This window comes from Leiobunum rupestre, chromosome 1 (assembly GCF_980474605.1).
Source record: "Leiobunum rupestre chromosome 1, qqLeiRupe1.1.hap1, whole genome shotgun sequence".
Lineage (NCBI taxonomy): Eukaryota > Metazoa > Arthropoda > Arachnida > Opiliones > Sclerosomatidae > Leiobunum > Leiobunum rupestre.
In genome coordinates, this window is record NC_143384.1 from 34,955,398 (window position 1) to 35,099,576 (window position 144,179).

Here is a 144,179-nt window from a genome sequence, read left to right on the forward strand (position 1 = left end):
TAGAGCATCGAGGCTATCGCTTAGAAATCGATAAGAGTCTAAAAACCGAAATCTCCCTAAAAATAATAATAAAAATACTGTTAAGGTTAAATTCATAATTAAATATATTTTACCTAGTTTGAGTGAAATATAATTTTCGCTAGTGGAAGGAATACAGTCGAGTGTCTGTTCCTTAAAATGATCAATCTCCTGACATATAAGATGTAAATCGTATCTATGAAGATTTATTATTATTAGGTTTATTTCCTGGATAATAAACTTAATAAATTCACCTGCTAAGGTTATGAAGGAAAATAGGGATACATTCTGGAACTTTCTTTTGAAGATTACAGAGGTTATGCGCTGGCCCCCTATATTTACCGCTGAAATGACAATGATCTCGAACAGCGGGCATATTTCCTTGATTAAGCTGTTTCTGACAAATGTAGCAATGCGTAGCAGCTTGAAACTGTTCCTCCTCCTCCAGGGTAATAATCATAGGTACATTGGTCTCAATGAAATCCATCAACTCCTTCTCTAATTCCAGAATAGACTCCAGAAATCTTCGAGTTGCATCTTGTCCTCGATAGCAATCGGTTCGAACAGGTACACCTATAAGTATTCTCTTATAATATTTCTAAAAGGAAATTTTGCCGAATAACTTACCGTTAGGTCCAACAAGCACCCACGAATACGCACAGCTGATGTGCATGTTTACTTTGCTAATATTTATATCGGGATCTAGATCACATCCTTGAACTCTCGGTAGGATTGCTTCAAAATCGGCGTAAAATACATACTGCACCTAATAATTTCATTTCATTAAGAGTTAAATTAAATAATTTTTATTTTTACTTTTTCCGTCCACTCATATTTATCAAAATAAAGCGTCTTCTTCTTGATAGGGAAAACTGTTTTTTGGACATCGTGGGTGGCGCATTCTTCGATATGCGCATCACGTCGCTGTTCCGCGTTATTACCGCTGAATCGATGAAGACACATTCTAATACATAAAATAATTAGTATATTACAAGCAATGAACTATTGGAAACTATATTACCTGCAGTAATAACTTGTGCTTCGGTTTTTTGTTAGATGCTGTAACAGTTTTCCTATATCTCGTATAAGACAGTAATGTCTATTCCCATCGTCAATATCTTTAGTTTCATCGGTGATGTATAGCAAATCAACCTCCCTTTCCTTACCACACTTGTTAGCGCTTACGTAAAGGGGGAATATGTCTCCCGAGAAGCCAAACACAGATATTGATAAATTATTTTTAATTAAAATTTTTTAAGTTCCGTTTAATTTGAAAGGGAAAGATATATCACTGGTATCAAGTTCATTTTCATAAGGTGTATTTTTGGAAACCCTGTTAGGGTTATGAAGCTTAGGAACTGGGTGAAGTTTAGCTAGAATTGACCAGAGAAAACATTTCTCATCATTTTCGTTTCTAATATTAAGAATCGCGTGACGTTGAGATAGTTTTTCAGGTAGTTCCATATACGATGATCCGCGTAATGGTTGGTAAGATGCTACATTTAATTCTACATACAAAATACGGTCAATTACCCAACCCGCTCCTATCAAAAATATAATGTTTTAGTTCTGTATAAAACTTATCAATTTTAGTATATACCTGTCGCTTCAAAGTTTTCCGCTGCTGACTGTATTGTTTCAATGCAGTCATTTAGCTGGTTTTCAATGACGTCGAGCGTTAATGTTGTTTGCATAGTGCTCCGGAAATAGGGTCGTACTTCCGCTCTTTGCTCTTCAACCCGCAAAGGTCTCAAAACACTCTTAAATTCAAATTAACCGCGTCCCCCGGGGAATCCGCGCACGCGCCGCTTAGGTTATCACTTTTTACATCATTTCAACTTATTCCGTACGATAAAACGTGATAAGATATACGTTCAAGTGTCACTCGCGATAAGCAGAGATAAATTAACAAGTTGGCCTGAACATAAAAATCCCGGATCCCGATCCCGAACCCAAACCCGAACCCGGGTTTGACGCCACACCCTTACTTTCCTTCTACTAAGCACCAAAAGGATTATAAACATAGTAATAGCATTGTAAAAGCTTGAAGGATTTCAATTTTTGTTACCTCTTTGGTCTATGTAATACCATTTTTGACTAGCAACGCTGCTCCCAGCCTAAAGCTCCGTAGACATACTCATGGGTAAGTGGTCAAAATATGACTGTTGAAATAGCTCCTTCGTGGGCCTACCGACGCGCCAACAAATACCGAAAACTCCGGTGTGGTTTTGTTCGCAGGAGTAAAAGAAGTCGATAAAGTCCTAAGAAAATTTTGGGAATTAGAAGGTTTGGGAATTAATAGTCACGAAATTTCGCAAAATAGAGACGAAGGGTAGGTGTTCAAAGACGGAAGGTAAGAGGTTAAGTTTCCTTGAAGGGTAAGTCAAAACAAACTTCCAGATAATCATCCACAAGCCACAAAAGAATTCAGGGATTAGTCAGGAAGTTCGAGAAAAATCTCCTCTATTTTTCGCAATACAAAGAGGTAGTAGAAGTGGTTCCGATACACGAGCTAGAAAACACTAAGCCAGGAACTAACTATTTACCATATCAGGGAGTAGTTAGAAATGAAGTTGCTATTACAAAATTAAGGGTGGTTCAAGATGGGTCGTCACATGGAATTAACCCCCCCCCTAAACTAGTGTTTGGAACAGGGCCCAAATCTGAATCCAGACATCATAAAATAGTAAAAGGTCAAATGAGGGCATTTTAATAATTTTGTTAAATAATTATATCGTTGATAAGTAAAGGGTCCATTTAGATTGCGCTGCCACATGACAACACTGCTAAAGGTAGCCTCATGTTAATTTCTAGTGTGGGTACCCAATAGGCATAGTCGCCGACATCAAACAGGCATATTTGCAAGTTGCGATAAACGAGGCCGACAAAGACGCGGTAAGATTTCTCTGGATAAGGAAGACAATGGGATAGTCCCGTTTGTGGTTACGTGTTCAGGCTTCCTCCTAGCGGCCACAATTAAATTTCATTTACAACAAAACCCTAAGGTAAACCAAACTATCGTAGACAAACTAAATCAGGACTTTTATGTAGATGGTTTGACATCTGGGGTAGACGAGGTGGAAGAGGGGTTTGAAATGTGAAAGGGATACGGAAAATTAATGAAACAGATGGAGTGGAATTCCGAAAATGGGGGACTTATTCTAAAAAACTCAGTGAATTATGGGAAGAAAACGATAGCCAGTTAGGAGAAAAGCCTTTTGAGACAAAAAAAATAATAATAATAATAATAATAATCAGCTAGGCTAATACCCAAGGCACCACCTTAGGCCTAAGTCATCAAGCGACTTTTGAAGCCTTTAATTCAGGTGGCCGGGTTACAATGCGTAGGAGGAGTCTTAAGTGTTAGGAAAAAATTGGGATCCGAATGCAGATACTTTTTCATACGAGCTATCAAACTTAATGACATTAGCTAGAACCAACTAAAGAACCAAAAGACACGTGTTAAGCTTAGCGTCAGAAATCTTCGACCCTATAGGATTGCTAGGACCTTTTACAATAAGGGCCACAATCTTATTTAACAAAATATCGGAGGCCAAAGTAGAATGGGATCGTAAATTACTGGAAAAGATCGAAAAGGAATTTAACACTTGGATTTTAGAATTGCCACACCTACACAAAATCAGAATTGACAGATGTTATTTTTCTCGTAGCAACGGTGCATCAGGGAAAGTAGAATTACATTGATTTTGTGACGCGTCACTGAAAGCATACGCAACTGAAATATACGTACGATACAAATCAAACTAAAACTGGAGAGACAAAGTACAATGATAAAAACAGCGCTAAAAACACCAACACAATCCTAAAAAAGGAACCAAAAGTACTGACATTACCTAAACGAGAGTTAATGGGGTGTTTGCTAGCAGCCAAATTGGCTAATCACATCAAAAATACATTCGAACCTAATCTAAGCAAAATAACCTATTGGACTGACTCAACAATAGCAATAAACTGGATTAAGGGGGATCCTAAAACTTGGAAACCATTCGTTTCAAATCAGGTCCAAGAAATTCAAAAAAATTCAGACGTGTATTCGTGGTATCACTGCCCCCAAGTAGAGGGATGGGCGCCAACAATTTGATAAATAGTCAAAATTGGTGGAATGGGCCTACTTGGTTGTCAGATCCTAAAGAAACATGGGCTACCCTCAACAATCCAGGAACCAATCTAGAAATAGTAGATCATGAACATAAGAAAAGTATACTACCAATAAAAGTCACAAACCCAATTATCACTCCGATTCACGAGATAATAGACCTTAATAGCCACAAATCATTGGACAAGAATCACAGCGTATGTAGTTAGAATCCTAAAAGGTAAAAATAAAACGACAGGACCTATAACAGCAGAGGAGTTAGAAGAACAGAAATTAGATGGGTAAAGTCTATACAATCAAAAGTGTACAGCCGTGAAATAAACGATAAGAAAAGTCGAACTTAGCAAAACATCACAGTTATTCACTCTTAATCCTATGATAAACGTACGTGGGGGGAGGTTAGGAGAATCATCTCTCACGTACAAAGAAAAGCATCCCATTCTACTGCCCAAAAGTGAACCTCTTACCATGGACAGTAAATTAAGAGGACAGGTTTTGATACCCTTCCCCAGTGCATTTTATTTGTCCCCGCGTATCAATCAGCTCGAGAGGGAGTCTCGCAAGGTCGTTTGTACCACGCGATCTTAAAATTTCAAAATGGCAATCTAATGCGGTTGATATTGTTACGTAATTTTTTACGCTTTATATTTTAGTAATTTTTAATTTTGTATTTTTAATTCAATAAAACTATCAACTGATATTTAGTATATCATATTTAATCTATAAAAACGTGAAAAATACCCTTTGGCGTAAAAATGTACTTCGTGTTTATCTTTTTTTCTTTTTTTGAACAGTATCGTCCACTCTTAGCGATACTTGTTTTTTTTCTTCAAATAACCTTGGACGACACCCTTAGTTTGATTGGTTTACGGGAGCTAAAAACCAGGCTTTTTACCGATTCCCTAAAATCTACTATCCATGCTCTAACTAAGCAGCTGATGATCCGGTGCCATGTGAAGACGGGGCATGGAGGAATTCACGACACTATTACTCAAATGAGAGAACGCTACTGGGTTCCCGCAGGCAGGCAACTAGCAAAAACGATTATCAAAAAATGTTTAATCTGTAAATACTTAAGCGTTAAGCCTTTAGATACTCCAACAGCAGCACTGCCAGAAGACAGAGTAAACGACATTCCTGCATTTTCAATAATTTGGGGTGGTTTTTGGAGGTCCCATTACAGAAAAAAATTGCTCAAAATCTGAAAAGGCCTATTTATGTTTAGTAACGTGCGCGGTCACCCGTGCAGTTCACCTGGAGTTGGTTCACTCCCTAATCACCGAGGATTTCCTCCTAGCATTTAGACGGATAATTTCAAGAAGGGGCGTCCCAACTACAATTTACAGCGATAACGCCAAAACGTTTAAAGCCGCAAATAAACAATTAAAACAAATTTGGGATAAATAGATCGATAAAAATTTCATGAGTTTTTTAAAACTCAAGTAGTGAGAGCGCATGGTGATCAATTGTTCGGAATTGGTATACACGTCGAGGGGGAAATAACTCGCTGAAAATGTGTACACCAGATTACGTATTTCAAGAGACTACTTAAAAAAATTACGGATTACCAAACATTACGCGGGATTACTTCGAGTAATCGAAAGAATATTATCAGATATTATTATAAGATTACGCGAGATTACTAATGATTACGCGGGATTACTGAAGATTACTAGCAGTAGCGCCGCCAGCGGTAGGCACAAGTAGGCACGTGCCTACGTTGAAAAATTTTGGGCCTACTTAGGGGGCCTCCATTTTAAGAACTATAGGCCTACTTGGGGCCTCCAATTTAAGAAAAGGTGCCTTCTTGGGGCCTAAAATTCATTGAAAAGATGACTAGTTGACTACCAGTTTTTTTTATTCCTGAACGGCCGGTAATTTTTGCTTTCCACTTAAGAAAACACGAACCCTCAGGGGCCCCCTGCAGCCTAAAAAGGGTAGGTTAAGCGGTGTTTACATTCCGAGTTTATTTGAAAAGGGGGATCATTCTAATTCGGGGAAAAAACAGCTGCTTCCATAAGCCGCACACGTTATCCTAAAACGTAAAAATTACCTCGGACCTTAGCTCCCCTCCACCTCGTGGCAAGTTCAAAGAGCGAAATGTCTCCCTCCCCCACAAGATGCAAATCGAGAAAGGAGCCCCCGCACCTGTTCGTCTGAGAGCTACCGTTTTGTCAAAAATGTCGTTTGTTGATAAGCGCAATATCGTCCTAGAAAGGGTGGGCCTCCACCATGGGGTAAAACTGGAAAGCTCCAGCTTATTTGGGGGTTTGTGATTCGCCCACTGGGTCATGTGTTCGAAAGGCCGGTGGTCACTCTTATCTTAACGAAGTTAAGACATATTTACCAGGGTTTCATTTCATTTTGTGCGCTTCTTCAAAGCAGTTCTCTACATTTCGAGTCTTTCTCAGTCAGTTAATTTAGTGTCCTTTTTGTTTAAATATTTTTGGCAAGTGCCGACTTCTACCTACAAGAGGTTTAAAGAAGCCGTACTGCGCTTGTTTTATATAAAAACAATTCGACTAAGTTTATATAGTTAGTTGGCTTCTTTCGAGCTTTTTATTTAGTACCTAGTTATTTTTTAACTATATTAGTGGTTTCTGTTTCGTTTCAATATTTTTGGCAAGAGCCGACTTCTATCTCCTAGAGGTTTAAAGAAGCCGTACTGCGCTTGTTTTAAATAAAAACATTTCGGGCTAGTTAATATAGTTGGCTTTTTTCAAGCTTTTAGTAGCTAGATATTTTGAACCAACTATTGGTGGTGCCGAGGGTGGTACCATTCTTAAAACTAGTTTTTTTTTAAGACTATAGTGGTACCATTTTTAAAAGGCGTAATATCTGGAGTTATTACTTTAAAAACTAAAACCAGAATGAGTTCCCGAATGTTAATGTCGGGGGCCCAAAAAACGCCAAAAATGTAAGAGAGAAGCGATCATAGTTAGCAATGGAACGATTTCTTCAACCGTCAGCTAAAATAAATAAACTGAAATCAGGGGAGACTCTGGGTTATACAGAATGAAAACAGTAAAACAAATCTTGTTGACGTTTTACTCAATGTCGATGTCAGTCCGGCTAAGGAGGTAGTTCTAAATTCTAAGTTATCGGAAATTTTGGTTGAATCCTCTAACGAATAGAGCCTCGAGTGCAAAGATAGACAATTCCAACGTAAGACGATTAATTGCTTTAGATATTAGTGGCTTAAATATAATATTTGTAAAATAGATGACGGCACCGTATAATGATAAATGACAGCCGCCGTAAGTGTTTCTAGAAAGTGGTCCCAACCGTGACACCATAGCGGATATCAATTGAGTGTTCAAGAATCTAGAGTATATATTCCTAACTGAATGGTATAAACATAATTATAGATGGCGATAGGAGATTAGATGACTACTTTTTATGTCTGGCGAAACCGCCAGAACAATATCGATCTCAGTAAATACATTTTTTAAAAATTTTAGTCATGTAGTATCCCGTCTCTTTTATTATTATTTTATTACAGTTCGTGTAATTTCACATGTGATCTCCTGGTGATTTAAAGGTTTTTAACTCACGATGGATTTTTGGTTTGAATTTACACGTGCCCTGAAGGTATGACACTGATCGACCTAGTCTTCGGCGTATGACCAGAAGTAATAAGTGTGACACTCAACGTAACAAATAAGTGTGATCAGAAGTAAAATATAAGAGTAATACTGATCGAAAGAATCTTCGATGCTTTCAAAGTATGATTAGAAGTAACAAATAAGTGTAAATTAAGAATGGCCTACCGGTCATTCTTATTTAAGGGGTCAGCGCGATTTCCTATGGCTAAAATTAATACAGCCAAGCTGGTCATTAAAAATTTTAAGACTTTATTTTAAGCGAATTTCATGCCCAAGATTCAGTATTGTAGACGCCTAGCGGGATTATCCTAACTGTCAACAATTATTGTCTGGCAGTACTACAATTAATATTAATGTATCAGCGTTGGTGTACAGTACAGAGATAGCCATACGGATTTGTTGCTACTGTCAACTTCAGCGAGAAACGTATTGGAATCCCGTCATTTAACGAAAGTTAGTCGACTGTAGATAAGAAGCTTCGTACTGTAATGAGTTAGTGTACCATTTTTGACATGGAAGGCCAACTGATCAGCTCGTAGCCAGTTTCCCGGAAAAATGCAAAAATCAAATTTTATCCGTCTTCGAGTTAACGTTGTTTTTCGCACTTTACTCAAGAAATAATAAACCATTTCTTATCATAATCGTAATTAATTAACTTGCAGTTGAATAGTAATTAACATTTAACCGTTAAGCCTTTGCTTCGTAGGGAAAATTAGCCCGTAGAACCCGATCATATATTCTAGGTTAAAAATAACGCATTTAGTAGTACCAGAAAGAATTTTGTGGAAAGTGAAATTAAGTTTAAAGTTAATTTTGTTTTATCTCTTCCATAAGTTTTTTTTTACCCAGCTGATTTTTTACAGAGTTAAAAAAAAAAATCATTGAATTTTGATTTAGGTGTATCCATCTAGCATTGTGTAAATAATTTTGGGAATTTTAATTACAGTAATGAAGTATGGTAAATATTTGAATAATTTTTCATAACAATAAACGTTCTGGGCATTCAAACTTAATCCTCTATGACTCTATGTAAAGGCGTCCTAATTATTGAAAAGTTTAACGAGTGAGTAGACTGAAATTATTGTTATTTGAGGATCAGTAATGTACGAGCCATACCGTTGTAAGGTAGTACAGCCAGAACAGGACTGGAGACCCACTATTCAAGTACTGTTGATAAATGTGCTTACTTACACTAAGCGCGTAGAATTTGTTTTTAGTTTTTTAATATAACATATATTCATATTAATTGCCTTTGTGGCTATTTTTATTTACAATGTCTGTGTACTGTACCCCATTCTATTTATATTACCTTGTGGCTATAAGTTACACTTTGCCTCGGTGAATATAAATTACACATGGTTGGTTTTTTATTTGAAAGCTCGCAGAGTTGGAAAACTCTTGATACATGATTGAGATAAAAGTACACTATTAAAAGCTCTTCACAAATCATGCTATGCTATCCATAATCACTATCTTATCAGAGGTCTGTTTTTGATTGAAAATTTTACCAAAATTAGCATATTTTACTTGCTTACTAGAACCAGTTATACACCTATTATCTTGTTATCTAAGTCTTAATGGGAAATTAAAACTCAATTTGACATAACCAATTATCATCATTATTCAAAAAGTAAAATATTTAAAATAATATTCAATATTTTAAATTACATTCAATAATATTAAAATGTCTGTTCAAAATATATTTAAAAATAAAACCTATTTATTTTCTAACTTATGGCTTTTATTTTCAATTAAAAATTTTAGGCAAATATACCCTGTGCGGCAGAGCAAAGGGACAGCTATTAAATAAAAATGCTTTTATCAAAGCAGTTGGAAGGTTGATTTAAGTGGTAGTTCGGATCTATGAAGGCACCGATATTGGAAATGTTTTAGAATTAAAGAGTTGTTGGACTCCAGGAAAATGTATGATTGACTGATTGTAAACCAAAATATCAAATGAATTATGCATTAAAATTTTCCATCATATTTATATTTAAATGTATACAAGAATCCTCAGTTTCTTACCAATGAAGCGTCTATAAATAAGGTTGGCTCTAGTCAGAAAGTTTGCGATGCTTCCACCCAAAGTGATGCCCTCAACTGTGATAAGTCAATTGCTACTTGTGATGTTTTTTCAAAAAGTGAGTCTCTAATAATAGGACACCGTGATAAGTCAAATATAGCTTGTGATGTCTCTACCCAAAGTGATGGTCTCATAGAACTTAAAGATCAGTCAATTCAATGTGGCCAAAGTTTCATTACACAACGTGATATGACAACACAATGGGAAGACCAATTATCGGACCATCAATATACTAAAAAACAAGTTCCTAGTAACAGCTGTGATATGGGCCTACAAGTTAATTTTCCAAGTTTAAGCTACAATAACATGAGTATTTCCAATAACCTTTCTTACACCGGCCTAAAATTCGAAAAAAAAAATTACAATTATTAGCTTACTTATCTGATTACGTATCTCAATTTAAATTCAAAATGTAAATTGGTGATCAGCTTTTAATAATGCTTTTAAGGCTAAGATTGGGGCTTTTACTAGAAGATTTAGGCAGATGATTTTCGGTTTCATCCTCTGTAATATCAAATGTTATTCAGATGTGGCTTCCCATTATGGCTGAAAATCTCAAGAATCTTGTTTACTGGCTGCCACGTGAAACCATAAAAGCCACTTTACCATCTTGTTTTGAAGAAATTTACCCTAACACTACATGAATTATTGATTGTTCGGAGGTGTTTATTAACCGTCCTTCGTTACTAATACCAAGGGCTCAAACTTATAGCACATATAATAGTCATAACACCGCAAAGTTTATCGTTGGAGTAGCCCCAAATGTCCATTTCATGTTTATATCTAAATGCTACGGGGGAAAAGCGAGCGACAAATTTATTTTTAATGATTGCCGAATTATTAACTACACTTTGCCTGGTGATGAAATAATGGCAGATAGGGGCTTTAGGGTGGCTGATGAACTTTTAATTAATCAAGTTAAGCTGAATGTTCCAGCATTTACCAAGGGAAAAAAACAACTGTCCGAGAAATAAGTTGTATCAACCCGTCGCATAGCTAGTGTACGAATTCACGTAGAAGGAGCCATTAGGCGGTTAAAGGAATATCGTATTCTTAAATATGAACTTAACCTAACTAATTTGGCCAAAAACCTAGATAACATTGTAATTGTATGTGCGGCATCAACTTAAAACCCTGCCTAATTATAAACCAACCCATTCTAAATTATACTTTAGACTAATTACACTTGTGTATTTTTTTACATTACAGATCATGATTTGTCATAGTTAAAAAAAATTAAACTGAGGAATAAAATAAAAAAAACTTCCAACAATAAATAAAAACCACTAAAAAATAAAATAGGCTGGCTAACATCTTAAAAAAACCCTGTTAAAAGTTAGATTTGATAAATTTTAAATAGTCTTTATGGATTATTAGATGATTAATTGAAAACTCGCTTGTAATTTTTGGCAGCATTTGGGAAAAGTAAATCAATTTAACCCGGTTTAATAAATTGCTCATAAGATTGCTATCATATGAGCAATCCGTTATTATTGAATTTGATGGGTTATCTGAGAAATACACAAAAAATAAGCAAATGTTCTACCTGTTACATACATTTGAGTTTGGACCTGCGTGAAATAAGCCCTATAGATCCTCTTGGGTTCAATTGAATTTTATCATTTTTTCAATCAAATCCATGTTTATTCATTCAATTTTTTTTCATCTGGAAATGCACATTTAGCTTTTTAAACAGTGTCATCACCAATTAATCCATCCGGACTAGCGAAAATCCATGCGGTTGAATTTGACACAAAGGTTCCGGCACTCTTCACTTCGTAGTCCGTTATGGTCATGAAATGATTAATAGCTTCCTGTTCATAATTTTTCCATGTGCTGTATATTTATTGCCTTGAAAAAGTTTATATATAGATGATTAAACAGAAATTTTTGAGGATCTGTTTGGCTTCGCTTCGGAATGTTGTTTGCAGTTGACCCTGTAATCCTTAAACTTCAACTCTCCATCCAAATGTGAGACTCCGAGCTTGCCTGGCTATTTGTGTTTTTTTCTCATGAATCCATTTGCTTCTTTGTCAACAAAATGTACCTCTCGTAAAATTTAAAGCAATATTCACACGTTTTAAGCAAGTTTTCCATGTCTGAGTTTTCGCGCATTGGTTTTTTAATCATATCAAGCTTTGTCTGCTTTATGGTAGCTAATTCAATTTTCCATAAAATGGAACCCATATCGGCGCAGGTTTTCCCTAGACTCTACATACAGATACAATAACCCATTCGATTTGCCCAACTCGGCGAATACACCCCAGCCCGATGCTCTGCGTTAGATAAAGCTTGTGATGGACAAACTTTGGCTTTAAGGAACAATATATCCTTTTGACCTTCAAAAACATAAACAGTTTGCACCCAACCGCTTTCAAGGTAATTGTAGGACTCTAGACTTTTTCTAGCATTTATGTCTTTTAAGTCACAAGCTTTAGTTTTCATTAAATAGTAAAACATTTTCAGTTGGTCTAATACAGGCCAGATTTTTATATTGTCAGTAAACTTCTCGTCGTCAATTGTTGAGGGGTGTGGAAGGATTGTCCCATCACCTAATATAATATTAACGTTAATGTACTATGAAATATTACAGCTAAGGCTTAGGAAAAATCGCTACTTAGTAAGTGTTATTGAAGGCTTCTTTGTGACTAATATTTAGTTAAAACACTAAACTAAAATAAATATAAACACATGGCAATGAATAAAAAAGTTGTAATGTATTAGATTCCCTATTATAATTTATTCTTACCTGCAAAGTTGCTAAGAGTGGCTGACTTATTTTAGTGTTTCGTAAATCGTGATTGTGGTTAGGCCTTGGCTCTGACAATAATTTGACAAAAACATTTTTCGGAAAGCGATAATAATAATAAAACTAATAATAATAAGCTAGGCTAATACCCAAGGCACCACCTAATGCCCAAGTATTCTAGCGACTTATTATGCCTTTAAACAGGTGGTCGGGTTACAATGCGCAGGAGGGTGGTGGCAAGCCCTTCGTGCCACGCGAGCCAAAAGCACCCTACACTAACTATAACCTTTAACCTCTACAAGTTTTTATGGAAGGGGAAACCGAAGAAATCGGGGAAAGCCCCTTAAACCAGTGGGGATAGAACTTGCAAACTCAACGGAGGAGTTGTTACGAATTTTCAACCAGTGCCACAAGTTGGGATCGAATCCGGCTCCTCTTGCTGCAAGGCGAAAGCGCTAACCACTCCGCCACGCCAAGGGCGGAGCTAGAAACTCAAATTTTAATAATTTAAAATATTCTGACCTATCGTGTTGTATTATTTATTTTATTAAAAAAGGTAAAAAGCGTTTACTTCTCAATTTAATACCCGAGCTCTTTACGTACCATAATCCGCCATTGTTTTGGCGAGCTTTTCGGCGGCTAGCGACTAACGTAGACCTTTCGCAAAATAAACAAAATGCTTTCCTGTTATTTTTGCGATCGAGATGTCTCTGCACACCGATTTGGCGTGAACCTCGCGATTTTCCGAAACCTAGCCCCCTTTCTGTTAATTTAGCGAGGAATCGCTATTTAGCGATTCTTGAAAACGTCTCTGCACTGGGCCCTTTAAGTAGGCACATTTTACATAATAAAAAGTTTTGCCTACCGTATACTTCTTACACAGACCACAAGGGCCAGACACACCTCGAATTTTTTATTTTTTCTCTTTGGGCGGCGAAATACAGAAATCCGGCGTTTTGGTTGGACCTCTAGATTTATATTCCCAACTCAATGGCTACGTTCGTGAAGGACGAGGTGTCTCGTAGTCTAGGGCTATCCGAGGTAGGAAAGAAGTGGGTAACGATACATTGCAAAATACATCGTGTCCCGAGAACAAAATTTAAATTGAGGTGCCCTATTTATGCAATACAGTTACCACTCTAAATTTCGGAAATATTGAGAAATTAATGGGGCGAGAAGATCCACAGATGGCTGATGAGGCTAGCTTTCAAACATTAAGCATTTGGTGCATCGGGCTCCTCGTAAGAGCTGCTTATTATTGGGACAACGTGGAAGGGCAATTAAAAAGATTTGGACAGTCAATGGTCGCAATTAGGACTAAATTACAATGGGCTTTTCAGGGCTCCACAGTTAACCCCAAAAATTCAGAAATTGGGAGTGGTGTAATTGACTAATTGTTATGAATATTGGAATAGAAAAAATAAATAATAGATTGTAGTCTTTTTGGGAATTGGAAAGCTTAGGAATTCATCCAAAAGAAGAAGAGGACTTCGAAGGAGATCAAGATTTTAAAGATTAATTAAAATTTGTGGACGGTAGATATAGTGTGAGCTTACCGTGGAAAAGAAGTGAAGACGTTCAAACAGATATCCTTGGGGTAGCGACGAAAAGAAAAGGAATTTTAGTTAGAAAATAAAATTATTTAACATTTGTGTATAAAAATAACTTAAACACAAAAGCAATACATTTATTTTTGATTATACGTACTGTTGACCTTTGGTATTCATCAACCTTATCAGGGTGTTTTTTCTCCAAATAATATTTAAAGTTACTGGTCAGTATACTGGTAGTTTTCCCTTCCGAATAGGACACACTAACAATTGTAAGTATACAAACTTGTTATTGGAAAACGTTCTTTCAGCTTAAAGTAAAAGCCTCTTGTCCGTATTATGGTGTTCAATTAATTCCATATTGAAGCGTACCACAAGATACGATCAGAGGACGACAACGCTTTAACACTGTGCATCTTTAAAACCACTCACTTGTCACAATATTTGCATTTCGCGACCCGTTTCGCATTACCATCTGACATTTCACTTGGTATATTAAAATGCTGCCAAACCTCACTACGAGTACGCGGAAGGTGCGTTAGATTATGAGCTTCTGCCATGGTCGCGATGTTGATAGCTTATAGGAACTTGACCTAAGAAATAACCAGGGCCGAATGCGCTACACGATGACTCTGTAAAATTTATGAACTTTCCTACAAATAACTTCAAATATTATTCAACACTCTATATTCGTTAAAATAAACTATTTCTATTGGCAATAAACCTAATTATATTTCTTTGTTGTGTTTTTGAATAGGAAAATAAATTAGCCCTTACTTCAATTTATTCACAAAAAAACACCATCTACAAAAGGTCGCGGCAAAGTAGTATTTATAGAAGCACTTGATTTTTTTCTTTGGTGATATAAAATGTATTAATTCGCGACTTATTAACTGATAAGAAATATTATAACATAATTATTTACGGCAGTAAATTGTATATATATATATACTCCCATTTGCATAGTTATAGATAATTGTTTATAAATACATTTTATGAGAAAGTTATCTATTTTATATATACTCATAGATAATCTTATATATTCATGTGACAGATATAATTATTCAATTAGCTTATATTATACAAATCCCGAGCCCTAGACTCTCCCAATTAACTCAAAAGAAAAAAGTAAACCCCATTCGGCAGGGTTTCTTCAGAACAGAACCGTCCCTTGATTAGGGCGAGAGGGGCAGGGGCCCAGGGTGCCAAAATGTTAGGGGCGCAAAATCTATGACTTTCATTTAAATTAGATATTAGAAATTTAAAAATTTCTACTTAAGGTTCTTCTGGGGCGCCATTTTGGTTTTTGGGCCAGGGCGCCATTTGGACTAGGTACGGCTCTGCTTCAGAAGGTATCTTGGGTGAATGTTTATGGAAAAATATTATAAATTCAAGAAATATTTGATAGAGGTTTCGATAATTTGTTTGAATAAGGATAATAACAAAATATAAAACAACCAATTATTAACCATTTGGCTATAGCGCTTGATTTTGAAAATATTTTTGGCAGAATTTTACAGTTTTATAGACTTTGTCATTTAGTTATTGCTTTGAAGTTCCGCATGTTTTGATAGTTCAGAAAACCACGACTTGCTATCTCTTTTAAGATCATGAGGAGCGCCAGATTCAACGATTTTCCCTTCAGAGAGAACCAACACCCTGAAAATATATTGAAACATAATTAAAATTTAAAATATAAATATGTTTTAAAAGCCGAGCTGACCGTCTTAAACCTTCCGTATTTTCTTAACCCTTTTTAAACAGAGAACTTAGTGGTTTCGGGTTTTGGAATAATATGTTTTTTGCCAAACTCTACCTCCAACAGAGGGTAAAAGCTGAATATTTTCAAAAATAAAAGCGGTAGTTAGTTAAAATGTTATATTTAAACTGTCAAAATGCCAGATTCAACTGTAAAATGAATTTCTAACAATTAAATAGTCGGATATTATTACCCTCTGATTTGGTTTTGAAGTCTTAATTGATATTGACCTACGATTCACGGAGGAACTGGGTAAAATGATTTCACTTGGAAATATCATGTAACTTCTATAGCCGCACAACCACACATTTTGTATTTTATAATTATTTATTTTGGCCTTAAAATATTGAAAATAGAAAATGCTGAAACGAGTATGATTTCCAAACTTTGTCGATGTCTTTTGTTCATGTGATTAATATGTTTGAATGGGTTATTTTCCAGATAAAGTAGCCACAGTCTAAAATCTTTAAATTATATTTTAAGTAATTATGTGTCGAATCATGCCTGATAGTTTAATGAACATATAATTTCTAATAAATTCAAACCCTCAACTTGGAAAAATCACAAATTAAAACCACCTCAAAAATGAAATCAGCCCTTTTGGAGTAAGTAGCCAGCATTTGGCAAGATGTCGCAAAATTGAATAGCTGGCGGTTGCTTGGGATAGATGCAGTTCAAACCATTATATCGTCTTTTGCGCTGGGAGGAAAGCTCCTTGATAATAGTTTCATTAAGCTAGGTGCTAATTTTGTTTTTAAAGAATATCTCCAAGTTACTCCAGAAAATTCATTGGAGTTTGGCAAATTGTGTAAATACTGAAAGCGCGTTGCCCTGTGGAAATACTTCTGCCTTCTCGCAAAATGCGGCTGAACTGCAGGTTTTGGAAATGCAGAATGTCATTTCGAAGTGGGTTCCTCAAACCGCCGGAGGATCTTCGCCCTGGTATCAGTATCGCCAGCACCAGAAACATTGGGTAGGGCCATGCTTTAACTGGAGCCGCTTGACCACCGCGTGCATTCCACGAATCAATATCAGCAAATAGATGCTAGGTGACTTACTCGTTAGTCGAAGGGTGGCACCTTGGGCATTAACAAAGCTAATTATTTTATTATTATTAGTTGGTTGTTGGTTTGGCGATATGATAATTTTAATTTCATCTTATTGGCGGACAAAGAACTCGTTGTTATGAAACATTATTTGGCTTATTGTCGAGCCTTGCTCCTTATACCCGTTCATTCTCAGGAGATGATGAGAAATCCCTTATGCTGATTCAAGGTGCCGCACGCCAATATGTCTTAGAAATCTTTTAGATGGTATTTCTTGCAACAAAGTGTCTGTTTTGGTTTTAAGTATATTTAAAGAATATATCAATTGCGTGTATTTTTACCTGTCGTAGTCCATGATAGTGTTTATTCTATGCGCAATGGTGATAATTGTGCAAGATTGAAATTGTTCCCGAATTGTGGCTTGAATGAGATCGTCCGTTTCCATGTCCACCGAAGCCGTCGCTTCATCCATCACCAAAATCTTCGTCTTCCTGATAAGCGCTCTTGCCAAACAGACCAGTTGGCGCTGACCCAGGCTAAACCAAAAAAATCTATCCTTATTATTAATTTCTATTTCGTTGTTTCCAATAAAGCTAAAACTATCAATCACGCAAGTAATAACTATTTCATGGCGTTATCCACCAAGTGACAAATTATTTCATTAAATGAGAGACAGAAGCGTGATTTCTTTATTTTATTAATATAAATTTAAAAACAACTGTGTATCACCATGGACCATAGACGACTTAAGGCAAAGCCACACCAACTTAGCCTCTAAAGCCAAATTATATTTTTATAATTCTATTTAAAGTAGGATAAAATAAATATATGAGTGTTGGGTAAAAACTCTGTATTTAATATAAAATAGTTCGAATAAAGTAAAGTATTTTAAATAACATAATATTTCCTTTTTTAAATTAATAATAATTGGGATATTAAAATTAAGTTCGTAAACACCAACATTGCATATTCTGAACATTGTGGTTTCGAGGAAGAAACAAAGAATTAAAAGAATTAAATAGATAAATATAATTAAGCAAATTAAATCTAAAAACAAAAATTAATTTGGTAACTTAGGTGAAACTAAAAAGTTATTTTAGTCTTGCTCAACCTGTTAAAATGGGAAAGGAAAACAACGTGTGATCGCTATTCTACGCACATTTTTGGCACGAGCCGTTCTCTGAAGGAAAAATGTACTCGTGACGAAACTAACAAAATCACCGTATTTTACAGAAATACCTATTCACGAGCTAACGACGTCAATAAGTCACGTGAGTCCCTTTTTTCATTCCACACCGACTTAATAGTTTCGCCTATTGATCCAGGTTCAGGCACTTTTAAAGAAAAATGAATTTTAAAAGGCGAAAAATCCAGTAAACTTTAGTTAGCATGTAGCGCAGGTCTGCCGGGTACTTAATTCATATAATCGCCTAGATTGAACGTTTCTGCTTTGAAGAATTTTATAAGCGATAAAAGATTACTATCAAATAGTATGGGGCTAAAGATGAAGATATTAAAAATGTTTGCCACGCGGAATATAAGCAAATAAATCTGCTCAAAAATATTTCTGGTAAGAACTGGTGAAATTTCGCTGTATGAGTAACTTCTAACACCGTAATATCCTTTTTTTAATAGGACTCCAAAAATCGTTTCGAAATAGGTATTCACGCAATTTATAATTCTAATAAAATCTGACCTTAAATTCTGTCCACCTTCCGCCATTTCGTGATTTAAGCCATTTTTGTACGTCTTCACGAGAGGTTTCAAATGAGCTAATTCTAGAGCTGCCCAGAGCTCGTCGTCACTGTTTAAGTTGAAAGGGTCCAAGTTGAATCGGAGGGTTCCGGAGTAGAGAACAGGATCCTGTGGAATGATGGTGATTCTGGATCTCAGATCGTGTAGACCCAGTTTGCTGATGTCTTGTCCGTCGATAATGATTTCTCCGTTTGCTGGCTCAATCATCCGAAACAGAGCCAATGCCAAAGAAGATTTTCCAGCGCCTGTTCTTCCTACCACACCAACCTATTTAATTAAAATAGAAGTTACTTGAATATCTTGAAAATGCTTACAATCTTTGTAATTTTCATAACAAAGGCCACAAAAAAGTAAAAAACAAATGTGAAATTATATAACAAAATCAACCATTTAAATTTCAATATTATTTTGGGTTAACTATTATTTTATATTTTTAATTGTTTATAGTTATTATTTATCAACAACTTAAAAAAAGGAACAAAGACAATTATTTTTCAATGTTTTTAGAAGGTTGACGGAAATTGCAAAGTTTTTCTTTCAACAAAAATTAATTGCAACAGCTTTTAGTGGTTTTGTAGACCATGAATCTTTATTGTTAATAATTTTTTTTAAACTACCTAATTACTTACTTTTTCCATTGTATTTACAACGAAAGATATGTTATTTAAAACCAGGTCCAATCCTTCCCGGTAGCGAGTTGAATAATCCCGAAAACTTATTTGACCTTTCTCAGGCCATTGCTTCGATAGATGAGCTTCTGATTTAATCCAATCTGCCTGTTTGGGAGAAAAACGTTCATGAAATGATACAGGCATTAATATACTTTGTGACGCTTGTGCACATGGCTTATTGTTTGTTGAGTACTAAACTTATGGTTTTCTAACATAAACACTTTTCCTTAAAAATCACGCGCATTTCAAACTTTACTGATGAATCATTTGAATGTGCCATTTATTTTATTTAATAGTACGACATTTTTTCTAGACGTTTCAATTGTTCTAAATAGAACTAAACATTCAAGTAAACCAATTCGAAATAGAATACCCTTAATAGTTTTCGTATGAAATATCAAAAGAAATGGAGTGCTCATTCCTTAAGTATTTTGTCCACTCTTCAAGAGTTCGGTTACCTTATCCAAAGATGAAACACTTTGTACCTTTTTAAAATTTAGAGACAAAGTATGCGGATTAATTATTCAGCATTGCCCTTTATTCGGATAAAAGTCAATTATTTTATTGCAGACGATGACTACATTTTTACAATTCCAAATAATATCTGGATTAAAATGTATCTAGTCTGTATTAATTTAATGCAATTAAAATAAATGTACGCAATTGCTATATTAAATCAGTTGGCAAATTAAGTTAAATAACAATTACATACGCTAGTCTTAATTTAGAATCATTACAGACCATAGTCTTCATTCGGTATTGTTACCCGTTCTATTAATCATCTAGCACCATTTCAAGCAAGATACATCTCATCGAACTTGGTCTCGGGCTCTAGACATGCCGTATAATTTTTATAGGGACCCTGAATAATAATGAGCCTAGCAAAGGGCCATTCAAATCGTTCCGGACCCTTGCCATCATCTAATTCTGTTATCATCAAATCATCTTATTGCTCTGGACAACATTTAAATGGGAACGTCGCGGGTGTCTAAGCCATCGTGAAGCCTACTTTCTCATACTTGTTGGTCACAACATGGACACTGTATCTCTAACAGTGTCCATGGTCACAAGGTAATCAAAATTTTTTAAGCCCATCAAAAGAACGAATCGTTCGATTTTTTCACGGTACGGGCAGTAATAAAGGTTTGCCTTGAAGTAAAGTCTCTTTTCGGGAAAGTGAATTATTTTAAAATTAATAAGATTGAATGTTGTAATGAAACACAACCTCATAAATTTATATAGTTCACACGTTTTTTCAAAAACATTAGACGACATGGGCTTATTCATTAAACGATTAACTTAGGATCTCTTAACTAAAACATTTTTCATATTTGAAAAATATTTTAGCCGCATAGTTTAATTTACAGCTGTGTTCAGAAACTACTTAATAGACCCATAACAAAAGAGGGGCCGCAGACGAGGCTTAAGTGAGACCTTTGGACGGAACATCCTGTTTGTGACGTTTTGAACCACGTGACCGCCATTGAAATATACAGGCGGAAGTAAGGAAACGGATGTTCCGTCCAAATGCTGAGTTGCCAGGTAAAAATGTTAATTTTCGGCCCCCCAACTTTCAACATGGGTCTATTTGGAGATATTTGTTCAGAGTGGTGGATTTTTATTCGAACATTTTTAAAATATAAATAATCGAGCTAGATTTGTGAATTGAAATATATACAAAATGTTAACCGTTCAATAATAACATAGCATCAAATTAACTTTAAATAATACACTCGCATAGAGATTCAAATACCATTCGTTTAAGTAAAGAAACACAAAATAACTTAAAAGCCTTGGATAATAATTGGACAAGAATGAAAATTGTGTCGATATAAACTTAGCTCACTTCAGGATTTAGATTGAAGTATTCAAATATCCTCTCCAGACTCACAAAAGAAGCCTCTATAGCTGATCCGTTGTATAATATCATCCACACAAAAGGTGCCATCTGCAAATGTTGGAAAATTGAACCATGAACGATTACAAAAAAAAACCACTGGTCGCTTTACATTAATAGTGATTATAAACTCAATATATAAATATATTTTATTTTGGAATTAAAAACTGACGTATTTTGAATAAATGGCTGAAAAATAAATTGTATTATGCAGAAAATGAGTGTTATCCCGGCAAGACGAAGGTAGAACTAGACTAGGCAACCTGCAAACCAAATATCTACAAATGTGAATCTGCAAGATGAAAAACCCAAACTCAAGCTGGCAAATCAATGGCTGCTCTGTTTTTCTCTTCTATATAGTCTGAGGCTGGCGAATTAGTTAGCACTTTCGCCTCGCAGCAAGAGGAGCCGGTTTCGATCCCAGCTTGTGACACTGGGAGAAAAGCTTGAAACCACTCCTTGCAAGCTCTCTCCCCGCAGACTGGGTACAAGGGTTTTTCCCCGGGTACATCGGTTTTACCTTTCCATAAAAACTTGTAGAGGTTAGTTAGGCTAGAGAGGGAGCTGTTGGCTCGCATGGCATGAAGGGCTTGACACCATCCTCCTACACATTGTAACCCGGCCCTTTTTTAAGGCATTTAAAGTCGCTAGATGCCCGCGGCCTAAGGTGGTCCTTTAGGTATTAGCCTAGCTGTTTATTATGTTATTATAGTTTTATAAGGAAAACTTAATTTACGGTGGTGCTTATTTTATTTGGGAATTCTTAATATTTAAATTTGTTACAATGTATATAAACAAAGCTGTTGGAAATCAGATAAATTTATAAATAAGATTACCGGGGCCTAAGGTGGTGCTTTCGGCTAGCTGATTTTTACTTTTGTTTTTAACTAACCCGCAAAATATAAAATACTTTAAATGACCTGGGTTCTAATGCTAAAATATGAGGAGTTTTCAAGATCATTGCGTTACCTCTAAATTTTGTTAAATTCCCCCCAAAATTTCTGATGAATTTTGTTTTCATACATTGAAACCAAATGAGAGGGTATGACATGCACATGTTTAAGTAATAATCAAATAATGACCACATTAATAATTATAGTCGAAATGTTTTTGGATTTAATAATTTAAATAATTAAAATCTAGTTTTCTAATTGTTTTAACATATTGATTGACTTCAAATATCGGACTTTGTCGGGTACCCGCAGTATCCACTGAGCCCGTAGTACAAATTGCCTTAGAAACCCCAAAAACCTACCCTAGATTTTTACTACCCCCCATTACTCCTTGCTGTTTCTAAATAAAAACCACTGTTGTACTTTTGCCGAACAATGCGTGTAGCAACTTAAAAGCGATTATTTGGGGAACACTGCTCCAAAAAAATATGGGAATTTTCGAAATGTTTAAGTATCTAGAAAATGTCAGAAAATTTTGGCCTTGTCAGAAATATTTATATAAAGCTTTCCTCTTTTGCGAAAACATAACTTTAGAAAATATTGCTTGGATAAATATTCATTTTTTCATTATTCTTAATTTACTATTTTTAGAAAATATTGCTTGGATAAATATTCATTTTTTCATTTTTCTTAATTTACTATTTTTATGATTCAAGTTTTGATCATATCTGTAATTGGTATGTCTGAACTTAAAATTTCTCCGCGTAGATGTAAAAGGTTCTACCGAAGTATCATTCGACTATATTACGCTCAAGTGTAATCCCAAAATGTATTTCATGTACTAAGGCATTTTCTATGTGGTCATGTGCATAAATGTGTTTAATACTTTTCAATTTAATAAGTGAAAAAAAAAATAATAAAGGTGCCAGGTGAAAAATGAACTGGAATCATATTACTGATGTGACAATTAAATAACACAAACCGTATTCAAGTTGTTAAGAATATATCCAACAATTCCAGGTGAGAGAAAATCTTTGGAAAGAATTGCCCAGAGATAAGCGATGAGTAACAGCACACTTATTAAGAAATTTACCCGGATGGACATCCATCTGAAAATGAAGTTATTGTAGTTTCGGAGCCGATATTAAACCGATTGATCATTATCTCTAAAACGTATATGGGATACTTGTGGTAGTGTAGACGAAGATTTATGGAGAATGATTTTCTGTCCTACAAAAGTGGTGGCTTATCATATAGACTATTTTGGCCCTATTAATACGTTTGGTTTGAAAGATGAATTATTTATAAAACCAATATTGCAAAGTATTTGCCAACGGTAAGGATAAACTGAGCTTTATTAGGGCAAGTAACTTTATATCCAATTAATTTAATCTGAAATATGGATAGTTCGGATTTTTGCAATCATTAAACATTAACGGATTTTAATGCGAAATATATTTGAGGAATTAAAAAAACTAGTGATACATTATTATAGCGTATTATAGCGAGGAAAAAGTTATTAAAAGTTCACTAGTACGTCCACGCAATATCGCCTGGAAAAATATTATATCAGTGTTTTGAAATGTACCGGATTTCAAAAACCATGACATTAAACTAATATCTAGAGGTTGGCATTTGGATAATAATTAATCACTTTATCTTTTTTTATCCACAACCCACGATTATCCGAAAAATAAAATTATTTTTTGCATGTTAAATCCCTTTCTATCCATAGATAATATCAATAAATAAACAGTTAACCGCAATTTTTATGGTTAATCGATATTTTGGCAATAAATTTATCTGTTTTGCCCACCTCTACTTATATCAACCTGGATATATTGTCTAGAAAACCATTTCATAATTGGTAGAAAAATATATATATACAGGGTGTTACGGATAAGAGTACCGAAACTTTCTATATGCATTCTATAATTCTCTATGAGTAAAAATGTCCTGTAGTTATGGGTCCTAAAGTGCTTCGTTTCAGAGATATGGACTCGAAAAAACTACCCCAAAAACCGGACACAGCCTTAAATCTGGCCAACAATATTCTTCCTTGAACCAAATTGTTTTCATTAAACTTTCAATTGTTTTTTATACGTGAGGCGAGAAACTTTAATAACAAGTGGCAAAAGTTCATTAATATCCTTTTAGAAGTAAAATGAGTTTGAAGACAAATACAAGCCATTTTAATTTATTGATACGATTTTAATTATTTAATCTAAAGATACAAATGTCATAAAAATTCTAAAGGAATGGCTTTAAAATTGTCTAATATTGTAGCTAATATGGCACATTGATCCAGGAACGCTTATTGCACGGACGGGCTCAAGAAAAATGGGTTAGCAGCTCAAAGATTCAACCAGCAGTAGATTCCTAAAAGACTGGTGTCAGATAGACTGGGGTTTGAGTGTAGATAGACGGCTAAGAGAAATACCTGCAATTTGTATCTTTAGATTAAATAATTAAAATCGTAACAATAAATTAAAATGGCTTGTATTTGTCTTCTATCTATTATCTATTTTACTTCTAAAAGGACATTAATTAACTTTTGCCACTTGTTATTAAAGTTTCTCGCCTCACGAATAAAAAACAATTGATAGTTTAATGAAAACAATTTGGTTCAAGGAAGAACATTGTTTGCCAGATTTAAGGCTGTGTCCGGGTTTTGGGGTAATTTTTTGGGAGGCTATATCTCTGAAACGAAGAACTTTAGGTCCCATGTTTATAAGACATTTTTTACTCATAGAGACCCATAGAATGCATATAGACAGTTTCGGTACTCTTATCCGTAACACCCTGTATACTATCGGTACTGTTACAACATAAATCTTAACACGAGATCTTTAAATGAGCATGAGTGACTCCGCTGTGCATTACGCAAAACACGAAATTAATTTAAATAACACACTTAACTCTACTGTTGTCCGAATTTCAGTGCCAAAAAAGAACATTCAAAATATTCAACGCGCCAAGAACATTTATAATAAAAAACCGTAAAGAGGCTTAAAGTTAAATATAATTGATAAAAGTAAAAAAAAAACATTGTAAACTACACGTGATAACACTTTGTTCAATAAAATATATGAAAGTTTCTAACCTCACACTCATTGTCCAAAAATAATATTTCGCTTCGCTATCCTCAATGAGTGAAAATGCTTTCTCGGTGAATATGTCTGAAGCTTTCAGAGATCTAACGACGCTGGCACCGGCCAAAGAATCAGAAAAATGAGTGAACAGAGGAGACCTTGAGTTGACCAAAAGGTTCTTCAACTGTCGATGAGCTTTCGAATAATACACCTAAAAATATTTAGTTTCTTCGAAGTTTAGTTTTACCATAAACTATATTTTAAAATAAGAATGCTTTGATAAGTTTCAGATGAAACACGGGTAATTTGTCTAAGCAAAATTCTTATTGATATTCTTTATAATTCTACGATGTATCAAGAATAAAATAATTATTAGCTAGGCTTAAACTCAAGGCAACACCTTAGTCGCAAGTCATCTAGCGACTTTAAATGCCGGGAGGGGGGTGGAACCACTAAAATTCTTACGCACAGCCTTTTGTTTCGTTTTTGATAATTTTGCTTTTTGAAATGTATAGACGATAGCAATTTTATCCCAAATATAATTTTATTGAAGTTTTTTTCTTTATACGTTATGATTTCCAACATAGAAATAACACTAAACCATTTTTGATTCAGGCTTTCAATACTTAGACACGAAAAACAATTTATTCTCGAAGACCTTTGGGTCCTAGTATTCCGTAAGTTTTATGATTACTTTAAATTTGTTATTGTTTAGCTTCTTTTGCCCCTTTTAACTATGACTTTTTCTACCTTTTCGCGTAATTTAACATATAAGGGGTTGATTTCATTTACCGCCTGAATTAAGTAACTTTTTATGGCTTTAACATGTAATTAAATTTTCCAAAGAATTCTGATATCAGTGGTGGAAACACTAGTCAGTTATCATAAATATTTAGAAAAATATCAATTTTCTATAATGGAAGTGTTTAAACTATCCCATACTCTTTTAAAAATTTAAGAAAATATTTCTCAACATAACCGCAAAACCTGTTAAACGGTCTTAGTTCAAGTATAAAATGTTCTTATTCGCGTCACGCCAGTTATTTAAATGCTATACTTATATGTAATTTTAGCACGTACGTTTCAGATTCCAAAGAATCTCGCGACTGCAGCGCGTGCTCTCTACCTTCAAAAGCTACAGCTAAGTGACGTAGACAAAATATTGTCACATGATCTCCCGAATTGTATAAAAACACCTTTTTTTTAAAAAAATTTAAGTTTTGTTCAACAGCAGGGGCTGTGACAGAACTAGATCTAAACTAAAATATTATTTTGTCCTCGATCCCTTCTGAAATTTTACGTAGGCTGCAGTTCCTTGAAGAATTTTTAACTATACGCTATACTGATCAAATTGATTCTTTGGTTTTCAAACTGAAGGATAATTGACCTTTGTAGGCGTTTGGAGGTGGTCCAAAAAAGAAATTGACTCGTTTCTCGCTTTAAATATTTCCAGAGGAGGCCCATCACGCTGGTTTAGAAAAACAAGTTTATTTTACACATGCAGGGTGTTTCAAAAGGTGATGCAAAAAAATTTAGGAATTGTATGGGGTGAGTTTCGAAGTATGCCTATTTTTCCCCATTTCCTACAATGAGTTAAAGGAGCGCCAGAGAGCTTCCAAGTGTGGCCTACTAGACCTTGGAAGTAGGCTTTAACCACAGTTAACCAAGCAGCAGGGACTTTAAATATTGTTAAAATTTACTTGTTTACGCTGGTTACCTCGATTTTTTTACAGAGTCCTTTTTTACCTATCACACGAACCCAAACCTTAATGTTCGCATTACCCTGCTGCTTAGTATTTACTTTTCTTGTAATCTTCATAGAAAAAACTATTCTTTTAACGGAATGAAGGTCAAATGTTTGAACTAATGATAATTTAAGTGGTTCTTACTTTAATAAATATGAAAGGCACCAGGCAAAGTACAATCGCCAACGCAAAGAATGGAATTTCAGCAATTACAGCTATTAATAAAGATACTGCCTGAAATAGATATGTGATACTCATCAGCAAATAAAAGTTAATTCCTTGGTCGGCTTCCTGGATGTCAGATGTAAAGCGATTGAGGATACGTCCAACTGGAGTGGTGTCGAAGAAGGCTAATGGTGATCGAAGAACTGACTCTAGTAGTTTCAGATGGATTTTAACCGCGGCTTTTAACATAAAAATCAGTAAAACGATTCCAGATACTAAGGTTATACTAATATGAGCCAGATTAATTGCACCAAATATTGAGTCTCTTAATTTTGGACATAGTGGAATTGCTCTGATCCGCATATGAAGACTGAATATCTGCAGTCCAAAGCACCAACCAGTAATTGGAAAACACAGATAAAGCATAAGCGCCAGAAAAGCCCAAGAAAATGGCCAAACAGCTCTTTAAACCAATTAGGTTGAAATATTGCCATGCCACTGAAACAAATCCCTGAAAAACAAAAGGAAAAATAGTACATACTCTAGTTTCAAAACGTTATTCACAACCCTAAAACAATAAAATATATTCTGGCGCTATATCGAACCTCATTTAATACAAATCATGTGTAGATTACGATACATTTTACTATGGAAATCGATGATCGTATCATTGATACTTTAATTAATATTACTGCTTGATAATTTCATACATTTTGTTTAAGTGAAATAGAACATTTCTAATAATCATAGACTTAGAAGTACCGCCAGAAAGCCGTTCACAGCATTTCAAATCCATTGTTGATCCTGTGTTTGAAATTTATGTATAAGCCAAAAAACGTGTATTGGAATTCCTTAAACCCCATTATCATACTCGCTAATAGCAATAAAACACTTTTGTATCTTTTGCTGCTTCTAACGAGCATAAAAATATTATTTCCAACGAGGGGCTAACCACTCTTAGAAAGTCTGTACACCGATTACGCCGGATTACGCTTAGATTAGCACTGCCAAAGGCAGGGACTTCAAAGATTACGCGTAATCCCATTAGTACAGTCAAAGGTACGGCTCTGTACACCGATTACGCGGAGTGATCAGCCCCTCGATTTCCAACTAGAAGTGTAACAATGAATTTCGAATTTAGCGTGAATGCAAAGAGGAATCTGAAAATATTGGTTCAAAAACAATCGACAAAGAAAAAAAGATCTTTTATCTTCGCAGAAATAAAAGATTGACGAATTAATCTGCACAATAAGAAGACTTTTAAATTTTTTGTTTCCAAAGATGCTTAACGATTGTCTCCATCAAAAATGTCTACCAACTAACCAAATTGATTCATCTACATTAGTCACGCATTTTTTCTCAAATATGTTTCAAGGTTATATAAATGAAGCAGAGAAATAAACGATAGGTGAGTAATGTTTACAAAATACTTACCCTACTTTGAATATTTTTTTCCTCTGAAATTATCTTTTTTCCAGCGATTTCATCACTATTTTGTTCAAAAATCTTTTCCCTGAATTTGGAAACATTTTTTTTAAATCAGATAAGTATAAAATGAATATAAAGCAATTAAAATTATATGTCATAACGGACATAAGCGAGTTGCGGTCAAAGGATCAATGTCCTTGATAAATCCTCTTTATCACCCTACCATTTACAAATGTTTTATAGTTTCTTAGTAACAATGGCGACTAATAAGCCAGTGTTTATGCACAAAAATTATCGGTTTAGTGCTGTTCTACAAATTTATCGGTTATTTAATTTCTAGGATTTGTTTCTTGGTTTATAGGAAAATTACACCCATTCCCTATGTTCGGTTCTTTAAAAAGGCCGTTTAAAGAGCAATCAAATGATATTTTTTTAAATATTATAAAACATTATTTATCGAGATATTAATTATTTACGAATCGAAAACTTGAGCACTAGAGTCGCGCCATTATTTGAAACAGCTCCTAGCTTTACACGCGTTGACGGACGGACATATGACCGAGATTTCTGATTGGCTAAAGGAGAGATTCGGAGGAGTGAAGGAACTTCCTAACTAGAAATGCTTAACAAGGTACCTAGAGCAGAGGAGAGCGAGGGTCGCCGAGCCTTCGGGAATAGTTTCAGGTAATCATTATTTGAAAAATTCCGATCTTAGCCGAGCCTAAACACAGGAATATGCTATTTTTTTTTAAATTAACTCTTCTCGTGTAATACCGTACCAATTCGAACCAGAGTATTCCCAGGATGAAATAAATAAGAGGCAAATTGCTCAAAATAATCATTTACAAATAAATTTGGATATTGATGAATTAAGGAGAAACTGCAACTGCAATAACTGTGTACTAAGCCTTGGTTTAGAAGCAGAATTATTTAAAGGATTTCTGGCACAAAATGATATGGAATCAGGTCTAATTTGTTGTAAAACCATTCGAAGTGCAAAAAGAACAATGCAAGAAATGTATGAAGATTGTGGCAAAAATATTAATTGCATCACGGAGCATGATGACTTTTTACACGTTTCTTGGAGGAGTTTTAAAGATAAATTATAAATGATATTATCATCTAAGGAGACGTGGAACTCCTCCTAGAATTTTAACAAATAGGCGAAACATTGCTTAAATATAATTTAAGTTTTTTATCGTTGCTTAATCATTTCTTTGTTTTAGGACATATAGGTATACAGCGTACAGAAATTTTTTCACATATGATTCATAATCATAGATGGGGGAAAAAACCGACGTAGAATACCTTTGTTGGCGTTACTTCAAATTAGGAAAAAGTTACCAGAAGAAAACTCAATTAACTATTCTGGTTTTGAAGAGGCATGGCATTTTGCCTAAATATTTACTCTTCAGTTTTATTATCTAACTTAGTCCATAAAAAAATTTTAATTTTAAAGTTAATTTACATTTTTACATTGCGATTTATTTAACCTAGTCCACATAAAGAATAAATTTAAAGTTCCTAGAAAATTAACTTTTATTTTCACTATTGCGATTTATCTAACCTAGTTAACCCAAAAGTCTATAAAAATGTAATTACATTTCAATTTATTGTGATAAACCTAGTCCCCCCAAAAAGTAATTTAGAAGCTTCTAGAATATTGTCATGTTTTTACCTTGTGATGCATCTAACCTAGTTCCCATAAAAATAAATTTTAAAAGTTCTTAAAAAGTTGTATTAACATTTTTACATTGCATAAAAAAATTAAAGTTCCTAGGAAGTTAACTTACATTTTTACAATTGTTAATTACCTAGCCTTAATTGAAATGTAACTTCATTTCTATATTGTGATAAACCTAGTCCTCCCAAAAAAAATTAGCTCCTAGAATTTTGTCATGTTACATTGTGACGCATCAAACCTAGCGCCCCCTCATAATAAATTTAAAGTTTGGTTGAAATTTGATTTTAAAATCTTAATTGAAAGCCTAGCAGCAACACAAATCTAAATTTTAAATTCTAGAAGTCATTTTAATTGCTAAATAAAATTGAATAAAAAATTGTGATATACTTAATCTAGTAAGAAAATGGAATTTAATGTTACTAGAAATATCATTTTAATTTTTAATGCAAGTAACAATAGTAAATGGTTTAATACAAAAGCATTGCAATATTAATGTAATCTTTTTTAAAAATAAATTAAATTTTTCAACTTTAATCTATTGTTATTATTTTGTACTATAAAGGTCTATACTAAACTTTAAAAAATTTTATACACACGACGGATACTTCGTGGTTTAAAAACATTTAATTAAAATGTTACAATTTAAAAATATAAACGCTAGCTTTCGGGTTGAAACCCCTCTTCGGGGTCAGGAATAAAAGATGCCTGACGAGGTGTTTCGACCCGAAAGCTAGCGTTTATATTATAAAATTTTAACATTTTTATTAAATGTTTTGAAACCATGAAGTATCTGTCGTGTGCATAAATTTTTTAAAAGTTTAGTATAGAATCTTTACCATGGCTAAGAATTTAAATATTTACGAAAACAAAGATCTAAGTTTAACAAGAATTTGTTAACTATTTAGAGTTCTAAGCGTCAACTTTTTGCAGCACTAATTAGCAAAGATCTATCTGGGCAAGGTGTGGGAGCAATGTTCTGTGGTAGACCTATATTTCTTCTCACTTCGAGTGGCCTTTTCCCACAAAGCTGTCTTCGGACTATCTTTTCCAGGATTTGATAAATATATTTAAAGCTCTTAGGTTCCTTAATGGGACTAGCGTGCCACTCGCCAGTAGGTTTGGAATAGTAAAAGTGGAAGTCTTCCTTCTCTTTTTCAGGACCTATTTCATAAAGATTTTGTCTGCCAGTTTGGTTATTGTGATCTAAAATTGTCAGTATTGTTCTGCATTCCAAAATCTCTGTCTTCTAAACAGTATTTATTCATTAAACTGTGGTAGTTTTCAAGAGCTGAAGTATGGGAAAATTGATTGATTTGTCGAAGGTCTTTCAATATCAACTAATTGTTGACAATCGCTTTTAGAGCCTCATGGGCTTCACTATTAGGTTTAAGCCATTTTTATTTCTGGGCCACTTCCTCGCAGATGGGTTCATGAGCACACTGTGTGAAGTTAGTAAATTCAGGGAATGTATGAACATTGATTGTGTGATATACTATAGACTTCCACCCTTCTACCAAAATATCAGAATCTCTTTCACAATTTTCCGCACAGTACCATAAATGCCTACTGATAGATTTCAGCCATTCCTCTAGCTCGGATTTTTTTTTTTTTTTGCGGCAGCTGTTAGTTTTTTCATATAGATTTTGAAAGGTGCCAAACATCAAACTGATGATCAATATCCGGGTGGCTGTTCTTCATATAGCACGAACTTGAGTGTGCCTATCAGTTGTTAATTGTGAAATTTTTACATTTTCTTCCTTCATTCTATTCATACACCTTTTCAAGGCCTCCAATTCCATATAAGTAGATTTATAATCAACTTCAGTTTTTTGTACAATTTCAAAGTGAATGCATTTGTCAGACTCCTGATTCATGAAGGTGTAAGTGCAAAAACGAGCTGAGTGACCTCTACTATCACATCTTCCATCAGCAAACATTTTTAATACATCTGTGCTTCTTGAATCTGTGAACATACTAGCCTGTTCGTTTTGCCAAATTGACTCTACTTCTGGTACTAATATAGAGCGTTGTATATTATAATATGTGGTGCTGCTAATTCTCTTTATGCCAAAATAATCCAGGAGTGACTGTATTAGGTGAAATGTACTACCCGTAAGTTAGACACACGAAGCTATCAGTAAGTTTCCAGCGAGCATCTTATCTAAGAGTGGTTGACTTTTCCATACATTTTCATGACCATTAAGACAACTGAATTTCTCGTTAACCATACTTCCTTCATTTTCAGATTTGGTTATTGTACTTATATCTACAACACTTTTACACTCCAGATTTTGGCATAAAACACGATACAGCAATTTATTTAGCGCACTTTCAAAAACAATAAATTTCTTATCCTTGACAATATTTTCTTCTTCAGTCGCGTTGTCATTCAAAGTATCTAATGAGCTGCATGAATCGTCAATAAATATAGGGATCATTTTTCAGTAGTCGGTGTAATTTCAGTAATACTACTTAGTGGTGAGAAAATTCCATAGTTTGACTTTTTCACTGAAGCTGGTGTAAAATGTGACTTATTTGAAGGAGTATTTGTTGGTGTCTTAACGCACTCATCACCGTCTGTGCGATTATTAGAAGTATATGAGCTCTGGTTACTAGGAATAGAATCATGTACAAAAATGGCATACATGTACGAATGATCCAGTGAAATTTTTGATAAAATCTGGTCATTCATGGCTTTTATTTCATTTTCATCAGCTTGTGTTTCTACGTCAGAGTTATAACTATTCTCCGTTTGTGTTGAAATTGATCTTGCAAAATTATAGCTATTTTCTGTTTGGGTTGAAAGTGACCTGATTGAAACAGCTATTGTGTTTAAAATATCTTGCGAAGTTGATGAGTTTTCTCTAGGTACTGATAGATTTGAAATATCACCCGAGTGACCTGACAAGAATTGATCTGACTGTGTGTCGAGATGTAGGGTGGGTATCACGTCATTTTTCAATGTATTTCTCGCGTTTGGAAAATTTAACTTAGGTTTAAAACAATCAGGTTGAAAATGAATTTCACAAACTCTAAATAAATCATTACGAACATTCTCCTGACCCTTTGAGGGTTTTGCCAAGGCTTCGTTGTATTTCTTCTTTACTTGATTTTTGGCTAAGTTTATCCATTTTCTCGACACCTCCTGATGTTTTATATGACTTGGAATAGAGTATAACTTAAAATTTGTAATTTATTTTGACATCCAACTATTATACAAGAAGGCATCTTAAAAACCAGAGCGTATAACTGAAAAAGAGCTCTGTGGAAGCACCAAACCGGCAACTACTAAGAATCGGTATTTTTCAAGTAATGATTACCTGAAACTATTCCCGAAGGCTCGGCGACACTCGCAATCCTCTGCTCTAGGTACCTTGTTAAGCATTTCTAGTTAGGAAGTTTCTTCACTCCTCCGAATCTCTCCCTTAGCCAATCAGAAAACTCGGTCATATGTCCGTCCGTCAACGCGTGTAAAGCTAGGAGCTGTTACAAATAATGGCGCGACTCTAGTGCTCAAGTTTTCGATTCGTAAATAATTAATATCTCGATTAATAATGTTTTATAATATTTAAAAAAAATCATTTGATTGCTCTTTAAACGGCCTTTTTAAAGAACCGAACATAGGGAATGGGTGTAATTTTCCTTTAACCGAATTATTTAAGCAAGATAAATTTAGTGTCAACTTATTTAAATATAAAATAGCATTAACATTTAATTCGTTAGTGTTTATCTAATTAATATTAAACATATTTACCCTAGAAAAGGACTGATCAACTACCAATCAAACTATAACAAGTTTATTTGCTGAATCTAGTTTTCTTTTTATTTGTAAGAACTAAAACTCTTCTTACTCACTATCATTAATGCGCTTAAACGAGGGTAAAGCGCTTTAACGAGGTTAAACACTTAATTGGATGTTTTTGCCAAAGCGTTGTATTTGATTTGTGTGTTTCTTTGTCATCTAAGCTTTGTTCAGTGTTTCTAACAGCATAGAAGCAAATAATTCCTTGAAAATGTAGCAGAGCGCCTTCTTTAAAGGAATTTGCTGGAAATCTTTTAACTAAAGAATAGAACATTGGAATTACCTTTTTGAAGTGTATTTCGCTATGCCTGCTTTTGAATTTTCTTTCTGAACCATCCCTTTGTTGTTAATTCCTTCTTTGTTTAAATCGTTTAAGAGATCTTTAAACGGACCCTCCTTCTCCAGCAATTCTTCGTATGTCCCTTTGCCTTCAATTTTACCATTATCCATCACGTAAACAACATCGAAATGTGGAAGAAGAGACAAATTGTGGGTTACCACTATTCTCGTCTGAAACAAGTTTACAAATTAAGTTATTTTATGGAAGTTGAATCACTCTTTTTATCATTGATAAACTAATCAAAGTGAGATTTAACACAAAAATTGTCGTTTTACTTAGGTGCTGATTATCTTAAGATTAGTTCCAAATAATTCTTAGTAATACATAGACTGGAAGGCTATCAGTGAAAATTGTTAACAATTTTCGTACGCGACGTCTTGATTCCGAGGCGTGAAATAAACAAGATAGCCATAGGGTACCTAACAATCTTAAAACGTCATATGTCGGGCTAGCAATTTAAAAACTTACTTACAAGGAGAGTACCCGAGGTGTTTATTGCCGATTTGGTTCAAAGTCGGGCGTAATGTAGACCCATATGAGATATGAAATTTCCCAAAAGGAGATGTTGCACTACCCATTAGTTTTGCTATAGCAACCGAAAATGTTTTTGATCACTTAAAACAATAAAATCTCCATTTAAAAAAGCATGGGATTTTCTCGGATTCACAGGGTCCTAGCTACGAAAATTTTGAAAAATTTTGAAAATCACGAAATGTGTAATTTGGACCACATTTAGGTAAATTTCATCAAGTTTGGGTAAATTGAAGAATTTTTAAGGTAAACTTGTAACAAATTTTGCGTAAAATAAGGGAAAAATCTTATTTTGGTTGCAAGTGGTCAAAAACATCTTCGGTTGCCATGGCAAATCTAATGGGTAGTGCAACGTCTCCTTTTGAGAAATTTCATATCTCATATAGGTCCACATTACGGCCGACTTTGAACTAAATTGGCAATAAACACCTCGGGTACTCTCCTTGTTAGTCTGTCAGTTTGCATCTACTATTTTATTATATTTATTTATACTAATATTTTTTATAATTTTTAGTTTTTCTTTTATATTATTTTAGTAAGTTATATTATTATTAAATTTTTAATATAATGTTGTACCAAAACTATATTTTTGTTCAATATTTTAATTTTTTTTATTCATTTATTCAAATTTGCATAGGCAAATTACAATTACTGAGTAATGATACAACATCTAAAACTGAAACTATTTAAAATTTTATTATGAAACATATGAATAAATATTTTAAAAAATAACTAAAAACATTTGAAATAACTGTGATGACTTTCAGGAAAAACTAAATTAACAACTTCCATTTTGAAGTTTAATTAACTTTAAGTAAGCTGTGTCTTTTATGGTTTTTTTTGCCCATGGATTTTTCTTTTTCTGGTTCTTTTTCTTCGCTTTTTCTTCAACTAATTGTTCATTCATGAACTTGATGGCATAGTATATTCGAATACGTAAATATGTTTTAACAAGTTTTTCCTGAAAGCCTTCACACATTTGATTATTTCGAATGTTTTTAGTTTTTTCTAAGAGCCTATTTAAAATATTGGTTTTATGCGTGTTTGGATAAAATTCTTCTAAAAAGATTTTCTCTATTTTTATCATGAACGATAAAACTGATTTAGTTGGACAAATTAACCCCCCAAAATCCCCCTTCTTATTGGAATGTGCTTTAAAATGCACAAATAATTGGTTATGGTCTTCCAGCATTTCGGCTTCAGTTATAAATATGCCCAATTCTTGGTCACAATTATGATTATCTCTCACTTTTCTCATAACACTGCCCACTACATAGGAAAGCGCATTTAAATCCGCACAAGTGCCAAATTCACTAGCCACTTTCTTCGAGTTTATTTCGATTAATACACTTACTCGTGGTTTTTTGGCAGGTGTTTCTATGTTTTGTATGTTTCTTAAAACTTGAGATGTTTCATTTTCATAACTTCCAGATGACTTCAAATTTTTTAAACTCAAAAGGGTTTCATTTACATCCTCTTCACAGTTTTGACCCTTGCTTGGGCAGAGTAAAGATGTTGATAGCATAAACTTGAATGTACCCCGAAACTGTTCAGCATTTGGATTCACTCTGTTTCCGCCTTTTTGGCGCACCTTGCTAAAGAAATTTTCCAAGGGGTCCTGGCATAATCTTCTTGTATATAGAAAAGATGCTCCTTCACAATTTAAGTCTTGCCACAGTCCTTTAATGGCGCTTATTGAGATAAGCCAACCATTAACGCAATGGATTTTAATTTTCTTATGGGGAAGTTGAAATTTTACACTTCCTAGCATTTCAATCGCTTCGTTAAGAGTTTTTATATGACTGGAAGACTGTGTTAGCTTCGATCTAAGAGGCTTGGTTGAGTTATATTTGTTACAATTTACTGCATCAAAAAGCTGGTCAACTTGATGTATGAATTCTGCACTATAAATAGCTTCTGAATCCAGAGTACCTAAATGGAAATTCTATTGTAATATGGAAAGTAATAAGTCACTAGATATTTCCTACCAAATGAAAAATATGCTGACATTCCAACTGAAACTGAAAAAGACATCAGTTGGGCGGCATCTTTCACTTTCATTTTCGAGAAGCTTGTTGGGTGAATATGACCACATAACTTTATGAATGTTATGAAACAAATACTCACTGGGTCTTCTGTTATCAAAGTACTTGATGTCTTAATTAAATTACTCTCAATTAAATACTGATAAATCAATTTTCGGCTGATAGTAGTCATTAGCAGATCTGATATTGCAGAACTTTTAGCTGCTTAAAAACCAAAAACATTATATTATTGACAACTATGTGCATTTGAAAACAACGATGCTTACCTGTTGTTTCGGAAACATTTGTGCCCAAAAATGGTTCAGATATTCGTGGTCTAAATAAAACTCGACCCAGGGTTTCTAAAATGATCAAAACAGAAGCATTATACAATAAATCAATTTAAAAATTATAGTAGAACATACCACTATTAAGTCTTGGCCTCTTAACGGGAGAGCGTTCAGATTCATTATCAGAAATTCTTTTTGGGCTACATGTGTTAGGTGTGGTAAATTCTATATCAATAGGAATTGCGTTCCAATTAAGTCTCTTTCTCTCACTATTCGTGAAATTTCTATTATCAAAATGTTCAGAGCATATGAAATAGTTTTTAAGTTGTTCAGAGGTTTTTTCAGACAGATCGGTACGGCCACAATTTTTCGTCCACTGCTTACATATAAAAGTATTCCAGATTACAGTTAAATTTGAAAAGTTAAAGAAGCAGCGATAATTTAATTACCTTTCAGTATCTTTTGGAAATTTGAAAAATGAAACACCATTTTGTTTGGCCTTGGCATTTACACAATTTATGTATACGCAGTAATGTGTACTTTTTGTAGACGGCGGCTTTCCCATTTTAAAACTTAATCGATCAGTGATATCATTTTCAATTATTTCAAATTAAATTAGAACATACTTCCAAACAAACAACATTTAAAGTTGAATTAACGTACACGAAATGGACCACGTGTTAGTTGATGGGTCAAAGAAGGCAAGCTGACTTAAAGCTCGCGTTTTCTCGGGGGGCCTCGAGTAAATACGATGTGTGTTCCGCGCAGACCGCGACGTCTTGTTATCAAAATTTCACGTCTCGAAAACCAGTTGGCTCGTTAGGATTAATGTCGCATATACCTCCAAAGAGCCTTCCAGTCTATGTATTGGGTTAGTCTATGGTATCGATTGCAAAAGTTGCTTTTCACTTGAAAATAACCGTTAACGGCGACAATGCTATTAAAAATATATTTTTAAGAGCTTACAAAGTTTAATAATTGCAGAATTTCAGATTTCGTATAACAGTTTTTCCGTCTGGTGTATCCGGGATTAAAATTAATTCAATGCGTCAACGGTATCCACAAAGTAAGCCTAAACGTAGCATAAAAACTGAAAAATGCGTAACTTACTTTATTTTTAAGTAATCCATTTGGTCCAATCACCTTCTCGAATAAATGGTTTGCGGTGTGAGTGTCTACCGCACCCAAAGGGTCGTCCAACAAGTAGATGTCTCGATCCAAGTAAACGGCTCTGGCTAAGCTCACTCGTTGCTTTTGCCCCCCACTAAGGTTATTCCCCTGTAAAAATAATTAAAGATAAACAATCATTTAAAGTGATTTTTATAGAGATAAGCTAAAGGCTTTGAAAATCGTTATTATACAGATATTAACAAAATGCAAAATCTTTAAATAAATGATATTCTGCCGATATTCTTAGTACAGTTAATTTTATAATTTATTTTGATAAACTACAAATTTTGCATTTAAATTGACAGAATATTTCCAAAGTCAATACAAAATTTACATTTAATTTATTCTGTGTTAAAATTTAAATGATTAGGCCGTCGCTGTGAATTAAAAGGTAATACATTGTTCCTTTTAATGTTCAACTTAATAGATTCCTTTCTGTTGAAAAGATATATATTTATATAAATACGATTCCATTTTGAAACTATCACCTCCAAATTCACACCCTATAATGATTTAAATTCGCACCTTTCATCTACGATATTAGGGAATAATTTATTGATATCAGTGGCTTTAACGCTGTATAATAATAAAATGGAGCACACTAATATAATATATACAAATTGTTGATGTTATACGGTTCTATTCAAAGGCCGTGGTCAAAATCACATTACACAGAAACGGTCAAATATGATTGAACGTTAATTCAACTTCAGGGATCTCAAAAACTAACTTAGTGCTTTTTGTATTTTATAAATAAATCCAATAATGTATAAAATTTGCTTAATTTTAACATGATCAAAATTAACATTTGCTAAGACAGAATATTTTGAATAATCTTTGAAATCTAAACCATTATGATAGGGATTCTTATAGACCTCAAATTTTTCCAATATATTTAAAGTCGTTATGCATAATTAAGGAAGTTCTAATTTCTTATAACGATATTATGTACCATATAAATAAAAATTATTTGTTATTTTACTATATTATTATTTTTGTTGTTAAATTACAACGCTCAATGCAATGTTGAAAATAATTGTTAATGAACCCAATTGGAATGAAATTACTTTTTCGCCAATTTCTGTTTCATCGAAAGCTGGAAGAATGTCAATGTCTTCTTCTAAAGCGCACGCCTCAAGAATTGTCTCGTACTTTTCTCTGTCCATTTCGCGGTGAAACAAAATGTTGTTCTTCAAAGATGCATTCTGAATCCAAGCTTGTTGAGGACAATAAGCCACAGTTCCCTTCGGTGATTCAATTCAATCAGTAAATATACAATGGAAAGTGATACCCAGCATAATCATAAATTTTCGCTATGTTTAAGCATTTAAATACTTTTATATAAATAAATACCAAAACCACATAAATGGCCGATTATACAAAAACCCTAACGCTACCCACCAATCTTATTTTTAACAAAGCTTTTCCGTCAACGGTTAGGCTTGTATTTGTCATAATAAATATTGTCTTTCTCGAAGGACACAAGCAATTCAGAATTCTAAAGCCAATTGATGGTGCGGAATTACCGAAAGAGAGTTTATATTATTTCAACAAAATTAGACGTAGTTATGGTGCCAAAAGTTTATGATATTTTTTAAGATATGTCATGTATGCCCCCTTGTAGACTTCGTTAAATTCCATTAAAGGTAAATTGCCGTATGGCCACAGAAATTAAGTAGCTCTTTTGCGAAACCCGTAACACGTATATTCCGTTCAAATAACAGGAGACCAATTCTGGGCAAACTCAAGCAGCTAGTCTATAGCCGAAAATATATTTTATCGCGATCAAATTGTGCCGTTGATAAGGGCAGACAAAATAGGAAGAACAAGGCAAAGAATAAAACAATTCTCAATGAAATCTAAAGCGATTGGGGTGACACACTGTGCAACATTCATTCAGGGAATGACCATGGAGTAAATAAGAATCGAATTTTTTATCTTACGTTCACTCTGATCTCTCCGCGGCATTTCTCCGTCTCACCAAGAACAGACGACAACAGAGATGATTTCCCAGATCCGACTTTTCCCACAACAGCAGCCAAAATTCCTTTTTCAAATTCCACACTTATACCGTGGACAACGGGCTCGTACGAAGAATCCCAAGTGAAATATCCGTCAATAAATTCGATTGCTTCAAAAGAAATCAGTTAATTGCGCATAAATAATTCATATTATATTTAACCCATATACCCAGTTTCACCCTAACAAAAGGAAAATTTGAATAGAAAAAAGTTTTAAATAATAGGCAGTTCACTTTATTTCCTCAAATTCAGGTAACACGAACAGGTTAACTGATAATCACGATTTAGCACTGATCAATTTCGAAAAAGAGCAAACGGGCTGTTGCCAATTTCTTTTCCATAATCCAAAATAAATTGTTCGAAGCTAACAATGAAAAAATTCAGCTCCTTTAAATGCAAGCCTATAAAATTTCGGAATTTCACTTATTTTTGTATAAACGGTTAAAAATTTAATCTCTGTGGGATAAACAGAAAAACAAAGACGAAATTTCATGGGAGTATTATTTTTGGATTGACATATTTTCGTAAAAGGACCATATTATCATTTAGTTTCTCCTACTGAATCGCATCCTGAAGCAGTCTTTAATTTGGATGAAGAAGTCGATACTTTGGACTTAGGCTTTCCAACCCTATTGTTGGAATGTCATTCGCAATGTAAAACCAGGACCTAATGATATACATCCCCGACTAATAAAAGAAAGTGTAATTAAACTTGCTGGCCCCCTTCTAATTATCAACATCCCATACTTTTTACAGTAAATTATTACAAACATTTCGAAAACCGGCAATTTCATTCTCTTAAGATAAAATCTAACGCCTAGCAAGTAGACGATTTAAAACGAAACCAATAAGCCTTAGTTGCACAATATGCAAATTTATCCATTTTGTAAATCCAGAACAATAAAGAAATATTATAATTATAACGTTCATCCCGTATGAAAGCTTTTCCGTATAATTTTTTTTTAAGATTACATCTTTATAATTGCAATTGGTATCGCCGTTTAATTATTGGTTTATTTCTTTTTACCAAAACAACCAAATAACCACGTTAGGTTTGATTAAGAACAAAATGGTGTTATGATTGTTGTCTTTATTAACCACTTTCTGATTTCAAATTTTATTCGAATTTATTTACATGTACGACTTGAATAACTTTAATCAACAAATTGACTTATTTAAACAAATCTCGCATCTCAATCTTTAATTTTCTGCGTTAATATGTTTTTACCACTAAGCAGCTGTACGTAGTAATAACATTTGAAACACTTTACATTATCTCACTATTTTCTGTAACCATGCCCGAATCTTTGGTTAGAAAAGCAATTATTAATGGAAAAATGACAATTCTTTTACCAGTGCTCTTTCTATGTTTTGAATGGCCAGTTTGAACGTATGATTTTATTTCACTACCGTTCAGAATTCCGTTAATCCGTTTCAATGAAACCCTTAACTAAAAATGAAAACAATTTAATATTTTAAACATAATAAAAAAATACTCTGAAATGAGGATTACCATTGATAGATCATTTATAAAATTGGGCAAATAGAAAGAATTTGCAGCGATTGCCGCTAAAATTTGCAAAGTTGTAAACGCAATTGAAGGTGACAAGACATTATCATCATCCAACAAAACCAACATCGTGAAAGATAGAAACGCTACCTGCAAAATATGTAATAATCAATAAGACGAAAATATAACTTTGTAAATACTTAAATCGTTTTCCCTCAATGTTATTTAGGTACCTCTATAAACATTTATTTATGAAGTTTTAGCTTAAACATTCAATTGAAATGAAACTTTAATACAAAATAAAAGCCTATACGAGGTTTTGTCTTAACACAAGCATGCTGTTTGAAATGTTAATCTAAAATAACAATTATTAACTTATTCATCAAGGAACAAAGCTCACAGAATTATACAATGTTGCTAATTGTTGGGGTTACGAACTTATAAACAGATGAAATCATTAGTTTCTGATAATACGGATTCATAGTACAATAAAAACTAGCTTTAAGTTTTATGTTTTTCAAATGGTGTGTTATTATCTTAACTTTAATCGATATCGTTTTTTATACCTTAAACATATTTTTATTTAAGGATAAATTTATTAATCTTATCGATATTGTGTGTTAGTTCAAGGTGGTTTAATTCATACCTATTTCGATGTCTCCATAGCTAAATTGTATCAAACTTTCGCGGTCTATAATTTCTGGACTTGCGGCTAGACTCGAACATTTATGAGTTATATAACATCTGGTAAAAAACCTTAAGCTTAAAATTCGCTAGGTCCTCCGCATAAAAATCAAAATGTGTCGTCGCAATGATTTAGCCCATGAACGCAAGAAATCAAATTATGGGCAAGTTCTATACGAGTCTGTCCATAAATGTTGTTGCTTGTATATCACGCTACTGGACATCAAATATGCTGGACCATGTGCGGTTGGTTTTATAAATAATTCATATTTCAAATTTAATATCTCGCATTTCAAATTTTATATCTCGCATCTCGCATTTCAAATTTAATATCTCGCATTTCAAATTTAATATCTCGCATTTCAAATTTAATATCTCGCATTTTAAATTTAATATCTCGCATTTCAAATTTAATATCTCGCATTTCAAATTTAATATCTCGCATTTCAAATTTAATATCTCGCATTTCAAATTTTATATCTGTTCAATTTAATAGCGCGAACTAGCTTTGGGAGAGCTGATCTATAGGAGTTAATCTAGCGGACTGAAACACTAAAATTAACGTTTCTGCCCTTTTTGGGCTCTAGAGGCGCGAGGAAGCCTCCGATGGGACTCGGCTCAATCCCTCCCGGAATGCTGGGGAATTTCCAAAGAGCGTGCAACGAAAAAGGATAAGCATTCTCGATGGAAAAAACCCAAACGTTTCACGGGTGAGCCCCGAAACGGCTCCTTACTGCCTCTACAAGTAATGCTGATTGACAGCGAAAAGATACAATTATATAAAAAGGATTATAAAAAGGAGTTTCACAATAAGAATACACTTTGGAAATTTACATCAATAATACAAGCAAAGAAAAATATATATATACAAAATTAAAATAAACGTGAAAGTATTAACTTAATTAACTATACAGTTACACAATTAATGAATAAAGATTTCGATTTTTAACAATATCTCGCATTTAACATTTTATATCTCGCATTTAAAATTTAATATCTCGCATTTAAAATTTAATATCTCGCATTTAAAATTTAATATCTCGCATTTAAAATTTAATATCTCGCATTTCAAATTTAATATCTCGCATTTCAAATTTAATATCTCGCATTTCAAATTTAATATCTCGCATTTCAAATTTAATATCTCGCATTTCAAATTTTATATCTGGCATTTCAAATTTTATATCTCGCATTTCAAATTTTATATCTCGCATCTCGCGTTCCAAATTTTATGTCACATTTCATACTTAACATTTCATATGTCATCAGTCATCAGTCGTATGTCATATGTCATCAGTCATCACTCATCAGTCATATGTCATCAGTCATATATCCTATGTCATATTTCATATGTCAACAGTCATATGTATATAACAAATCCGCAAATGTGTTAGATCAAGTAAAAATCCCAGCAAACACAAACACGTCCTATGGACATCCGATAGACGTCACACTCGGATCTGGCCTTCGTCCGTAGGACATCCCAAAATCCGGGGTTGACGTCGGTTGGACGTTAAAGGACGTCCAAATGTCCGGTTTGTCTATAGCCGTAGTACGTCCCGGGGACGAGTTTTCGGACGTCCAATTAATTTTTATTTTTTGCGTAATCAAAATCTGAATTAACAGAGGATTTGGATGCGCCAATATGATTTTGTTCTGGGCTAAAATGTGTTATTTTGACCCTGGCTCCTATCAGAAAGAAATATGCCAGTAACATGAACCAATCTTGTTAACGGTATTAGTTATTTTAAGGATATGTCGAATCACGTGGAATTAATGGCTTGCCACAACCCTCCTACTCATTGTAACCATGCCATCGGATTTAAATCCGATAACAGTCGCTTGGTGAATTGAGCCTAAGATGGTGCTTTAGGTACTGTATTAGCATTGTTATCGTTAGGTAAAAATCTACTTACCAAGTAGGGAGTTATAGGAATAACGCGTAGACTTATAGCTTGTAAAATGGCTGCTTTTCTCATTAGTTTCACTTCTTGATCCCTGAGTTCATCAACTCTCGCCTGAAACGACTTCTCCCAAGCGTACATCTTCAGAACACGAGCTCCGTTCAAAATCTCGCTCATCAGTTTTATTCGTTTGTCTTTGCAATTTATAACATGGCGCTAAATAAATAATAATAAAGAATATTAGTATCTTTATTTGTAATGTTCTTTTCTAAGCCGTTCTAATAATTTCCATATTACACACTCTTAGAAAAAAACGGTTAAAAGTGTGCAAATTTGAAGCGTTCAAACACATGGAAATAGAAAAAAAGGCTGCAATCCTAAGCAGAAAAAGTAGCAGCATTCGAAAATTTACATTTTCTCTCGTTACTACCCGGTCCTCCCCCCCCTCCCCCCGCACTTTCTCCCTCCTCTCTTGGACTTATGACTAGACGATAGCCTTGCCGAGTAAACGGCCCCACAACCGATAAAATTCTTGTTGCAGAGGGTTAAACGACAGAAAAATACAATAGTGATACCTTACGAATAATCGAGAGTTTTGTGTAATTTTTAGAGACGAGTCGGCCCACTTTTTTGCGACCCGACCCGACCGGACCCGTAATAATTAAAATTAAGAATGGCCATTCTTATTTAAGGGGTCAGCGCGATTTCCTATGGCTAAAATTAATACAGCCAAGCGCAGGAGAATCAATAGTCGGGTCGCTAAAAAATTTAAGACTTTATTTTAAGCGATTTTCATGCCCAAGATTCAGTATTAGGGAGGCTACACGGCTTTGTTATAACTGTCAACTTAAAAAAAAACTTAATAATGCCAATGCAATACATGGTTTACTCGACAGTAGGTAAAAGCCTACCAATGGCTTTACTTATATTGAAACATTTTTGACATGACGGCTTTACTTATCGGCTGGGAAGTTCATGGGCTAACCTGTTCCAAAGTTTTAAAATAAAAGTTTTGGTCGGCGCCGCCTTAAAAGTTTTAAATCTTTTCAGTGTTAATAAACGTATTATTTGTAAATAAATTTGGTTGTGGTGCATTTAATTATGCATAAATAATTATTTAATAAAATAAAATAACCATAATCTTGTTTAAATTAATTGTAATCATTAATCAATATTTCAAAACTTAAGCCTTTGCACTCCTGTACGTATACGGTAAAAGCAAAAGGCTAAAGCTAAATTATACAAGTTTCTCTCTTTTCAAAGATCATTTTGGCCAACAACTTTTTATTATTTTGCTTCTAGGGTGTATAATTTTTCACTCTCATTCAAGGGTTCACTTAAAGCCCTAATTCATAAAGCAGTAGTTTATTTAGTCAAATTGTAACTACAAAAGTAAGTTTTTGGGGTGGTCTCTTTGAATGTATCGGAGAGTTCGCTGTTTTCAAAGTTAATTTTGGCCAACAACTTTTTATTATTTTGCTTCTAGGGTGTATAATTTGTCACTCTCATTCAAGGGTTCACTTAAAGCCCTAAGTCATAAAGCAGTAGTTTATTTAGTCAAATTGTAACTACAAAAGTATGTTTTGGGGTGGTCTCTTTGAATGTATTGGAGAGTTCGCTGTTTTCAAAGTTAATTTTGGCCAACAACATTTTATTATTTTGCTTCTAGGGTGTATAATTTTTCACTCAAAGCCCTAAGTCATAAAGCAGTAGTTTATTTAGTCAAATTGTAACTACAAAAGTATGTTTTGGGGTGGTCTCTTTGAATGTATCGGAGAGTTCGCTGTTTTCAAAGTTAATTTTGGCCAACAACTTTTTATTATTTTGCTTCTAGGGTGTATAATTGAAAAAAGTAAACCGTCTTTTTGTGTGCTTAAGGCGTTGGGGAATGCAAAGTTGCAGCAGCTTCTAAAAAAGCCAAAAAGAGGTTTTTCCCTTGATTTTTTGCCCTACTCTTGAACATCACTGTTGCCAAATAACCCGGAATAAAGCGCTTCCTCCTGCCGGCCGAGGGAATTGCTCTTTTAGCATGTGCCCAAAGGCCTTCAATGCGGTTCGTATGGACCCCGGTTTGAGCATCTTTGAAGTGCAGTGAATGATTAACTTTAAAATGCGTGAAATCGGGGTCAGCATCAAGGGCATCATAACTTCTCCAGAAGTCAGTATGTATGGTGGTGCCAGGCTTGACCCATGTCTGAATGATAGGGATTAATGTGACCGCATCCCTCTTGGCGACAGGAACCATAAAAAAGCTTTACTGGTCCTGTCAACCCCCCCAAAAACCCATTGCCCTTCAACTCGTCGGCCGCGATGAAACTTTCGTTTACCGAATTTGGACTCATCGTGTTCAATGACAGTTCCTTCACCGCCAATTCGTTCGCTAGTCATAATAGCTGCATCGAAAGCAACGTCTCTACATTTTCTAAACCAATCTGAAACAGTAGATTAAGCGACATGCAGCTCGTGGGCTGCGAAAGTTTGCGGAATATTGTAAATGAAAAAGTACACAATCAGCAAAATATCCCTTATCAACAGAGGAGAATTGCTAAACCAAGAATCTTTGCGAATTGAAAGTTTAGTGTTGCACCTCATCTTTTTCTTTCTTTTCTTCGCTTCGATGACCCTACCACACCTCCATGTAAAACCATCTAAGGCACTTGTATCTGGGTATAATTTCATGTCCTTTTTGCATTTATTACAATCGAAGCCCTTGCCTATGAGGTTATAGGTTTGAAGCCATTCAATCATTTCTTCTTTGTTTTTGGATAACCTGTCGATTTCAAACATGTCGAATAGTTCACCTTCGTCAATACCACTATTCGAATCTGATGAAACGGTTACCTCGCTTGCTTGAGAAGGAAATTCTTCTTCAGGTTCTGACATTTCACTGCCACTACCAGCCAAGTTAACGGTTCCCTTAAAACCTGAAGGGCCCGCTTGTTCTTCTAATGAAGACATCCTAATAATTCGCTCTTTATGACGAATTAAAATATCTTAAAAATAGCAGAACACGTGAGACAACACCGTTTAAAACCAAATGAATGGAACATAGAATAAATGGCACTGCCTCAGAACACACGACGACGAATATCAAGCGTTCCCCTTATTGGCGCCTGACGGCGCCGCGCACTCACTTCGCTCGAGCGCTGGGGGCGCGCGGCGCCACCCCAACCCCATACTAAAAAAAGCGATGGGCAGTCTATAACGCGACCGAGAGGACTGTACCTAGCCAAACGCACCTAGTATCGTCCAACCGTCAGGTGTTCTACGTTATCAAAAAATTCGAAATCAGGAATTTTTAGTAAACATCCATTGAAAAATCTAAATTTTTAAAGTTAAATATCTCCGCGAATATAAATTTGCGCCGCATAATTCTTGCACCCAAATATTCCTCATCGCCCAAGGTATCAAATAAATATAACACTTGGTCGAAAATCTAGTGTGTCTGTGTACCCTATTTGTTTTGTAGTTCACAATTGTATGTATTTCATATTTTAAATTATTAAATAAAGTTTCACTGAAAATTTTAAATTTACTGTGAAAAATGTATTTTTAAGTAATATTAAATAGTAATTAACGTCCCTGAGACGTCGTTGCTGGCGCAAAATTAACCCAAAATAAAACCCCAGGGACGTCTTTTGCCTCACACGGATATCATATAGAAATGAACTATTAAACATCCAGCTGACATCCCTGGGATCGTCCTAGGGATGTTCATAGGCTCTAGACAAACCGGACATCTGGGCAAGAAGGATAGGCGAGGGGCAGGTCACTTCCATTTTGGGTGCGTCTTAATCATAGTAACATGATTAAATCAGGGTAATCAAGATTAAAAAATCTAATCACGATTTAAACGAGATTTTAATCATTCAAATCATGATCTAATCTTTTTAATCAGGATTTAATAATTTAAACGAGATTTAATAATTCTAATCAGGATCTAATCTTTTAATTAGATTTAAACATTTTAATTAGATTTGATCAATATAATCGGTCAAATCGAGAATTTATCATTAAAATCAAAACTAAAGTACGATTTAATCATGCTAATCACGATATAATTTTTTAATCAGGATTTAATCATTTTAAACAGATTTAATCATGATTAAATCAGATTTAAACATTCTAATCATGAATAAACGTGATTTAATCAACTTAATCGCGATTAAATTGAAGTTAATCAAAATAATCACGATTAAATCGGATTTAATCTTTTGAGGGGTGCGTCGTTAATCAAGGAAGTGCCCTGCCCCTCGAGGATAGGTAGCCCTCCGGTCAGCCCTGTTTTCAAAACGCCGCGGCGGCAGCGCCGTCGATATTAAGAGAGCCTGTAAACGTGGGACGTCTTGTTTCTATTCCCTCAAGGACAAATATAGGATCCTGGATTTGGGGGTCTGTTAACGTCCGACCGACGTCAACCGCGGATTTTGGGGAGTCCTACGAACGAAGGCAAGATCCGAGTGTGACGTCAATCGGATGTCCAAATGACGATTTTGTGTTTGCTGGGTATTTATCTGTTCTATTGAAAATATTTTTCAAATTAAAAACTTTTTATTTTCCAACTTATGGCTTTCTTTTACAAATATAAATTTTAGGCAAAATATGCCCTGTGAGGCAGAGTAAAGGGACAGCTATTAAATAAAAAATGCTTTTATCAAAGCAGTTGAAAGGTTGAATTAAGGGGGAGTAGTTGAGATCTATGAAGGCGCAGATATTGAAAATGTTTTAGGTTTAAAGAGTTTTGTTTTTGGAATTTTCAAAAGCGAAATATATTTCTAAAATAATTTCCATCGGTTTTCCTCACCTTTTATATATTTTAAAACCCTTCCCTTAAATTTGAGCCTTGAAACTGTAACAGTAAACTGAGAAAATTTTAAATTGTAAAGGATTACGTGTAAAATGACAGCATTTAACTTATATATACACATATAGAGTAGTTTCACTCAAAAAGCATGGGTGACGTCGTATCACGTGACACTGAAATCACCATGGAGGAATAACAGGAGGGTCGACTCAGCCGTTTTCTTGAAAGGTGGGCTGGTAGCACTGCTAATAATTTAGTCATGTACGACAGCCAGATGGCGCTAGTTTTTTTTATGTCTGCTCTTTAAATTCACTTGAAAAATTTTAGCTAGTTCGCGGCTGTTCGCCAAGGCTTAAGGGAAGTGTGATAGCGAGATGGCTGGAAAGCCAGAAAAATTAAAATCACGTTCTTATTACGGTGCAAAATGTTCTTTCTTAAAGTGTCAGAATTGTCAAGGCCTGCAAGGGAAATCTTTATTCAATTTCCCAAAAGATCAACAAAGGTTAATTAACTATATTACCGTACTTATTAGTAGCTCTTCTGATTTAGTCTTGGCATGGTCTTGGTTCCAGATGTAAACAATGGATTGAAAAATCAGGAAGAGATGATTTAGTAGGACAAGAAGAATATGTGTTGAAGAAAAATCTAAAAGTTTGTAGCACCCATTTTAACAAGAACCAGTACCTGTCATTAAAACCTAGGTATAAAAAGACGCGTTGACTTGTCAGTAAATTAGATTTAAAATTTGAACAATAATTTTATAAAAGTAAAATTTTTACCTAGGCCTATTCCACTTAAATGTTTATTTCAGACCTAGATTATTGTGGAACGCTCTGCCAAAAAGGTTTGATGAAGGAGATGTTCAAAGTTCAAATTCACTTACCCAAAATAATAGACCGAAAAGTCCTGCCATTGAGTGGGCAGGTAAGAGTTTAGGTGGTATGTGGTATCATGCACTTAGTAAGACATTATTGACAAACAGTTAATATTAATAATAATAATAATAAAAAATATTCAGCAGAGTTTTCAAAGAGTCCTCAAGACACAAGCTATGATGACAAAACCATTGAAAAGGGGTTTGGTGGTAACAAAATTTAGGAAATATATTTCAAGTATTATTAGTATTACTTAGGAAACAAAATTATACTCAACAGATATAAATCTAACCTCAGTGACACCCAGGAATTTTAAAACAGTTCACACATATAGAAAAAGACGAAGACTCCCTTTAAGTAGTGGTAAAATATCTGACAAGCAGTGGCGTAGCCAAAAATCCGTCAAAGGGGGGAGAGGGTCACAACATACAAAATAAATTTTACAGTAGGGGGATAAAATGAGTCGGAAATTTAATACAGTCAAAGCTACGCCAAGACATAGGTTTTGACATAGAAACCCCTAGTCTACGCCACTGCGGACTGTTATTTAGATTTAGGTATAATATAATTAATATTTTAATTATTTAAACCAGGTTCAGTTGTTAGTCTAACACCAGTGGCTAGGAATACGAAAAGGCGCGCTAGTGAAATTGATTCAAGTTTCGAAATTGAGGTTTTACGTACACCGAAAAGACCTAGAATTAAACCAAGGAGTCTATTTTCAATTACCCCCAAATTGATTCAAAATAAGGCTGAAACTATTAAAACACATACAGAAAAGAACTTTAGAACTGTTGAAACACAAATCAAGAAGAACATTTCTCCAACCAAACAAAAGCTTAAAAAATTATTGCAGAGGCAATATTTGAGAAATTTTAGGCTAGTTAAGAAATTATCCAAAGTCAAACAAGTCAAAGTTAACAAAGAATTTTTAGTGACAGAAATAAGAAAATTGCTTCCAAGTACCGGAATCGGCCAACTGTGCAACCAACCCAAACACTGATGACTTTTTAATCGATCTTCTAAACAATGCACCATGTACCCGGAATAAACCCTTAGCTAATCACCCTGTACCATTTTTCAGTAACAATGAAGAATCTCTAAGAGATGTCTACATTCCTGACGATGACGGCTCCAAAAATGGCAATGTCATAACTTATATTGGGGGATTTCTTGTTAAAAAAATTCTAAAACGACATGCATGTGACATTTGTAAAAACGTTTTGATGAAAACTAATAAAAAAATCAGACAGACAAGATAAACTCTTACTGTTCTGAAAGCGTACTGTCCAGAAGAAGGGAGCGACGTAGGGAGATTGACTTTAATTTCTAAGGAGTTTTACAAGGTTGTTGAGGAAATATAATTTGTTTTCTCGGAGAAATTTCCCACTTTGTTAGGTCAAACCGGAGTCTCGGAAAAACTGTCCACGGAACTTTGTCGTATAAAAACATTTCCCGATTTGTGTGAGACCACCAAATTAAAAATAATAAAACTATATATCCGACTTAAGCCTGGTTTTCACTTGGCGGAAAATCACCGACAGAAAGTTCGACGTCGGCGATATGGTTTTCGACGTTTCGCTCACTGTCGGCGTTTTAGCATTTTCACTTGGCGTTTTTTTTAGGGCGGAAATAAAGCGATTTCTTTCTGGCAGCGAGTTCGTCGGTTTTCGTCTGATAGTGGAGATTTAAGCCTAGGCCTAAAAATGGATGATTTATCTGATCATAATAGTGAACTATTGATTAAAGCTCATGTAAGCATTTTAAATTTAATGTTATTTTACATGATCTATCGTGTTCAAAGAAATATGAGTTATGAAAGATCGGTTTGTGTGAAAGAAACATACTGGAAAAGAAGGCAACAAGGGTATCAAAAAAAACGCGTTCCAAAATTCACAGAAAAGCACGTGGCCGAGTTCCGGATGCAAGAAACGGGAAATAAACCATCCTCCCTGACGTCACAGTCACCTTTCGAATATGGTTTTTGATTGGTTGAAAAAGAGCGAAATCGCCCAACTAAGCGAAAAAAATAGAAATGAAAATCGCCACACAAAACCGAAAACCGACGGAATTTCCGCCCGGCGTCGACGGAAATTTTCGCACATTTTCCGTCGACGCCGGGCTTTTTCGCCCAAAAACCGCCAAGTGAAAACCAGGCTTAAGAATACATCATTTTGGAAGAGAAAGAAAGAAAAAGAATTGAAAATGCAAAGAAAAAGAAGTTAAAAGAGACAAGAAAAATATGCTGTGTGCATTTTTTGTCTTAAAATTATAAGTTTAAATTTGCCGCGCTATTTAGTCATGTACGACAGCCAGGTGGCGCTAGCATCTCCTTTATAAAAAAAACTTACATAGCCCAAACGCTGAGTCAACCCTCCTGTTATTCCTCCATGGAAATCACTGTATAAATATATATATATAACAGAAACTGAACTAGAAAAAGTCATAAATAAAAGAGATTTGCAATAATTTTAATCAAGACTGTGTTCAAGTTAACAGATAAAATTTTGATGTAATTATAGCTTCTGTTTTCACGATCAACAGATGACATTCTCTTCCTATAGAGAGAGCCTGCAAGTGCAAAGAGAGCCGTGTGGCTTGCCCTGCGGCTTAGAAAAGATAAGTCATTGTTTTTCTTCCAATAACAATAAATTCTAATATGCCTTTCTAGAGAGAAACATGGCGTTTTAATGTAACTCTTAAGTCTCTTTTTTACTACCAGAGCTTACTCGACTTGTGTGGAGCTTCAGATGTTCATTAGGCATGCCAAAACTGTATAAAGCTCCGTGTTGTTATGTGTAATTCTACCATGGATTAATGAGGTTAATTAATTCATGATTCTACTTTAAACGAAAAGTTTAAAAATGCAGACTATGATAGATAGAATTTAGTATATGACTTATATAACACCAATTAAATTCAGATAATTAGCTTACATAGAACGTTACCAACTCCTTTAACCTTTTAATTTCTTTTATATTCATACATTTTTAATTTAACATATAAAAAAGCAAATTAATTAGGCTATAACTCATTACGAGTACTAATTTTCAAAACAAATCTGTACGTAGCAACGTAGCAGACGTCTATCGGATTGAAAATCAATGCCAAAAGCCCAGAAATAAGCTTTCCGTTTGAAAAATATGGTGCCGTATCAAGCAATGAAGGCTACCTCGTATTTTTCTTTTTCATTCTAGATTTTGATCATACAGCCCTATTAATTTATCCCTGGCTAACTGCCCGTGATTTTAAAAATTGGTTTAAATATTTCGATTAGAATAGAAAAAATTCAGAACTAAACACGCGTACTCATTTACAATTTAAAATTTTCTCAGTTTACTGTTACAGTTTCAAGGCTCAAATTTAAGGGAGGGGTTTTAAAATATATAAAAGGTAAGGAAAACCGATGGAAATTATTTTAGAAATATATTTCGCTTTTGAAAATTCCAAAAACAAAACTCTTTAAACCTAAAACATTTTCAATATCTGCGCCTTCATAGATCTCAACTACTCCCCCTTAATTCAACCTTTCAACTGCTTTGATAAAAGCATTTTTTATTTAATGTATTTATGTCCGACCCGGCCTTGTGTATAAATAGCCCGTCTCGTCTCTACTAATTTTCTTGGTCAATTATAGGGAAAATATTAAATTCATTTTAGGGAAAATGGTTATCGAAGTGTAAAAAAGCGTTCCCAAGAATTAAATTTAAATAGTAGTTGTTGCTATTGAAATTTAATTCCTGACACAAAAATGTCAATTTTTCAAAAATATTGATATTTACATTTAGTTCCTGCCTAGTGATGCAAAATATTTATAACGCAGGGTAAATACCCAAAATACATGAATCCTGCCACAAATTTTATGCTTTGGAGCTAATATTGATTAAATAGTACCTTTTTCAAAATACTTTTTACCCACTGCACCAAGAATTTAAAGGAATTCCCTAAAATAGGCGCTTACGATATTCTACTATTTATGAGACGTTTTGTCGTCCAATAAAAATGATGAACATTACTCCAGCTATCGACATGTCGCCTCGCGCGTTCGTACCGTACGTCGTGGTGATAAATGTGTTTTTAGGCCTTGTCATATAACTACAGGTAATGTATATAAAACAAGGCGGTCAAGCCCGTAATATTACCTTTCCTCGCAGGATATCTAGATCATTCCCCACGCGTCGTCTTAAGCCACTTTAACGACGCTTAATCAAAACTGTTATAACCGCGTTTCTTTTTTTTTGATAAAAAATGAAAACGGGTCGAAAATTTAAAAATTATATTTCAAATTTTATATTTCACCAAGATCCCCACGATAAACTTACGAAAATATATTCCCGTGGCTTCTATATCGAAAATTTATTTGGTGCGAGGTTGGCAAAAATGTTTGTAAGGGTGGTAAAATAGAAAACATAAAAGAAAATATATTAACTTAAATTCTACCAAAATACGTATTTAAACAATTAGTAATTATCACAGTGATAATGTAAGATTCATTAGAAATTAAACAAATCTAAATTTATTACCACTTCACGGCTTAAAAAAAGACTGCGCGAGCACATTTCTCTCTCTAGCAACCTTGACGTCTAACAACCTTCCCCTTTATTTTATATTAACCAAAAAAAAAACATATTGACCTTGACAACGGACGTCACGCTACATTTTTTTTATTAATCCCACGGAATTCTCTTTGTTTCACTAAACAAGAACGGTTAATATTGTTTACGGTGGTACTCGCCATAAAATTTAGTTTTTTCCGAGGAACCATAAAATTATACAAGTGGTGAAAGCACAACCGTTCCCCTTTAAATCTTATCAATAGAAAAATATATAACAATAACCCAATCGATCAGGCTTCAGAGCAAAAATATCCAATAGAAAATATAATTAAGCAATAAATTAATACAAATACTTAGAAATCAAGCAAAAGTCAATTCAAACCAATGGAAAATGTAATAACAAAAAGCGAAACACACCTTACCACCAATTAATCATAAAAAGCCACCTGACTGAATATTGAAGACTGAACGACTGCGCGTATATCAACAAACGTCAGCCCAACGCCACCGCTTTAAGACAGCAATATCACACAATTTAAGTTATTAACACACCCGTAAAATAAATTACGAACTTTCGACGTAGCTACAATCAAACCACACAAGCTCCGGGACACGACGTAAACAATTGAAAGGTTCCATCATAAATGATCCATATCGCGGAAAAGTTAACACGCTTAAGATTTTTTTTTTGAAGACAACAGTGTGGTGTCGGCTAGACGCCTTCGACACCATAACACGCTTAAGAATTAATAGATAAAAATTAATAGATAACAAAATAAACGCCACAAAGGTTCCTCCGAAAATTAATCATTTCGCGGAATTTGCCCGGAATCAGCAACGTATTATATTAATAAATAATAAAAAACAATCTGCGTATCCGAAAAACAAATACACCTACTGAAATGAAAGAGTTACCATAACATCATTGGTTAATATCAAGAATGTATTTATTTATACCTAGGGAGAATGTCTATGTCGAGACGGTTTTTAGCCTTTCTCTCAATCCACCCGTTGGTCCCCCCGGTACGCTCCTCCACTTTAAATAAAACGAATAGTCCCGGTATTTCATTGGCTGCTTAAAATTTACGTCACCTAACGCGATGGTAATCAAACGCCGGTGACGTTTTGTCTTTCCCCCCGCGCGAGACGGGGGAAAGGCGTTCAACGTGCCCGGCGATTGTCGCAACATAATCATTCTTCCTAAATATAAATAAATACATTCTTGTTAATATATTACATATTTTATATACAGCGTAACAGGAATCAATAGCTCTGCGGCAGCATATCAAAGTCCTTTAACCACACTCCCGGTTTAATTCCAGATCAATTAAATATTTTAACTAAAATAAAAGCTTGATCTAAATATAAAAAGATCCTACAAAAAAGGGAACGAAAAAGTAAGACTTTAGAAACTCAACTGAAGCGGAAAAGTAGTTAAAAATCTTCAGTGAAGCGTAACATGTATCGGTGGTTCTATGGTAGAACGTCCGCCTGTCATAAAGGAGGACTCGGGTTCGAGTCTCGGCCGATATTAACGCAAACTGGTAATACGACGTATACCGTGAACATAAGATGGAAACCCTACCATTTGGACGATGAGACGTTTTCGTAACCCTCAGCACTAGGTCCGCCCCAAACGTTTGATTATACTACACCCAATGACAAAAAGAAGGCTCTTTTTCAAAACACCTTTTCCTAATTCCAAGAGACTGCGAACGCGGCGATTTCAAGAAACTACGTACGCAGTGATTACATTTTGCCCCGAAAATGCGTACGCGTTCACAGACCCACAGACAGACAGACTGACAGACACGGTGATTGTAAAACCCCTCCTAGGCGACATAGTCCCCTCGGAGAGGTAATTAATTTATTCAAAGATTGATATTACTAAATCATTGTATTTTTAATACTGGTTCGTTGGGCACGCATCCCAAAATATTCAATGGGGTCTAAAGGTTAAATCAGAATGTTCGGAAACTTCCACGAAGAGACGGTGAACGGAAATTTTGGCAAAGCCACGCAAGGGATTTAAAGAAAAAGTTACGGTCCAAAAAACAACTTGATTCAACTTTAGAAGACCCAGTTTAAATCGAAGGTAATTTATTGCATTTGTTATTTGGTTAAAAGTTAAAAGTATTTAATAGTAAGTTAGATTATAAACAAAGTTAAATATATTAAAGGGATCGGCAACCTGTATTACAGAAATTTGTGAAAAGTTGGGTATAGTGGGAATACGAAGTAGGCGCGAAGCTACGCGTAGGGAATCATTAGCTAATAATTTAGGGACCTCGAAATTCAAATATGCAACGTAGGTTGCCAGCCCTTTTTAATTGAAAGCTTTTGCCAACAGCCAATCAGAGCTTATGATTATTTGTTTGTCATTTTTTTTTAAACTTTAGATTAGTTCTAGATGTTACTTGAAAAAATAAGTATTTAAATAACTCGAGCCAGTGGCGTACCTAGGGTGGGGCGGAGGGGTCGGTCCGCCCCTTTCGGCATTTTCTAGGGGGCGGCATTTTTCATTCAAGAAAAAAACTTTGGTGTTATCAGTAATGGCGTTTAGATGGTTTAGTCTTTTCTCGTAGTGAGACCATTGTTACTAGCTTTTTGCTCAATTGGACAAAATCAATGCGAATTCTTAGTATTTTTCTACTTTTTCTGTAATGCAGGACACATGAACATTTTGGAAATTGGAAGGGGCGACCAATTCGTAATCCGCCCCGGGCGTCAAAGGGTACGCCACTGACTCGAGCTTAGGGTTTATGATTTAGAACTAGAAACCCAAAATTCGTCAGTTTTTGACGTTTTGGGGGCCTTCTGTTTTACGCACGACTAAATTACTTATTACTATCTTTTTAATAACTGTCAGGTGACTTTCAGAAATATATTACAAAAAAGGGAGAGAGTGGTCACATTTAACATGGTTGCAAAATGGCCGCTAGTTTACCAAGTACCTGAATTTCCACCGTCTATAATGCGGCTCACCTGTCATGCAGGAGGGCTCGGGTTTGAATCCCGCCCGTTGCAATCGCAAATTGATTCTTAGACGAATACCGTAAACAATTGGTGGAAACCCTGCCATTTGGACGTTGAGACCTTTACCGTAACCCTCAGCACTCGGTCAGTCCCAAAAGTTAATAAGAAGAAGTTGGAGAGAAAACACCCGTTAATTAAAAAGGCCAACACTACAAACTCAACATTCCCACACTACACGTAAGCATTACAATAACCAAATTGCTTATAAAACTGATTCTAAACCGCCACGACGGTGAGCGTTAACGAAACAAAAACAAATCCATACCAACACCAAATTTATCCGTTAACGCTCACCGTCACACGGTGGTTTTGCCAACCTTTAAACTGCGAGCAAGGCTTTTGGACTTGGACCCTGCGAACGCGTTCACAGCGAACAACAGACAGACACACCCACCCACACACCCACACACACACACACATCCACCCAAATAGACAGACAGACAGACACGGTGATTGTAAAACCCCTCCTAGGTTACATAGTCCCCTCCGAGAGGTAAAAATATCAATTAACCATGTATGAATAATATTTCAGGTTCAAAATAAATGCTCACCCTAATGTTCAATCTAAGGACCCTATCGTTAAAATTACTTAAAGGGACTGTCAAGAATGGCCTATTCGATTTGAAAATCGTCATTCAGTCGTAACTTTGGCTTCACAACGAACGGCGAAAGAATGACATATTTGAAATTGACAAGAGTGGTCTCTTGAAAGTCCCTTTAACCTTAGACTTTAAATATAACAATCTAAGGGCATGTTCCCGAGACATTTTAACAAATTTTGTAACCCTTCAGGTTCATTTTTCCCCGCATACTTATTTTTTTTTATTTTTTTTGTGTTTATTTACTTTTGCTATTACTTTATTCCCTCCACTCTCGGCCATCTATAGTAATTGTTAAGTATTCGTAAAGCCCCATATGTCAAATTTCTTAGAATTCTGAGCTCTATTTAATGAAACTAATCACAGTGTTAAATATAAATTAAATTTAATGATAAAATAAAAACTTAAATAACTTTTGAACCATACAAACAAATTAAATATAGTTTATAAATCTGATAGAACTCAATGAACCCCCACTATAAATTATAAATTTGAGAGAATTAATTAAACAGGGTACTTAATATATATTATAAACTAAATCCCTGCCTTCAGCAATGTTAAAATTAAGAGCCCTTAGCATCTGGAGATAATTCGTGTCTTTTTCCTCGTTTATTACCGTGTTACAATACTCTCGGAACCGACCCCACCCGCATTTTTCTCAGAAACTTTGCCGAACTAAACCAGTAATATTCCCTCAACTCACAGCGATCCCATGGAACCTTTGTCATGTTAGCGGGGCTTTAGCCCACTATCAGGTAACCCGAATCTAACAAAAAGCGCACGATTTCCAAGGCCAGGTCATAGGTCAAAAAAGTGCCTGGATATTTTCGCTTGACAACAAAATAAATATAACCTCGTGATTTCCTGGCATTTTCTCCCCCAAAAACACTGAGACCCCCGCAATCACGCGGAACCAACCCCAAGGGACCTTTCGTGGGTCGGACAACGTCATACATCCCATGACAGGACCCGAGTCTTGGGTGCACCAATGAACCAAATAAAATGGGAGGTCACCAATCGCTTTTTATTTTCAACTCCGCTCTGGAATCCCTGGAACAAAACCAAGAGACAGAGCCCCAAAAAGACAGAACTGGACAGAACTTGAGAGAACCGAGGAGAACTGTAGAGAACTTGGCAGAACTGGACAGAAGTCTGATTTCTCAGGACGGAACTCGGCCTCTCTGGCAAGAGAAGGACCATGTCGAAATAAATAGAGAATAATGCGCGATGAAGTCGCGCTTAGATATTAATTAACCCTCATTGCAGCCCTCATGACCGAAACAACCCTCACTGACTGCCTAGATGATCTACATCCAGGACATTCCGACCGGAAGAGTATAAGCCGAGAAGTAATGAATCCGGGAAGCGTAATGCCCTCAACACCCTCCAATCACCTGTTGATCACCCAAAATCTAGACGTTCCGAGAGAAGAAACCCAGATGACCGAGACCGATTCCCTCGCCTAACCAGATGTTTTAGACTGAAACCCGAAGTACCTACGCCGCTTGTAAGAAGTTCGTCGTCGTCATCCGGACATCCCAACCGTAATCCGGCTCGTTAGTTACCGTAATCCCGGCATCCGTGCCGTAAGCGAGACGAACTGTCACTGCGAAACAAGAAGTCCCCCGTCGAGTACCTCCAAGAAAAAGCGTGCGCGTGTGTCTTGCGTAATTCGGAACCCCGTAATCCGGAAGCTCCCGTAACCCGGAATCCCGTAAATCGAAGAGCAGCCACGAATCAAGTGAAATTTATCATATCCCCCCCCCTTGTAGAGTACCCAGGGTCGAAATACGAAATAGCCGGTGAAAACGCAGATAATTATTTTTGGAAAGAAGGCTTAATCCCTCGCTATTGTTTAAAACAGCCCCCCCCCTCGAGGTTGAGAGTTCATTCTGCTTCTTGAATTTATGCAGTTTGGACTTAATTTTTTCGTTCGCATTGTACCCTCCTTGTAGCCATTTTTACCTCTCCGAGGGGACAAAGTCCCCTAGGAGGGGTTATACAACGACCGTGTCTGTCTGTGGGTGGGTCTGTGGGTGTGTCTGTCTGTCAGGACTGCGAACGCGTTCGCATTTTCGGTGCAAAGTGTAATCACTGCGTACGCAGTTTCTCAAAGGGTTGGCAAAACCACCGTGTGACGGTGAGCGTTAACGGATCCATTTGCGGTTTGGTTTGGATGGTGTTTTTTCGCTCACCGTCGTGACGGTTTGGTGTATTACGTTTTTGTAATGTTTATGCGTAGGTTGTGAGTGTTGAATTTGTTGTGTTTGTGTTCTGATGGATGTGCATGTTGAGTCTGTTGTGTTTATATGGGCGTTTTCTCTCCAACTTCTTCTTAATGACTTTGGGACGGACCGAGTGCTGAGTGTAATGCTACCTCTCAACGTCTAATGGCAGGGTTTCCACCAGTTGTACACGGTATTCGTCTTAGTATCAATTTGCGATCGCATCGGGCGGGATTTGAACCCGAGACCTCCTGATTGACAGGCGGACGTTCTACCACAGAACCACCGACACTTGTTACGCCTTATTGAAAATTAGACCTTCAGCTTTATCGGAAGCGTATTTAATAGAGTACGAAATTTTGGTTTAATTGAAATAGAATTGAAATTGAAATTATTGCATCGAAGAAATTCTAATTTAGCGTTTCTCTATTGATTAAAAACAAATGCGTCACCCAAGTTTCGAACCCAGACCATTCGGCTTGGCAGTCGAGCGCTCTACCACAGAACCACCGATAGCTGCTTAGATTCACTGAAATTAAGACAGGCATCGTAAGCATAATAGGTAATAAAGTCTTTTTTTATTAATGAATTTATGAAGGCCTAATCTGGTATTTTTTAAAGGTTAAATCTTGTTTTAGCGCAGTCAGCCGAGATTAGAGGGTTAAAGGGTAGACCCTGTGGGTGGTCCACTTTCTTAACGACCTATATATAGTTCTGTTAATTCAAAGGAGATAATTTAACGTAATTGCTTTAAGAGGTGGCGGTTAGTCAAGTGGCTCTCTGTGCTTTGTTGATGGTAAGGTTTTTGCTTCTTGTAAATACATTTGGTGTGGATATTTGGATATCTACGATTTCTAACGCAGTCAATGATTTCTTGGGTGTGCGAGTCATTATATGATATTGGAAATTGGACGGCATTGGTCTTTTTCATGTGGTATGCGTCACAACGTCAACAGGAAGTGAACGAGTCGTCCACTACCAGATATCTACGGTATCTTCATCAAGGGCGAGTGTTGAAATAAAATGAGCGTTAAAGATGCGGCAAGTATTTCGTAAGCGAGTAATTCCAAAAAGCCTCTGTAGATATTTCTTTCATTAAAATTTGCTTCGTATTATATTTAACTGATAAACTTGTTCTGTAAAAGGGTTTAATTCAATTGTGCATTGTTATAGTACGTCTAACTTACTGTTGTAACTACTTAACTTATGATATTCTGAATAAATTAAAATTGGTCGTTTCGTCTCAATTATTTTAATTATAATTAAAATTTTATACCGGGCGGGATAGAAATGGGTTAATATTTTTAACAAATAACTCTAAATTGCGGAGATATATCTTTAAGGGTTATCTCGAGAAATTAATACCACTAGGGACAATTCTACCGAGGAGAGGTATATTTTGGCTTACCAACTTGTTGTTTTGTTTGTTTTTCAGTTAACAGTGCCAATGTTTAAATGTCGAATCTCAAAGTGTAGTATCTCAATTGTAGTGTTTATTATTTAGTGTAAGTGTATATGAAAAAGATAAAAGAACCATAATAGAGATGGCCTAACCATCACTAGAAGCAAAGTAAAATTACCCCGCCAGTTCTCCCCGCAATTTGTTCATTTTTGTATTTTTGTGTTTTTCTATAATATAATAAGTGTTAAATAAAGATTTTTTGATTGATTAAAGACAAAGGGTTTCCATTCTGAATTCGAATCTCCCCCATTTTTCTTTTATTTCTTTTCCCCGTATGTAACCCCCCTCTCTCAGATTTAATTCACGCCATGAAAGGCCACGACTCGCATTTTGTCGCCATCTTCCCCCCGCCTTGGTGAATTAATATCTTTGAGTAAGGGCTAGGAATACTTCTGTCAGTCAACCATCACATGACGAAGTCCTTAAATTTCCTTAAAACCGTTATAATTTGTAAAATAACGAAACTGACTTTGGCTGTCAAAGGCAGTTTCGTTTTTTTACGAATTCGTTAAAATGTCTTAAAAATTTTATTTCGCCAACTATTGCGTTCTATTAAGTCAACAAAGAAAATTAATTTTGCTAAGCATAGCGTGCGATTTTGTTAACAGCAACGTTCGGGTTTGCTAACCACAATGGGCGGTTTTGCTAAATAAGGGTCAAATGTACGATTGCGCCAGTTAGAACGTTTTATTTTGCCAATTTTATCGCTTAATTCTACCAGCTAATGCATTGGATTCTGCCAACTAATGCGTGCGATTCTGCGAACTACTGCGTGTGATTCTGCAAACTAATGCGTTTGATTTTGGTGACTAATATGTTTAATAATGCCAACTTATGCGTGTAAAACTTTCAACTATTTCTTGTAATTCTGCCAACTAATGCGTTTGATTTTGGTAACTAATACGTTTAATAATGCCAACTAATGCGTTTGATTTTGGTAACTAATACGTTTGATTTTGGTAACTAATACGTTTAATAATGCCAACTAATGCGTTTGAATTTGGTAACTAGTACGTTTTAAAATGCCAACTAATGCGTTTGATTTTGGTAACTAATACGTTTAATAATTCCAACCCATGCGTGTAATTCTGACAACTAATGCGTGTAATTTTGAAAACTAATGAGTTTGATTTTGGTAACTAATGCGTTTAATAATGGCAACCATTTCGTTAGTTGTTGCAAACCTTGCGACCAAATTTGCCAACCATTTCGTTTGTTGCTGCTCACCTTGCGACCAAATCGTTAATTTAAGTCCAGTTAACCCTTCATTATTGAACATCACCATTGAATACCGTCTTAGTGCACGATGTAGCACGCAATAAATAGCGTTTAAACTTGAACACTAATGTGTGCTATTGGTGTGGTGAGCCTTTATACTCTTAATTGTTCAACTTTGAACAATTTCTTTTTAGAGTGTATATCTGCTTATTTTGGGCCTTAATAACAGCTTATTTGTTCTTACTTCTCTCACAATAGCTCACTTATATTTTTAACTCGTCTAACGAAGGTATCACAGTTCATAATACATAAAAAATTGTAAACATTTGGCCAATAAAACCAATTAATTGGTAAACTTAGGAAGATTAACAGCAATTTCAATCGTTGATCTGAGATTTGAAGTGAAATACAAAGTACATTTGATTACCTGGTATTCTCTGGAGGTATTCGCTAGAAGTTGAAGAATTGGCACAGATGAAATGATAATTATGATCCCAACTAAAGCTGATACTCCCAATAACGTCCACAGAAGATAGGTTGCGATTATAATTGTAACGGGAAAACAGATAATTAGATGGTAAGAAGCAGCCACAATCACAAATCGTCCTGAGTCGACTGCCATGCAGTTTAGTATGGTACCACTGGCAAAATCACTTCGACCTTTATGAGACAGTCGCAGACACTATAAACAAAAAATAAAAATAAAATTTCAATAGCGCTCCATTTTATTTAAATTAAATTGAATTATACCAACGTTATTTAAATTATCCCAATATCTGTTGATTACTTGCGTAGGCGTACAGGCTTAATAAGTCAAGTGATACTACTTTCCGATTTATCAGATTTTGCGTTGATTAAGATCGCATGCAAATGAAATTTAAACTTTTAAGTTTTATGTTGCATGGTGTAATTGACTAGAGGCATTGTTGAAACACATTAATATCGTTTGTTGACTAGTAAGACCTTAAACAACTTAGCATTGCCTTAACAATAAATTTGATTTTGCCTGTCACCAAAATATCTCGATTTTTTCGGAACAAAAATGAATTCAAAGATTTTTTTATTCTGTAGGGTCTTATGCCACTTAATCCTGTCCGAATCATTAACCATTATGCTACGTTGACTGATGTGCTTTATTAAATTTGAAATAATCGAATTACTTTCTTCACACAAAAATCAATAAATAACCAAATGTGGAATTTCATTGGTTGGAAGAGGATTCAAACTGGGTGATAATGAAGTCGGAACTGATTACAGTTTCATTTTGTTATTTTCATAATTTTTTTCAATTAGAAATTGCGGAAGTTGCGATATTAGAAATTAGTGATAGTGGTTACAGCTACCCCGGTACATACACTAAAGTGGTGGATGGAATGGTATTTAATATTTAAAAAAAAATGATATTCTCTGGGCTTGGTTTGCTAATGGATATTTATAAAGATCGAATCTAAACCGTAAAATTTCGCCACTTCTATGGACGTAAGGCAAAGTTTTAGCGTAAGAATCAACATTGTTTTTAATTTCTGATAGGTTTTCTTAGTCTCATGGAATGATTTAATGCTTATGTCACTTGTGCCCTTTATATCGAATTTGCTCCCTCAGATCGGTGCTCGTGGCTGCAAGTTGTAAGTTTAGCTTACCTTTTTGTATAAACAACTGACAGTTGAAGATCGTAATGCGGAAGCTAATGCAAGAGCAAATTTATATCTGTATTCGGTGATTATATTTCTAAGGAAAGATATAATAGTTAGAAGAATGACGAAGAGTATCCCATGCCACATTGGCGAACCAGATGAGGCGAATTCAATGAGCCACCTAGAACGGAAAACAGTCCTATCATTTTCTGAACATTTGTTATTAAAATATTTGGCATCAAAACGTCGACGCCACCCATTTAAAAAAATAAAACAACAAGCAAAATTGTACCATGGTAAACAGTGTTCAGAATATTTATCTTGCACCTAGTTACGGCGAAGAAAACCATTTGCATAATCTCGATATTCATAATCAATTGTAGTTTTAATATTATTTTATACCATAACGTTTTTCGAAATTATTTTTATATAACAATTGAATACCGAAATCAGTGAAAGAGCAAATATCCCACTTAAAATATAGGTCAATCTTTTTGCTCAGCGTCTGGAAATTATAACAGTAATGTAGGATAACTGTAGGGTTATGTAGCTTTACGGTATAATAACAGCAAATATAATCACAACTACTTTCACCTACGAGTCTCACAATATTGAACAGTATTGGTTGCGCGCAAGTGTTAACTTCGTAAATTCATTATTTCACTTTATTGAAAACTCTTTTCAATCTAACATGTTTAATTAAGAGTTTCTTAAATCGTGGCTCTTTCGCTCCGTTTGCAACCTCTTCGGTTTTCTTCTGACCCTTTTAGATATCACGTTCTTCAATTTCTACAAATTGGCTTCGAAATAAAAAATAAGATAATCTTAAAGTATTCAAAACCAAATTGTCTTTGGGCCCATAAAGCTACGGGTAAACAGTGTTTAAAAGAACTTTATAACCGTTTTTTTTATGACTAAGGACTACCGAAAACAACAGAACAAATCTCTCTTATGTTTGCTTACTTTGAGTTGATTTATTAAAATTAAATAAATTTACAGTTTATTTGATCTTAATTATGGCATAATGTTCAAACTAGTTCAATGATGATGTTCGGTTCAAAAAGGGGTTTTGTAGTCATTTATTGATAAAATCACAAATTATTTTCAGTGATCAAAATACAAGTTTTGGGTATTGAAAGGGTACTTTATATTGCTGTAAGTGTTTCTCAAAATAGCTTAGAATTTTCACAAACCCTTTTCAATAATACACAGATTTTAATTATTTTTTTTTATAAAAGTTAAAATTTGATAGTGGCTTGCAAATAAAAATAAATTGTACTAACTAAAAATCCAACTATCAGTTCAAAGCAATTCATAATGAAATTGATTGTTACATGGTGATTGAATATTTATCAAACTACTATTATGTATGGGCTTTTGACATTCGAAAATATACCAGATTTTGAAGAAATTTAAAGCAATTAAACTAACAATATAAATTGCATTGAAATGCTGCAACCTACAGGGTGGAAAAGATGATACGAACACTTAATTCAACTTAAAATCTAAAATTGTGTATCTTAAAACTGCTGACGGAATAAATCGGTATACGAAACTATATAGTTATTAAGTATAATCTAATTTTATAATGATAAATAAGTGATAAAACGAAAGTTGCAATAAAAGTACCACGCTTTAATGTTACAAAATTTGTGCAGTTCGGAACGTAGGTTTATGGTAAATGAGAGGAAACATCAGCTTAAATGTTCGATGTGTCTACCATCTTCGTGTCGGCACTGTACGAGACGACTTTTCATTTGTTGGCGTACATTTTGAAGCATTATAGAAGCTATTCTAGCCACGTCCGTTCGAACTTTGTCCATAGGCGTGCGCAGGCTTTTTCGTCAGAACCTCCGTCAGCACCCCCCTTCTTTGAAATTTTGAACTCAAAATCTCCCCACCCCCCCGAAATGAAATCCTGGATACGCCTTTGATCTATGCATTCTTGATACAATATAAATAAGATTTTAAGAGACATATACCAAACACATTTTTTATTGTTAACTGAGATGCTACAGCTCTAATCTGCGCGAATGAGAAACACTAGTCTTAAAATCTTCTATCACTTTATCAAAGTCAACGTTTAAAGCTCTATCTTGTTCTATATATGGCAGCATTAAATTGTTGAGTCTGTCCTGCGACATTGTGGTTCTAAGCTTCGATTTTACGTGAGCTAATTTTGAAAATGCTCTCTCACAACCACAGCTAGTTACTGGAATTACCGAAAACAATGTAGTGACTTCATGAAATTCGCAGTATACTAATTCTAAATTATTTTTACGAAGCCAGTTCGACCATTCGTAACAACCCATCGCTGTCGAAGAATCTAGACGCGACCTTAATAATTTAATTTCGGCTTCTAGCTGACATTTTGAAACAAAAAAATAACGTAGCAATAGATTAATATCACTCGTGGTTGGTTTTAGTTCAAATAAATTTGAAACTGCATTAATTATTTCGCAACTTTCTTGTTCAAACCTCTCTGTTATACCTAAAATCAAACTGTCCAGCATCGGGTGGAACAAATTGCACCTTAATTCTTCTTCTTTCGTTTGCGCGTGATATTGGTTTTTGTGGTGTTCATCTAACCGTCGTGAAAACTTTCGTTTCTTTGGTTGGGGAATTTCTATTCCGTTCGCTTCACATTTTTCAGTGACTTCCTTAAAACTTTTACGGAAAACTTCGGGATCACTTCGTATTCCTTGCAGAGTCGATTTTAGATAATTTACCTCATTAAACGCAATTAGAATATTAATTTTGGGGTCTTGTAAAATTCTGCTCACTTTCACTATTAACTGAAGAATAGGATAAACAACCTCTAAGCAACAAACAAAATCAAAACTCTGCATTTGAGACAAAACTCCTTTCCCTTTGGCTCTAATTTCCGGGTCTTTAGTTGAAGACATAATCTCCGTAATAGATTTTACGATTGCTGAGTTTTGTTCTCTAACCGACGCGGCAGCTTCAGCTCTGTACGCCCATCTTGTTGTTGATAAAGATTTAAGACTTTTTAACGCGATTCCCATTTCATTTCTAATCGCTTCAAAAACGGCATGGCGAACAGGACTAGCTTCAATAAAATTGTGAAGCATTTGAAGGGTTCCAAAAAAATCGAAAAGGATACAATTTTCCTTACGGGATATGCACGCGGACACAAGAACCAAGTTAAGGCAATGTGCGTAGCAATGAACATATATAATGTTTTTATTTCTTTCTTTGCAACGGGCTTGTACACCGCTAAATTCTCCCGCCATTGTTGAAGCCCCATCAAAACATACAGACATTACATTTTCCCAAAGTAATCCAAATTTATGAACTAGTTCATCTATTGCATTGAAAATAGTTTGAGCATTAGTAGATAAAAGCCTTTCCATTGATAAAAATATTTCCACGGGTTTATTTTCATCATCGTTAAAATATCGAATAACACACGACATTTGTTCATGATGTCCGCAGTCGCTTGTTTCGTCGCACATTATTGATATTTTCTTCCCTACAAGAGCCTCTTTTATATCTTCTATCATTACATTATGATCCGACGAAATCAAATCATTTTCAATGTGATTACTGGTGTACGTTGCGTTTTTTGGACCGTTTTGTAAGTGCGATTTCATTAGGGGGTCGTACCTACCGAGTAATTCAGCTATCTCAACAAAAAGACCGCGATCTGGACTTAATTTTGATTCCAAGTGCCCTCTAAAGGGTTTACCACATTTAGCAAGTAAAATGGTTAAATCAATAAAGCGACGCAGGATATCAAGGTTTCGGAGTCTCTTAGTCTCCCTAATAGTTAATGCCTTCGCAATTTGATTATCTAGTTGTTCTTCAATAGGTTTTCCCTTTTTATAGTTCTGATGTGAATCTTTGCTTTGTAAATGATGTTCACTTTGTTGATGCGAATTAAAGGAACGCGTTGCATTCTTCCAGTTTGTAAAACCTGTTGGTGCGAAAGTCAAATGATTTGGATCTGAAATTGTTGATGGGAAGCAACGACACATGAAACAGAACGCGGCATCTTTGACGGAGCTGTACTCGAGCCAAGTGAAACGGTTATACCAAGAACTTTGGAAGTTCCTTAAACGAGAACCGAATGGTCTCGGAGGGAATTGTTTTAATTGAGGTTGATGTGGGCCGTTTTTGAAAATCGCTTCCCGTTCTAGAAGTAGAGTTGGCAACGAATACGAAGGGTCAATTGTAACAAACGAGCAGGGAAACTCAGTAATTTTTGAATTTTCAAATATATGTTCTGACAGTCCCGGCTTCTTTAAACTTTGACTTGAAAAATAACGTTTATCACAAATTTGCTCATGGGGGACGATAGTTGTTGAAACGACTAAATTCTGATTAATTTCAGTGGAAAGATTTAAATTATCCAGATCTAATCCATCGCTGCCATCGGCATCGAATTCAGGCACTGATTGCACAGTAGCAGTGGATTCAGAATAACACTTATTAGTACAGTCTTGCAAATTGTTTTGTATCTACTGCATAGTTTCTATTACGTTTGTCTCTTTTAGCTCCTCGCTAGTTACGTTTAAATTATATTCGTTACCCGTTACGTGATCATATTCACCAGAATCTCTATAGATTTCTATCTCGACAGAATCAACATTTTTGCTTTCGATTTCTATGAACAAAATTACAATACTATAAAAAAAATTAAATCGAACACCCCAGCTTTTTTCTAGGAATCTTGGGCCCGTCCCGGCCGCCCGCTGCGCCCCTTGTGGGTAAAAAACTCAACGCCACTTTTTGTTCCTTTTTGTACCCAGTCCGAGCCTGTAATAACCTGACGCTGAGGGCGGCTCAGGAGGGACGAGGGGTTAATCGATGTATTAATAAAATCTGTATCGAACCTTTTGTGATTTTCGGTTTTATCCAATATTCCAATTTTCGTGTTTGATTCAAAAGCTGGTTTTCTGCTTTTAGTCTATTTTGGCGCTCCTTTCTACATTCGGCACCCGACTTACGCTTCGGCTTAAACATTATTCATACTAAACTATGTTCATAACCCTTACAGTGTCTCACAGACTGAATCACTATTCACTAACACTCACAGTCATACCGTTATTGAACCAAGGAGGATAGGAAGGGAGGCGAAGTAGGAGGGATAAACGCGCCAGCATCCTTGTAAGAAGTTTAGCGCGCGCTCGGCGGGAAAATTTTGGAAAAATGGCGGCAAAATTGCAGCCACTACCAAGGGGACCTACTGAGCGAAATAAATTGTCATTGGCTAGCCAGTGACGGCGATCCCGTGGGGGCTCTGGGGCTCGAGCCCCCACAGGGAAAAACCAACGAGGGCTGAGCCCCCACAGAAATAAAATTGAGGAAAAATAGCAACCAGGGAAATATTTATTATCTCACTGCCTTTATTTGGGTCCGAATTCAGTCTTTTTACAGAAGCTATTTTGAGATTGCAGATGCGAGTAGCGTTAAGATGATATAACCGTGAAATTAATTTCGATATTATCAATGTATTCATTGACGGATGAGATATTAAAAAAACGCTTTAAAAAAATATGTATAGTAATAAAAATTTAGAGCTGCACATTTTCGTCCTTAAGTTTTAAGTAAATGAATTTTTGGATGAAAAAATTATGGCCCGTGCCCCCACAGAAATATTTTCAGATCGCCGCCGCTGTGGCTAGCTGCATAAGCAGCCGATGCCGGGATGGTGACGTCAGTGGGAAGCCAGAAGCTTAGATTTCCGCATTGAAATCAATGCTGTAGTATTGTCTTATCGCCGTATCTTTGACATATTTTAGTAATTAAATGAAATTATTATCCATTAAGACCATTTTATGATCACTAAATTATGTAAACTAAAGTAAGTAACCCAAAAATTTCATTTAAATAAATTCAATATATGTTTTTATTTGGTTTAAAGATCTTAGCCGGTAGTAAGCCTAGGCCAAAACAGTGACGATTTCACGATTCGAGGAGCTGAAGAAATTAGGAATAGTTAATCATTAAGTGATTGACTCGATTGAATAAAGTAAATTAAGCCAGTAAACGGATTAGAAAATTTAATCAAGATTTTTAAAACAAAAGCATGTTAAAATATTACTGTGAATCTCTATTTCAGATATAATAAAGATAATAATTGTAAAAGTTTGTACTTAGGCAGCTCTTTAGCTCAAAATTCGTGCTTAAGAATTTTTCTCGTTCAGGTAGACTAACTTCCCTTAATTAGTCTCCAGTAAGAGATAGTTGTCTCTATCTTGATCTGGTTACCCTCTACAAGCTCCTCCATTATCCGATGCAATCTTATTTTTCATATTTGGTCTCTACCTTCAGAACGAGAGGCAACAGTCGTAAGCTACGACTCCGGCACTCTAAATGTGACTCGTTAAAATTATCCTTTTTTCCTCGGGTTATTATTCCCTGGAACTACTTCCCAGATGACATTGTGTGCGCGGGCACTCTGGATGTCTTCAAGAAAAAATTGTCAAATGTCACTTTTTGTAATTTAATTTAACCACCCATGTGGTTTCCTATTTATATCTTAACTCTCGGGCTCTTCGGTCTTCTGACCCTAGCCCCCACCTGGACTCTTGAGAAAAAAAGTATTTAGTTATTGTTTTGATCTCAATCTTTATATTTAACTACATATAATTAGTAGTTACAACTCTACTGAAATTGAAGTTTGATCAATAGTTATTTGTAATATTTATATAATTAAGTGATTTCTAATAACTTTGTGAATAAATTTTCCTTTTATATTCTTAAAACGGAAATATTTTATTTAAGTTTAATAAACAATTATAATTTAAATACTTTGATAAATGAGATATTGCTCGTTTTACATTGAATTGAATTATTAATACTGAGTTTTTCCCAAAAACCAAAATAGACCTTCCTCTTTTAGCCACCTTTAAATAATGAAAACTTCAAAGCATTTGTACTTTAAATAGTGCAAATCATATAACAGACTATTCAGTTTATTTATTAGCATATGTAAAGATAATTTTAATTAAAAACGATGCTTTAAAAAACATTTAAGAAAGCAATGTCGACACACAGTAAAGGTTGCATCAGGTCTTTAGGCTTCCCACTGACGTCATAGCTGGCGTAGAAGACTGAAAAGCAGACGACGGGAAAATGAAAACCCCGCTAAGTAGGCAACCTTTATTAGCGTATTTATGAACCTTGAGCCACTACGCTACGTGTTGCCGCCATTTTTCCGAAATTTTCGAGCCGAGCGCGCGCTAAACTTCTTACAAGGATGCGCGTTTATCCCTCCTACTTCGCCTCCCTTCCTATCCTCCTTGATTGAACTACAGCCTAGTACGCTGCCTACTTCGTGATAAATGGATAATCGTGCGACACGTAGCCGCAGCGACGGTCCGACTGGTTTCTTTCTCGGTTTTATATATATTTTATATTTTCAAAGTGAAAAAGAACACACGACGATTATTAAAAAAGTGTTTGGACAATATTGCAGCCCCTCTATTTCTATTAATTTTGCGACTTTTGCTTTCTACACTTTTTCAATTTAAAGTCCTTATTTTCTCAATGTTCGCGCCCCTATTTCCCGGATGTTTGCGCCCCTTAGGAAAGTTTCAGATGAGGCCATGGCCGACCTGGCCACTCCCTGCGCACGCCTATGACTTTGTCCTTCAAGACATCTTAATGTATCAGTTCCGTTTCGTAAACCACGCCCTTCACATAGCCCCGTAAGTCTAATCGAGTAGGTTAAAATAAGGAGACCTGGGCAGCTAAGGAATTGGTGGTTGAGTCGTTCAAAAACATTGCCAACTAGTCCCTGCTGTTGAATTGAATTGAATTGAATGACTGTCGTTTGCACGTTCGTGAAAGAATATAGCGGAAGTTGTCATTCTCATTACAAAACTCAGCTGAATCCGACTTTCAATGGTGGAAGTTCGTGAGACGCGTCTGAGGGGTGCTAACCCACCCAAACCGTTAATTTTTGTTTAATTTTTAAATTAATTCATTTAAAGTCAAATAATATTTTATGTTGTGATATTCGACAATAGGATATACACTGTAAGTAAAAATAGGGACAAATTTGGATGCCCTTAGTTGATTAAGTCCATCCCACCCACCCGAAGAGGAAATCTTGAATATATATTTTTTTAAATACGCCATATGAGGAATAAAACGAAAGCTTATAACCTCTAAAGAATGATAAATACCTCATTTTACAATAATACAGTTTTTAAGAAATAAAATATTTCGTGTGCATTCATTATATTCATTAAAGAAAATATTAAAATAAATTTTGAAACAAAGCGTCCTATTTGATTCCAAATATATATCTTTTCGATGGGTCATAGTATTTTAGTTGGGTAATTACGGGATTAAAGTCGGCTTCGACCACTACCAAAGGAATATCTCCACGTTTTCCGTGTCTAGTGACATGGTTTTTTAAAAAAAAAATTGTACGCGCAATTTTTAAGTTTTGTTTTAGGAATATCCGCAGCTCGTTATAATTATTGGATGCGCATAGTCGCTAAACTGGATCTTTCGGTGTTTTTATAAATATGTCTAGTGTATTAAAAAAAAACTCCAATTTATGCAAACAGAAATCTAAGAAAATATTTTGGCAAAATCTCGAAGATCAATTGATAACGAAAGTTTCTGAGCTGATCGTGGAGTTTGTGGCGCCTAAAGATGACATTGGCGGATTCATCTTAGCGAATGTGTAAGTGAAACAGACGGGCACGCAGTAAATGTTATGTACCACCTTAACTGCTGGAACAAGAACGTTGTAAAAGTACTACGTAGGAATAAAAATATGGAAAATCCATTCCAGAGAGAAAACGCCGCCATAAAAGCTTCTGAAATAGAATTTATTAACCTGATCGAAGAATGTCTCGTAGAGGAGAGTGTAACTACGATATTTGAGCTACATAATGCTTATTTAAAGTATATGCATTTCGAATGGTTTGAAGTCAGATAAAGACGGCCTAATGTATCGAAGGAAACTTAAATAAATATTTCTTAAAAGAAGAGATTAGAGGTATCGAATTTTCACAACCAAAGAAAAACCTGAAACAGAACTCGTTTCTTTAACAACCACGAAAAATTTTGTATTTCTAAATAAGCTACACCTATTACAAAAGTCAGTGAAAATGAAAAGCTTTTCAAAGACCAATAAGATGAGGTATGTTACGACAGAAGTCTTGCGGTCTAAGGAAATCTTTATCGTTTAATGCTTGACGGAGGTGGATATGGTAGGAGTGGTATTTGTTCCGATGTAAATTGGTCAAAATAGTCGAATAGCTTACTTCCAACTCTTCAGCAACCGATCTATCGCTAGAGTGAGGATTGGCGTGAAAGAATAAATCCACTTCTTCAGCTTCGTTCCCAACGATACGACTAATCAAACGTTCACACACCTGCGCAACGAAACTATCCCCAGAAAGTAGGTTGGCTCTTATGCCAGTGCTTCGAACTGAATCCCTTCTGTCTGGGAACCGTTCGGCATAAAGAGCTGCCACTTGTAGTTAATGTTCGTTAATGGCTCAACCACCAATATTTTTAGCGCTAGATCGGTAGTGGTCGACCAATTCCGTAGCTGTCTAGGTCTTCTGATCTTACCACACTCGATTTTTCCTACCGGGCTACGAGACGGAACTGATTCTTTGTGATTAATTGAATGTTTCAAACTGCACACCAAGAAATGGAAAGTTGTCTTGGACAGTGCCGACACGAAGATGGTAGACACATCGAGCATTAAAGCCGATGAAACCTCTAACCTAAGGTTGATTATTTAAATAAGGCCTACGTTCCGAGCCACACAAATTTTGATACATTAAAGCGATGTCCCCTTATTGAAACTTTCGTCTTACCTCTAATTTCTCATTATCCAATTAGATGATACTTAATTACTATTTGTGAAATCAAAGGGCTTCTTCCTTTTTTCAAATATTACACTAGTTTCGTATACCGTTTAATTCCGTCGCCAGTTTTCAGATACACAATTTTGATATTTTTAGTCAAATTAAGTGTTGGTCAGATTTTTTCCACTCTATATAATGATAGTTAGATAATAAAATATCATTGAATTTAATAAAACCAAAACGTACTTCATAATTAATGGTAAGATCAAAGAAAGAATGTCAGCGCCCATTTGTACCAAAGCGGAAAATATCAACGATGGGCAAAACGCCTTCAATAGAGCGCTTTCTATATTGAAAATTGATCTGTTATATTTTAATTCTTCTCTTCCATCTGCACTGTTAATATAAAAAACATTATCAGTCAAGCGTTGCTATTCCATGTAAGCTTCTACTCTATTAAGCACGCTGAGATTTTGAAGCAGTTGTTGGTGTTGCGGAAATAGTGCTTAGCTGAGGCAGGGTTAGCCCCAAACCTTCTACGCAGTTTCAATTCTCCTGTCCAGCTGTGAAGAAGGCCTCGTTGCTGCTGCAATTGCAGGTTTTAAAATATATTATTACGTTTCAATGTATATATGAATTTCAATGTGACCAGTTACGTTAAAATTGAACGCCTTATCAATGTTAAGTTATTCTAAGTTCCTTAGAAATAGCAGCCAGATGTTCTGCAATTGATTTATTTCCATTTAGATGTGTCACAATAATCTGATTGGAACAGTGGTTAGATCAGACGAGACATAAACCCAGGAATAGGCATGGCGTCCAGCGTATGAAATACTTTTTTGCTATTTTTACACTTTTGTTCATTTGGAATTTCAATTGGATGGGTAAATTATATTTAACCATGTTAATCTAGATTTAGTATACCCAAGGTTAATTTTTAACATGCTATTATAACTGTTTAGTTTCAAGTATTAAAATCAACAACTAAATTCAAGTATTTTATTACCTTAATATGCATGCAAAAGCTGAACGCCTAAATTTATTGAATTTTCCAACAACTTCGAACCAAGAAGTTGAAACAAATATCAGTATCCACTATGGGAGACAAACGTATTCAATAAAGTGCGTTTGTAAAAATGCTTGATGGTCAATGCTGAACATCCAATGCATAAAGATATTTATTTTTAAGAAACACGCAATCTACTTTTAATCTGTAATATATACAGAGTTTCAAGTAAAAATGTGTAGAAACGTTTTAGTCGTTTAAGGTTTCAAAATCCTTTTTTTTTAAATAACAACGCCAACAGGACTATGTTTAGTGGCACATGTCTCAAGTATTATATTTTTTTCAAATAAAATTAAAAATTTAAATGAATTTCGGTAAATTGGGCTATTTCTCTTTTGTGTCGGATCATAAGATACAAACAAAATCACCTTACTGTATTATTGGATTAAAAATCGGAAAAATGTCTAGATTCTATATCCACGAGGAATTTTAACATTGCAAACTTCTGTTTCATGATTAAACATGAAAAATTTAAGTTAATTACGTCACAAAACTAGATTTTTGTTAATCTTATAGAAACTTCTATTATCAACGCAAACCATTACGCCAATACGATCAGTAGTCCGGTCGTAATCGTCCAAAAAGTATTAATCGCAGATGTGCATACATATGAAGCATAAACAAGGAACACTTTTCCGCAGTAACAAATTTGAAAATGACATTAGTTGCTCTTACTTTTTTGTTTCTTTGGAAATTAGCGAATTATTGGACAGATATTTCTCCAGTTGTAAATTTGTGTTCTTAACTTTTAGATTTCGTGGCAATTTGGGTATGTCGGAGCTTTTAATTTCTCTTCTGTATCCGATATATATTAACCTAAATGGAAAATGATAATTTACTGATAAAGGGTTTCCCAAAGGGCAATAACTCTTTTTAGTTCAAAATTGGAAATTTCGATTGATGCGGGATGAATTTCGCCGAACTACTTATTTTATGAAAGGGTTTAATGGACACTTTTTGTGCTTGCAACTTAGATTTAATCATAACCAAGTTAAAAATACAATTCATTAATAAATTCTTATTAAGAATGAAGGTTCGACCTAAAGATATGACATTTTGTACAACAAACAGAAATCCAACACTAGCGATGAATTTAAAATTTGACCCTGCTTATAATATCAAGTTTTCTTGCTTTTCAGAATGTATAGAACTTCATTTAAATTAGCACTACCAGTGGTCATCTCAAGCTTCTAAGAGAAGGTTTAAGCCAGCTGTTGGTACAAGAAAGCATACTTTTTATCTGCTAACTCAAAAACGTACACGTACTTGTTCATCCATGAAAACGAAAACTGTGAAATGAATGAAGCGTAGTCTTCGGGAGATTCCGTCTGTTCCAAATAAATGAACCATTTTTATGACAGTGCTTAATACAAATCATTAAAAATAGAAACAAAAGACCATTTTGTTACACAGAATAAAATCCGAAAATAGTGTTATCACGAAGGTTTGCTCGAACCAACTGTTTACCCAATAAAATAAAAGGCGTTCCTTATGGAAACTTATGCGTATCCAAAGTTTACGAAATTGCTTTGACCGCTATATGGATCGAATTTCTAAAAGGATTCTTTGTTGCGATTTTGGACTCTGGAGGATTGGCCTACATCGTACGGCTTGTTTTAAGCATTCTGTTCAGAAAATAAAATCAACACTAATCTGCTTTGAAGACGATAGCCAAACAAATAACAATAGAGAGAACTACATATTCCATTTTTGGATAATACATGTATATGTTTTGGTACAAGGGGTTCGAAACCAACTGCAGAGGCACGATGTGACTTTGTTCAGAAATGAAACAGAAGCTAGAATCACAGAGAAAATTTAAATGTACTCATCTTTACACAGCTTAAATGAGAGGCAACTAGCGTATGTTCTTTAAACTTATTTCAAAAAATGATATTTGAATTTTTTCTGCTAAAGGTTTACCAAAACATATTTTTCGTACATCAACTAGTCTTAACTAAAAAAAAAGTATTCTATTTATAAAAATGGGATCGGTGATGTGTATCTTATTACCGTAAGTAAACATTTAATGTTCTATGACGTTACTGTTAACGCTTACAAAATTAAGACAAATGCATAATAGGACACCAAATTGCATTCTGACCAGGGCCCACAAGGTCCAAAAGACAGCTCGTTGAGATTTACAATCAGAGAAACGCCACAATTTTAATTCGTTTTTAAAGTAAAACGATGGCAGGAATTGGTAAATGGAAACCAATATAATATAAATCTATTACGAAGATTGTTATAACCTCATCCATCTCAAGTTTTCCATCTAACAATGAAGACAGAAAAAATAGTAATGCTACTGAAGAAAATTCAGCAATAATAAATGAAAATGTAATAACATTTTCTATATGCCCCTAAAAATAAACAAAATTCTATATTAGTTAAGAGTGTATAATATTTTATCTATTAATCAAACAAAATTCGATAAGAAATTTAATTACAGTAATGTTTCTTCTCGCTCTTTTAAGTAAGTTAAAAATATATAAAACCCCTATTTTTGGGAAATATTATTTGATTTAGCAATGTTTGATTAAATGTACCCAAAAGATTAAAAAGTATAAAAGGGCTGTTTTAGTATTTCTGAGTGAGGTTAAAATAATATTAGTAATAATATTCAACTAAGCTTATACTTGAGGAACTAGAACGGTTGAGAGACGAAAAAGTATCGTTAAATAACGAGAAGCGGCGGGGGAGTTTCATCGAGTTAATGTGATGAATCAAGGTGTAAACAATATCGAAACCGTTATCCCGCTGAAAATAACAATACTATGAATTGACTTAAAAATAAAGATTCTTGGCACTACTAATCTAACAATTACTCGAAACTGCGTATTATGTGCTACAAATGGGAATGGCCAAGGCCCGAATTTAAAAGTGCCCCATAGATTCTGCTACGCATGTAAGAATCTCTGTAGAATTATTATAAAAATTAAATTAAACAATTAATTCACAAAGTAATCTAATTGCAGATCCTCATAATCATATACTCTGTTTGTTTTGGAAAGATGGTGAATTATTATCGATACTAAACTGTCAAGTTGAGTCGAAAAATTATTTTGTATTACACCTTGATTTTTTTACATTTGCTCCACTATGATAAAAATTATTTGAATTGCTTCAATATAAATATTTTTTATAATTAAAGCTATCATTTAAAGCAAAGGGGGACACATCTCTCTTTTGACCTTATGCCCAATTATAAAAAACTCCCAAATACACTTAATGAAATGTTTATTGGGCCCCAAACTGCTTTTATGAGTAAAACATTACATGAAGACTATAACCATTTTTGAAAAATATCCAAATTAAATTAAAATCTACCGCCGAATGATATTAAGTGAAAAACAAGCATGAAGATGTAGACAGCTCCGTTGGAAAATAACAAAAACTTTGGTCAACTGACACTTTTAAAGAAATAGTTTCACTGTTCTCGGAAGTATAGATATCTCAAAACTATGAAAAAGGTAATTAGAAATATTCATTAAATTTATTCATTTATTTATTAAGTAGTAGACATACTGCTAGTAAATTTTCCTATGTTTCAGGGTTAGTATTTATTCGTTGATAAAATGGAGATAACTGAAATAAAATTTCAATGACCTTTTTAGCCAGAACAAGAGAGTTGTGTATGGCCACAAGAATTTTATTGGCATAGTGTGAAAACTTAAAGCAAAATTAAATTAAAAGTTTAAATTTAATCTCGGATAATTAATTATATTAAAAGTTTAAAATGTGGTAAAAAATTAAAATTAAAAATAAAACAAAATGGTAAAATGTAACTTAGTAAATTTAAAATCCGAGTATATTTGTAGTTTGGTAAAATACCCTTTCCATTGTAAGGAGAAGCGAGCTAGAGTTGAGGGAATCTAGGAAAAGAGCAAAATTAACAATACTGCTTTTTGAATTTTTCTTCTACCTTTGGCTTAGGCGGATCGGATCTGGAAGTGCGTTATCAGAAATTGGATCTAATTAATATATGTAACTGCGCTATATCTGCTATTAAGTTGTTTATCTAAACCAAAAGTTACTAAATTTACTCTTTTCGTTGAATATATCTTGCATTGCCCATCTTTGTTTTTTTGCCATTGTTTTGTCATCAATATGGGAAGCTAAATTAAATTTCAATTTAATAATGGTACCCTATTTTATCTAGAAATAATAAACCATTTCTCTTTTTAGCCAAATCAAGGGGTGCACTTACACCCACGCTTGGTGGAGTACTGGAATTAGTATCGTGAAAATGCCCCACACTTGGTATAACAATAAAAACACCACTTGTTCTGTGCTGGTGGTGTATGAAAACTACTGGCGTAAAGAAGGTACGCAGTTTAGTTTCTATTGTTTCAAAATGTAATGTATGTTTAACAATTCAAATTTTATAAGTATATGAAGAACAGTTTGAAGTATCTTCGTCTGTATTGCTGTAGTATCAATGTGATTGTCAACACCTGCTTTACCTAGAATCTCAGTTTGACCAATTAGTTTTACCACCCTAACCGCCAGTGGTGTGAGCTCATTTTAAGTGACTGAACCAACCCCAGTCCCTCTTTTAGACCTAATAATGCCTTGAGCTTTCTTCTTCACTACACTTTTGAAGTCGGACCATTTGGTTCTTGGTTGAGGACCTGTTCTTATCACACCGATTCCAACTGCCAAAACTTCCTAAGGAATTTCGTCCAAAGCCTTCGTTAAGTCTTATATTTTTTCCCTATCCTTTTTCCTGTTAAATAACCCCAATCTGCTAGTCCTGCTACAAGAAATCAACAGCTTCTATTTCCCAACCACTGAATTTCTTATGCCTTTGCTCCCTTTCTTGCCCAGCTTTACTTTTATTTTTCACCCTTGTAAATAAGTCAATGTAAAAAAATATATATAAAATAAAAAAATAATCTAAAAAAATGTAATATATAATATATAATAACTTGTTTCGCTCTGAAAATCAAGTTGACATTCAACCACCAGAGGGCATTCTATGTCGTTACGACCACTCTACATGCAGTTTCAAAGTGAACGGTACCATAAAGATTTTTGAAAAAAAATGTTATATAAATAATAAAGTAAATATCAAACTGCATGTGCAGTGGTCGTGATGACCTTTAATGCCCTCTGGTGGTTGAATGTCAAGTTGGGCAATCTTGAAAATATTTTTCGAACTAAGCATTTTGACTTTTCGTTAAACCAAGGGCATTTATATTAGAAACAAAGGGCAGGGTATCCATTATCATTTAATATTTAAATAACTACATGTACTTAATAAATTTACTTTGGAATGTTACTAGAAGTTTTTATAAGCGATATGAAAGAAAAATACCGTTTTTCGTTATAATTTGAATATATTTTAATTTCTTAGCCCGTGACCTTTGACTTTTCGATTAAAGTTTATAAAGAAGGATAAGACCATTTCAAGAAGTGTGACACCTCATATGTTGAGTTTGGTTAAATAGTTTTTGAATAAAAGGGCGAATACAAAATGGCGGCGAAAGTTGGCACTGCAGACTTTAAGACTTTGGGGACCATAGCCACTTTCGATTGTGAAATATTTAGGCATGGCATTTTTTTTCCCGCAACTTTATCGCAAAAATACATTGAAGCCGCACTAAAAACATTGGCACTGCGATTGCCCAGCAATGACACCTCAGACGCTAAATTCACATAAGACTATCCTTCTCAAAAACGTACTCTGAATTATATTTGTAATTAACAATATAGCTGTAAAATTAATAATAACGAAACTATTGGAGATAAACCATTTTTGCCGGTCATTTTCCCGCCTTAAAATAATTCTTTACACCCCAATGATGGGGACTTTTGACAAAACGTTTATAGGGACTAAATAAAGAAGTGTGCAAAAATTCAGCCCGGGGGCATTTTTTCCGAAGTTTTGTCGCTGTTTTTAATTTTCTTGTATTTTTTGTTTATTCAAAAATTCCGTTGCAGTTACATGTATTCGTGGAATTTATCAAAAGTTTAAACCCATTGTTGGAAAAATGTGAATTATTAAAGTTCCTTTTTCTCTTAAAAATTTTACAAACTTGAAATAGCTCTGGTGCTGTAATAAATGAATGGTTTTAACAGCTGGTTAACCAAATATTGAATTTGTTTTATTAATATTCACGAATTATAACTGTGTACAAGTTAGCCAGATAATATTTTGTTTATTTTTTTGTTGCAAAAACGGTGTAATTAAGCTATAGCTATACTCATGTTGCTATGATAATAATGAAAATGTTGCGTTTTGTCAATAATAAGAGAGAAGCCATACCTCATTTAACGTTGAAGAGACGATTGATCTGATTGAAATTATCCCGGTCAATGTTGAGAGGCACCAATATACAATTAGAAGTCCTGAGCGTCGAATGCCACGCGCACGCCCCGATAACATCAGAGAAAATGCTAAGCCCTAAAACAAAAAGAAAGTATAAGTGCCAAATAATTCGAGTTAATTAAAAGATATATTTCAACTGAAAAACAATTACTGAACACATAAAATATTTTTCTGACCGCACTTGTAAGAACTTGAGGGTAAAAGGCAAACAAGTCAGCTACAGAAAGACTCTTTTACTTAAAATTTTAAAGGTCAAAGGTAAATTATATTTCACCCGGTGAAAACCGACTATCAAACGATTATTTCAAATTATTTCAAATAAATAAATATGGCAATATATTACGGTTTTAATTCCGACACCACGAGTTTGATCAAAATTATAGTTCGGATCGAATATATTAAATTCATGCATTGTAATTTGATGGACTACAACACATTTTGAAATACATCACTTGGCATTTTAATTTGAAATAACTATTAATTATGTTCTGTAAAATGCCAGGAACTTAAAAGCGGGGAATTTAAAAAAAATATTTAGACGAGTTTTTATCCTGCTCCAATGAACTATTGTTATTTCTATTCAAAATTGCATTGAATCTTACTTATAATTCTGCTTATTCAGAACGAAAAATTATAACTTACTTCTGTCAGTAGTTTGATTAACGAAGGAAGACTATGTATCAGGAAAGGTTGTTTCTGGTAAACGTCGAGGGCTATTTTCAGCACATTCATGACTAAAAGTGCAACATTTGCAATCTATTTTTAATTAAAAAACATGTTATTACGAGAATGCCAAGAAGATATTGAGGAAAAACTTCAACGATTCTTTATCAATTATAAATGTATTGTTAATTTGTCATGAATAAACTTATTACCCACCTAATGAGTGCTAAGTAGTTTTTTTCGCCTAAAAGCATTTCGGCTACGGTACTACGTATAATCTCAAAAAAAGTTAGTTTAGAAACTGTTGGCTCGCGTGGCGTGAAGGGCTTGCCACCACCCTTCTATAATTACGCATTGTAACCTGGCCACCTGAATTAATGGCTTTAAAAGTCGACTAAGGTGGTGCCTTGGGTATAAGCCTAGCTGATTATTATTATTATTATCATTAATAAAAGAAGTAGGTCTTTTTGACTGTTACTATCAGGCGAATGGTAGCACTAATAGAACGACCACATCGTATGGAGCTGTATGCCATCCGCAGTGAAGTACATCAATATCCAAACGTTAAAAATTCGTGTTGAATTAAATTGATTTCTGCTGGGCAAGCCATATATTAAAGTAACGGACCAATGACATGGTCTATTCGACTGATTTACAAATGATTGACATGGGGTCCGTTTGTTCGATGTTCATTTGATCAACACTATGGGTTCATTTTATCTACATTTTATTTAAAGAGGACCATTCAATTGACAAAAATGACAGCAATTTTTTAAGGGGGAAAAGGTCAGAAGTTTTAGGATTTAGGGTGTGAGTGTCTTGTGTATAAAATTAATAGTTTTATCCAATTAAGGTTTGTTTTGAAATAGTGGCTGCTTGATATCGGTTTGTAATCAATCTGATTATTTTAGGTTGGATAAGATGAGGTTAGAATTTTGGTTGGGTTGGGTTGGGTTTTTTTACGACTTCAATCTGGTTTTTAGTTAATATGGAAACTGCTTTTCGGTTGTTGATCAAATATCGTTGTATAATTAACGCAAAAGATGGCGACAGCGCTATCGGTACAATTTATTTAATGCTGTTGCAATAGCCGGTATTAATTTCATGAAAAATAAAATGGCCGTTTTCGATGCATTGCGTCGTGCTTTAGCTAAGCCTTGGTGTTTTTTTATTACAATACAAATTAGGACTACGTTAATATATGAATTTGGCCGTGGTGTTATAAGCGCTAGGTGCGTGGTGAACATTTTTGTGTGTTCGAGCTCCTTAATAAGCATACATGGTGTATTGATGTATGTATTTAAAACAAGGATTATGTTTTTAATGATAGATTTTTCAAATTCGATTATAATTTTTTTATAATCATAATACATTCATTGGTGAAAATGGTCTTAATAATTCTTACCGATCATCATCCTTTAGAAACTTGAAAAAAGGAAAATGAGTTTTGTTTTTATTGGCGGAACAATTTCTGACTGAACAAAACGATCCAGGCTTATTTAACAATTTTACAAATTAAATTAATGCTCCAAATATAAAAAGGAAACTGGTTTTTGCTTCGTCCTCCGTCAGTGTTAAAACACTCGCTATTAGCTAGCAATATCGCTGGCGCCATCTCTTATCCTGATTCTATGGGCATTTTCCCGCCAGCAAAATTATTATGGCTTTTTGAAAAAGAAACTTTTCTCTATACTGTACCCTCTCTCCTATAAGCCTTAAAATACTAAATGGAAGGGTCTAATGCTATCTTCCTTAGAAGTGAGACCCAAAAGGGAACATTCTGGATCCATATATTTTTCAGTTTCTACCATCATTATCTTTTACAAATAATTATTAAAAGTTTCGATAAATGTACCACATTAATGTGTAAAAATGTTACTATTGGTATTACAATTTTCCTTTTCAGCCTTTATATAGTTGTATTTGGTTTTTTATATTACAATTTTTATTACCATGGGTAGTTGACTTTGAATAACCTTGTTGAATTGGGCTATTATTATATATTTTTATTTCTTATTTATGCTTTAAATTTTTTATTTATGTGGGTATTATGATCGATTTTTTCTTGATTCCTAAGTATTTAAATTAACTTGTTGCTTGGTTGGATTATTTGTATATATTTTTCTATTGCTTTTTTCTTGTTTCGTTTGTCGAAAGTGTTGATTCATGTCTATGATTTCTTATTTGCTTTGATTATTATCGGTTCCGTTGGGTTGTCGCGGTGAGCCCAAGCAGTTTTTATTGATGCTTTCACTTATAGTTTTGGTTTTCGCTTTAGCTTTGTTTTCCGTGTATTTTTGATTTGTTTAAGACCTATAATACCATGGGTTAGTTTTCGTCTGTACAATAGCTACTCGCACGTATATATTTTACGTTTCGTGAGCGTTCTAGTAATTTTTAATTTTGTACTTGATATTTCTCATTTTGGTTGCTTTGTAACTTTAAATCAGTTTTGGTGCAAATTTGTTTTTTTTTGTTATATTGATATTTGAAATATGTTTAATGCAATTACATTTTTAATATTTATTTTAATTATAATGAAAAATCGTCTACCGGTCAGCATAAGACAGGGATTACATTTTTAAGATGATGCTCTGTATATGGCGGTATATCGTTGAGTGCCGTGTCCAGTAGTTAATACGCCCAAGGACAAGCTCTTCGGAGGAGAGTTATATTTTGGATAGCCAACTTGTTTTTTTTTATTAAATCGAACGATCTTATCACCATTGTTTTATTTATTATAACGAATGGCTAATCGTAATTACCACTGATTGGCGAAGGATTTGTGGAAAGATATTGGTATAAGCTTGGAAGTTCATATTAAAGGAAAAGACCACCATCGTTAAAAACCATTTTAAAATGGTAGAACTACAAGTAATAAATAGGAAAATGTTGGCCAATAATAAAAAAATATCATTAATAATTTAAATTATATTTTTTAAACCTTTGAAAAGACCCGCTTCGCTGCGTTCTTTTTTTTTCTCAACGAACCTTGATTGTGCCGTACCTATTGAAGTGCGATTTAAATGGATAACTTTCCGTCCAATGGCATTCTTAGTTTCGTATAACTTAGACAGCTGGTGTATTACGATCTACAACGAAACCTTGTTATTCCGGAAATAAATGAAGCTTCGAAGGAAGAGCAAACGCAGGTACTAACAAGTGAAATTAGTGAAAAATAGTATATTAGTTTATCGGGGGATGCAAGATGCAGTTCACCTGGCTATTCTTCAAAGGATTCCGCTTATACGCTTATGGAACAAGACATTGATTTGATAACTCATTTCGAACTAATTAATAAAACGGAAACAAATTACATATCCGGAAACATGGAACTTTTGGGATTAAAGAGGTGTATGGCCAAAATGATCGAGAAAGGTATTGAAATTAATCAAATTACCACTGACCGACACATTCAATGTCTTGCATACTTAAAAGACCATCATCCTTCAGTTGATCATCAATTTGATTTATGGCACTTATCTAAAAGTATCCGAACTAAACTGTCGACTGTTGCCAAAAAAGAATCTGGAAAAGAATTAGCCCCTTGGCTTAAAGCTATAAATAGACATCTTTGGTACTGCTCTGAAAATTGCGAAGGTATTAAAAATATATTAATTGATATGTGGATGTAATTATTGTACCATGTCAGAAACATTCACAAATTTCCAGATCAATTTTTTTTTCTGAATGTGGTCATGAACCATTAAGCTCAGAAAAAGAGACGTTGACAAAATGGTTGGATGTTGAAAGTGATGCGTATGAAAAATTAGAGAAAATTGTTACAAACCCCAAGCTATTAAAAGATCTTGCACAAGTTAACAAATACTCTCACACGTCCGGTCTAGAGAACTACCATAATCTAGTGAACAAATACTGCCCAAAGCAGCTAGATTTTGATCATGATGTCATGAAAGCCAGGCTTCAATTAGCAGCTTTGGACCACAATTTCAACGTTGGCCGCCAAACATTATATAGCCTAAATGAAGGATTAGAAAGCAAACCTGGTAATAAAGAGGAATTTGCATATTACTTTTCTAAAGCTACATCGGAATGGCACGCTCGTCCACTTAAAGAGTCAAAGACGTTTTTCTATATTTACAAAATTCTTGGAAATATAATTAGAAGGAAGATCCGAGGTATCAATGCCAATTATAGCATCAACTCCTCAACCTCCAAAAGATGAATTAGTAACTGCTGCTAAGAGAAGAAAATTAAATTTTTAAATCTGAAACCCTGAAGCTATCATTAGGGCTATTTACAAATGAAATAACACAAAAACCAATGATTTCGACACCCACCTAACAGAGTAATAATTGGAAATATCCCCTACCCTCTAAATTACCTAACAAACACTAGAACCCCTCCCTGAATTATAATAGCACCATAAACTATTAAAGGAAAGCAAAACCAATAACTTGGTTTGTGTTACTTTTGCTGTTAACAGATTTAAATTGTATGATTAATTCCAATAACACTGACTAAAACTGCATTCATTAAAATTTTTAAATCAATATTTTTCAAAATGTGCACCAAAAGGTTACACGGTTTTTGCCTTCAGGTGTTGAAACTATAAAAATCTTAAGTAAATTCATTTACTTATGATAAAATTTTTAAATTTCTATCACAAATTAAACCTATTTGTTGTTTAAAATATAATACTAAATTGCGACAAAAAGTTAGAATAATTGATAATTTAGGTTAGGTAGTAAATAAATAATATTTCAGCTAACCCTCACCCTGTAACACTTACACAAACCTCCACTAAGTATGTTATGTAATTTGTGAATGGCCCTTTATCAGTAAAATGTATTATTGGTGAACTTTCGTATTTTTGTTTACTTGTCCAATAGTAATTATCACAGGAGTAAAAACGTTAACAAGTAAAGAGACAAAGAAGTGGGGGAGAAAACTAAGCTTTATTGGGGAAAAAATATGCGGTACTTCGGCCGATAGGCCTTCAAGGCGAAAAACTTTAGTAGGACTAACCGACAATTTGAAAATGTTTAAAAATATTAAAGAGACGATAACACGCGACAACAAAAGGATAATACAAACACGCGACAAAAAGGGGGGGGGAACTAGAAAAGCTAAAAAGAACTGTCATAAAAGGGGAATGTTCGCAATAAGTTTGATGAACAATTAAAGGGGGGGGGGGAGAAACGACGAAAGAAAAACGAGAGGCGAGGGAACCAACACATCAAATGCTTGCGAACAGACCCCTACCCGACAACCAAAAAACCGTCGAACGCGGGCGGGAAAAACATGAAGTCAGGATGACCGCAAAAAACACAACAACACCCCCTAAAAAAAAAGAACCACCCTAGCTAAAAACTAATTTTATATTTAACCCCGACGGAAACTCTGTGGCTAAATTAAAAATGAGGCGGTTTTCTTCAGTGCGGCGGCCTTTCGTGGGAAGATTAGTAGTTTTCATGACGCGGATGGAAACGTCATTGATGTTGTGAACGTGATTAAAATGTTGGGTGACGTGGTTCTTTGCTGGCGTCTTTCTAATGTCGTTGAGATGCTCCCTGAACCTGTCGGCGAGCCGCCTTTCAGTCTCACCGATGTAGAGCATCGAGCAGACTTGACAGCTAAGAGCGTAAACGAGATTGGATGTCGTGTGGGTGAAAGACCCTTTGATCTGGAAATCTCGCTTCGGACCACGCACCAGTAGACCACCAGACACAAAAGCGCAAGTGTTACACCGCGGGCGATTGCATTTTGGGTACCCTCGTAAATCGCGCTGGCGTCATGTCCCGGCAAGGAGCTAGAAACAAGGATAGATCGCGCGTTATTATCACGGCGGTAGCAAAATCTAGGCGGATCACTGAAAATATGGCTTGTGTCTGGGTCCATCTGTAAAAGGTGATAGTTTTTCCGAATAACAGTTTCGACTCAATGAATTTGCGGATGATACGTCAAGACGACAGAAGGCCTCTCAGTGGCGGGCTTCTTGGGGTGAACAGCAAGACCATCATCGCGTGTAACAGAAGAGGCCTTGGTAAGAGCAAGCTGTATAACCTTGTCAGAGTAACCTCTTGCTGAAAAACAATCGCCCATTTCGATGGCCTTGTTGTTGAAGTCATTATCAGAAGAGCAAATTCTGCGTAAGCGAAGAAACTGGGAAAATGGAATTGAATTAGTGGTGTGCCGAGGGTGGGAAGATGTCGGCAAAAGGTATGAACGAGAGTCAGTTGGCTTGCGATATAAAGTAGTGGACACGCCATCACCGGAAACCGAAATACACAAATCCCAGAAGTTGATAGTTGTCTCGGAGACTTCGACCGTGAACTGCATGGCGCACTGAATTATCACTTTCAGGAATGGTTTAAATTAGGAACATTTAAAACAATAACCTTTTGTAAATTTAAATTCTAAAAATTATCATTTTTACTAGAAATGGTAAAAAATTATTAATATTAGAAACTTTTGAAAAGATTTTGAGGAATAATAAAAATTATTACTTTAGAAACATTGGCAATTAAGTAATTTTTATGAGGGTTAAAGATGGTAAATTTTACTTCTAATAATTAAAATTATCACTTTTTGTAAAAATATTCTTGCGCTTATGTAGGTACAGTCCTGATCAAAAGTTTCTGGCCGTTTTGGTTTGGCAGTCAATTTGTTTCTATTTTAGGTAGAGAGCCGAGTGAGGGCTTCACGGAAAGAATACCCTCACGAAAATATTATGCCGGCTACGATAATGCGCTACCACTAGTAGGGTACAACCCATACCGGAAATAGTAAAACCCCTCCGAAATGGCGTCACGAAAAGATTAGTATAATTTGTCGTGTTTACGCTCGTTCGACGCGTTATTCTATTTAAAAACCAAATCTGGGTTCACTTTTCTAATCGGAATTGTGGTTGAAAAGTTATTGAAGAAATAGTGACGACATAAAACACGAAAATTAACCCTAATTTGGTTTTCAAGTGAAACAAAAGCAAACGTGAAAGTAGTAATATTTGAAATAATATCGCGCGAGACCATTTATTTAATAAATTCTAATTATAAATTTTAATTTCGGAGGGGTTTTACTATTTCCGGTATGGGTTGTGCAAATCTTTATGACATCTGAAGAGCGCCTAAAAACATCGGTTGAACATATAAAATGCCTACATATGTCTTACAGATGTTCCTTACGTATGACTTAGATGCTATTTACTTATTTACAAATGCAATACAGATGTTCAACAGATTTTAGGTAGAGAGCCGAGTGAGGGCTTCACGGAAAGAATACCCTCACGAAAATATTATGCCGGCTACGATAATGCGCTACCACTAGTAGGGTACAACCCATACCGGAAATAGTAAAACCCCTCCGAAATGGCGTCACGAAAAGATTAGTATAATTTGTCGTGTTTACGCTCGTTCGACGCGTTATTCTATTTAAAAACCAAATCTGGGTTCACTTTTCTAATCGGAATTGTGGTTGAAAAGTTATTGAAGAAATAGTGACGACATAAAACACGAAAATTAACCCTAATTTGGTTTTCAAGTGAAACAAAAGCAAACGTGAAAGTAGTAATATTTGAAATAATATCGCGCGAGACCATTTATTTAATAAATTCTAATTATAAATTTTAATAAATGGTCTCGCGCGATATTATTTCAAATATTACTACTTTCACGTTTGCTTTTGTTTCACTTGAAAATCAAATTAGGGTTAATTTTCGTGTTTTGCGTCGTCACTATTTCTTCAATAACTTTTCAACCACAATTCCAATTAGAAAAGTGAACCCAGATTTGGTTTTTAAATAGGATAACGCGTCGAACGAGCGTCAACACGACAAATTATACTAATCTTTTCGTGACGCCATTTCGGAGGGGTTTTACTATTTCCGGTATGGGTTGTGCAAATCTTTATGACATCTGAAGAGCGCCTAAAAACATCGGTTGAACATATAAAATGCCTACATATGTCTTACAGATGTTCCTTACGTATGACTTAGATGCTATTTACTTATTTACAAATGCAATACAGATGTTCAACGTGTACTCTAATTGGTCTAATCCGTACTCTTTATGTCCATAGGACATCTGTTGAACATGGAACATCTATGTTGCATCTAAAGGGTCGTTTAAGGAGCGCCTGTGTTACATATTAATACCAAATAACCTATGTCTTGCCCTCTTGTTGAGATAGCTGACAGCGGTTTTTCAAAAAGTAATGGTTAGGTCGTGGTAATATCGGACTTTGCCAGAAATTGCCATGCAGATAAAATTATCATCACAACAAATAAGTAAGTAGAATTTCATAATAATTAAGTAATACTTAAGTAAATAATGAAGTCATTGGTAGAGGATGGACAATTTTCGTTTAGGTAGTTTTTTCAAATTTGAATTTGAAATTTTAATACCCTGCACCTGAAGTCTGAAACGCTTTGTAGGTTAAAAATAAAGTGGTTAAATTTTTTTGGGTTCAGTAGTTTCTTGGTGAAACATTTGCATTTATTAAAGTTATTTTGTTGAACGGAGCTTCAGTGTTTTCAGAATTAAATGTAAGCGAAGTTGCCTTTAAATATAGTTTAAAATAGGCATTGTTAATCTGTGTTCACCCATAGATTATGGTAGGATATAGAAAATTTTCATTTAGGCAATTTTTTTTAAATTTTGATATTCTGCACAATATATATATTATCATTTATTTAAAACTCAAATTTGAAAAAGTGGTCTACATGAAAATTTTCCATTTTTTACCATAACCAATTGGTGAACACAGTCTAACAATTCCTATGTTCAACTATATTTAAAGTCAACTTCACTTACATTTAATTCTCAAAACACTGAAGCTCCGTTCATCACGATACCCTTTAATAAATGCAAATTTTTACCAAGAAATACAACTATTGAAGCCAAAAATATTTAGTCACTTTATTTTTAACCTTCACAGCCTGACAGACTTGGGGACGGTTGTTTTTAGTGAGGGCTCAATCACATTTGAAAAAAAAATTGCTTGAGCTTAAAATAAATAGTATAGCTAGGTGCAGGGTATTAAAATTAAAAAAAACTACATAAATGAAAATTTCCCATCTCCTACCATTATCAATGAGTTAACACAGACTGATGGGGCTATAAGTCGATAATCGACTTAGCCCTTAACAATAAAAAATGTAATAATATCGTATAAATGAATAAATTTGAAATTTGTTAATGATTATTTTTAAATAAATTTACATTAGGTTTAATTCTGAAAACACTGAAGATTGTTTAAGGCATAACTGTTAATTTATGCACATTTTTCACACCGAAGCAGAATTATTGAACTCAAAAACAATTTCACTATTTTCATTTTAACCTACACAGCGATTCAGACTCGGGGAAGGTTGTTTTTATTGAGGGTTCAATCACATTTGAAAAAAATTACTTGAGATTTTAAATAAGTGATATAGGGTGCAGAATGTTAAAATCTCAACAAAGCTCAAGCTTTTTGTATCAAATGTAATTGAACCCGAGGGGTTAACCACTTTTGAAATCAGGTGTACAAATCAGCAGTGAAATTACTTCAAATCAGTAGCTTTCATAATGTTAAATCAAAAGTGAAATCACGTACAATCTGAAATCAGGTGTACAAAATTTTGCAACAGTGAATATACCATCAATTGAACCCTCATTAAAAACAACCTTCTCCAAGTCTGACTAGCTGTGTAGGTTAAAAAATAAAGTGGTAACATATATTTGGTGAAAAATGTGCATTAAAGTTTTGTGTTGAACTTGCAGATTCATAGTTTCCAGAATTAAATGAAAAGGTAGTTGTTATTAAATATAGTTGAAAATAGGCATTGTTATTCTGTGTTAACCCATTGTTTATGGTAGGAGATGGAAAATTTTCATTGAAGCTTTCTTTTATGTGATAACCTTTATATATGCAAATTTGAACCCAGAATCGCAATTATTGAACCCAAAACATATTTAACCACTTTTTTTTCACCAACGCAACTATAAGCTTCAGTGTTTATAGCCTGTAATTTAAGGGAAATTGCCTTTAAATATAGTTCTTTATTAGTCTGTTATCACCTATTGTGTAAGGCACCATTTAAAAAAAAATAATTTTGTTTTTTTTTATTTTGAAATTTTAGCAGTTATTTAAATATTTTCTCTATTTTTTGCAATTGCATTTAATCATAACTGTTGGAAGACAAAAACCCGCCTTAAACCCTAATGCTTAAGGTTCATTTGTTAAAATTATTTTATTGTTTAGCTGCAGTACACTCAAAGAAGACATTGAAGAGTTTCAATTATAAAACATTTTGGCAGTAGTTATTAAAATCGAGATTGAAAAATGTTAGACTATTAGAATTTGTATAATGTTATATGAACTACTTAATTTTAAATAGCCAGAAAATTACATTATTTTGAAATTAAAAAAAGTAAATGTGATTGATGTTAACCAATGTTAGCATTGTAATTTAGCCACTATAAAAATTGTGAATCTATTTTTAGTAAATTTTGTTAACTTAAGCTGTTTTAATTCTATATAGCTGTACCACGTCTTTGCAATAAATTTGTTCATTCAATAATTTACTTTTATATATTTATATACTGTACAATTAACAACTTGTTTACTGTAATTAACACAGATTCAATGTTTACAATAAAAAAGTTGTGTAACATTTACAACTTCTATGTTTGCATTTCTGCAACCTTTGCTTCTGTAAAATTTACAGAAAAGGTGTAAAGCTTTTGGACAAACAAAGTTAATTTTTTAGATTGTTTATGGTAGGAGATGGAAAATTTTCATTGAAGCTTTCTTTTATGTGATAACCTTTATATATGCAAATTTGAACCCAGAATCGCAATTATTGAACCCAAAACATATTTAACCACTTTTTTTTCACCAACGCAACTATAAGCTTCAGTGTTTATAGCCTGTAATTTAAGGGAAATTGCCTTTAAATATAGTTCTTTATTAGTCTGTTATCACCTATTGTGTAAGGCACCATTTAAAAAAAAATAATTTTGTTTTTTTTATTTTGAAATTTTAGCAGTTATTTAAATATTTTCTCTATTTTTTGCAATTGCATTTAATCATAACTGTTGGAAGACAAAAACCCGCCTTAAACCCTAATGCTTAAGGTTCATTTGTTAAAATTATTTTATTGTTTAGCTGCAGTACACTCAAAGAAGACATTGAAGAGTTTCAATTATAAAACATTTTGGCAGTAGTTATTAAAATCGAGATTGAAAAATGTTAGACTATTAGAATTTGTATAATGTTATATGAACTACTTAATTTTAAATAGCCAGAAAATTACATTATTTTGAAATTAAAAAAAGTAAATGTGATTGATGTTAACCAATGTTAGCATTGTAATTTAGCCACTATAAAAATTGTGAATCTATTTTTAGTAAATTTTGTTAACTTAAGCTGTTTTAATTCTATATAGCTGTACCACGTCTTTGCAATAAATTTGTTCATTCAATAATTTACTTTTATATATTTATATACTGTACAATTAACAACTTGTTTACTGTAATTAACACAGATTCAATGTTTACAATAAAAAAGTTGTGTAACATTTACAACTTCTATGTTTGCATTTCTGCAACCTTTGCTTCTGTAAAATTTACAGAAAAGGTGTAAAGCTTTTGGACAAACAAAGTTAATTTTTTAGATAGACAAAAGTGTGGTAATAATTACATCTTTTTTTCTGTAATTTTTACAAAAGCAAATCTGTTAAATGAACTAAGGTGTTGTAAAATTTACTTAGTTTTTCCTGTAATTTTTACAGAATCAAATCTGTACAATAAATCAAGTTGTTGTAAAATTTATAAAACGTTTGTAAAATTTACTACACATGTTCTGTGAAAAGTACTTTTAGTTTTTACTGTAAAAAATACAACCCTTTTACTGTTATCCAAAAAAAAACAAAATAAATGGTAAAATTTACAGAAATATTCTGGCACGAAGTACTTCCAGAAATTTTCTGTAATTTTAACAGAACTTCTTACTCTGTGTATTTTTGCTTACTACTATCTGTGAGCCAATTTTCGTTAAATATCTGGACGACTATAGATAAATTTGAGCAAGTGTTTTCTATATGTTCATTTGATGTGTCTTCAATTTTTTCGGTCGATGCCATATGTTATTTAGGCGTAACATATGCTCTAATTTTGTTACGATCTCGTTCCATAGATGTTACAATAGAACATCTGCAGAAGCACGTAAATTGCACTTAGAGTGCATCTGGAGTACATATATGTTACACATAATTGCATCTTCTGAACACTAAAAGTGCATATGTTCTTGTGTTCAACAGGTGTCAGGTGCTCTAATTTTGTTACGGTCTCGTTCTATAGATGTTACAATATGACACCGGCAGAGCACCTAAAATGCCTTTAGAGCACATCAGGAGTACATCTACCGTGCACATAATTGCATCTGATGAACACTAAAAGTCCATATATGCAAGTGTCAGGTGCTCTAATTTTGTTACGCTCTTTAGGTGTTTTTTAAACGTGCTGTAGGCGTCATAAAGATTTGCAGTGTAGTGGTAGCGCATTATAGTAACCGGCATAATATTTTCGTGAGGGTATTCTTTCCGTGAAGCCCTCACTCGGCTCTCTACCTAAAATAGAAACAAATTGACTGCCAAACAAAAACGGCCAGAAACTTTTGATCAGGATTGTACATTTAAATATAGACTAGACAAACATGGTATGGTGCTAGATTTCATCAAGAGGTCTGCTTCTAATAGTTGAGCCAATGTCATTTTTGTAAGCTATTCTGACCCAATTAGTGCTCCTCTCGGTATTATAAACTCATGATTAAGTATTTCACTTAACAAAATCACTTTTTGGAAAGTTTAAATGCTAAATTATACCTAAAATTTAAATTTCTAGGACTCCGATTATCATAATCTATTAGATACATTAAGCTTGTCCTAGAAAACGTGTAAGACTAAACGTAACATTAATATGCGCAATCCACGTTCTTAGAAGTTTCCTCTACAAATTTTCTAACCAATCTATATTCAATACAAAAGTAGTTTTGATCTATTCTACTACTTTCATTCCCAAAAATTAGAGCTACACCTATAACCAGAAGAATATAATAAACCCCTTCAAGGGTAAGTATGAGAAATCGAATACTCACAATATAAAAAATCGCCAAAAGGATTTTTAAAAATTGATAGCTTTTGAGCTTGGTCAGGGACAGAATTTCCACTTACGATCGTCCAACAAACAAAATAGATAGTACGCTACTGTTGCACCAGATTAAGGAGCGTGAAAGTAAACTCTGTTGTTACTCAATTTTACTCAGCTATCATACTTCCCCCCAAAAGGGGTTATTATTGACTTCTGCTATAACCAACAGTTTACTACCTGAGAGCCAAGCAAATCTAGAAATCCCTATTTAACCAAAAGTTTTTTAATCTATATATTATTAATTTAAAACTATAGTAATCTAATAATGGAATTACCCTTAAATTCAGCTTACTTGACTTTGACAATTAGATAATAATAATAATCTATTATTTACTAATTAATAATTCCGGTAAATGGTTCTTAAATTTCAAGCTAAAGCATGCTGATCTTCCGGGACTCCGAAGCGTTTATATCCAACATAATCTTCTACATTTTCTTCTGGAAATTCTAACCTAATTCTTAAGAGAGCGCACACAGGAAGCATTCATAAATCATATGAACATAATCCCTGTAGCTAGTGTATCTGTACGTTCTACAGAAAAAAATTGATTAAGATTTATTTCAATTAGATCTATAAGTTCACCTATTTGAGACTTAATTAGCCACAGGTCTGTTTCTATTTTACAATTTGCGATAATGTAGGTAGGATTTGTAGAATGTTTCTAAAACTACTTTGTTTAAGCACATAGTTTTGAAATTTGTATTTGCAGTGATACACTTTGGGTCTCCTGGCTGATTCGGATGCTTGTTTAAATACCTTTCAACATCAGGTGTTTGTTGGCAGTATACGACATCCATGTTTATATCATTTCCATTGAGCAATCTTTTCAAACCGCTTTCCAAATTAATGTCAAATTCTTGGGGAATTTTAACACATCCATTATCACAGGAACAGTTTTCTCTAATCCGTCCCATGTCAATATGGGCTATAAGCCAAGGCCTAACAACTGCGGCGCGGTTTCTTATTGTATCTAGCTCTTCCGCAGTGTATTCGGGGTCAAATTCATAGCCCTGTACTCTCCTCCCTCGATTTCTACTCATTTTCAGCTTTAAATTTAATTTACTATTTAATAAAACCACCAAATGAGCGGTTTTAGTAAGAAAAACAGAATTCTTGAGCTTCTGTTTTGGTTTAAAAAACTTGAGGAAAGGGACCAATAGTTGAGCAAGAGGCCTTTCACATGATCGCTAAAGGCGAAAGCTAATCAGGCGTCTATTCCATAGTTACGTCAATTATTCCTTTGAAATAAAATCGCGCCAACCAACTCTTCATTTTTAAATCGCCACTTAATTTGTCTTTAATTGAAATTAATTAAGAAACCCAAATTAACGTTAATTTAGAAACTCTCATATCACGGCCTTTGACTAAGAATTAGTGCTCCACAGATCCGGCCCCGGAGCCGATATCGGCCGAGGATGTGTCGGAGCCGGAGCCGAAGCTAAAACTCGGCTCTCCTAAAAAGCCGGAGCCGGAGCCAGAGGCAAAATCCTAGAGCTGGAGCCGGAGACGGAGACGGAGCCAGGAGCCGGTTCCGATTGCACTAATTATTTTTTAAGCGCATGTATATATTAAGATAACACTAATTTTTCTGTGAAAGAATACACTATTGTGTTTCAAAAGCTAATCAAAGCGTTAAATAAACTTCAAAACATCATCGTTCATCAATACTAATAATAATATTTTATTTTTACACAAGATAGAAAAAAAAGTTACCAGTGAGCTGCTACTGCTAGGACTTAAATAATTAGTTTTTTCCAAATTATCAGTGGAGTCTGCTACTGCTAGGACTCGTAAATTCATAACAAAAAAGGGAGCGTCCATTAATTACGTTAGGCGATTTTGGTGATTTTTCGACCCCCCTCCCCCCTTGGTGAGATGTCGTGAGATTTGGCTCGCCCCCTCCCTCCCTCCTAATATCACGTGAGATTTTTCAAATTGCGTATTTTTAGTGTAAATACGTTAATCTATGTTTGATTGCGTTGGATTTATTTAAAAAAAAACCAAATTTGCTTAATTATTTTTTAAGACTAGTTAAGACTAGTATTTTAGACAAAACGTAGTCTAGAATCACAGTGAGAAAATCGAACAATAGAATACTTAAATTTTAAGTATTATGGAACTAATAAAATTCGTAAATGACTATTCATTCTAATTCAGTCCACGGGGACTCATGTGTGGTCTCAAGAGTGACTACTGGAACCAACATGTCCATGTGATTTTCAGTAAAATCATCTGCTTCTTCAACCTCGCTCTGATTTAGCCGCTTTAAACCGTTGTCGCTTGCACACAGAAGATCAGTAACTCGGCGTGTAACAATCCGTGAAGGTCACACTGTGCGCGCTGGTGCAGGTGGTGCTCTGTGGACCGCACGCCGGTGCTCTGCAGCACTTGTGATGGATGAAAAGTAGATACCGCATGTACTGCAGAATCTCTTTTTCTGATCACCACGTACACTTGGGCAATAGAGATCATAGGGCATGCTGATGAAGGTGTGCAAGGGTTGAATTACTTAATTTTACACTGTTTCTTGCAGAAAAAATTACGTGATATTTGCCGAAACCCCCCCTCTCCTCCACTTGAGATTGGGTGAGATTGATCGATCCCCTCCCTCGCCTAAACGCCTCACGTCATTTATGGACGCTCCCAAAGTTTAGACATAAGAAATTACCATAAAAGTATTGGAGCCGGCTCCTTTAATTCGGAGCCGCTTTAAAACACTTGGAGCCGTAGCCACGGCTCCAGATCCAGCTCCGGCCTTCACCGGAACTAAAGTTTAAGTCGGAGCTGGAGTCGGAGCTGGAGCCGACGCCGGCTGGGAGCATTACTAAGAATTACGTTTCAACGATGGTGAGCCTTTCCTTTAACTTATTATCCTAAACCATTTTATTTAAGAAAATAATAAAGTTTCAATTGGTTGCATTCTATATTTTTGAAGGCCTTTTTTTAATATTTTGAGGGGACCTTGGTAAGTTTGTTTGATGAAGGCTGGTTAATTCGAACTATGGCCCCAACCAAAATGGCCTAACGACGCCACTGGAATTCACCTGCATACAATTTGCGCTTTCATGGCTGCAGGCGTCATTACAAGTTCAATAAAATGTAGATTGCTGAAAATGTAGGAAACCTCTAAGAAAAAACATCTTATCTACTGAAATATATTTAATATATTGAAAGCTTGAAGCATTAAACAAAATTTGGCAGTCTTTTTCATGGAAAAGCTGATCAGTTGAAAGCAGTACCAAACCTTTTTTTAGATTCGCGGTAAACTTAAAAACAAAAATATTTTATCTCGCTACCGAAAATAATTATCGCATTTTCTCTGGTTTATGGCGCAAAAGAGGATGCAAATTTGGTTCAAATTTCCAAGCGGCTTAAGCGAGTCCTCTTCACTACTCTCAAATTAAATTAAATATTAAGATGTTAATTTCTAAATATAAATCAATACCTTGTAAAGCAGTTCCACCACACTTCAGACAAACACACCACTTACCATTTTAGTAATATTCAGAAATGTCCATGGAATATGAGTTCTTTTCGATCGCCTGAACGTTTGAATTTCCGGGAGAAGGAAAATCCAGAGAAACGCGCAAGGAACCCAAACCAGAACGGTGCGTTGGAAACATGGCGTGAAGTCCGGATTGGAAGTATACCAAGTCAAATTTGAATCCTGCAAAAATGAATTGGCGTTACTTTTCCGTCCAGTTCGAACTAGATGCAGCCGTATAATACCATGTTTTATTTAACAAACTGTGATAAAATCAAATAAAAATCGTTCAGACTTCAAATTGGAAAACAACTTTAGATTCAATTATTCATCAGCATTTACCAAATAAACTTTAATTTTAGCTTTAAACGCGATACAATTTTAAACACGCATTGGCTTACGGAGAACTGATTTAAATGGTCATGGGTATTACAAAAATTTCGTTGGCAGCAAAGCGATTATCAAACGTATTTCTTAATGTAACTTATGCTAGTACCAATATAGGTAATTTCCTTTAAAACGCAGTCTCTCCTTCAGTGCATAAAATATTTTTAATTATTTTTTATTAAATAGTTATTAAATAATAATTTGAATAAGAAGATTTTTCAACGCAAAATTGAAAAAATATATATTAATTACTGTTAATATAATACATGTTTCGTAATTAAACTTTTATTCGCAGTGTTGACGAGCCACTATTTAAATCAAATGCTTAAACTTGATGGCAGTGGCGTGATGTGTTTAATAATAATCAGCTAAGCTTATACCCAAGGCACCACCTTAGGCGTAAGTCATCAAGCGACTTTTGAAGCCATTAACTCCGGTGGCCGGGTTACAATGCGTAGGAGGGTGGTGGCAAGCCCTGCATGCCAAGAGATCGAGCCAACAGCTCCCTAAAATGCAGAAGTAAAATTTTTATAGTACATAAATTTATTTGCATTAAAAACGTTATGTACTTATGACCCTTCGGTTGGGTAAATAATGAGATACATTACTATTTGATATTTTTCCCAAAGTATACGTTATTCAAAGAATGGTATTAGGTTAACAGAAAATGTGTTGGCAGTACCCTATTCGCCGCGTAATTGCCGGTAGAAACAAGGCACTTCGGCCTTTTCTTGTGACAATATATCCCCCTTTCGGTAGATATTTTTTGAACGTATAGATGGCCATTATGGAGATCGATATAACTCAAGATCTCCCAATTAGATAACCTTATAATGAACCGTTTAACTCTCTTATTCTATTCCGTAATATAACTTAGTGTTTCAAAAATATTTGGTCTCTATTAGTTTTTATATTTCAACGGTAGTTGTTGTCTGTTCTATTAAACTTATTCCGCTCTCTTTCAATTTGCCGTTAAATATTATCTTCAATATCGGAACTAATTAAGGAGGCTAGGATCTAACACATTTAAAATAAAACCTAATGGCAAAATGACATGCATTATACTGAAATTAGAAAAATTAATAAAATAGAAACACGTGCATAATGCGCATTATGAACGTGTTTCTATTTTATTAAATTTAATTAATGAGCGTAAGGTGTTTCGAAGCAAAATATGACTGAAATGAGTGAAATACGAATAAAATGGTCTTAGTAAAGCTTTCGGAACTTACCCAGAATACTGTTTCGCACAAACCATAGAAACCATTATCTTCCTCCATTGCAAGAAACTAGGTTCAAATCCTTCCAGACTATTTGTAAACTTTATTTTATGAAATATTTATTAAGATAAATATTAGAGAGAGAGCTGGAAATGACCTCTTTTCGAATTATCTATTTTGATAGTTGTAAGATGATATAGTGAGATTTTTACGTTTACACAATTGCTTCCCCAATAAACATTTTTATCGTGATATGTTTAATAAAATTGAGACTCAAACATTTTTAATGTTATAAATAACTCTTAAGATTCGGTTATATCTTAAATATTTTAAGAAACAGAGAACGTTAAACCGGCGAATATTTACGTTTTGGTAAAGAGATAGTTTTCTGATAGTGTCTTTGATTTCTTATTAAATAACGCTCAGGACCATTTAATCCCGAAGGTCACCGAAGGAACAAATATATTATATTATTATTATATTAACATAAACTGTTTATATTTTTCCATGTACCCGACGCAATGGTTTTCGAAAATGCCAGTGTCAAATAAATACATGGTAAATATAATTACTTTTATTAATGTTGACGAACTTACCATAGTATTCAATATTCAAAAGAAGTGCAACATACATCGACTAAGAGTCTAAGAAGTTTTCCGTAGCAGTAGATAAATAATGAATTGAAGGCTTTTACGTTTCGGCATTATGTACCTGTATCTGTATCACTTAAGATATAAATTTAATTTTAAATACCAACATAAATAATTTATTAATAGATCTTTAAGTTACGTACAAAGAATCCAAATAAAGCATTTAGAATATAGAATAAATCATAATAATAAAGTATTCTAATTGAAACTGTTGGTTTAAGTATATTTTGCTGGTGGCGTCGTACTATTGGAGCCAGACAACATTAGTCCGGAAATTTAGCGCATTAATAGCTAAAAATACAATTGGATCTTAATATTTAAGAGTACTTTTTCCATTTTGTAGTGGATACATACCAGGCATAAAGTTAGATGTATTGTGTGCTTTCGTCATTCTGAAATATATTTATTTAAATTCAATTCAGTTCAATTTTATTCGTTTAATAAAATAATTTCAAGGATGAAAGAGGGCTAAGTCATCTGGCCATCTTTTTAATATATTGAAATATATAAAATTTACAGATATATAAATAAGAAATAAATTTTAACTCAAAAAAATGTATTAAACTAATAAGTAATCGAAAAAAAGGAAAGAAAAATTATTTTTTTACATATGGGCCTTCTTTCTTAATAATTATATTTTTTAATTTTAATATCGTTGTATAATATAATTCGACTCGAATAATGAAATTGCTGTTATACATTTAGAATATTACTATTTTAGAATTTTTTTGGTCACCAAGGTGGGGAACGTTATATATGATACGTAAAATTATATTTTTGGTAATTTCGAACTAAGTTTTTATTAGTTGTAATACCCCATATTCTTATTCCATATGCCAAAACAAAGGGAAATAAAAAATGATTTACTTTGAGAAGTTCTTTTTGTGGTATTGTATTTTTACAAATATAGAATAGGCCGCAAATCCTTGATAGTTTTTTACAGAGATAATTTACGCGATTGTTCCTAGAGAGTTTATTAAAAATTATGTAAAGGAATATATACTGGTTTACTCGTACTAATGGGTGGTTATTTATATCTATAGTTTTTATTTTCAATTAATATTTTTAACTTTGTTACTAAAAAATGTATACTCTGTTTGGTCTAAGTTTAATTGGAGACTAATTATATCTAACCAAGATTGAATCTTAGAGAGGCATATATAAAACCATAATGGTTATAGTGTTTACCTCCAATTAATAGGAATGTATCGTCAGCATAGATATATAAAAGTCCTTTCTGAAACAATTTTGTTAAATCGTTTATGTAAAGACTAAAAAGGATAGGAGGAAAGTAGAACCCTGTGGGACACCCATTTTTAAACTAATCGGTTGAAAAAATGTATAACCTTCTCGTGAGTTGTGTGTAGCATTGTCCATCGGAAAGTTAAATTTGGATCCATAGCCCGGCTTTGCCTCTTACACCTAATTTATATTAAACGCTCAAGTGTGACAATGTCGAACTCTTTGCGTAATTCTAAGAATACCCCTAACAAAATCGTCAATGTCTGAAGTGTCCTGGATTTCTTGATAAGTACTAGCTAGAGCATTGTCAGTTCCTCGGTCGAATCGGAATCCAAATTGTAAGTTAAATATTTTAGCGAATGATTTAGGTCTATTATAAAATTCTTTATAAAATTTTTTGGCAATAAAAGAAAGTAAAGAAATTGGTCTATAGTTTTTATGGTTATTAGAATCTTATTTTTTTAGAATTGGGAGAATAACAGCGTTTATTTAGCTTTTCTGGGTACTTCCATTTAAGAATCACTGCTATTTCAAACATCGATCTCTCCAAGTTAGTCACCCTTCGAAATTTATTTGATGCGTGCGAAGTAAACGTGAGGAGTTTGGTATTTATTCGGCGGCAGATTAATGAACCAATTAATTGGTTCATTCCCCTGCCCTAAGCTAATAGGATGCTTACCACCGGACATTCGGTTAAAATACACGGAAGTCCGGGGTGCGTCAGCTGAGAGGGATTTATACGAGCTACTAAATTGTTTGCGCGTACAAATTGAAAACAGGGAAACGTGTAAAATGCTAACTGAGGTATACCAACCTCAATAGCGCAAAATTAAACAACCAGATCCACCAACACGAATTGATCATTGTAATAGACTTAGACCTAGCTACGATGAGACGCCCAAAAATGGCTGCAGCGCTATCGAACCAAGTAGTTACTTAAACCGTTTACTGTATATTTGGCAAGGGTCCGTCGCACGTGTCTACAGCTTGCACTCAATATGGAGAATTGTTAAGAATTCTTTGTTTAAAATTTTATCATTACTCTAGAAGTTGTCACGCATAGTTCAATTCCAGTAAAATCTGCCACAGCAGACATAGCACGGTATTCTGCGAGTGAGGTTAAGAGATTGGTTGAGGCCCCAGAAGCAGAGCACAACAAAATCAGGCAGAAAATTTTGAAGTTTGGACCGTCGGAGTAATCGCCACAATAAGGAACGTTAAAACCATACTTTAACAAACGGCGAGAGCATTCGTGAAAAACCCTTTCTATGAGAGAATAGAAGAAAGACGCTGTCTTCAAGATGGGGTTGCTTGGCTACGTTCGTGGAGAAGGAAGTGTCTCGTAGTCTAGGGCTATCCGAGTAGGAAAGAAATTGGTAACGACGCATAATTTTGGTAATGAGAACCCAGAGTACGTAGAGAGAAGAAAGGTTAACATAATATTGGAAAATACGAGGCGTACCGAGAATAAAATTGAAATAATAGCTATCGAGGTGCCCTATTTATGCAATACAGAACTTTACCACTAATTATTTCGGTAATTTTGAGAAATTAATGAGACAAGAAGATCTACAGATGTCTGATAAGGCTAGCTTTCAAACATTAAGCAGTTCAATCATCGGGCTCCTCGAAGGAGCTGCTTAGTATTGGGACAATTTATAAGGGCAAGTGAAAAGATTTGGACAGTCAATGGTTGCAATTAGTACGAAATTAGATTGGGCGTTTCAGGGCAGCACAGTTAACCCCAAAAATTCATAAATTGGAAGATTTGTCGTAATTGTTATGAATATCGGAATAGATAAAATAATAATAGTTAAAGGTTTTTTTGGGAATTGGAAAGCTTAGGAATTCATCCAAAAGAAGAAGACGACTTCGAATGAGGTCAAGTTTTTAAAGATTTTAAAATAAAATTTATGGACCGTAGATATAGTTTAAGCTTACCGTGTAAAAGAAGTGAAGCCCTTCTATCAGACAACCTTGGGGTAACGACGTAAAGAATAGGAATTTAAGTAAGAAAATGTATTTACATAATCAGATTACAAACAAATTATTGATGAACAACTACGAAATGGAATAGCGTGAGAAATTGAAAACCCCACATTCACCCACCTGGCACCTTTAAAACGGTAAAAAGGGGAAATAGCTCTACTATTAAACTACAAGTAAACATTTTACGGGTCCAGCCACGCCTACGGGGATCCCTCTCTTAACTAATCTCTGGCTTAAGGGCCCAACCTATATCAGGACATGCTACAGCTGCTACTTAGATTAAGAAGCCGTAAGACAGCAATAACTACCGATATCGAGAAGGCTTTCCTTCAAGTGGCATGAAGAAGGAGGACAGAGATAGTGTTCGCTTTTTATGGATTAAGGAAGATGACAATGGTAAACTTATTCCGAACAATAATACAGAATAATGCATTTAGCGAGTGCCTTTCGGCTTGACATCTAGCCGCGACAATCATGACCCACGCAGAGAAATATCAAGAGAGCGATGTGGATGACCCCGCAACAGGCGAAAGAGACGTACAATCATCCTATAACTTATCTAAAAGGGCGTCAGGTATTATTGTTGAAGCTACATGTAATTAAGAAAAATGTTGGGTGAGAAGTTCACGACCTTGGGGTAGCAGTTAAATTTGACAGAGTAGAGGTTATTTCCAGTCAGAAGGTCTTAGGATTACTTTGAAATCCTGAAGCGGATACCTTTACCTTTTACTTGTCGAAATTAATTGAGATATTGCGAGGTGTTAATGCCACTAAAAGATTCATCCTGGGCACATTTTTACAGATTTTTTATTCAATGTGATTTTTTTCAGCTGACACCGTATATAAACCATCCCCAGATTTTATTACGGAAAAAGTGAAAATAAAACCAATATTCAAATACACTGCTTCTCTGATGTTAGTATTAAAGCATATGCCACAGTTTTTTACTTGCGCTACCAGACGGAGTCAGCAAAAGTAGGGCTCTACTTTGTAACATCGAAATGTAGAGTGGCTCCCCTCAAACCCCTAACACTTCCCTTACCGAGATTGGGACTGATGGGTTTCGTCTTGACAGCTCGCTTAGTCATGCAGTTAAGACAATTCTGGCAGGATAAAAATGTGGACAGATTGACCAATTGCGTTAGATTAGATCAAAGGAATTGATTTGAAACCTTTCGTACAAAATCAAATGTCTGATTTAAAAAAACTAGTAAACACAGCTAGCTGGCGTCCTGTCACAGGGCTAGAAAACCCCGCAGATATACTGACCAGCAGAGCTAAGATAAAACATGTAATTGAGGGAGTTTGGTGAGATGGCCCAGTTTGGTTGTGGCAGGATGAACCTAAGTGGCCTTTCGCATCATTCGAGCCTAGTAATGAAGAAGCGCAAGCTCATCGCAGAGAGAAGGAATACCCCCTGGAGGACGAGATTATAAGTCAGATATCTAATCTCGTCCTCCAGGAGGCAATCCCTAGAAACTCTCTCTACTTGCCCCCCTTTCCCCTGTTTTCCCCCATTCTCCAGAGTTAGTTTTCCTCGCGCAGATTTCTGGAGGATGGATTTAACGGTAATAGTTAGTGTAGGGAGCTGTTGGCTCGATCTCGTGGCATGCAGGGCTTGCCACCACCCTCCTACGCATTATAACCCGGCCACCTGAATTAAGGCTTAAAAAGTCGCATGATGACTTAAGCCTAAGGTGGTGCCTTGGGTATTAGCCTAGCTGATTATTATTAACCTCTCCGCTTTCACCATTCTCCAGAATTTGTTTTCCTCGCGCAGATTTCTGGAGGATGGAATTTACCCCTCCGCTTTCCCCATTCTCCAGAATTTTTTTTCTTCGTGCAGATTTCTGGAGGATGCATTTTACCCGTCCGCTTTCCCCCATTCTCCAGAATTTGTTTTCCTTGTGCAGATTTCTGGAGGATGGATTTAACCTCTCCGCTTTCACCATTCTCAAGAATTTGTTTTCCTCGCGCAGATTTCTGGAGGATGGATTTTACCCCTCCGCTTTCCCCTATTCTGAAGAATTTGTTTTCCTTGTGCAGATTTCTGGAAGATGGATTTCACCCTTCCGCTTTCCCCATTCTCCAGAATTTGTTTTCTTCGTGCAGATTTCTGGAGGATGCATTTTACCCGTCCGCTTTCCCCCATTCTCAAGAATTTGTTTTCCTCGCGCATATTTCTGGAGGATGGATTTTACCCCTCCGCTTTCCCCTATTCTCCAGAATTTGTTTTCCTTGTGCAGATTTCTGGAAGATGGATTTCACCCTTCCGCTTTCCCCATTCTCCAGAATTTGTTTTCCTTGTGCAGATTTCTGGAAGATGGATTTCACCCTTCCGCTTTCTCCATTCTCCAGAATTTGTTTTCTTCGTGCAGATTTCTGGAGGATGGAATTTACCCCTCCGCTTTCCCCCATTCTCTAGAATGTGTTTTCCTTGTGCAGATTTCTGGAAGATGGATTTCACCCTTCCGCTTTCCCCATTCTCCAGAATTTGTTTTCTTCGTGCAGATTTCTGGAGGATGCATTTTACCCGTCCGCTTTCCCCCATTCTCCAGAATTTGTTTTCCTTGTGCAGATTTCTGGAGGATGGATTTAACCTCTCCGCGTTCACCATTCTCAAGAATTTGTTTTCCTCGCGAGAATTTCTGGAGGATGGATTTTACCCCTCCGCTTTCCCCTATTCTCCAGAATTTGTTTTCCTTGTGCAGATTTCTGGAAGATGGATTTCACCCTTCCGCTTTCTCCATTCTCCAGAATTTGTTTTCTTCGTGCAGATTTCTGGAGGATAGAATTTACCCCTCCGCTTTCCCCCATTCTCTAGAATGTGTTTTCCTTGTGCAGATTTCTGGAAGATGGATTTCACCCTTCCGCTTTCCCCATTCTCCAGAATTTGTTTTCTTCGTGCAGATTTCTGGAGGATGCATTTTACCCGTCCGCTTTCCCCCATTCTCCAGAATTTGTTTTCCTTGTGCAGATTTCTGGAGGATGGATTTAACCTCTCCGCGTTCACCATTCTCAAGAATTTGTTTTCCTCGCGAGAATTTCTGGAGGATGGATTTTACCCCTCCGCTTTCCCCTATTCTCCAGAATTTGTTTTCCTTGTGCAGATTTCTGGAAGATGGATTTCACCCTTCCGCTTTCCCCATTCTCCAGAATTTGTTTTCTTCGTGCAGATTTCTGGAGGATGCATTTTACCCGTCCGCTTTCCCCCATTCTCAAGAATTTGTTTTCCTCGTGCAGATTTCTGGAGGATGGATTTTACCCCTCCGCTTTCCCCTATTCTCCAGAATTTGTTTTCCTTGTGCAGATTTCTGGAAGATGGATTTCACCCTTCCGCTTTCCCCATTCTCCAGAATTTGTTTTCCTTGTGCAGATTTCTGGAAGATTGATTTCACCCTTCCGCTTTCCCCATTCTCCAGAATTTGTTTTCTTCGTGCAGATTTCTGGAGGATGGAATTTACCCCTCCGCTTTCCCCCATTCTCTAGAATGTGTTTTCCTTGTGCAGATTTCTGGAAGATGGATTTCACCCTTCCGCTTTCCCCATTCTCCAGAATTTGTTTTCTTCGTGCAGATTTCTGGAGGATGCATTTTACCCGTCCGCTTTCCCCCATTCTCCAGAATTTGTTTTCCTTGTGCATATTTCTGGAGGATGGATTTAACCTCTCCGCTTTCACCATTCTCAAGAATTTGTTTTCCTCGCGCAGATTTCTGGAGGATGGATTTTACCCCTGCGCTTTCCCCTATTCTCCAGAATTTGTTTTCCTTGTGCAGATTTCTGGAAGATGGATTTCACCCTTCCGCTTTCCCCATTCTCCAGAATTTGTTTTCTTCGTGCAGATTTCTGGAGGATGCATTTTACCCGTCCGCTTTCCCCCATTCTCAAGAATTTGTTTTCCTCGCGCAGATTTCTGGAGGATGGATTTTACCCCTCCGCTTTCCCCTATTCTCCAGAATTTGTTTTCCTTGTGCAGATTTCTGGAAGATGGATTTCACCCTTCCGCTTTCCCCATTCTCCAGAATTTGTTTTCCGTGTGCAGATTTCTGGAAGATGGATTTCACCCTTCCGCTTTCCCCATTCTCCAGAATTTGTTTTCTTCGTGCAGATTTCTGGAGGATGGATTTTACCCCTCCGCTTTCCCCTATTCTCCAGAATTTGTTTTCCTTGTGCAGATTTCTGGAAGATGGATTTCACCCTTCCGCTTTCCCCATTCTCCAGAATTTGTTTTCTTCGTGCAGATTTCTGGAGGATGGAATTTACCCCTCCGCTTTCCCCCATTCTCTAGAATGTGTTTTCCTTGTGCAGATTTCTGGAAGATGGATTTCACCCTTCCGCTTTCCCCATTCTCCAGAATTTGTTTTCTTCGCGCAGATTTCTGGAGGATGGATTTTACCCCTCCGCTTTCCCCTATTCTCCAGAATTTGTTTTCCTTGTGCAGATTTCTGGAAGATGGATTTCACCCTTCCGCTTTCCCCATTCTCCAGAATTTGTTTTCTTCGTGCAGATTTCTGGAGGATGCATTTTACCCGTCCGCTATCCCCCATTCTCAAGAATTTGTTTTCCTCGCGCAGATTTCTGGAGGATGGATTTTACCCCTCCGCTTTCCCCCATTCTCCAGAATTTGTTTTCTTCGTGCAGATTTCTGGAAGATGGATTTCACCCTTCCGCTTTCCCCATTCTCCAGAATTTGTTTTCTTCGTGCAGATTTCTGGAGGATGCATTTTACCCGTCCGCTTTCCCCCATTCTCAAGAATTTGTTTTCCTCGTGCAGATTTCTGGAGGATGGATTTTACCCCTCCGCTTTCCCCTATTCTCCAGAATTTGTTTTCCTTGTGCAGATTTCTGGAAGATGGATTTCACCCTTCCGCTTTCCCCATTCTCCAGAATTTGTTTTCCTTGTGCAGATTTCTGGAAGATTGATTTCACCCTTCCGCTTTCCCCATTCTCCAGAATTTGTTTTCTTCGTGCAGATTTCTGGAGGATGGAATTTACCCCTCCGCTTTCCCCCATTCTCTAGAATGTGTTTTCCTTGTGCAGATTTCTGGAAGATGGATTTCACCCTTCCGCTTTCCCCATTCTCCAGAATTTGTTTTCTTCGTGCAGATTTCTGGAGGATGCATTTTACCCGTCCGCTTTCCCCCATTCTCCAGAATTTGTTTTCCTTGTGCAGATTTCTGGAAGATGGATTTCACCCTTCCGCTTTCTCCATTCTCCAGAATTTGTTTTCTTCGTGCAGATTTCTGGAGGATGGAATTTACCCCTCCGCTTTCCCCCATTCTCTAGAATGTGTTTTCCTTGTGCAGATTTCTGGAAGATGGATTTCACCCTTCCGCTTTCCCCATTCTCCAGAATTTGTTTTCTTCGTGCAGATTTCTGGAGGATGCATTTTACCCGTCCGCTTTCCCCCATTCTCCAGAATTTGTTTTCCTTGTGCAGATTTCTGGAGGATGTATTTAACCTCTCCGCGTTCACCATTCTCAAGAATTTGTTTTCCTCGCGAGAATTTCTGGAGGATGGATTTTACCTCTCCGCTTTCTCCATTCTCCAGAATTTGTTTTCTTCGTGCAGATTTCTGGAGGATGGAATTTACCCCTCCGCTTTCCCCCATTCTCTAGAATGTGTTTTCCTTGTGCAGATTTCTGGAAGATGGATTTCACCCTTCCGCTTTCCCCATTCTCCAGAATTTGTTTTCTTCGTGCAGATTTCTGGAGGATGCATTTCACCCTTCCGCTTTCCCCATTCTCCAGAATTTGTTTTCTTCGTGCAGATTTCTGGAGGATGCATTTTACCCGTCCGCTTTCCCCCATTCTCCAGAATTTGTTTTCCTTGTGCATATTTCTGGAGGATGGATTTAACCTCTCCGCTTTCACCATTCTCAAGAATTTGTTTTCCTCGCGAGAATTTCTGGAGGATGGATTTTACCCCTCCGCTTTCCCCTATTCTCCAGAATTTGTTTTCCTTGTGCAGATTTCTGGAAGATGGATTTCACCCTTCCGCTTTCTCCATTCTCCAGAATTTGTTTTCTTCGTGCAGATTTCTGGAGGATGGAATTTACCCCTCCGCTTTCCCCCATTCTCTAGAATGTGTTTTCCTTGTGCAGATTTCTGGAAGATGGATTTCACCCTTCCGCTTTCCCCATTCTCCAGAATTTGTTTTCTCCGTGCAGATTTCTGGAGGATGCATTTCACCCTTCCGCTTTCCCCATTCTCCAGAATTTGTTTTCTTCGTGCAGATTTCTGGAGGATGCATTTTACCCGTCCGCTTTCCCCCATTCTCCAGAATTTGTTTTCCTTGTGCATATTTCTGGAGGATGGATTTAACCTCTCCGCTTTCACCATTCTCAAGAATTTGTTTTCCTCGCGAGAATTTCTGGAGGATGGATTTTACCCCTCCGCTTTCCCCTATTCTCCAGAATTTGTTTTCCTTGTGCAGATTTCTGGAAGATGGATTTCACCCTTCCGCTTTCTCCATTCTCCAGAATTTGTTTTCTTCGTGCAGATTTCTGGAGGATGGAATTTACCCCTCCGCTTTCCCCCATTCTCTAGAATGTGTTTTCCTTGTGCAGATTTCTGGAAGATGGATTTCACCCTTCCGCTTTCCCCATTCTCCAGAATTTGTTTTCTTCGTGCAGATTTCTGGAGGATGCATTTCACCCTTCCGCTTTCCCCATTCTCCAGAATTTGTTTTCTTCGTGCAGATTTCTGGAGGATGCATTTTACCCGTCCGCTTTCCCCCATTCTCCAGAATTTGTTTTCCTTGTGCATATTTCTGGAGGATGGATTTAACCTCTCCGCTTTCACCATTCTCAAGAATTTGTTTTCCTCGCGCAGATTTCTGGAGGATGGATTTTACCCCTGCGCTTTCCCCTATTCTCCAGAATTTGTTTTCCTTGTGCAGATTTCTGGAAGATGGATTTTACCCCTCCGCTTTCCCCTATTCTCCAGAATTTGTTTTCCTTGTGCAGATTTCTGGAAGATGGATTTCACCCTTCCGCTTTCCCCATTCTCCAGAATTTGTTTTCCTTGTGCAGATTTCTGGAAGATGGATTTCACCCTTCCGCTTTCCCCATTCTCCAGAATTTGTTTTCTTCGTGCAGATTTCTGGAGGATGGAATTTACCCCTCCGCTTTCCCCCATTCTCTAGAATGTGTTTTCCTTGTGCAGATTTCTGGAAGATGGATTTAACCCTTCCGCTTTCCCCATTCTCCAGAATTTGTTTTCTTCGTGCAGATTTCTGGAGGATGGATTTTACCCCTCCGCTTTCCCCTATTCTCCAGAATTTGTTTTCCTTGTGCAGATTTCTGGAAGATGGATTTCACCCTTCCGCTTTCCCCATTCTCCAGAATTTGTTTTCTTCGTGCAGATTTCTGGAGGATGGAATTTACCCCTCCGCTTTCCCCCATTCTCTAGAATGTGTTTTCCTTGTGCAGATTTCTGGAAGATGGATTTCACCCTTCCGCTTTCCCCATTCTCCAGAATTTGTTTTCTTCGCGCAGATTTCTGGAGGATGGATTTTACCCCTCCGCTTTCCCCTATTCTCCAGAATTTGTTTTCCTTGTGCAGATTTCTGGAAGATGGATTTCACCCTTCCGCTTTCCCCATTCTCCAGAATTTGTTTTCTTCGTGCAGATTTCTGGAGGATGGATTTTACCCCTCCGCTTTCCCCTATTCTCCAGAATTTGTTTTCCTTGTGCAGATTTCTGGAAGATGGATTTCACCCTTCCGCTTTCCCCATTCTCCAGAATTTGTTTTCTTCGTGCAGATTTCTGGAGGATGCATTTTACCCGTCCGCTATCCCCCATTCTCAAGAATTTGTTTTCCTCGCGCAGATTTCTGGAGGATGGATTTTACCCCTCCGCTTTCCCCCATTCTCCAGAATTTGTTTTCTTCGTGCCGATTTCTGGAAGATGGATTTCACCCTTCCGCTTTCCCCATTCTCCAGAATTTGTTTTCTTCGTGCAGATTTCTGGAGGATGCATTTTACCCGTCCGCTTTCCCCCATTCTCAAGAATTTGTTTTCCTCGTGCAGATTTCTGGAGGATGGATTTTACCCCTCCGCTTTCCCCTATTCTCCAGAATTTGTTTTCCTTGTGCAGATTTCTGGAAGATGAATTTCACCCTTCCGCTTTCCCCATTCTCCAGAATTTGTTTTCCTTGTGCAGATTTCTGGAAGATTGATTTCACCCTTCCGCTTTCCCCATTCTCCAGAATTTGTTTTCTTCGTGCAGATTTCTGGAGGATGGAATTTACCCCTCCGCTTTCCCCCATTCTCAAGAATTTGTTTTCCTCGTGCAGATTTCTGGAGGATGGATTTTACCCCTCCGCTTTCCCCTATTCTCCAGAATTTGTTTTCCTTGTGCAGATTTCTGGAAGATGGATTTCACCCTTCCGCTTTCCCCATTCTCCAGAATTTGTTTTCCTTGTGCAGATTTCTGGAAGATTGATTTCACCCTTCCGCTTTCCCCATTCTCCAGAATTTGTTTTCTTCGTGCAGATTTCTGGAGGATGGAATTTACCCCTCCGCTTTCCCCCATTCTCTAGAATGTGTTTTCCTTGTGCAGATTTCTGGAAGATGGATTTCACCCTTCCGCTTTCCCCATTCTCCAGAATTTGTTTTCTTCGTGCAGATTTCTGGAGGATGCATTTTACCCGTCCGCTTTCCCCCATTCTCCAGAATTTGTTTTCCTTGTGCAGATTTCTGGAGGATGGATTTAACCTCTCCGCGTTCACCATTCTCAAGAATTTGTTTTCCTCGCGAGAATTTCTGGAGGATGGATTTTACCCCTCCGCTTTCCCCTATTCTCCAGAATTTGTTTTCCTTGTGCAGATTTCTGGAAGATGGATTTCACCCTTCCGCTTTCTCCATTCTCCAGAATTTGTTTTCTTCGTGCAGATTTCTGGAGGATGGAATTTACCCCTCCGCTTTCCCCCATTCTCTAGAATGTGTTTTCCTTGTGCAGATTTCTGGAAGATGGATTTCACCCTTCCGCTTTCCCCATTCTCCAGAATTTGTTTTCTTCGTGCAGATTTCTGGAGGATGCATTTTACCCGTCCGCTTTCCCCCATTCTCCAGAATTTGTTTTCCTTGTGCAGATTTCTGGAGGATGGATTTAACCTCTCCGCGTTCACCATTCTCAAGAATTTGTTTTCCTCGCGAGAATTTCTGGAGGATGGATTTTACCCCTCCGCTTTCCCCTATTCTCCAGAATTTGTTTTCCTTGTGCAGATTTCTGGAAGATGGATTTCACCCTTCCGCTTTCCCCATTCTCCAGAATTTGTTTTCTTCGTGCAGATTTCTGGAGGATGCATTTTACCCGTCCGCTTTCCCCCATTCTCAAGAATTTGTTTTCCTCGTGCAGATTTCTGGAGGATGGAATTTACCCCTCCGCTTTCCCCCATTCTCTAGAATGTGTTTTCCTTGTGCAGATTTCTGGAAGATGAATTTCACCCTTCCGCTTTCCCCATTCTCCAGAATTTGTTTTCTTCGTGCAGATTTCTGGAGGATGCATTTTACCCGTCCGCTTTCCCCCATTCTCCAGAATTTGTTTTCCTTGTGCATATTTCTGGAGGATGGATTTAACCTCTCCGCTTTCACCATTCTCAAGAATTTGTTTTCCTCGCGCAGATTTCTGGAGGATGGATTTTACCCCTGCGCTTTCCCCTATTCTCCAGAATTTGTTTTCCTTGTGCAGATTTCTGGAAGATGGATTTCACCCTTCCGCTTTCCCCATTCTCCAGAATTTGTTTTCTTCGTGCAGATTTCTGGAGGATGCATTTTACCCGTCCGCTTTCCCCCATTCTCAAGAATTTGTTTTCCTCGCGCAGATTTCTGGAGGATGGATTTTACCCCTCCGCTTTCCCCTATTCTCCAGAATTTGTTTTCCTTGTGCAGATTTCTGGAAGATGGATTTTACCCTTCCGCTTTCCCCATTCTCCAGAATTTGTTTTCCTTGTGCAGATTTCTGGAAGATGGATTTCACCCTTCCGCTTTCCCCATTCTCCAGAATTTGTTTTCTTCGTGCAGATTTCTGGAGGATGGAATTTACCCCTCCGCTTTCCCCCATTCTCTAGAATGTGTTTTCCTTGTGCAGATTTCTGGAAGATGGATTTCACCCTTCCGCTTTCCCCATTCTCCAGAATTTGTTTTCTTCGTGCAGATTTCTGGAGGATGGATTTTACCCCTCCGCTTTCCCCTATTCTCCAGAATTTGTTTTCCTTGTGCAGATTTCTGGAAGATGGATTTCACCCTTCCGCTTTCCCCATTCTCCAGAATTTGTTTTCTTCGTGCAGATTTCTGGAGGATGGAATTTACCCCTCCGCTTTCCCCCATTCTCTAGAATGTGTTTTCCTTGTGCAGATTTCTGGAAGATGGATTTCACCCTTCCGCTTTCTCCATTCTCCAGAATTTGTTTTCTTCGCGCAGATTTCTGGAGGATGGATTTTACCCCTCCGCTTTCCCCTATTCTCCAGAATTTGTTTTCCTTGTGCAGATTTCTGGAAGATGGATTTCACCCTTCCGCTTTCCCCATTCTCCAGAATTTGTTTTCTTCGTGCAGATTTCTGGAGGATGCATTTTACCCGTCCGCTATCCCCCATTCTCAAGAATTTGTTTTCCTCGCGCAGATTTCTGGAGGATGGATTTTACCCCTCCGCTTTCCCCCATTCTCCAGAATTTGTTTTCCTTGTGCAGATTTCTGGAAGATGGATTTCACCCTTCCGCTTTCCCCATTCTCCAGAATTTGTTTTCTTCGTGCAGATTTCTGGAGGATGCATTTTACCCGTCCGCTCTCCCCCATTCTCAAGAATTTGTTTTCCTCGCGCAGATTTCTGGAGGATGGATTTTACCCTTCCGCTTTCCCCTATTCTCCAGAATTTGTTTTCCTTGTGCAGATTTCTGGAAGATGCATTTCACCCTTCCGCTTTCCCCATTCTCCAGAATTTGTTTTCCTTGTGCAGATTTCTGGAAGATGGATTTCACCCTTCCGCTTTCCCCATTCTCCAGAATTTGTTTTCTTCGTGCAGATTTCTGGAGGATGGAATTTACCCCTCCGCTTTCCCCCATTCTCTAGAATGTGTTTTCCTTGTGCAGATTTCTGGAAGATGGATTTCACCCTTCCGCTTTCCCCATTCTCCAGAATTTGTTTTCTTCGTGCAGATTTCTGGAGGATGCATTTTACCCGTCCGCTTTCCCCTATTCTCCAGAATTTGTTTTCCTTGTGCAGATTTCTGGAAGATGGATTTCACCCTTCCGCTTTCCCCATTCTCCAGAACTTGTTTTCTTCGTGCAGATTTCTGGAGGATGGTATTTACCCCTCCGCTTTCCCCCATTCTCTAGAATGTGTTTTCCTTGTGCAGATTTCTGGAAGATGGATTTCACCCTTCCGCTTTCCCCATTCTCCAGAATTTGTTTTCTTCGTGCAGATTTCTGGAGGATGCATTTTACCCGTCCACTATCCCCCATTCTCAAGAATTTTTTTTCCTCGCGCAGATTTCTGGAGGATGGATTTTACCCCTCCGCTTTCCCCTATTCTCCAGAATTTGTTTTCCTTGTGCAGATTTCTGGAAGATGGATTTCACCCTTCCGCTTTCCCCATTCTCCAGAATTTGTTTTCTTCGTGCAGATTTCTGGAGGATGCATTTTACCCGTCCGCTTTCCCCCATTCTCAAGAATTTGTTTTCCTCGCGCAGATTTCTGGAGGATGGATTTTACCCCACCGCTTTCCCCTATTCTCCAGAATTTGTTTTCCTTGTGCAGATTTCTGGAAGATGGATTTCACCCTTCCGCTTTCCCCATTCTCCAGAATTTGTTTTCCTTGTGCAGATTTCTGGAAGATGGATTTCACCCTTCCGCTTTCCCCATTCTCCAGAATTTGTTTTCTTCGCGCAGATTTCTGGAGGATGGATTTTACCCCTCCGCTTTCCCCTATTCTCCAGAATTTGTTTTCCTTGTGCAGATTTCTGGAAGATGGATTTCACCCTTCCGCTTTCCCCATTCTCCAGAATTTGTTTTCTTCGTGCAGATTTCTGGAGGATGCATTTTACCCGTCCGCTATCCCCCATTCTCAAGAATTTGTTTTCCTCGCGCAGATTTCTGGAGGATGGATTTTACCCCTCCGCTTTCCCCCATTCTCCAGAATTTGTTTTCCTTGTGCAGATTTCTGGAAGATGGATTTCACCCTTCCGCTTTCCCCATTCTCCAGAATTTGTTTTCTTCGTGCAGATTTCTGGAGGATGCATTTTACCCGTCCGCTTTCCCCCATTCTCAAGAATTTGTTTTCCTCGCGCAGATTTCTGGAGGATGGATTTTACCCTTCCGCTTTCCCCTATTCTCCAGAATTTGTTTTCCTTGTGCAGATTTCTGGAAGATGCATTTCACCCTTCCGCTTTCCCCATTCTCCAGAATTTGTTTTCCTTGTGCAGATTTCTGGAAGATGGATTTCACCCTTCCGCTTTCCCCATTCTCCAGAATTTGTTTTCTTCGTGCAGATTTCTGGAGGATGGAATTTACCCCTCCGCTTTCCCCCATTCTCTAGAATGTGTTTTCCTTGTGCAGATTTCTGGAAGATGGATTTCACCCTTCCGCTTTCCCCATTCTCCAGAATTTGTTTTCTTCGTGCAGATTTCTGGAGGATGCATTTTACCCGTCCGCTTTCCCCTATTCTCCAGAATTTGTTTTCCTTGTGCAGATTTCTGGAAGATGGATTTCACCCTTCCGCTTTCCCCATTCTCCAGAATTTGTTTTCTTCGTGCAGATTTCTGGAGGATGGTATTTACCCCTCCGCTTTCCCCCATTCTCTAGAATGTGTTTTCCTTGTGCAGATTTCTGGAAGATGGATTTCACCCTTCCGCTTTCCCCATTCTCCAGAATTTGTTTTCTTCGTGCAGATTTCTGGAGGATGCATTTTACCCGTCCACTATCCCCCATTCTCAAGAATTTTTTTCCTCGCGCAGATTTCTGGAGGATGGATTTTACCCCTCCGCTTTCCCCTATTCTCCAGAATTTGTTTTCCTTGTGCAGATTTCTGGAAGATGGATTTCACCCTTCCGCTTTCCCCATTCTCCAGAATTTGTTTTCTTCGTGCAGATTTCTGGAGGATGCATTTTACCCGTCCGCTTTCCCCCATTCTCAAGAATTTGTTTTCCTCGCGCAGATTTCTGGAGGATGGATTTTACCCCACCGCTTTCCCCTATTCTCCAGAATTTGTTTTCCTTGTGCAGATTTCTGGAAGATGGATTTCACCCTTCCGCTTTCCCCATTCTCCAGAATTTGTTTTCCTTGTGCAGATTTCTGGAAGATGGATTTCACCCTTCCGCTTTCCCCATTCTCCAGAATTTGTTTTCTTCGTGCAGATTTCTGGAGGATGGAATTTACCCCTCCGCTTTCCCCCATTCTCTAGAATGTGTTTTCCTTGTGCATATTTCTGGAAGATGGATTTCACCCTTCCGCTTTCCCCATTCTCCAGAATTTGTTTTCTTCGTGCAGATTTCTGGAGGATGGATTTTACCCCTCCGCTCTCCCCTATTCTCCAGAATTTGTTTTCCTTGTGCAGATTTCTGGAAGATGGATTTCACCCTTCCGCTTTCCCCATTCTCCAGAATTTGTTTTCTTCGTGCAGATTTCTGGAGGATGGAATTTACCCCTCCACTTTCCCCCATTATCTAGAATGTGTTTTCCTTGTGCAGATTTCTGGAAGATGGATTTCACCCTTCCGCTTTCCCCATTTTCCAGAATTTGTTTTCTTCGCGCAGATTTCTGGAGGATGGATTTTACCCCTCCGCTTTCCCCTATTCTCCAGAATTTGTTTTCCTTGTGCAGATTTCTGGTAGATGGATTTCACCCTTCCGCTTTCCCCATTCTCCAGAATTTGTTTTCTTCGTGCAGATTTCTGGAGGATGGAATTTACCCCTCCGCTTTCCCCCATTCTCTAAAATGTGTTTTCCTTGTGCAGATTTCTGGAAGATGGATTTCACCCTTCCGCTTTCCCCATTCTCCAGAATTTGTTTTCTTCGCGCAGATTTCTGGAGAATGGATTTTACCCCTCCGCTTTCCCCTATTCTCCAGAATTTGTTTTCCTTGTGCAGATTTCTGGAAGATGGATTTCACCCTTCCGCTTTCCCCATTCTCCAGAATTTGTTTTCTTCGTGCAGATTTCTGGAGGATGCATTTTACCCGTCCGCTATCCCCCATTCTCAAGAATTTGTTTTCCTCGCGCAGATTTGTGGAGGATGGATTTTACCCCTCCGCTTTCCCCTATTCTCCAGAATTTGTTTTCCTTGTGCAGTTTTCTGGAAGATGGATTTCACCCTTCCGCTTTCCCCATTCTCCAGAATTTGTTTTCTTCGTGCAGATTTCTGGAGGATGCATTTTACCCGTCCGCTTTCCCCCATTCTCAAGAATTTGTTTTCCTCGCGCAGATTTCTGGAGGATGGATTTTACCCCTCCGCTTTCCCCTATTCTCCAGAATTTGTTTTCCTTGTGCAGATTTCTGGAAGATGGATTTCACCCTTCCGCTTTCCCCATTCTCCAGAATTTGTTTTCCTTGTGCAGATTTCTGGAAGATGGATTTCACCCTTCCGCTTTCCCCATTCTCCAGAATTTGTTTTCTTCGTGCAGATTTCTGGAGGATGGAATTTATCCCTCCGCTTTCCCCCATTCTCTAGAATGTGTTTTCCTTGTGCATATTTCTGGAAGATGGATTTCACCCTTCCGCTTTCCCCATTCTCCAGAATTTGTTTTCTTCGTGCAGATTTCTGGAGGATGCATTTTACCCGTCCGCTTTCCCCCATTCGCCAGAATTTGTTTTCCTTGTGCAGATTTCTGGAGGATGGATTTAACCTCTCCGCTTTCACCATTCTCAAGAATTTGTTTTCCTCGCGCAGATTTCTGGAGGATGGATTTCACCCTTCCGCTTTCCCCATTCTCCAGAATTTGTTTTCTTCGTGCAGATTTCTGGAGGATGCATTTTACTCGTCCGCTTTCCCCCAATCTCCAGAATTTTTTTCCTTGTGCAGATTTCTGGAGGATGGATTTAACCTCTCCGCTTTCACCATTCTCAAGAATTTGTTTTCCTCGCGCAGATTTCTAGAGGATGGATTTTACCCCTCCGCTTTCCCCTATTCTCCAGAATTTGTTTTCCTTGTGCAGATTTCTGGAAGATGGATTTCACCCTTCCGCTTTCCCCATTCTCCAGAATTTGTTTTGTTCGTGCAGATTTCTGGAGGATGCATTTTACCCGTCCGCTTTCCCCCATTCTCAAGAATTTTTTTCCTTGTGCAGATTTCTGGAGGATGGATTTAACCTCTCCGCTTTCACCATTCTCAAGAATTTGTTTTCCTCGCGCAGATTTCTGGAAGATGCATTTCACCCTTCCGCTTTCCCCATTCTCCAGAATTTGTTTTCCTTGTGCAGATTTCTGGAAGATGGATTTCACCCTTCCGCTTTCCCCATTCTCCAGAATTTGTTTTCTTCGTGCAGATTTCTGGAGGATGGAATTTACCCCTCCGCTTTCCCCCATTCTCTAGAATGTGTTTTCCTTGTGCAGATTTCTGGAAGATGGATTTCACCCTTCCGCTTTCCCCATTCTCCAGAATTTGTTTTCTTCGTGCAGATTTCTGGAGGATGCATTTTACCCGTCCGCTTTCCCCTATTCTCCAGAATTTGTTTTCCTTGTGCAGATTTCTGGAAGATGGATTTCACCCTTCCGCTTTCCCCATTCTCCAGAATTTGCTTTCTTCGTGCAGATTTCTGGAGGATGGTATTTACCCCTCCGCTTTCCCCCATTCTCTAGAATGTGTTTTCCTTGTGCAGATTTCTGGAAGATGGATTTCACCCTTCCGCTTTCCCCATTCTCCAGAATTTGTTTTCTTCGTGCAGATTTCTGGAGGATGCATTTTACCCGTCCACTATCCCCCATTCTCAAGAATTTTTTTTCCTCGCGCAGATTTCTGGAGGATGGATTTTACCCCTCCGCTTTCCCCTATTCTCCAGAATTTGTTTTCCTTGTGCAGATTTCTGGAAGATGGATTTCACCCTTCCGCTTTCCCCATTCTCCAGAATTTGTTTTCTTCGTGCAGATTTCTGGAGGATGCATTTTACCCGTCCGCTTTCCCCCATTCTCAAGAATTTGTTTTCCTCGCGCAGATTTCTGGAGGATGGATTTTACCCCACCGCTTTCCCCTATTCTCCAGAATTTGTTTTCCTTGTGCAGATTTCTGGAAGATGGATTTCACCCTTCCGCTTTCCCCATTCTCCAGAATTTGTTTTCCTTGTGCAGATTTCTGGAAGATGGATTTCACCCTTCCGCTTTCCCCATTCTCCAGAATTTGTTTTCTTCGCGCAGATTTCTGGAGGATGGATTTTACCCCTCCGCTTTCCCCTATTCTCCAGAATTTGTTTTCCTTGTGCAGATTTCTGGAAGATGGATTTCACCCTTCCGCTTTCCCCATTCTCCAGAATTTGTTTTCTTCGTGCAGATTTCTGGAGGATGCATTTTACCCGTCCGCTATCCCCCATTCTCAAGAATTTGTTTTCCTCGCGCAGATTTCTGGAGGATGGAATTTACCCCTCCGCTTTCCCCCATTCTCTAGAATGTGTTTTCCTTGTGCATATTTCTGGAAGATGGATTTCACCCTTCCGCTTTCCCCATTCTCCAGAATTTGTTTTCTTCGTGCAGATTTCTGGAGGATGGATTTTACCCCTCCGCTCTCCCCTATTCTCCAGAATTTGTTTTCCTTGTGCAGATTTCTGGAAGATGGATTTCACCCTTCCGCTTTCCCCATTCTCCAGAATTTGTTTTCTTCGTGCAGATTTCTGGAGGATGGAATTTACCCCTCCACTTTCCCCCATTCTCTAGAATGTGTTTTCCTTGTGCAGATTTCTGGAAGATGGATTTCACCCTTCCGCTTTCCCCATTTTCCAGAATTTGTTTTCTTCGCGCAGATTTCTGTAGGATGGATTTTACCCCTCCGCTTTCCCCTATTCTCCAGAATTTGTTTTCCTTGTGCAGATTTCTGGTAGATGGATTTCACCCTTCCGCTTTCCCCATTCTCCAGAATTTGTTTTCTTCGTGCAGATTTCTGGAGGATGGAATTTACCCCTCCGCTTTCCCCCATTCTCTAAAATGTTTTTCCTTGTGCAGATTTCTGGAAGATGGATTTCACCCTTCCGCTTTCCCCATTCTCCAGAATTTGTTTTCTTCGCGCAGATTTCTGGAGAATGGATTTTACCCCTCCGCTTTCCCCTATTCTCCAGAATTTGTTTTCCTTGTGCAGATTTCTGGAAGATGGATTTCACCCTTCCGCTTTCCCCATTCTCCAGAATTTGTTTTCTTCGTGCAGATTTCTGGAGGATGCATTTTACCCGTCCGCTATCCCCCATTCTCAAGAATTTGTTTTCCTCGCGCAGATTTGTGGAGGATGGATTTTACCCCTCCGCTTTCCCCTATTCTCCAGAATTTGTTTTCCTTGTGTAGTTTTCTGGAAGATGGATTTCACCCTTCCGCTTTCCCCATTCTCCAGAATTTGTTTTCTTCGTGCAGATTTCTGGAGGATGCATTTTACCCGTCCACTATCCCCCATTCTCAAGAATTTTTTTTCCTCGCGCAGATTTCTGGAGGATGGATTTTACCCCTCCGCTTTCCCCTATTCTCCAGAATTTGTTTTCCTTGTGCAGATTTCTGGAAGATGGATTTCACCCTTCCGCTTTCTTCATTCTCCAGAATTTGTTTTCTTCGTGCAGATTTCTGGAGGATGCATTTTACCCGTCCGCTTTCCCCCATTCTCAAGAATTTGTTTTCCTCGCGCAGATTTCTGGAGGATGGATTTTACCCCACCGCTTTCCCCTATTCTCCAGAATTTGTTTTCCTTGTGCAGATTTCTGGAAGATGGATTTCACCCTTCCGCTTTCCCCATTCTCCAGAATTTGTTTTCCTTGTGCAGATTTCTGGAAGATGGATTTCACCCTTCCGCTTTCCCCATTCTCCAGAATTTGTTTTCTTCGTGCAGATTTCTGGAGGATGGAATTTACCCCTCCGCTTTCCCCCATTCTCTAGAATGTGTTTTCCTTGTGCATATTTCTGGAAGATGGATTTCACCCTTCCGCTTTCCCCATTCTCCAGAATTTGTTTTCTTCGTGCAGATTTCTGGAGGATGGATTTTACCCCTCCGCTCTCCCCTATTCTCCAGAATTTGTTTTCCTTGTGCAGATTTCTGGAAGATGGATTTCACCCTTCCGCTTTCCCCATTCTCCAGAATTTGTTTTCTTCGTGCAGATTTCTGGAGGATGGAATTTACCCCTCCACTTTCCCCCATTCTCTAGAATGTGTTTTCCTTGTGCAGATTTCTGGAAGATGGATTTCACCCTTCCGCTTTCCCCATTTTCCAGAATTTGTTTTCTTCGCGCAGATTTCTGGAGGATGGATTTTACCCCTCCGCTTTCCCCTATTCTCCAGAATTTGTTTTCCTTGTGCAGATTTCTGGTAGATGGATTTCACCCTTCCGCTTTCCCCATTCTCCAGAATTTGTTTTCTTCGTGCAGATTTCTGGAGGATGGAATTTACCCCTCCGCTTTCCCCCATTCTTTAAAATGTGTTTTCCTTGTGCAGATTTCTGGAAGATGGATTTCACCCTTCCGCTTTCCCCATTCTCCAGAATTTGTTTTCTTCGCGCAGATTTCTGGAGAATGGATTTTACCCCTCCGCTTTCCCCTATTCTCCAGAATTTGTTTTCCTTGTGCAGATTTCTGGAAGATGGATTTCACCCTTCCGCTTTCCCCATTCTCCAGAATTTGTTTTCTTCGTGCAGATTTCTGGAGGATGCATTTTACCCGTCCGCTATCCCCCATTCTCAAGAATTTGTTTTCCTCGCGCAGATTTGTGGAGGATGGATTTTACCCCTCCGCTTTCCCCTATTCTCCAGAATTTGTTTTCCTTGTGCAGTTTTCTGGAAGATGGATTTCACCCTTCCGCTTTCCCCATTCTCCAGAATTTGTTTTCTTCGTGCAGATTTCTGGAGGATGCATTTTACCCGTCCGCTTTCCCCCATTCTCAAGAATTTGTTTTCCTCGCGCAGATTTCTGGAGGATGGATTTTACCCCTCCGCTTTCCCCTATTCTCCAGAATTTGTTTTCCTTGTGCAGATTTCTGGAAGATGGATTTCACCCTTCCGCTTTCCCCATTCTCCAGAATTTGTTTTCCTTGTGCAGATTTCTGGAAGATGGATTTCACCCTTCCGCTTTCCCCATTCTCCAGAATTTGTTTTCTTCGTGCAGATTTCTGGAGGATGGAATTTACCCCTCCGCTTTCCCCCATTCTCTAGAATGTGTTTTCCTTGTGCATATTTCTGGAAGATGGATTTCACCCTTCCGCTTTCCCCATTCTCCAGAATTTGTTTTCTTCGTGCAGATTTCGGGAGGATGCATTTTACCCGTCCGCTTTCCCCCATTCGCCAGAATTTGTTTTCCTTGTGCAGATTTCTGGAGGATGGATTTAACCTCTCCGCTTTCACCATTCTCAAGAATTTGTTTTCCTCGCGCAGATTTCTGGAGGATGGATTTCACCCTTCCGCTTTCCCCATTCTCCAGAATTTGTTTTCTTCGTGCAGATTTCTGGAGGATGCATTTTACTCGTCCGCTTTCCCCCAATCTCCAGAATTTTTTTCCTTGTGCAGATTTCTGGAGGATGGATTTAACCTCTCCGCTTTCACCATTCTCAAGAATTTGTTTTCCTCACGCAGATTTCTAGAGGATGGATTTTACCCCTCCGCTTTCCCCTATTCTCCAGAATTTGTTTTCCTTGTGCAGATTTCTGGAAGATGGATTTCACCCTTCCGCTTTCCCCATTCTCCAGAATTTGTTTTGTTCGTGCAGATTTCTGGAGGATGCATTTTACCCGTCCGCTTTCCCCCATTCTCAAGAATTTTTTTCCTTGTGCAGATTTCTGGAGGATGGATTTAACCTCTCCGCTTTCACCATTCTCAAGAATTTGTTTTCCTCGCGCAGATTTCTGGAAGATGCATTTCACCCTTCCGCTTTCCCCATTCTCCAGAATTTGTTTTCCTTGTGCAGATTTCTGGAAGATGGATTTCACCCTTCCGCTTTCCCCATTCTCCAGAATTTGTTTTCTTCGTGCAGATTTCTGGAGGATGGAATTTACCCCTCCGCTTTCCCCCATTCTCTAGAATGTGTTTTCCTTGTGCAGATTTCTGGAAGATGGATTTCACCCTTCCGCTTTCCCCATTCTCCAGAATTTGTTTTCTTCGTGCAGATTTCTGGAGGATGCATTTTACCCGTCCGCTTTCCCCTATTCTCCAGAATTTGTTTTCCTTGTGCAGATTTCTGGAAGATGGATTTCACCCTTCCGCTTTCCCCATTCTCCAGAATTTGTTTTCTTCGTGCAGATTTCTGGAGGATGGTATTTACCCCTCCGCTTTCCCCCATTCTCTAGAATGTGTTTTCCTTGTGCAGATTTCTGGAAGATGGATTTCACCCTTCCGCTTTCCCCATTCTCCAGAATTTGTTTTCTTCGTGCAGATTTCTGGAGGATGCATTTTACCCGTCCACTATCCCCCATTCTCAAGAATTTTTTTTCCTCGCGCAGATTTCTGGAGGATGGATTTTACCCCTCCGCTTTCCCCTATTCTCCAGAATTTGTTTTCCTTGTGCAGATTTCTGGAAGATGGATTTCACCCTTCCGCTTTCCCCATTCTCCAGAATTTGTTTTCTTCGTGCAGATTTCTGGAGGATGCATTTTACCCGTCCGCTTTCCCCCATTCTCAAGAATTTGTTTTCCTCGCGCAGATTTCTGGAGGATGGATTTTACCCCACCGCTTTCCCCTATTCTCCAGAATTTGTTTTCCTTGTGCAGATTTCTGGAAGATGGATTTCACCCTTCCGCTTTCCCCATTCTCCAGAATTTGTTTTCCTTGTGCAGATTTCTGGAAGATGGATTTCACCCTTCCGCTTTCCCCATTCTCCAGAATTTGTTTTCTTCGCGCAGATTTCTGGAGGATGGATTTTACCCCTCCGCTTTCCCCTATTCTCCAGAATTTGTTTTCCTTGTGCAGATTTCTGGAAGATGGATTTCACCCTTCCGCTTTCCCCATTCTCCAGAATTTGTTTTCTTCGTGCAGATTTCTGGAGGATGCATTTTACCCGTCCGCTATCCCCCATTCTCAAGAATTTGTTTTCCTCGTGCAGATTTCTGGAGGATGGAATTTACCCCTCCGCTTTCCCCCATTCTCTAGAATGTGTTTTCCTTGTGCATATTTCTGGAAGATGGATTTCACCCTTCCGCTTTCCCCATTCTCCAGAATTTGTTTTCTTCGTGCAGATTTCTGGAGGATGGATTTTACCCCTCCGCTCTCCCCTATTCTCCAGAATTTGTTTTCCTTGTGCAGATTTCTGGAAGATGGATTTCACCCTTCCGCTTTCCCCATTCTCCAGAATTTGTTTTCTTCGTGCAGATTTCTGGAGGATGGAATTTACCCCTCCACTTTCCCCCATTCTCTAGAATGTGTTTTCCTTGTGCAGATTTCTGGAAGATGGATTTCACCCTTCCGCTTTCCCCATTTTCCAGAATTTGTTTTCTTCGCGCAGATTTCTGTAGGATGGATTTTACCCCTCCGCTTTCCCCTATTCTCCAGAATTTGTTTTCCTTGTGCAGATTTCTGGTAGATGGATTTCACCCTTCCGCTTTCCCCATTCTCCAGAATTTGTTTTCTTCGTGCAGATTTCTGGAGGATGGAATTTACCCCTCCGCTTTCCCCCATTCTCTAAAATGTGTTTTCCTTGTGCAGATTTCTGGAAGATGGATTTCACCCTTCCGCTTTCCCCATTCTCCAGAATTTGTTTTCTTCGTGCAGATTTCTGGAGGATGCATTTTACCCGTCCGCTTTCCCCTATTCTCCAGAATTTGTTTTCCTTGTGCAGATTTCTGGAAGATGGATTTCACCCTTCCGCTTTCCCCATTCTCCAGAATTTGTTTTCTTCGTGCAGATTTCTGGAGGATGGTATTTACCCCTCCGCTTTCCCCCATTCTCTAGAATGTGTTTTCCTTGTGCAGATTTCTGGAAGATGGATTTCACCCTTCCGCTTTCCCCATTCTCCAGAATTTGTTTTCTTCGTGCAGATTTCTGGAGGATGCATTTTACCCGTCCACTATCCCCCATTCTCAAGAATTTTTTTTCCTCGCGCAGATTTCTGGAGGATGGATTTTACCCCTCCGCTTTCCCCTATTCTCCAGAATTTGTTTTCCTTGTGCAGATTTCTGGAAGATGGATTTCACCCTTCCGCTTTCCCCATTCTCCAGAATTTGTTTTCTTCGTGCAGATTTCTGGAGGATGCATTTTACCCGTCCGCTTTCCCCCATTCTCAAGAATTTGTTTTCCTCGCGCAGATTTCTGGAGGATGGATTTTACCCCACCGCTTTCCCCTATTCTCCAGAATTTGTTTTCCTTGTGCAGATTTCTGGAAGATGGATTTCACCCTTCCGCTTTCCCCATTCTCCAGAATTTGTTTTCCTTGTGCAGATTTCTGGAAGATGGATTTCACCCTTCCGCTTTCCCCATTCTCCAGAATTTGTTTTCTTCGCGCAGATTTCTGGAGGATGGATTTTACCCCTCCGCTTTCCCCTATTCTCCAGAATTTGTTTTCCTTGTGCAGATTTCTGGAAGATGGATTTCACCCTTCCGCTTTCCCCATTCTCCAGAATTTGTTTTCTTCGTGCAGATTTCTGGAGGATGGAATTTACCCCTCCACTTTCCCCCATTCTCTAGAATGTGTTTTCCTTGTGCAGATTTCTGGAAGATGGATTTCACCCTTCCGCTTTCCCCATTTTCCAGAATTTGTTTTCTTCGCGCAGATTTCTGTAGGATGGATTTTACCCCTCCGCTTTCCCCTATTCTCCAGAATTTGTTTTCCTTGTGCAGATTTCTGGTAGATGGATTTCACCCTTCCGCTTTCCCCATTCTCCAGAATTTGTTTTCTTCGTGCAGATTTCTGGAGGATGGAATTTACCCCTCCGCTTTCCCCCATTCTCTAAAATGTGTTTTCCTTGTGCAGATTTCTGGAAGATGGATTTCACCCTTCCGCTTTCCCCATTCTGCAGAATTTGTTTTCTTCGCGCAGATTTCTGGAGAATGGATTTTACCCCTCCGCTTTCCCCTATTCTCCAGAATTTGTTTTCCTTGTGCAGATTTCTGGAAGATGGATTTCACCCTTCCGCTTTCCCCATTCTCCAGAATTTGTTTTCTTCGTGCAGATTTCTGGAGGATGCATTTTACCCGTCCGCTATCCCCCATTCTCAAGAATTTGTTTTCCTCGCGCAGATTTGTGGAGGATGGATTTTACCCCTCCGCTTTCCCCTATTCTCCAGAATTTGTTTTCCTTGTGCAGTTTTCTGGAAGATGGATTTCACCCTTCCGCTTTCCCCATTCTCCAGAATTTGTTTTCTTCGTGCAGATTTCTGGAGGATGCATTTTACCCGTCCGCTTTCCCCCATTCTCAAGAATTTGTTTTCCTCGCGCAGATTTCTGGAGGATGGATTTTACCCCTCCGCTTTCCCCTATTCTCCAGAATTTGTTTTCCTTGTGCAGATTTCTGGAAGATGGATTTCACCCTTCCGCTTTCCCCATTCTCCAGAATTTGTTTTCCTTGTGCAGATTTCAGGAAGATGGATTTCACCCTTCCGCTTTCCCCATTCTCCAGAATTTGTTTTCTTCGGGCAGATTTCTGGAGGATGGAATTTACCCCTCCGCTTTCCCCCATTCTCTAGAATGTGTTTTCCTTGTGCATATTTCTGGAAGATGGATTTCACCCTTCCGCTTTCCCCATTCTCCAGAATTTGTTTTCTTCGTGCAGATTTCTGGAGGATGCATTTTACCCGTCCGCTTTCCCCCATTCGCCAGAATTTGTTTTCCTTGTGCAGATTTCTGGAGGATGGATTTAACCTCTCCGCTTTCACCATTCTCAAGAATTTGTTTTCCTCGCGCAGATTTCTGGAGGATGGATTTCACCCTTCCGCTTTCCCCATTCTCCAGAATTTGTTTTCTTCGTGCAGATTTCTGGAGGATGCATTTTACTCGTCCGCTTTCCCCCAATCTCCAGAATTTTTTTCCTTGTGCAGATTTCTGGAGGATGGATTTAACCTCTCCGCTTTCACCATTCTCAAGAATTTGTTTTCCTCGCGCAGATTTCTAGAGGATGGATTTTACCCCTCCGCTTTCCCCTATTCTCCAGAATTTGTTTTCCTTGTGCAGATTTCTGGAAGATGGAATTCACCCTTCCGCTTTCCCCATTCTCCAGAATTTGTTTTCTTCGTGCAGATTTCTGGAGGATGCATTTTACCCGTCCGCTTTCCCCCATTCTCAAGAATTTTTTTCCTTGTGCAGATTTCTGGAGGATGGATTAAACCTCTCCGCTTTCACCATTCTCAAGAATTTGTTTTCCTCGCGCAGATTTCTGGAGGACGGATTTAACCCTTCCGCTTTCCCCATTCTCCAGAATTTGTTTTCTTCGTGCAGATTTCTGGAGGATGGAATTTACCCCTCCGCTTTCCCCCATTCTCTAGAATGTGTTTTCCTTGTGCAGATTTCTGGAAGATGGATTTCACCCTTTCGCTTTCCCCATTCTCCAGAATTTGTTTTCTTCGCGCAGATTTCTGGAGGATGGATTTTACCCCTCTGCTTTCCCCTATTCTCCAGAATTTGTTTTCCTATTGCAGATTTCTGGAAGATGGATTTCACCCTTCCGCTTTCCCCATTCTCCAGAATTTGTTTTCTTCGTGCAGATTTCTGGAGGATGCATTTTACCCGTCCACTATCCCCCATTCTCAAGAATTTTTTTTCCTCGCGCAGATTTCTGGAGGATGGATTTTACCCCTCCGCTTTCCCCTATTCTCCAGAATTTGTTTTCCTTGTGCAGATTTCTGGAAGCTGGATTTTACCCTTCCGCTTTCCCCATTCTCCAGAATTTGTTTTCTTCGTGCAGATTTCTGGAGGATGCATTTTACCCGTCCACTATCCCCCATTCTCAAGAATTTGTTTTCCTCGCGCAGATTTCTGGAGGATGGATTTTACCCCTCCGCTTTCCCCTATTCTCCAGAATTTGTTTTCTTCGTGCAGATTTCTGGAGGATGCATTTTACCCGTCCGCTTTCCCCCATTCTCAAGAATTTGTTTTCCTCGCGCAGATTTCTGGAGGATGGATTTTACCCCTCCGCTTTCCCCTATTCTCCAGAATTTGTTTTCCTTGGGCAGATTTCTGGAAGATGGATTTCACCCTTCCGCTTTCCCCATTCTCCAGAATTTGTTTTCCTTGTGCAGATTTCTGGAAGATGGATTTCACCCTTCCGCTTTCCCCATTCTCCAGAATTTGTTTTCTTCGTGCAGATTTCTGGAGGATGGAATTTACCCCTCCACTTTCCCCCATTCTCTAGAATGTGTTTTCCTTGTGCAGATTTCTGGAAGATGGATTTCACCCTTCCGCTTTCCCCATTCTCCAGAATTTGTTTTCTTCGCGCAGATTTCTGGAGGATGGATTTTACCCCTCCGCTTTCCCCTATTCTCCAGAATTTGTTTTCCTTGTGCAGATTTCTGGTAGATGGATTTCACCCTTCCGCTTTCCCCATTCTCCAGAATTTGTTTTCTTCGTGCAGATTTCTGGAGGATGGAATTTACCCCTCCGCTTTCCCCCATTCTCTAGAATGTGTTTTCCTTGTGCAGATTTCTGGAAGATGGATTTCACCCTTCCGCTTTCCCCATTCTCCAGAATTTGTTTTCTTCGCGCAGATTTCTGGAGTATGGATTTTACCCCTCCGCTTTCCCCTATTCTCCAGAATTTGTTTTCCTTGTGCAGATTTCTGGAAGAAGGATTTCACCCTTCCGCTTTCCCCATTCTCCAGAATTTGTTTTCTTCGTGCAGATTTCTGGAGGATGCATTTTACCCCTCCGCTTTCCCCTATTCTCCAGAATTTGTTTTCCTTGTGCAGATTTCTGGAAGATGGATTTCACCCTTCCGCTTTCCCCATTCTCCAGAATTTGTTTTCTTCGTGCAGATTTCTGGAGGATGCATTTTACCCGTCCGCTTTCCCCCATTCTCAAGAATTTGTTTTCCTCGCGCAGATTTCTGGAGGATGGATTTTACCCCTCCGCTTTCCCCTATTCTCCAGAATTTGTTTTCCTTGTGCAGATTTCTGGAAGATGGATTTCACCCTTCCGCTTTCCCCATTCTCCAGAATTTGTTTTCCTTGTGCAGATTTCTGGAAGATGGATTTCACCCTTCCGCTTTCCCCATTCTCCAGAATTTGTTTTCTTCGTGCAGATTTCTGGAGGATGGAATTTACCCCTCCGCTTTCCCCCATTCTCTAGAATGTGTTTTCCTTGTGCATATTTCTGGAAGATGGATTTCACCCTTCCGCTTTCCCCATTCTCCAGAATTTGTTTTCTTCGTGCAGATTTCTGGAGGATGCATTTTACCCGTCCGCTTTCCCCCATTCTCCAGAATTTTTTTCCTCGCGCAGATTTCTGGAGGATGGATTTTACCTCTCCGCTTTCCCCCATTCTCCAGAATTTGTTTTCCTTGTGCAGATTTCTGGAAGATGGATTTCACCCTTCCGCTTTCCCCATTCTCCAGAATTTGTTTTCTTCGTGCAGATTTCTGGAGGATGCATTTTACCCGTCCGCTTTCCCCCATTCTCCAGAATTTTTTTCCTTGTGCAGATTTCTGGAGGATGGATTTAACCTCTCCGCTTTCACCATTCTCAAGAATTTGTTTTCCTCGCGCAGATTTCTGGAGGACGGATTTTACCCCTCCGCTTTCCCCTATTCTCCAGAATTGGTTTTCCTTGTGCAGATTTCTGGAAGATGGATTTCACCCTTCCGCTTTCCCCATTCTCCAGAATTTGTTTTACTTGTGCAGATTTCTGGAGGATGGATTTTACCCCTCCGCTTTCCCCCATTCTCCAGAATTTGTTTTTCTTGTGCAGATTTCTGGAGGATGGATTTCACCCTTCCGCTTTCCCCATTCTCCAGAATTTGTTTTCCTCGTGCAGATTTCTAAAGGAGTGATTTTACCCGTCCGCTTTTGCCCATTCTCCAGATTTGGTTTTCCTCGCGCATATTTTTGGAGGATGGATTTTACCCCTCTTTACCCCTCCCCCTTATCACTAGAATTTATCTCTATAATTGCTTAACTCTATAATTTCTTTAATTAATAATCTCTATAATATGAGCAATAAGAATAATTTATTTACATTTATTTTTTATTTTAGAACTTTGTTTACATGAATACGTAAAATTGGTTCTGCGACTTGTCCGACATTTAACCCGTTTAAATCGTTATTTATCAATATAATAGTAATTAATTCGCTCTTCGAAAGTGATATAAACAATATCATTTAAATGGATGAAACTAGCTTATGCAAGCGCGACTTGTATTAATAATTAAAAAAAGTTCTACCTCACGTATTTGTAGCGTCTAACAGCAGTTTAGTTTGACAGATGAGGGACAGTCACAAACGCGTTTGTTGACGACATTAGTTGCCCTTGGCGTAGGTGGAATGTCACATTCTGGTGACAGGTACTTTTTCGAGAGTGAACAGTTTGGAAAGCATCTGGCGTGTTCAATTTCTGGTACGTCTCCTGATTCCCAGTGATCTAAGATTTCATGGTACTTGTAACATCGCACATCATCTCCACGTTGAATATAATAAAATCTGGCAGCAGCTATTTTTTCTTTGGTGACATGTGGAATTTTCTATTGACGAAACGTTTCAAGTCGATACGCTTCGATATCCATAGCTGTTCTAGACAAAGTATTTTCTATAGTTTCAAATGATGCATTCTTTACCCCCACATGCTAAGACTAATTTTCTCAATATGGTTTTAACTGGTTGGGCCTAAATTTCTACGCTTAAATTTATCAACATAAACACTTTTTCAATATGCAAAAGGTTTTTAAAATGTCTAAATATATATATAGTCTACTATAAAAAAATAATTACTTACAACTAATTTTTCCCAATATGGTTGTAACTGGTTAGGCCTATATTTATCAATATAAACGCTTTTTCAATATGCAAATTGTTTAAAAATGTCTAAATATATATAGTCTACAAAAAATAGGGTACAATTATAGTATAAGGTATCCGCCGTCATTTGGGTGTTTATTTATTTATTTTTAAACAATCGCTGGATAATACAATTTTATTTAAAATAAACCGCCGCTTTTCGAGAAACATTGAGAATTTAAGTTGTATTTGCAATTTCCAAAAATTACGTTATACTCTCCAATATAGGTAGTATATAGTAGAGTACACGACGTTAGTTTTACTACTTTTGGACTTATCTACGTAGTTTATACGGTGCATTTTTGGTTGTATATATACATTTTAATATATAGTAGAGTACACGACGTTAGTTTTACTACTTTTGGACCTATCTTCTATTTGAAATTTGTGTTATAATGCTATTAGGGGGATTTGGGTGGGGTAAGAAGTCCCATTATAATTATTTTCTTTAAAATAATTTTCTTTTCGGCAACAGAGTAGATGCGAAACAGAGTAGATATAAGCCGAATAAAAGCCAACAAATTTACTCGTTTGAGGCTCCTCTATATTTCACGAAATATTAAGTTTATTTCGGGTTGTTTGTAGTTAGGTTGGGTTAGGTTGGGTTGATGTACGTGCGCCGAAAGCGCGTAGGCACCATTGTATACGAGGGGTGCGATAATGCTAGTTCAATTTAGTTTCTGCCACAAAAATGACATTTAAGTTTATTTTTCCCACCCAAAACACCATTTTTCCCATGGTTCGCTAGATGGTGGAAAAAAAAACGCATTTTTGCTCTTAACTAACGCCTTTTCCGAACAAAATCTGCTGCTGTTTACGTGACCTCTATCTTCTCCGTTTGCATTTACTCTGTAGTCGAAAACGCGCTCGAGCTACCTAATTATTGAGTGTTCCGCGTCGTATTAGTACACGAAATTCATCAATATTTCACGTTTACCCTGGACGACATTTTTTACAACTTCACCTTTTCACTCGTTTTTGGCGCCAAATGGCCGCCGTCGTTCCGCCAAATGCGTTTACCCTGGACACAATTTGACTCCGAAATCCGCAATTTCTTCCGTGCATTATAACGGGTTATTTAATAATCTCCCCCGCCCTTAAAACCCCCTAATTCCCCGGGCCCCGTTATTAATTTTTTAGAATTGCCCCGAAAATATGCTATTTATTCCACTGACGAATATTCGTTGTTTTTTTTTTCATTATCGTCTAAAAACGTGTATTTATTAGTCGTAAGAATTTTGGAAATTTCGTACACTACCTATATTGGAGTGTATAACCAGAGAGTGTAAAGTCGCTTCGCTACAGAGAGGCGCCTCTTCCTATCCCCGTAATGTTAAAATTTCGTGGTACGTTTTTTCCCCATGAGAGCGTTGAAGAAGCAGACGACGGTGTTTGCAATTCCCGGTCACACGATGGCACTGTAAAATTGCTTATCAAAGAAAAATAAATTTTGCTCTCAATAGGTTAAAGTTGAATTCAGCTCTGTCAGCTGTGATGTTGAATTATTTTAACTATTTAAGTAAAACAGTTGATTTCGTAAGAAATATAAAAGTAAGTTTATTATCAACTGTACTTTTTTAATATATCAAAAGAAATTCGTGGAATCTAAAGTGGAATATTTTATGGGCTGGCCAAGTCTTAATTAAATATCCCAAAACCATGGTAGAACATGTGTTTTGAATAGCAGCGGTGAATTAAATATTCTGAAATATAATTAAGAACATTTTCTTTTAGAAGGTTTGGACTTTCAATGGCTTTGCAAATTTCTAAATCTTCGTCAGTGAATTGTCCATAACCTTGCAAAACCCAATGGTTATCATATTTGGACAATTCTTCATGGTCCAGGAGCTGGTACTTTAAACGAGTCTGTTTAAAATAAAGTCATCCAAATTGTCAATTCAATATGAATCTGATGGTTTTAAGAGGCTATTGACTGATGCAGCTCTGTACGCTGCCTGGTATTGTTGAGGATTTGGATGATCTCAATTGTCTCCTTATTGGCGAATGGAACCAAAGTAGTTTTCTAAAAATCTTTGACTAATTCTTCCAGTTACTAAGAACTTAAAACCAAAATTATCCTTTATATCATTCCATAGGAGTAGCAAAGACTGAATTGATAGTTTCCACCCTTCAATACAAGGTAAGGTTTTATACCTAGAGTTCTGAAGCTACCATGTATTAAACCTTTCCAATTTTTCTTTCAGCATTGGTATGTGGATGGATTGATCAGTCATTGCTCTCTTACAGTGTGTTTCATTGTTTAATGTCCTGCTATTGCAGCAATCAAAAAGGCCAGTCACGTGTAAGAGGAACTCTGCTGTCTAAGTGCTTTCAATTGTTAACTCTCCTAATCCCAGTGAACAGGCCATTTGAATTAGAAACACTTTGACTGCAAATTTGGGCAGCTAAACTGACTTTCATGTTAGAAAATGCTGGTAACTTGATATGTTTACGTTTCAGCTTATGTGTGCTTTGAAATTTACCAATTTCTTGGTCTATTTTGAAAAAATGTTCTAGGACTGCCCAAGAAACTAGATTGCCTTCCACTATTATGGGATACCGTTTGAAATTGTTCCTCACACTTTTCAAGAGATGTGGAGGATCAATTTCAATGAATGGCTTTTCCACTGATATCCCCATACTTTTGAACAAATTTTGATTGCCTGTTCCTTGGTCACAGACTACAGCTTTGACAATAAGGCCAATACGTTTTAGGTGAGTTACGCAATCATGAAGCAATATCTTCAAAGTCTGTTCGTGACAAGCATCTTTTATGAGGAAGTAACCAATTGGTGGTTTGAATTTCAGTTTTATGTCATTCACCATGAACACTAGGGCCTGATTTGCGTACTATTTTGACCTTCCATATGGACCGAAGTCTACGAAACCTTCAATGTTATCGTTTTCATTATTTTCAAAATGTTTAGTTGAATGGCTATAATTATGTTCAGTACAAATATATTTAAATGGAATAGAATTCAATAGATAGTTCTGGGGTTAAATTCATAGGAATTGACTTTATCCACTGTAAAAAAAATTTCATTTAAAGCTAGTGTTCATCATTGTGAATATTTTATATAAATTATCATTTTCTTCGTTGAATTGATTTTGGAGGGCATAATTTGGCATTTGTAGTGCTGCGTTTACCTTACACCAGATAGTAGTTGTAACATGATCTTCAGGTGCATTTTCATTTGCTACTATTTGAATTAATTATAAATGAACATAAGGCAGTAAGAGACCATGGCGGGATATGTTTTTGCCTTCAATTTACCAAGGGAAAACCGTGGTTTCATTGGAATTTTCCAAAAAAAATAGTAGGTGTAGCTAATGGTGTAAGCCTGTTTTTGGTTTTGATATTCATAAAACAATCGTCAGTGAAATGAAGCCCGCAAAATACGTGGTTAAAGTGTAAGTAATCTTTAGTTTTATTTTGGAGCTTTTCACTGTTTACATTTTGCAGCCACTGCAGAACTATTAAGTTTAAGAAATGTTAATGTATTAGAATAGGCTTTTTAAATTAAAACGCGTATTCACCGGTCTTTATCCCTTGGAAACTTGAAAGAAAAAGACAGAGGCGTGGTTACCTTTTTATTCGATTTACAATTTTTAGCCGAACAAGACATTTCAAAATAAATTAAACTCTCAAAAATACCTAAAACACTTCATTTTTTGCGTCTTCTCAAACTCTAATCACGGCCAACTTTGATCACGCGCTGTTCACGCTACTGGCCGTGCTCTAATCTAGCACGCGCCGGAGATACTACTAGCGCCATCAAACGCCCGGGAATTGTGGACATTCTCGGCGAATAAAATCGTACCACGGATTTTTTAAAGAGAGGCGCCTCTCTGTAGCGAAGCGACTTTACACTCTCTGGTATAACGTAATTTTTGGAATTGAAAGTACAACTTCAATTCTCGATGTTTCTCGAAAAGCGGCGGTTTATTTTAAATAAAATGGTTTTATCAAGTGATTGTTTAAAAAAAATTTAATATAAAACAAAATGGCGTCGGATACCTTATACTATAATTCTACCAAGTTGTGTGCGCGACTTTAATTCTAGATTGAGAAACTAGAAGCCGTAGTTGCGTTTCGTGTTTTGGACGAAGTGGCACATTTTGGGGGTCCGTCCGGGATTGCAAATGAACCGAACTGGCAAACATTTTCCTCCCTTTAAACATTTAACTCTCAATTTTCAATGACTTAGTAATTTTTTTTAATTAATGTTTCCAAGTTAGTCCTTAGTAATCGTGTGCGTAATCTTTATGACTAACTTCCATTTTTTTTATATAAAATTAACCTCATATTCTCGTTTATGGTCACTTTGATTGATCCGTTTGTTTGAGTACCGCTTAAAATTCTAAAATTATTTGGCATATATTTCCCTATGTTTTTTTATGAGTACAAATTTCTGCAAATCGTGTATCCCTCGTCTTGGTAGTTTATATAGTTGTTTAAATTGTTTTTCTTTAATTAAGGCTTTACAAGCCAGTGCCAGGTTAAGTAGGCTTACTAGTCATAGCGAAAAGAAGGAACTTCCTAGTGCTACAATGCCGGACGATAATAATCAGGCTCAAGGTGGGGGGACGCTTCCACTATTCAAGCTCTCCAAGCGCAAGTGCGCCAGCTTTCGCAGCACCTTAATCAGTTAGTCGCGGCCACCCCCTGCACCCCAACCGCAACCACCGACTGGTTTACCTAATAGTTGGGTCCCAGCGGTAACACCTCCTACTTTTTCCGGAAGTTTAACCGAATGTAACACCAAAGAATGTTTGCTAAAAGCTAGGCAGATTCTCGCCTCTCGGGATTGCCCCTAGGACGTCTTTGTTTAACATTGGCTCCCAACCATGCTAACGGGTTTTCGGCCCAGCCCGCGTTTGCGAGCTTTGATGATTTCTCCACCGCCTTAACTTCCGAATTTAAATCTAGTGTCAGTGATGCCGTAATTTTAGAACGTATACATAACAGAATGCAAGTGGCCAGTGAGAAAGCAGCTAATTAGGTAGTAAAGGAAGGAGAAAAACGCAGTTCCACAAATTAGTTTTACCACCCTAACCGCAAGTGGTGTCAGCTCATCCTAAGTTACTGGACCAACCGCAGTCACTTTTATAGACCACATAATGCCTTGAGCCTTATTCTTCACTACACTTTTGAAGTTGGAACATTTGGTTCTTAATTGAGGGCCTGTTCTTATCACAACAATTCTGACTGCAGAAACTTCCTTCGCAATTTCATCCAAACCTTTCGTTACTATTATATTTTTTCCCTATCCCCATTTCCCTGTTAACTAACCTTAATCTTACCCCAAGTCCTGCTACAAGAGCTTCTTTTGGGTCGATTAAGTTGGCTCCCTTTTTTTGATTTCCCAGAAAATGTTTCTATCAATTTTATGCACCCACAATGCGACAAAATGCGACAACAAGAAAAAGAGATGCGACTTAACCATTATCGAGATATAATTAAAATTAAAAGGGGGGCTAAATTAACGTCTGCGCTCATAATTTCGTTATTCAACCAGGATACAATATCATAGCCACTACATGCCAATGCGAAGAAATGCGACAGATATCATTTTGATTGCGAAAAAATAGTTTATGAGAAAATTAATAGAGAAAGTGGGGGAGCTAAATTAACAATTACCCCCATATTAATTCATAATTTTAATTAACCTTAATATAAAGAGACGTCAATGCGAATTAATGCGACACTATTTTTAACGAATGCGACAAATTAGGTTATGAGATAATAGACAAATGAAAAAAGGGGGCTTATTTAAAGGCAGTTCCCAAAATATAAAAAATAAGTTATATAAAAAATTAAATTACGTCGTTAACGTGGACCAATGCGACAACCATTTTTCCAAATGCCACATCAATAAAAATAATTCTTCGTAACCAGATTGGAATGTGACCAGTAATAGATAAAATTAAATGGGGGCTAATTTAATGGCAGCACCCAAATTTTAAATATATAATTGTTAAAAAAATTACGTCGTTAACGCGGACCAATGCGACATTCATTTCTTCAAATGTGACAACAATAGAAATAGTTCTTCCTCACCAGATTGTTTTGTGACCAATAATACATAAAAAGGTGGGCTAATTTAATGGCAGCCCCTAAAATATAATAAAGAAGTTTGAAAATTTTTGCGTGTTTAAAGCTAATTAACGCGACAATCGTTTTTTCAATGCGACATCAATAGAAAGAGTATTTCTTAACCAGAATTTTTTTATCAGAATTAGAATTAAAACAATCTAAGACGTCAATGAAATTAATGCAACACTATTTTTAACGAATTCAACAAATTAGGTAAAGTAAAAAGCTAATTTATTGGAAGCCTCAGAATATTAGAAATTGAAAAAAAACATTAAATTATGTCTTTAACGCGGACCAATACGACAACACCTTTATTAATTGCGACAATATTTAATACCTGCGAAAGTAACTACTAAATGCACTCCATTTGTGTTTTAAAAGCGATAGTTTTATTCAAGAAACTTACAGCTCCAATTGCATATGATTACGAATCATCTCGATTCGAAAGCGACATCTGGATGACTGCTTGCGACATCATTTTAATGAATGTGACCTTATTTTAAATGAATGGGACATCATTTTAAGTGAATGCAACATCAATATAAAAATGTAACATCCATATAAATGAATGTAACATCAATATAAATGAATGTAACATCAATATAAATGAATTTAACATCAATATAAATGAATGTAACGTCAATATAAATGAATTTATTGGTATTTTGATTAATTTAATGTAACTACGAACACAAAAGAAATTTTTTTATGAGCTGTCATTACATCTCTGACGTCTATCCCGCGCCATATTTTATACTGCACCTGCTTAATTATGACAAGAATATAAGAGTTTATTTTATGTATATATAAAGAACATCACACATAAAAAGGGACGTTCCTAACAAGAGACTAAAGACTAAATAAGCCGTAAAATTTATAGTCTTTGCAAGAGACGTTCTATACAAGGACGTTTTTTACAATGGACGCTACTAACAAGGTGCGTTCTATACAAGGGACGTTTTTACAATGGTCGCTACTAACAAGGTGCGTTCCTAACAAGATACGTTCTATACAAGGGACGTTCAATACAAGGGACGTTCCTATCAAAAGAACTTTCATAACACAAGACGTTCCTAACAAATTAACTTTCAGATCAAGAGACGTTCCTAACAAAGGAACTTTCAGAACAAGGGAAGTTCCTAACAAGAGACGTTCCTAACAAAGGAACTTTCCAAACAAGGGACGTTCCTAAAACGAGACGATCCTAACAAAGGAACTTTCAGAACAAGGGACGTTACTAACAAGAGACGTTCCTAACAAAGGAACTTTCAGAACAAGGGACGCTCCTAACAAGAGACGTTCCTAACAAAGAAACTTTCACAACAAGGGACATTCCTAACAAGAGACGTTCGTAACAAAGGAACTATCAGAACAAGGGACGTTCCTAACAAGAGACGTTCGTAACAAAGGAACTTTCAGAACAAGGGACGTTCCTAACAAAGGAACTTTTAGAACAAGGGACGTTCCTAACAAAGGAACTTTCAGAACAAGGGACGTTCCTAACAAAGGAACTTTCAGAACAAGGGACGTAACTAACACAAGAACTTTCATAGCAAGAGACGTTCCTAACAAAGGAACTTACAGAACAAAGGACGTTCCTAACACGAGACGTTCCTAACAAAGGAACTTTCAGAACAAGGGACGTTCCTAACAAGAGACGTTCCTAACACAAGACGTTCCTAACAAAGGAACTTTCAGAACAAGGGACGCTCCTAACAAGAGACGTTCGTAACAAAGGAACTTTCAGAACAAGAAACATTCCTGACAAGAGACGTTTATACAAGGGACGCTCCTAACAAAGGAACTTTCAGAACAAGGCACGTTCCTACCAAGAGACGTTCCTAACAAAGAAACTTTCAGAACAAGGGACGTTCCTAACAAGAGACGTTCGTAACAAAGGAACTTTCAGAACAAGAGACGTTCCTAACACGAGACGTTCCTAACAAAGGAACTTTCAGAACAAGTGACGTTCCTAACAAAGGAACTTTCCAAACAAGGGACGTTCCTAAAACGAGACGATCCTAACAAAGGAATTTTCAGAACAAGGGACGTTACTAACAAGAGACGTTCCTAACAAAGGAACTTTCAGAACAAGGGACGCTCCTAACAAGAGACGTTCCTAACAAAGAAACTTTCAGAACAAGGGACATTCCTAACAAGAGACGTTCGTAACAAAGGAACTATCAGAACAAGGGACGTTCCTAACAAGAGACGTTCGTAACAAAGGAACTTTCAGAACAAGGGACGTTCCTAACAAGAGACGTTCGTAACAAAGGAACTTTCAGAACAAGGGACGTTCCTAACAAAGGAACTTTTAGAACAAGGGACGTTCCTAACAAAGGAACTTTCAGAACAAGGGACGTTCCTAACAAAGGAACTTTCAGAAAAAGGGACGTAACTAACACAAGAACTTTCATAGCAAGAGACGTTCCTAACAAAGGAACTTACAGAACAAAGGACGTTCCTAACACGAGACGTTCCTAACAAAGGAACTTTCAGAACAAGGGACGTTCCTAACAAGAGACGTTCCTAACACAAGACGTTCCTAACAAAGGAACTTTCAGAACAAGGGACGCTCCTAACAAGAGACGTTCGTATCAAAGGAACTTTCAGAACAAGGGACGCTCCTAACAAGAGACGTTCGTAACAAAGGAACTTTCAGAACAAGAGACATTCCTGACAAGAGACGTTTATACAAGGGACGCTCCTAACAAAGGAACTTTCAGAACAAGGGACGTTCCTACCAAGAGACGTTCCTAACAAAGGAATTTTAAGAACAAGGGACGTTCCTTACACTAGACGCTCCTAACGATAGAACTTTAAGAACAAGGGACGTTCCTAACAAAGGAACTTTCAGATTAAGGGACGTTAATAACAAGAGACATTCCTAACAAAGGAACTTTCAGAACAAGGGACGTTCCTAACAAGAGACGTTCTATACAAGGGACGTTCCTAACAAGAGAAGTTCTATACAAAGAACGTTCCTGACCAAGGAGTTTTAATAACAAGGGACATTCCTAACAAAGTGGTTTCCAAAACAAGGGATGTTCCTAACACGAGTCCTTCCTAAGAAAGGAACTTTCAGAACAAGGGACGCTCCTAACAAGAGACGCTCGTATCAAAGGAACTTTCAGAACAAGGGACGCTCCTAACCAGAGACGTTCGTAACAAAGGAACTTTCAGAACAAGAGACATTCCTGACAAGAGACGTTTATACAAGGGACGCTCCTAACAAAGGAACTTTCAGAACAAGGCACGTTCCTACCAAGAGACGTTCCTAACAAAGAAACTTTCAGAACAAGGGACGTTCCTAACAAGAGACGTTCGTAACAAAGGAACTTTCAGAACAAGGGACGTTCCTAACAAGAGACGTTCCTAACACGAGACGTTCCTAACAAAGGAACTTTCAGAACAAGTGACGTTCCTAACAAAGGAACTTTCCAAACAAGGGACGTTCCTAAAACGAGACGATCCTAACAAAGGAACTTTCAGAACAAGGGACGTTACTAACAAGAGACGTTCCTAACAAAGGAACTTTCAGAACAAGGGACGCTCCTAACAAGAGACGTTCCTAACAAAGAAACTTTCAGAACAAGGGACATTCCTAACAAGAGACGTTCGTAACAAAGGAACTATCAGAACAAGGGACGTTCCTAACAAGAGACGTTCGTAACAAAGGAACTTTCAGAACAAGGGACGTTCCTAACAAGAGACGTTCGTAACAAAGGAACTTTCAGAACAAGGGACGTTCCTAACAAGAGACGTTCGTAACAAAGGAACTTTCAGAACAAGGGACGTTCCTAACAAGAGACGTTCCTAACAAAGGAATTTTAAGAACAAGGGACGTTCCTTACACTAGACGCTCCTAACGATAGAACTTTAAGAACAAGGGACGTTCCTAACAAAGGAACTTTCCAAACAAGGGACGTTCCTAAAACGAGACGATCCTAACAAAGGAACTTTCAGAACAAGGGACGTTACTAACAAGAGACGTTCCTAACAAAGGAACTTTCAGAACAAGGGACGCTCCTAACAAGAGACGTTCCTAACAAAGAAACTTTCAGAACAAGGGACATTCCTAACAAGAGACGTTCGTAACAAAGGAACTATCAGAACAAGGGACGTTCCTAACAAGAGACGTTCGTAACAAAGGAACTTTCAGAACAAGGGACGTTCCTAACAAGAGACGTTCGTAACAAAGGAACTTTCAGAACAAGGGACGTTCCTAACAAGAGACGTTCGTAACAAAGGAACTTTCAGAACAAGGGACGTTCCTAACAAGAGACGTTCCTAACAAAGGAATTTTAAGAACAAGGGACGTTCCTTACACTAGACGCTCCTAACGATAGAACTTTAAGAACAAGGGACGTTCCTAACAAAGGAACTTTCAGATTAAGGGACGTTAATAACAAGAGACATTCCTAACAAAGGAACTTTCAGAACAAGGGACGTTCCTAACAAGAGACGTTCTATACAAGGGACGTTCCTAACAAGAGAAGTTCTATACAAAGAACGTTCCTGACCAAGAAGTTTTAATAACAAGGGACATTCCTAACAAAGTGGTTTCCAAAACAAGGGATGTTCCTAACACTAGTCCTTCCTAAGAAAGGAACTTTCAGAACAAGGGACGCTCCTAACAAGAGACGTTCGTATCAAAGGAACTTTCAGAACAAGGGACGCTCCTAACAAGAGACGTTCGTAACAAAGGAACTTTCAGAACAAGAGACATTCCTGACAAGAGACGTTTATACAAGGGACGCTCCTAACAAAGGAACTTTCAGAACAAGGCACGTTCCTACCAAGAGACGTTCCTAACAAAGAAACTTTCAGAACAAGGGACGTTCCTAACAAGAGACGTTCGTAACAAAGGAACTTTCAGAACAAAGGACGTTCCTAACAAGAGACGTTCCTAACACGATACGTTCCTAACAAAGGAACTTTCAGAACAAGTGACGTTCCTAACAAAGGAACTTTCCAAACAAGGGACGTTCCTACAACGAGACGATCCTAACAAAGGAACTTTCAGAACAAGGGACGTTACTAACAAGAGACGTTCCTACCAAAGGAACTTTCAGAACAAGGG

At 36.6% G+C, this 144,179-nt stretch overlaps 2 protein-coding genes, 1 long non-coding RNA gene and 1 pseudogene across 7 annotated transcripts; 1 reads left to right on the plus strand and 3 right to left on the minus strand.

Annotated features, from left to right (window-relative positions):
- Positions 1 to 14,901: 14,901 nt before the first annotated feature.
- Positions 14,902 to 75,070, minus strand: LOC149962204 (ATP-binding cassette sub-family C member 1-like; annotated as a pseudogene). Its single transcript, XR_016481360.1, has 19 exons — positions 74,995 to 75,070; positions 64,949 to 65,123; positions 63,736 to 63,990; positions 44,546 to 44,749; positions 41,949 to 42,095; positions 41,789 to 41,885; positions 40,358 to 40,545; positions 39,482 to 39,658; positions 38,355 to 38,522; positions 34,343 to 34,569; positions 28,580 to 28,658; positions 27,125 to 27,656; positions 25,247 to 25,446; positions 23,126 to 23,252; positions 21,200 to 21,301; positions 19,312 to 19,458; positions 18,624 to 18,949; positions 17,269 to 17,463; positions 14,902 to 15,781 (listed from the first exon to the last, which is right to left on the minus strand). The product of XR_016481360.1 is annotated as an ATP-binding cassette sub-family C member 1-like (transcript).
- On the minus strand, positions 66,955 to 69,928 carry LOC149962205 (zinc finger MYM-type protein 1-like). Its single transcript, XM_090155756.1, has 3 exons — positions 69,913 to 69,928; positions 69,445 to 69,569; positions 66,955 to 69,390 (listed from the first exon to the last, which is right to left on the minus strand). The coding sequence occupies exons 1-3, from the start codon at positions 69,926 to 69,928 to the stop codon at positions 66,955 to 66,957; spliced, it is 2,577 nt and encodes an 858-aa protein (XP_090011882.1).
- A 180-nt stretch (positions 75,071 to 75,250) lies between the features above and the next one.
- LOC149962206 (multidrug resistance-associated protein 1-like) lies at positions 75,251 to 101,154 on the minus strand. Of its 3 annotated transcripts, XM_090179058.1 has the most exons (8): positions 101,070 to 101,154; positions 99,457 to 99,633; positions 82,791 to 82,904; positions 82,086 to 82,223; positions 77,081 to 77,142; positions 76,490 to 76,630; positions 75,405 to 75,470; positions 75,251 to 75,334 (listed from the first exon to the last, which is right to left on the minus strand). In XM_090179058.1, exons 1-7 carry the CDS (start codon positions 101,115 to 101,117, stop codon positions 75,449 to 75,451), a joined length of 702 nt encoding a protein of 233 aa, XP_090035184.1. In that variant the 5' UTR covers positions 101,118 to 101,154; the 3' UTR covers positions 75,251 to 75,334; positions 75,405 to 75,448. The 3 variants fall into 3 exon arrangements, with proteins under 3 accessions (XP_090035184.1, XP_090035180.1, XP_090035191.1); XM_090179054.1 differs by lacking the exon at positions 75,405 to 75,470 and having other exon boundaries at positions 75,274 to 75,334; XM_090179065.1 differs by lacking the exon at positions 75,251 to 75,334 and having other exon boundaries at positions 75,447 to 75,510.
- A 34,176-nt stretch (positions 101,155 to 135,330) lies between these two features.
- On the plus strand, positions 135,331 to 135,892 carry LOC149962207 (uncharacterized). Of its 2 annotated transcripts, none has more exons than XR_016478617.1 (3): positions 135,331 to 135,434; positions 135,517 to 135,714; positions 135,808 to 135,892. It is a non-coding gene; the product is annotated as an uncharacterized LOC149962207 (long non-coding RNA). The 2 variants fall into 2 exon arrangements; XR_016478618.1 differs by having other exon boundaries at positions 135,835 to 135,882.
- The last annotated feature ends 8,287 nt before the right edge of the window (positions 135,893 to 144,179 follow it).

Bases quoted from the DNA above. Each gene is read 5' to 3' on its own strand.
- LOC149962206 (XM_090179054.1), bottom strand. From the start codon at position 101,117: ATGGAGGAAGATAATGGTTTCTATGGTTTGTGCGAAACAGTATTCTGG. The intron at 82,905-99,456 runs GTAAGTGGTGTG...AATTAAAAATAG, and splicing joins TTCTGAATATTACTAAAATG to ATTGCAAATGTTGCACTTTT. The intron at 77,143-82,085 runs GTATGGCTTCTC...TATTTGGAACAG, and splicing joins TCTCTTCAACGTTAAATGAG to ACGGAATCTCCCGAAGACTA.
- LOC149962205 (XM_090155756.1), bottom strand. The intron at 69,391-69,444 runs GTAATAGAAACT...TGTACTAATAAG, and splicing joins AGGAGCTAAAAGAGACAAAC to TGTTATTCTGAATCCACTGC.